Source organism: Bombina bombina, chromosome 4 (assembly GCF_027579735.1).
Source record: "Bombina bombina isolate aBomBom1 chromosome 4, aBomBom1.pri, whole genome shotgun sequence".
NCBI classification, from domain to species: domain Eukaryota; kingdom Metazoa; phylum Chordata; class Amphibia; order Anura; family Bombinatoridae; genus Bombina; species Bombina bombina.
Window position 1 is genome coordinate 725038923 of NC_069502.1, and position 144179 is coordinate 725183101.

The following is a 144179-nucleotide window of genomic DNA, read 5'->3' on the forward strand; positions in this document are numbered from 1 at the left end:
AGGGAGGAGAAAGAGCCAGAGAACGATACACTGAAGTTAAGGTTAGAAAAGTAGGAGGAGAGTCACAGTACAGCTATATCACAAATAACCATGTATTGAATGGTCTGGAGCAGCAATGGATGTTCAAAAGTGTAAAAGGCTGCAGAGAGGTCTAAAAGGATTAGCATAGAGTAGTCAGATTGCAGATTAAGAAGATGGTTAGATGAAAGTGTGATAAGCTTATATAAACAATCTGCTCAAGAAGTTTAGAGGCGAGGGGAAGAAGAGAGATTGGACAATAGTTGCATGGGAATGATAGATTTTTTTTAATAAATAGGTGTAATTAGAGCATGTTTAAGGGATGATGGAAATGTACCAGATTAAGGGAGAAATGTAATATATGTGTGAGGATGGGTGTAAGAGTAGGGGACAGGGAACGTAGCAACTGTGCAGGAATAGGATCAAGGGGACAGGTAGTAAGATGGGAAACTGAAAGGAGAACAGAAACTTCCTTCTTTTTAACTGGATTGAAAGTGCTGATTTTTGCCTAGCAGTATTAATCCCTGTATTAGCACTACAACATATAGGATGGAGTTCACTAGTCTGGATACCATTATACTTCGAAGATGGAGCCCAATCGATAGAGAAACTTTAGCATATTGTCTATACTGCCAAACGGTGTAACATCAGCCTGATTGTTCTGCTTGTCAATATTATCATTTGCAACTCAGCAGATCTGATAAATACTACAGCAATGTGCAACAGAAGTCACATGATTCAACTGTAGTTCACAGCAGCAACCGTGTTTAAAGGGACAGTATACACCATTTTTCATATCACTGCATGTAATAGACACTACTATAAAGCATAAGATGCACAGATACTGATATAAAAATCCAGTATAAAACGGTTTAAAAACTTACTTAGAAGCTCCCAGTTTAGCTCTGTTGAAAAGGTAGCTAGAACTGCCACTTAAGTGGGAAATAACAGACCCCCCCTCCCTTCCTCTGCATATTAAAAGACTCTACACAACCAGGAGCAAGCTGGAGTAAGTATACATCAGAAATCTCCTAAAACCTTTGGGCTTGCTTAGGAGTCTGAAAATCAGAGCAATGTTATTTAAAAATAAGCAAAACTATAAAATAAAAAACCAATCGTATAGGCTATATTAAAGGGACAGTATACACTCATTTTCATATAACTGCATGTAATAGACACTACTATAAAGAATAAGATGCACAAATACTGATATAAAAATCCAGTATAAAACGGTTTAAAAACTTACTTAGAAGCTCTCAGTTCAGCTCTGTTGAAAAGGTAGCTGAAAAGCCCACTGCAAGTGGGAAATAAGACACTCCCCCTCCCCCTTCTTTTGCATATGAAAAGACCCTTTACACAAACCGGAGCAAGCTGGAGAAGGTAGCTGACGGTATTCACATAAAACTTTGGGGCTTGGTTAGGAGTCTGAAAATCAGAGCAATGTTATTTAAAAATAAGCAAAACTATACATTTATTAAAAAAAAAAACTTTATGGGCTTTATAAATAGATCATCTACAAAACATTTATGCAAAGAAAAATATGAGTGTATAATGTCCCTTTAATGTATAATCTACAAAACATTTATGCAAAGAGAAATCAAGTGTATTATGTCCCTTTAACTATTTTACAAGTTTCTCTTAGTTGCAGCAATACAGGTTCTGCCAACTCCTTGTCTCTCTCAAGTCACTGAGGTTTTTCCCAGCCTTTTAAAAGAACCAAACCAGTATCATGTGAGCCTAATCCCCTTAATTACTCAGACTCAGTTTAGTGGAAAACCTGAACTGGTATCCCATAGTGTACCTATGGGATGGAGAATCAGCTTACCCTGCTCTTCCAGATGGAGAATCGTCCCACCCTGCTTTGTGTGTGTCAATGCCAATGACATTTATAAATGATATCTAATTTGATTAGAATTCATGTTCATAGCATGAAGTGCAAAATACAAGTTTCTATGAAAATACATATCTACTGTTTACTAGCAATGTTTTTTTTTCTTTTGACATTGTCTGAATTAATATAGTAGGAATGTTGAAAGTCTTCTTCCGACATATTGCCATTGGGTGTCTTAACCTATCGGCTGCGTGTCCTATGATTGCTTTATAAGCAAGAGAATACATCATGCTGAATTATTATGTGTCTCATAAATTATAGTAATTTGCATCCTGCAACAGGCATTTAAATATATACTCTGATAACATAGTCTTATAGTGACATGGGGACACCTTAGACTTGGAAGTTGCAAAACTGCCTGGGAGTTTTGAAATTCTCTGTTACCTTTTTTAGTTTAGATACTCACATATGCTCTAAAAACCTTCTACCATTGGCTTAACAGCCTAAAGACCTCAACAGATGAATATGTTATGAATCTGTGTGTCCATCGGACTGAGGGGGATATGTTCTGAGTGAATAAGAGAATATAAATTATAGTGTAAGATTTTTAGTGATGGCTAGTGTAAGGACATAGCAAGTAAAATAAGAATTTTGGAAATCAGCACTATATATAGAGAAGCAGAATGATTGGGTATGTAGACATGAGAGAAAATCTGAGATGAGATAGAAAGTGAAGACTAATGGAATTGTCAATTTAAATTGGCCGCTAAGCAGAAATGATAAATTGTTAACTCTGAAACTCTCTACATGGCCATATTGACAATACAGAAATAAAACCTGCATAACTTTGTATCTCTAAACCAAAGTTTTCTTGGTGCTACATTCCTAAAATTGTATACCTGGCTCCTGATTGCTTAGATTATATCTCCAGTGATAGGGACAATTTGACAAAGCACCTCTTTCTAGAAAGGATGGTTGATTCGTAGAATAGACTTTCAAAAGAAGAACAAAATTGAAATAAACCTGAGATAACCATAAAACTATCGTAAAAATGAATTAAGCTTTGCTTTTTAGAGAAAATATGGACATACTTTATAGGCCTTCTCGTTGTGATTGGCTGTCATGTTTTTATATATGCAAAAGGCTTCTGAGGTATTATCACTTCCTGCATGTGTAACCTATCATTTTCCTTAAAAAAACATTACGAGTTTTGCATTAGAGGCTGTGCGGTGCTAACGAGCAGTTTATGCTCACCGCTCACTTACAGACAGCTCTGGTATTACGGGTTTTTACAAACCAGACAAGAAGTGAGCGTTGAGCAAAACTTTGCTCATTACCGCACTCCAATACCAGCGCTGCTTACGTTAGCGGTGAGCTGGTGTAACATGCTCGTGCACGATTTCCCCATAGGAATCAACGGGGAGAGCCGGCTGAAAAAAAGTCTAACACCTGCAAAAAAGCAGCATAAAGCTCCCTAACGCAGCCCCATTGATTCCTATGGGGAAAAACATTTTATGTCTACACATAACACCCTAACATGAACCCTGAGTCTAAACACCCCTAATCTTACACTTATTAACCCCTAATCTGCCGCCCCCGACATCGCCGACACCTACATCATACTTGTCTTGGATGACATCATTTAAAGGAACCTTCATTCCAGAAGAGCCATCAGATGAAGAGGATGCTCCACGTCTGATGTCTTGAAGATGGACCCGCTCCGCGCCGGATGGATGAAGATAGAAGATGCCGTCTGGATGAAGACTTCTGCCCGTCTGGAGGACCACTTCGCCCGGCTTGGATTAAGACTTCTTCTGGCTTCGTTGAGGACTTCGGCCCGGTTGGATGAAGACTTCTCCCGGTAAGGTGATCTTCAAGGGGTTAGTGTTAGTTTTTTTTTAAGGGGGTATTGGGTGGGTTTTAGAGTAGGGTTGGTTGTGTGGGTGGTGGGTTTTAATGTTGGCGGGGATTTGTAATTTTTTTTACAGGTAAAAGAGCTGATTACTTTGGGGCAATGCCCCGCAAAAGGCCCTTTTAAGGGCTATTTGTAATTTAGTGTAGGGTAGGGTTTTTTTTTTATTTTGGGAGGGCTTTTTTATTTTGTTAGGGGGGTTAGATTAGGTGTAATTAGTTTAAAAAAATTATTTGTTTATTATTTTCTGTAATTTAGTGTTTTTTTATTTTTGTACTTTAGCTAATTTTATTTAATTGTATTTAATTTAGGTAAGTCATTTAATTATAGTGTAGTGTTAGGAGTTATTGTAACTTAGGTTAGGTTTTATTTTACAGGTACTTTTGTATTTATTTTAGCTAGGTAGTTATTAAATAGTTAATAACTATTTAATAACTATTCTACCTAGTTAAAATAAATATAAACTTGCCTGTAAAATAAAAATAAACCCTAAGATAGCTACAATGTAACTATTAGTTATATTGTAGCTATCTTAGGGTTTATTTTATAGGTAAGTATTTAGTTTTAAATAGGAATAATTTAGTTAATTATAGTAATTTTTATTTATTATTTAAATTATATTTAAGTTAGGGGGGGTTAGGGTTAAACTTAGATTTAGGGGTTAATAACTTTAGTATAGTGGTGGCGACGTTGGGGGGCGGCAGATTAGGGGTTAATAATATTTAACTAATGTTTGCGAGGTGGGAGTGCGGCGGTTTAGGGGTTAATATATTTATTCTAGTGGCAGCATTGTCCGTTTCGGCAGATTAGGGGTTAAAAAATGTTTGCGTTTGCGATGCGGGAGGGCCTCGGTTTAGGGGTTAATAGGTAGTTTATGGGTGTTAGTGTACTTTTTAGAACTTTAGTTAAGAGTTTTATGCTACGGCGTTGTAGTGTAAAACTCTTAACTACTGACTTTAAAATGCGGTACCAGCTTGAAAGGAGAGGGTGTACCGCTCACTTTTTGGCAGACTCGTAATACCGGCGTTATGCAAGTCCCATTGAAAAAAGAGGATGCACAATTTACGTAAGTGTATTTGTGGTATTTCCAAGTCTGGCCAAAAAAGTGAGCAGTGAGCCTGTACCTTCAAGATTCGTAAAACCAGCGGGCGTTAAAAAGCAGCATTAGGACCGGCCAACGCTGCTTCTTAAGCCTAACGCAAAACTCGTAATCTAGCCGAAAGACTTTTTAAATATGCTTTAAAATGAAACAAAACTCTTTTTTGCTAAATTCCCTTCTTGCTTCAAAGTGAATTAAGAAGTATGATCTTACTGAAGGGCGGGAAATGCTACTAAAATGTTAGTAATTATAAATGTATTCTTTATTATAGAGAAATAATGTGATGGTAGCTCTCAACATTACTCTATTTTGGGATGCCTAGTATTATTTTATTTATTAGAAAAGTCAGATGAATCTTTGCAGTATCTTTGAGTATTAAAGGGACATTTACATTACTTTGTAATATATGCATTACAAACAAATTACTGAATTGAAAAAACTCTGCATATTATATGTTTTAAAAGAATTTGAAAGTGGGAGGGACAGGGGTGTTTCCTGGGCTGAACAGGGGAGTTCCCAGGGTATGTCTGAAGTTCTCTCACAAGTCTTGAATTGTAAGCATTTTAAACAGGCCAGTTTTACTGATTTGTCTTGCCAGCTGTATGCAGGTGAAGTTTGATCGAAATTCACAATACACTTATTTAACTGACAGAAAATTAATATGTATGAAAACATTTAAGTTTAATTTATAAGATACCTTCTGCCTCCTATGTGAAATTATGTATTCCAGAGAGCTTCATTATTTTCTATTAAAGGCATCTCTCATCTCTCTGGAAGTTCCAGGTTCCGCACTTTTTCTTATAAAATTCAGTGGGGCATATGTATCAAGCTCCGTATGGAGCTTGATGCCCCGTGTTTCTGGCGTGCCTGCAGGCTCGCCAGAAACAGCAGTTATGAAGCAGCGGTCACAAAGGTGGACAGACATCGCCGCAAATCAACCTGATCTAGTACGATCGGGTTGATTGACACCCCCCTGCTGGCGGCCGATTGGCCGCGAGTCAGCAGGGGGCGGAATTGCACCAGCAGCTCTTGTGAGCTGCTGGTGCAATGCTGAACACGGTGAGCGTATTGCTCGCCTTATTCAGCAAAGTCTGGCAGACCTGATCCGCAATGTCGGATCAGGTCCGCCAGACTTTGATAACTAGAGGCCAGTGAGTTAAGCCCCTGTGAAGGTTGCACTATAATTTCTCTCCAAACTATTGAATCTTTTATCATCGAGCCCATAGTAATAAAGCTCTCTGGGAAACTGAAGTTGTCAGTTTTTCAGTTTTATTTTAAAAAGAAGAAATACAAAATGTAATGTAATTTGTAAAATATACACAACAATATACAAAGTATGAGCATACTAAATACACTGTTGTATACAAAATAAAATACAAAATAGGAAGTGCAAAGTTTAAATTCAATAAAATATGATCTGAAGTATAAAGTAACATAAAATGCAAGGCACAAAGTGTAAATGCAGCAGAACTGTCATGTCCTGTAGTGCTATATTGCACTGGGCTTGTCTCTCCTTCACACACATAAATGCATGGAATGCCCCTTAGAGAAGTTTAGCAAAATCTGTCTTTTATGAATTTCCCTAGGAATCTTACAGTACTGGAGGCTCATTTTAGATCATATTACCTGAGTGGAGTGCTTTATACAATCGGGCCCTATATGCCTTAAACCTCAAGAAATGTTCCCTCCCCCTGTATCATGTGACAGCCATCAGCCATTCACAAAATGCTTATACATATGTACTGTGCAATCTTACACATGCTCACTTCGAGCTGGTGACTCAGAAATTATGCATATAAAAAGACCAAGCACATTTTGATAATAAAGGTATATTGGAAAGCTTTTTTTTTTTTTTAAAAATGCATGCTTTATATGAATCATGAAACTTTAATTTTAAACTTTAGTGTCCTTGCAAACAGTTAATAATAAATAGTAATACTCAATAAAAGTATTATTTTCAGCAAAAATGTGTGAATATAAAATGTATAATAAAACTTAAACTAACTACCTCTCTGTGTTTAGGTACCTATAGAGTGTTCTGTTGCAACAAATTTAAATAGTCAATTCTGTATTTGGACAACAACATCTCAGAATCAGGAAAATGTGCCTCTACAGTTTTTTTTCCCTTTCCAATGCACATTTTCCTCCCCTATGTCTCATAAAACATCTCTCTTCACTGACAATTCTTTAGCCATTCTTGATTCACAATTTACAGCTGCGAGTTATAGCTCTTGCAGCCGATGCATTGAGGATGAAGTTTATAGCCCCTCCAAATGGAATCCTGGTTTAGATATTTGGTACGACTAAATTATGGATTTTATGGTTTGTTTGAAAGACAGATATTGTCTTTTGCTTGGGGATTTCTTTCTCTTTTCAAAAGAAATTAAATAATTGAAACAATTCTGAAATGACTAGGGAAAATACTTTTGCAATGAGGGCAATAGCATTTTAGAGTTGAAGATGAGGAATGAAGTTATTACATTATAAGTTGACTAATTGAAACTTACAATTTTAAACATTAGAAGTAGCTTTATCATTGTTGAATATTCCACATATTTCTAAAAAAGAAAAAGGCTAAACAGTTTCTGTACTTGATCAAATTGTTATCTGGATGACTGAAATTCCATTCTACATTCTTCTATTTGAGAGCACTTATTGCAATACTTTTATGTATTTCAAGATGGTTTTTGTTTCCCAGCTTTTTTGGCTCATACCGTTAAAAAGAACAGTCAATATTAGTAATAATGAGAACAGGAGACACGTACAGACTTGTATGACATTTATGCTTTGAGACAAATATAATTTTCATGGACTACAGAGGATTTTCTCCAAAATTTATTTCTAGGAATTCAGCTCCAGAAATATTCATTGAAGTAATCAAAATTTACTGCCACTGTATTATTTAGATGGTGCAATGTTAAAGGAACATTCCGGTCAAAATTTAAATGCACATAGATGAATTACATCTTTGAATAGAAACAAATTTGCAATATAGATGTATTGGCAAAAATTAGTCTAGTAAAAGTTATCACTGTTTTAGTGTTAACATTGTTCTCTGCATGTGCACGTGAAGTATACATAGATATTCTCACAGCACCGGCAATTTAAATACTGCAGTTGTTTAGATCATCAGTGGGGCTTGTATCATGTCAGCACTTAACAAATTGAGTCATTACCAGATGTTAAAAGCACCTTAGGCTCTCTGAGCAAGTGCTGTGTTTAAAATGCTGGTGCACGGTGCATACTTAAATACACTTTTGAAACAGCTATAGCTTTTATTAGAAGCATTTTTGCTAATGCATGTATATTACAAAAATACTTCTATTCAAAACTACAATAAATCCATGTAAAGTAAATTTTTGGCTGGAATGTCCCTTTAACTGCAAAGCCTTATTGTAGGTTTTTCTGAATAAATCATAGATACTTTGTAAAGTGAAATAACTTCACTACAAATTATAATGAAAATAATCTATGAAGTTTTCTGTGTATGTGATATGTATCATTAACATTATGGGTCACAAGTGGAGCCGAAATGTTTGCACGCGAGCAATAAGGGGTTTATCGCGGGTGTTTGCGTTCATCAGGATTACCACTGGTATTACGGGTGGAAAGTAATGGCGATTACTTGAGCACAATCGTGATTTACACTAGAATGATTACGGTGTCCTCAGAGCTCTGGTCAACTGTTTTGCAAAACAAAAAAGTGGCACAAAACAGATCAAAAGTAAATTACAAAGTATAGTTACACTCATAACACTATACACAATACTGCACACCAAAGTTATAAGAGCTCAAAGATATGAGGTCTTAGGTGTTAGAAAAATGTTAATATTAAAGGCATTAACATTGAGATATATACGTACATATACATGTGAAAAGATGAATATGTATGTATATATCTAATGTCTATATATGTATTTAACAAACGTATTTATGTATTTATATGCATATACATGTATTTACAGACATATATACACAGATAAACAAATAAATAAAAATTTGCATTCCAATGTTCTGCACATAGCAAAATATGTTCTAAGTATTTTTAAATAGATATTCCTCTCTCTCTCTCTCTCTCTCTCTCTCTCTCTCTCTCTCTCTCTCTCTCTCTCTATATATATATATATATATATATATATACATATATATCTCAATACCTATATATAGTCAAATATATATATATATATATATATATATATATAATATATAATATATATAGGTAAAAAATATATATATTTTACCAAAGAAAAAAATCATATATATATATAAAAATATTTATTTCTAAATAAATAGAACATATTCTGTTATGTGAAAAAAATTGGAATGTGAAATATTCATATTTTCATGTCGGTTAGCGCACATGAGAATATGCAAACTGTTTTGTGCGCTAGTAGGGTCTTAGGTTTTTTCCACTTTTTTTTGCTTCATCTACTTCTATAGGGGAATATGTGAATGCACACAAGATATTCTAAGTTCAGCTTTTTGTGCTTGTTGAGTAAGAGCACAAGCAAAAACAGTTTACTTTCAAGCAAGACCTGACAAGCGCAAGAAGCTTACTTCTAGAGCAGTTAACCCTCGAGTGGGAGCGTTAATTAGTGCTCCCTTTCTAATCTGGCCATATATGTATTAGTAAATAGACTGTCTGTATCTAATAAAACTACAAACATCTATCTATTATCTTTTGCTGAAAACTCTTGAAAAAATAAAACAAAATGTTTAATGGTTTCCAAAAATCTTGTAAACAGGACTCTTATGCTTGCTCTCAAAGCTGATTCAGCCCATGTATAAACATACAGACAACAATTTATGATCTACTCACAAGTGCTTTCCAGATGCTCATACACAGATGATATTCACACACAGTTATCAGCTCACTGCAACAATCCTGAAGGAAGTAGACCAGAATTTAAAGGAATACTCCATAACCATATTCTTAGTTCACTTAGAGCAAAAGTCCAAACTCCTGTTGTTTGTTGCACTTTAGAAATGTGAAAAACAGAAATGTGTCCACTCAGATTATTAAAGGATCATTATATTATATATTATAGTGTAGATATAATTTTATATATATATATATATATATATATATATATATACATTTACACACACACATATCTATCTATCTATCTATCTATCTATCTATCTATCTATCTATATATATATATATATATATATATATATATATATATACAAAGTATACATGAGCATCTAAAAATTATATGGTAAAAGCTGTTTACATAAAATGTTTTGTTCAACAGGTAATCCAGCACTCTGGATGTAATGCATGTCACCAAAAGGCCACTGACAATAGCTTCAGCAATATTAGAAATCACATATAGCAAAAATAGACAGCCGAACAGCGACATTTTACAAAAATGTTTTAAAATAATTTAAAGCTCATTTTCTTAAAATAAACATTGGGCTAGATTACGAGTGCAGGTTTTTTGCACACATCAGGTTGCGCTAGTGTTAAGTTGAAAGTAAAAAGTTTGTCCACAAGCAAAATCCCGGGGCGTACAAAATGCTTAACTTAGAATATCGCAATTGCGTTAACTTATTCGGTCATAGACTTCAATGGACTATGAAAACTTCATAAAAAACACCAATATATATGATTATATATATGATTATATATTGGTATAGATATATACAGATATACAGGCATACCTCGTTTTATTCCGCCTAACTTTGTTGCGCTTTGCAGATATTGCTCTTTTTACAAATTGAAGGTTTGTGGAACCCTGTGTCAAATAAGTCTATTGGCGCCGTTTTTCCAACATATATACGCATACAGTGTAAGTACATAAATACACATGAATAAACATTTATACACACCTATATTTACACACCACCAGCAAAAAGATTATGGGGGCAATTTATTAAAGTGTGGCGGACATGATACGCTGTAGTGTAATCATGTCTGCCAGATTTTGCTGAATGCAGACAGCATACGCTGTCCGTATTCTAGTGAACTGCTTGTGCAATACCGCCCGATAGCAGGGGGTGTCCATCATCCCGATCGTATAGGATCTGGTGGATTGCTGTACACAGCCTCAGAGGTGGCGTATGAGTTAAGGAGCAGCGGTCTATAGACCGTTGCGTCTTAACTCCTGTTTCCAGCGAGCCTAAAGGAAACAATTCGGCCAATAATAAATTGACCCCTATGACCCACTGAAGGTTTAGATGATGGTTAGCATTGTTTAACCAATAAATTATTTGTATTTATTTTAGCTAGGTAGTTAGTAAATAGTTAATAACTATTTAATAACTATTCTACCTAGTTAAAATAAATACAAACTTGCCTGTAAATAAAAATAAACCCTAAGCTAGCTACAATGTAACTATTAGTTATATTGTAGCTAGCTTAGGGTTTATTTTATAGGTAAGTATTTAGTTTTAAATAGGAATAATGATAGCAATTTTATTTAGACTTATTTAAATTATATTTAAGTTAGGGGGTGTTAGGGTTAGGGTTAGACTTATATTTAGGGGTTAATACATTTAGTATAGTGGCGGCGAAGTTGGGGGCGGCAGATTAGGGGTTAATAAATGTAGGTAGGTGGCGGCGATGTTAGGGACGGCAGATTAGGGGTTAATAATATTTAACTAATGTTTGCAAGACAGGAGTGTGGAGATTTAGGGGTTAATATGTTTATTATAGTGGCGGCGACGTTGGGGGCGGCAGATTAGGGGTTAATAAATGTAGGTAGGTGGCGGTGACATTGGGGCAGCAGATTAGGGGTTCATAAATATAATGTAGGTGGCGGCGGTGTTCGGAGCGGCAGATTAGGGGTTAAAAATTTTATTATAGTTTTTGCGATGCGGGAGGGCCTCGATTTAGGGGTTAATAGGTAGTTTATGGGTGTTAGTGTACTTTTTAGCACTTTAGTTATGAGTTTTATGTTACGGTATTGTACCATAAAACTTTTACCTATTTTTTAATGTGTTAGGACTCTTGACAGGGTAAGGTGTACCGCTCACTTTTTGGCCTCCCAGGACAGACTCATAATACCGGCGCTATGGAAGTCCCATAGAAAAAAAGACTTTTTGCAGTAAGGCCAAAGAAGTGTGCGGTGACCCTAAACCTGCAAGACTCGTAATACTAGCGGTAGTAAAAAAGCAGCGTTAGGACCTCTTGAAGCTGCTTTTTTACCCTAATGCACAACTCGTAATCTAGCCGACTGTGTGTAGTGTGCAATAATTATATGTGTGTAACCTGATTATCACTTATAAATATACATGCTAAATAACACTGTAGCAGGTACTTACTGCTAGGCCACCTTACCCTGCAGACCAATATGGGACTGCATCTGTCACAAACCTCTGCTGTAAAATTGCTGCTGAACATATTTATATATTTATTTCAGCTGACTTTAAACCTTTATCTCAGCAGCCACTGCTTGTTTTTTTCCTCAAAAAAAAGAAAACTACTAGACAGTAAAATAATTTCCATTGTGGTGTAAATAAACTTCTATGGGCCTCAGGGCAAACATTGTTATGAGATCCACCCATTGCAACAGTGCTTATTCTGGCTGTTTGAAATCAGCAAAAGCTGTGCCAGCAGCCACATAGGAACAAGAGGAGCTGTTTCTCTGTGATTGTGATTCATCCTTCCCCTTTGCTTAGTCTACACCAGATAATATGCACTTGTGCAACCCCTGTTTAAATATGGTGGCAAGTTTTTCTTTACATCAACACTGTGACAGCCATCTTAAAACTCCTGCCACCATATTGTAAATGCAAGTCCATTCACTTTCTTGAAAATGTATTTTGTATGCAAAATTGAGGACCCAGTCGATCTTGATTGAGACCACTGAGAAACCGGTGCACACCCCAAACAAAACTACCAGTTGAAGATAGGTAAGCTTAAATATCTGCATATTTATCCATGCACATACAAAGGTCTATCTAGAGGTCTATCTAAATCAAAAATCAAAATTGAGAGATATGTTTGTAAATATTTGATGAATTTGCTATTATAATAAATATATAGTAATGATTCCAAGAGTTGAAATAAGAGTGACATATGGCGTGTTTGTTTTAACCAATAAGAACTGGTGTAATGATTTTAAAAGGTGTAAGGTTGCACAGGTATATTAAGGTCTATGATTAAGGCTTACACCGAAATGTGTAAGACCGTTTCACTACCTATGTCTTTCTGAGGTGGATACAGTGTTTTTAAGATGAAGGAATAAAGATACGTTTTAAAGGTTGATTGGTGGAATCATCTTTTGTCTATAACATTATACATATATCACACACACATGTGCTCATAAATATATTTACCTAAACATAATGCAGCAAAACATTCTTAAAATGTTTTTTATTCTCTATAGCTCAAGCCCAATAAATATTTGTAACACTTGTCGTCCAATGTGGCATATGGTTGAGCTTTTAGCTTTTCAAGACAGATATCAGCAGACAAAAGAAAAGTACAGACCAATAATTTTATCATATGCTTGGCAAGATGGAGAGACAGTAATTTTTAAATATCTGCCTGGGTAAAAGATTATTTTTCTAGTAAAAGTTCATATCAAATTGAAAATGCATATGTATTCACTGTCATAAGCTTCACTATGTGACATTTCCTGTGCACTAATGAAGTAGAATTCTGTTTAAGCTGAACACCTTGAAACTTTTTCTCTTATACCTGAACTTTAAAAAATTCAGAGCTTCTCCTTCCTTCATAGCCGTGAGTGAGACACCTTTAAAGTGTTGAAAGTTCATTCTTAAACTAAGATGACTCATGTTATTCCAATAAAAAAATATAAGAAAAAGTAAAATGCATACTATTGTAGAAAAAAACATATATCTTACTGCTTTCTTTATCTATTTTATTTTTTCAACATAATCATGATATTTTCATAATATTTTATTTGACTTGTTTAATTTATGTACGCTTAAAGGACCAGTAAATATAGTAGATTTACATTATCAACAAATTTACAATAAAAAAGACAATGCAATAGCACTTAGGGGTAGATTTACTGAGGGTTGAGCAGACATGATTCGCTGTAGCGAATCATGTCTGCTCAACCTCACTAAATGCCGAAAATGCTTGTGCAAAGCCGCCCCCCCCTACTCACCGGCAGCCAATCAGCTGCTAGCAGGGGGTGTCAATCATCCCGATCGGATCGGGATTATTTCAGTCCGCCACCTAAAAGGAAGTTAAAGAGCCTGAAAAATGGTGGTAGGAAGCAGCATCCGCCGCTTAATAAATCTATCCCTTAGTCTGAACTTCAAATGATAAGTAGATTTTTTTTCTATTTCCACTCCCCCTGTATCATGTGACATCCATAAGCCAATCACAAATGCATATATGTATATTCTGTGAACTCTTGCACATACTCCGTATGAGCTGGGGCCTCAAAAATTGTAAATATAATTTTGCACATTTTGTTAATGGAAGTAAAGTGGAAAGTTGTTTAAATTCTTGGTGCATATCCATTTTAGTTTATTCTGTTTACTCATATTTTTCTCTACAATATAATATATATGCACTTTACGTTTGTTTAACAGCTGTGTAATATGATCTTTCATTTGTTAACAATATTAGTACTATTATTATTTTTATAATTAGTATTGATCATAATTAATAATACAAAACAGATAGTTTTGAACTCGACGTATAGCAACAGAAAGGCCTACCCCACTGGCTGCACTCCTCACTAAAGTGCAGCAAGGTTAGGTATACAAAGAAAACAACTATTATTTGTTCTTCCATTACCCATGCAGCAGACTGCCGTAGGTGCCACCTCCAATTGTATTTTCTTAATAATTAATAATACAACTGTTATTGCTACTAATTTTAATGCTACTAGTAAAATTATTAATACTACTTAAATGTGGATTCCATAGTGAGGAGAATCGAATACTCATTATGTAGATTGTCAGTTGCAACAGGAATAAAGCCCTTGACATGCTTTGTATGAATAATTTGACTCATTGGTCTCTGTTTCTCAATCTTTGGATGTAGCTTTGGAGCTCCTGCTCTGCATACTTGCATTAACTTTTTGTCATTCTACAAGGATATTGTTTGCAAAAAGAACACTTTCTCATTTGTTTAATGTAGTATCAAGACATATTGGCAGTTGGATGCTCCAATGGATTTATGCAAGACAGCAATATGGAAGTTATTCATCATTTACCTAAATTATTATAAACTATTGAAAGGCCCATATACAGAGATGGCCGAATCTCTTTTTATTCCAAGAAATTGTTTGTGACGAGACGTCACAATTTAAGGCTGGAGGAAAAGAGATTTAATCTCCTGAAACGGAAACGTTTTTTCACTGTAAGAGCAATACAATTGTGGAACTCATTACCAAAGGAGGTAGTAAATCTTAGAAACATTTAAAAATGGTTTGGATACATTTCTGTCTAGAAACAGAATTCAGGGATATGATTGCTTTGGTTAAATGGGTCACCTTTTGATGAGATTCATTTAAGTTCAACTAGAACTTTTTTGTAAGTATATTAGATTTGTATAGGTTGAACTTGATGGACTTCAGGTTTTTTTTAACCTCATCTACTATGTTACTATGTTATATCTAAGAGTCTGAAAACTTGAACTTTAGCAAGAAAATGTTTATTTTCTCTCAGGGTGCAAAATTAAATTTGTTTCTGCAAGTATTTTTGTATACTCCCTATATTCTTGCATTGATTAGGTAGTTTTGCTTCATTTGTGTATACTGTCGTAGGAAGGGCCAAGATAATTGGAAATTCAAGCTACATTTCTTTAAATTCCTTGACCTGGCTCCCCTATACTAATAAAATGCTCATCAGGTTCCCTCCAATGCTTCTCTACTCTTTTATTCGCAACTATTCACTAAGCATAAGGGATCTTAGAAATGTGTGTCATTCATTTTTATATGGGAATAATTTTACAGTTCTGTTCATCCACCATCAGGGTCTAAATGCTTCATATGCGATTATTATCTAGGGAGACGAGATAAGATATAAATAAACATTTTCAAAAATGTAGACTGATTTTCTCAGTGTGTTTTTATCCTACAGGTGGCCACAAAAATGCACCGTCTTCATAATCCAAATATTAGTTTTAATCTATCCTTTATAAATGCAAAACATATATTTTTAGCATGTTTATATAGTACTCTTGAAAAGGATTGTAGTAAACAAAAGTAAATGAAAAAATGGCAAAACAATATGTTGTTGTGTTGATTAACCTCTTAAAGATCAACAATGTACCCTGTATGGCACTCGTCTTTGAATGGGGATTGTGCTATTAATAGCGCGGTCTCGCCACCAGCGTCAAGACCACGCTATTTAAGGTGACAAGAAGGGAGGGTATAATAGCGCAGTATCGCTGCTTGCTTAACTTAATGAGCGGCAACGTACATGGTACGTCACGGTTGTTAAGGGGTTAAAATACTTATTTCTATTCATCTAAAGTTTTATCTATATTTGAACATATGAAAGGAGTTGTCTAATTGTGCTTTTTGACTATACAATTATTGTATGATGTACAAGAAATTAATGCATCTCTGTTTTCTTGGATTTTTGTACCTTTTATAAATTTCAATAAAGATATGATTAAAAAATGCTCATATTTATTTCTAGTGACTTTTCACTTTTTAAGTCCTTGTTATTTAAAGAATTATAACAATGATACAATAGATTGTTGGAACAATGTATTTTATCTTTCCACAGCAAAACTATTATTGCAACTAAAGAATACTCAGAGGACATGCTGTTCCTTTTTGTGTTCTTCATTTTTTTTAAACAATTCCAAGATTTTGCATTAGTTGTTACTCTTTCAATTATTTATATCTCCTTGATAAAATCCATGTATAAATATTCAAAAATTAAAAAAAATACATAAAATAAATACTATGGGGCCGAATTATCATTGTGCGAGCGGATATGATCCTATATTGTGGATCATGTCCACTGCACATCGATAAATGCCGACAGCATACGCTCTCTGCATTTATCATTACACCAGCAGTTCTTGTGAACTGCTGGTGCAATGCCGCCCCTTGCAGATTTGCGGCCAATCGGCCGCTTGCAGGGGGTGTCAATCAACCCGATCGTATTCGATCGCGTTGATTTCTGTCCGCGGCCTCAGAGCAGGCTGACAAGTTATGGAGCGAGCAGCGGAGAGCTCGCCAGAAACACGGGGTATCAAGCTCCGTATGCCCCTATATACTGTATTTATTCTACAAAACCTTGAATAAACAATGTGCTACGTATTCACAAATACAAATATACAATGCAAAAATACATGGTGACATAAAGAATAAACTGTTTAAAAATAACATTTAATGCAATAATGCTATGCTGCAAATGTTCACAAAATAGTAAGTGTGCTCTTGGGTATTATAAAATGCTTGACCATCTTAAACACAGGGGTGTTTTATTATAACTACTCCCAAAGCAGACCCTCCTCTTCTCTCATTCTTCAACATACAGAATGCTAGCACATTAATATTCTATATGTGTGTATCCAATGTAAATGATTCTTTGTCATTGTGCTTATTTAGGTTAAACTTCTTGTATACTTTTTTATTTGATGTTTTATCATCTTGACAAAAAAAACCAATGTGGTCCTTTTTTGGAAAGACATTGAGTACATAAGGAACATATTTTGGTTGCAGACTTTGTAAAAAAAACTAATAATAATTTTACTGAAATGGTGAACAGGTGCAAGCTTGCACACTTCTGGGATTTGAAATCTGAGGGCATCTACGTGCATTCTGATTACAATCCTTTCAATGATAACAGTGCACAGGTGTAAGCTTCCATACTTCTTACAGGTTATCGTTTTACATGAACGGAAGGAGAAGCAATACATACATGATTTTGCTATATCTATAAAAGTGTATGGATAGTATGCTCAGGATGTCCCACTTAAGGTCGTATAGGCAACACAATGATCCAACTATTAAAAATATAATAGACAAAGGGGCTCCACATAGTGTAATGTTGCAGGTAAATCAAGGACAAAAGTCCTACGATAAATCAACTCACACTTTGTTTTGGCACCTGTAGGGAAAGGTGCATATGTGCAGGTGGTACTCACAGTCACCATTAAACTGAAACACCCAGGACACCTCTTCCTCGGCACTGGTCCTGATCACCTCAGACTGGCAACACACCAACAGAGTAGACTTGCAGAATGTGTGCAATCACAACCGAGTGCATCAGGAGTCACTCCACATCGCCACATTCAATGAGTACACCAACTCTGGATTAAAAAAAAGTATCTATTATATTTTTTATAGTTGGATCATCGTTGCCTATACAACCTGAAGTGAAGCGGCTAAGTGGACTATCCATACACTTTTATTTCTTTTTATTGACTTGTTGTTATACCAGATACATGCCTATTACTGATATATTTCAATATCCTGATATAAATTAATAATACACAATTATTATGTTTATTATTTTTTTTCTGGCATCCCTTTCAGATATCTCTGATTTTTATTGTATTTATGTTGCGACTGATCTAGGCATAAGCAAGTCCGACTCCCTGTTATCCAGTCTATTCACTTGATAGTAACTAGCCTAGAAGTTTTATGACACCAGGCTAAGGTAAACCTACCTGTGGAGGTCTCCTTTCCTTGTAAGGCTGTGACAGGAAGTAAAGGAATAATTTGACTGTTAACCTTGGTTAACCTTGCGTGGCACACTATTGGTATTGGTCATAGTGATAGTGATTTTGGAATCAATAAAAGTGTACATTTTGGTATCTAGGGGATAGTGTGTTAGCGAGTAGTTGACCCCTTGTTACTCTTGTCCCCTAGAGTGTCACAGTCAGAGTTGGTACTGGTGTGGTGGGTGACAACCACTATCCCTGATAATAGTGTGCAAGCTAAAACACAAATTATTAGGTCACATTAGTCAATATTGCCCTTAATTAAATAATGAAAAGTGCTTTCAAAATTATTAGATGTATACCTCCTTTCTTCCCCTTATGGTTCCCAAGGTCAAGCAGTTGTGCAGAGATGTGGCCTTATGCTATAATAAAGATATAACAAAGAGGTTGGGCACAATCATGTGATTAGTAATGTCCAAAAGCATGGTATGTGTTCAAATATCAATTAGTACAATTATTTCTAGCAGATTTAAGCACATTCTCCTCACTGTAGTTTAATGAAAAAGTTGTTTCATTTTTGCCCATCACACTCTGGTTAAAAAGACATTATTATTATTTTATTATTATTATTATCCTTTCTTTATAAAGAAAATTAAAGTTAGGGGGTTGTTAGGTTTAATAATTAATATTTTTATTTATTTTTTTGTGATGTGGGGGGCTGGCGGTTTAGGGGTTAATAGGTTTATTTAGTGGCGGTGATGTGGGAGGCTAGAGGTTTAGGGGTTAATAACTTTATTTAGTGGTGACGATGTCAAGGAGCGGCGGAATAGGGTTTAATAGCTTTATTATAGTGTGGGCGATGTTGGGGTGTGGGGGAATAGAGGTTAATAACTTTATTATATCGGTGACGATGTCGGGGAGTGGCGGAATAGGAGTTAATAACTTTTATTAGTGGCAGCGATGTCGGGAGCGGCAGATCAGGGGTTAATAGGTTTAATATAGTGTTTGCGATGCGGGAGGGTGGCGGAATAGGGGTTAATAGGTACATTATGGGTGTTCGGATACTTTGTATAATTTCAGATAGCGGAACGGATCGTGTCGGTATAGGCTGGAACCCAACATTTTAACCTCACCGCACAACCTGTAATACCAGCGCTTTGGAAATCCCACGCAAAAATGTCATTCTTTTGAGTGCGGAATTGACGTTGCGTTACAGGCTAAAATGCTTGCAGTACAGCTATACCGACATGACTCGTAATGGCTGCGTTATTGTTTTTACCCTGAAATGGCCATTTTTTCAGCGTTAAAACCGTAACGCAAAACTCTTAATCTAGGTGTTAGTTTCTTAGTACTGGCAATAAGTACTGATTATTTTACCCCTTAAAATAATCAATCCATTACAACAAAATAATTAAAAAAAATGTCTATATTGTATAATTTTGTTGACTCTTAATAACATTCTCTAACTTGTTTTCATTATGAAACAAGTGACTTAATAAAATAAAAAACCTACCCTATATTGGGCTCGATTACTAGGGGGTTGCTAATTTATTGTGCATCCGCATCAGATCTCTGGTTAATTTTCTAAAAGACCCCCAATTGGCCCCGAATTTCAAAATAGTAATCTTTATTAAAAAATAAAAATGGTAACATCTGTATTTTTTAATAAAGTAACGGCAAAAAAACAGTTATAATGGGCTAAAAGTGGAAGCTGAGGGGTGTTAGAAAAAAACGTCACTGAAACGTGCCTTTACATTGCGGTCTTTAGGAACTGTGTGTTCCCTGTATATTTACTGTGTATATATATATATATATATATATATATACATACATATATAGTTATGTGTTAATATGTGTATATACACATATTAAAACATATAGTTGTGCTCAAAAGAAATCATGAAATTGTGGCATTGATTTTAAAATATGACTGATCGTGCCAAAAAACTGTCTTTTATTCAAGGATAGTGATCATATGAAGCCATTTATTATCATATAGTTTTTTGGCTCCTTTTTAAATCATAACAGTAACATAAATCACCAAAATGGCCCTGATCAAAAGTGTACATACCCTTAAATGTTTGGCCTTGTTACAGACACACAAAGTGACACACACAGGCAACATCTGTAGCTTTTTAAATTGCAATTGGTGTCTGTGTATAAATAGTCAATGAGTTTGTTGGCTCTCATGTGTAGGCACTGAGCAGGCTAGATACTGAGCCATGGGGAGTAGAAAAGAACTGTCAAAAGACCTGCGTAACAAGGTAATGGAACTTTATAAAGATGGAAAAGGATATACAAAGATATCCAAAACTTTGAAAATTTAAATTACTTATTAAGAAGTGGAACATTTGGGGATCTCTTGATACCAAGCTAAGTTCAGGTAAACCAAGAAAGATTTCAGCCACAACTGCCATAAGAATTGTTCAGAATACAAAGAAAAACCCACAGGTGACCTCAGGAGAAATACAGGCTGCTCTGGAAAAATACGGTGTGGTTGTTTCAAGGAGCACAATACGACGATACTTGAACAAAAATGAGCTGCATGGTTGAGTTGCCAGAAAGAAGCCTTTACTGCACCAATGCCACAAAAAGCCTGGTTACAATATGCCCAACAACTCCTTGACATGCCCCACAGCTTCTGGCACACTGTAATTTGGAGTGACAAGACCAAAATAGAGCCTTATGGTCACAACCATAAGCTCTATGTTTGGAGAGGGGTCAACAAGGCCTATACCGAAAAGAATATCATCCCCACTGTGAACCATGGTGATGGCTCACTGATTTTTTTTTTGGGGGGGGGGTGTGTGAACTCTAAAGGCACAGGGAATATTGTTAAAATTGATGGCAAGATGAATGCTGCATTTTATCAGAGAATATTGGCAGACAATTTGCATTCTTCTGCACTAAACTTGCGCATGGGACGATCTTGGACTTTCCAACAAAACAATGACCCTAAGCACAAGGCCAAGTTTACCCTCCAGTGGTTACAGCAGAAAAAGGTGAAGGTTCTGGAGTAGCCATCATAGTCTCCTCCTGAACTTAATATCATCTAGACACTATAGGCAGATCTTAAACGTGCAGTTCATGCACGGTGACCAAAGACATTGAGGGACCTAGAGACATTTTGCCAAGACGAATGTATGTATGTATGTATTGGGTACTTGTAAAGCGTGGCTAATCACCCGTAAGGGTCTCAAGGCGCTGCTCATTTTATCGACCTCGGAAGGATGAAAGGCTGAGTGGACCTCACCGGGGATCGAACCTGCAACCCTTGGGTTGCTATAGAGCTCTGCCACAGTCCCTTAGCATGCTGGGCAGCTAAACCACCTGCAAGAATTTGGGGATTCATATACAACTATTACAAAAGACTGCACGCTGTCATTGATGCTAAAGAGGGAAATACACAGTATTAAGAACTAAGGGTGTGCAGACCTTTGAACAGGGGTCATTTCATTTTTTTATTTGTTGCCATGTTTTGATTTATGATTGTACCATTCTGTTATGACCTATGTTTTCTTTAAAAATTATTCATATATTACCAATTCTCCAAGGGTATGCAAACTTTTGAGCACAACTGTAAATATATTTGTATATATTTATATACATATATATTTATAATTGCTGCCCATCACTGTGCGACTTACTCCCTTCGCTGCGCTAGTTCTCATGCTGTGCCTGACAGCATGAAAACGAGGCTCCCATTGGAGCTTAGGGAAGCACGCTCTCGTGAGCGCAATGCTTTCATGCAATGCGAATGCAATGTCACATTCAAATTGCACCTCACTTATAATATCCGCGCACATTTGCATGTGATAGTATTCCTCCGTGGAGCGCAAATATCGCTTTGGTACAATCAATATTTTGTGCTCAATTCATAATCTGGCCAATTATGTTTCCTTCTGTGAAAATAACGTGAATGTCTAAATAAATACAAAAGTGATATATGTTTATTACATTATAAAGTAAATATAAACATTCAAGAACAGTACTAAGAATGACTCCAAATATATACAGCTCAAGTGCTATTACAAATTCAGGCAATAGCTCTTCTAATAGTGTTAAAGAGAAGGTAAACACCTGGGGTTCCATTTATCAAGCTGCGTATGCAGCTTTAGAAGCTCTTCACATGAGTGAGCCTGCAGCTATAGTTAAAGGGACAGTATATACCGATTTTCATATAACTGCATGTAAAAGATACTACTATAAGGAATAATATCCACAGATGCTGATCTAAAAATAGAGTATAAAACATTTTAAAAACTTACTTAGAAGCTCCCAGTTTAGCACTTTTGATTAGTTTGACTGGAACACCCAGTGAAAGCAGACACTCCCCCCTTCCTCTGCATATAAAAAGACTCTTTACACAAAGAGGAGCAATCTGGAGTAGGTATATATCAGTATTCTCCTAAAACTTTGGGGCTTGGTTAGGAGCCTAAAAACCAGCACAATGTTTTTTTAAAAATAAGCAAAACTATACATTTAAAAAAAAAAAAACCCTGTATGAGCTATATAAATGGATCATCTACAAAACATTTATGCAAAGAAAAATCTGGTGAATAATGTCCCTTTAAGAATCAGTGGTCATCAGACCACTGTTTCTGAACCTGTACACAAGCTCTTAGCTGACAGATTAAAATCACCCCTGACACTTTTACCCGCGGTAAACCCTACTCATGCGCCATTGGGCTAGCGTTAGAAGGGGCGGCATTGCTAAATATGTGTACATGCTTATATATGTGTATACATGTGTATTTATGTGTAAACATGCAATATCATTTTTATAGAATTTTAATATATTTTAATGCCTTTTTAATAGAAATACATAAAATTACTATGTTCTACACTTAGAATTTTTTTTTTAAATAGATATTTTTCTCTCTCTCTCTCTCTCTCTTTCTCTTTATATATATAAACTAATTACTTGTGTGTTTTTCGTTTAAACATTAACACAAGTATTTGAGTCTACTGATATTCAGTGTTGATCACAGTTACCCTGACAACCGTCACCATGACGATTAGATCACACACACACACACACACACACATTATAAATGGGTTGCAACTACAATCTAACAGGGCATTTTAATAAAATTTGCCACACTTATTCACTATTTCCACTAGATTATCTCACTTCAAGGATGTCACACTAAGACATTTTGTTCGTTTATTAAAATTTTGTTTTTACTTGTTATCACCGAAAGCCGGAAGTGATGCATTGGAACTTCTGGTTTCGGCTATCATGGTGGAACGCATTATGCGTTCCAACCTCGCAATATTGGCACACTTTTTGGAGAGGCACTAGGTTTGTGTATTTGATTATCTTTGTACACTATAAAAGAGTTGATTTTTGTCTTTGTTGTATGCTGATGAAGGGGTTGTGAACCCCGAAAACGTTCAATTAAATTGGTTTTGAAAAAAGTCCTGAGAGTGCATCTTTTGGTTTCTATTTGAATTTGCATCCTTGCACCCAGGCAAGCTGTTGATTTGGTGGGCTGAACTGGAAATTGTTTACTGTTTATATGGTGACCAGTGGAACCCCCTCATTTTACCTCATTTACCTACATCTCCAGCGTTTCTACAATTGGGCTGCACTATTCTTTGTGCTTTCATTATTTTTGTGCTTAGAACTTGGTTGCTGTGAATTGACTTTTCAATATATTGTTCATTATTTACTACCTACAGTATGTCATTACAACCGAGAGAGGAGAACACTACTGCTACAGACCCTAACACCCAGGTGGAGGACTTGACTTGCCAGGCCGTGGCAGCACAGACAGGCACTGCGTCTTACACCTCAGATGACGCTGATCGGATCCTTTTCGCACCCATCTCCAAAACCATTGGTGAGACCCCAGTTAATTTATATTACAGTCAGCTTAAGCTAAAAAAAAGAGAGGTTGATCTGACATTACATGGAAGTTATCTGTCTGATTATTATAGAACAGGCCACATTCCCCGTGGATTTAGAGTCCACAATTTACCCACTATTGGACGTGATAATCCAGAGTTTAGAAAAAAATGGTGTTTTATATTAAATAAATGTTCTCTAGACTTAATACTATTAGTCATAGAGGAGGTCACAGTAATTCTAAGTAAAGTTAGAATTGAAATACAAACATTTGAATTGCTGCATAACATCACACTCACTAGTGACTCTCAGGAGAACTGGCTATCTAAAATTAAATCACAAATTGATAAATATCAGAGCGAATTGATCACGTTTAAAAACAAAAAATTGGAAACTGTCAATAGTGACTACACTCAGGGAAAAGTATACAAATGGCTGACATCCACACAGAATAATCAGACGAGGAGGAGACAAAGAACCAGACAGGTACACTTTGACACTTTGACACGAGTGGGTGTGATTCCACTGATACTGAAAGGAATCCCTCCAATACCTCGTTCACCCCACCTGGCTCACATAGACACCAAGATCAATTCCCTTCACATGAATCTAGACCATACTCAACTCCGAGTCATTTTTTAGGGGTCACCACATGCTCTCGGGGAGGGGGCGGCACTATAGACCCCACATCGGGCGGGCGGGGCATCAGACACAGACCCCCCAGGCGACCACAACAGAGGACATAATTATCAATTTGAGCACACATATCTTGACTGACAGTGAGCGTAAAGTCCTTAACAAGGGATTATCATTTGTGCCTAGCACCCCAGTATTTGAATTCGATTTAAAGTTGGATCTTTACAAATTAAACAGATCTCTCAAGATCAGGGAATTTTTTCAAAACAAAGAAACTCCATCATTGAAGTCCCAGGTTGAACTTAAATGTAAACTGCCTAGTTCTTTTGAACCCATCAATAGCAGTCCCAGTACAAAAACATTTTTGAGGTTGGTTACGCAAGATTTGGACACAGCGAGAACTGATACTTTGTGGAAACACAATCTCTATAGAGATGGACAAAAAGCCATCAAAACCCTCCAGGATGACTCCTCTATTGTCATTAGGCCCGCCGACAAGGGCGGGGCCATTGTCCTTTTAAATTATAATGACTATAGAGCAGACATCCTGAAACAATTGGCTGACACTCTGACTTATACACAGTTAACATCAGACCCTACTGGACCATACAAATCACAACTTGACAAACTTATCAGTTTGGGGTTTGAACAGGGTTTCCTGTCCGAACACATTCGTGATGTTTGTACAACCACATATCCTAAGATACCCATTTTGCATTCAATCGCTAAGATCCACAAGACATTGGACCATCCACCAGGCCGTCCCATTGTGTCGGCAAGGCATTCGCTAACTTAGTCCATAGCACAATTTGTGGATGTGTTATTACAACCAGTGGTGAGGGAAATACGCTCTTACATTATGGATACCAATGACTTCATTCGCAAAATACGGACTGTTGACATCCAGCACGATGATTTACTCGTCAGTCTGGATGTCAACAGTCTGTACACCATCATCCCTCATCTTGAGGGCCTCGAAGCCATACAAGAACATCTCACAGGTAACCCCCTGTATGAGGGTCCCCCAGTGGAAAACTTGATGTCCCACATTGAATACTGTCTGTTTAAAAATTACTTCTGATTTGAAAGTAAATTTTATTTACAAATAGCCGGCACAGCCATGGGTTCCTCTATGGCCCCCTTGTACGCCAACATTTACATGTCACAATTTGAAAACATGTATTTGTGGAACACGTCTAATTCATCCATCATTTGTTACTACAGATACATAGATGATATTTTCCTGGTGTGGCGAGGGGGCCTGGAGGAACTCCACAAATGGTTTGATTTGTACAACAACACAGCAAGTAATGTTAGGTTTAAGATGACAGTGGATCACCAGTCCATTCATTTCCTTGATCTAACAGTTTTAAAATTTTAAGGTCTCAGACAATCTTGGAACCACATTATACCATAAACCCACTAATCGCAATTCTATATTGAGGTCAGACAGTTGCCATCCCCCAGCCCTATTGAAAGGCATAGTGAAATCACAGTTCATAAGAACTATGCACAATAATTCTGATGCCACAACCGGGGTCTCCCAATTGGTAGGAGTGGGTGAGAGATTCAGTAATAGGGGCTATAAGACGTCAGTGATCCAAGAAACTATGGAATCCGTTTCTACATTAACACAAACTGACTTGATTATACCTAAACACAAAAGGGACACAAGTGACAAGCTTATCATGTCTACCACTTTCACTCCAGCAACCAAGAATACAGGTCAGATTCTTCGCCAACACTGGCCTATTATGTCCTCTGACACTAAGTTACCATTTACGCACAATTTACAACCTATGGTTGGCTTCAAGAGGGGTACTAATCTCAAGGATCTACTGATGAAAACGGACCCCAAGGAATGCTACATGTCTGGCGTCAAAAGAAACATCAAGGGATCTTACCGTTGCTTGGGCTGTACAACGTGTAACGGCTTAGTGGGCACCAAAATATTCCACCACCCGCATACAAATCAGACATTCTCTATTAAACACTTCATTACGTGTACCACTACTCACGTAGCATATTTATTGTTCTGTCCATGCTCATGTTTCTATGTAGGCAAAACGTCTGGCTCACTGCGTGAGTGCATGGCAAACCATCGGCACGCCATAAGGACTGCACTCAAACAATGTGATTCAGAGCAACCAGTGGCGCGACATTGCGCCAATAAGGGACATTCAGTTTCCTCTATCCGCTATATCCTAATTTACCACATACCCCCTTTGGATCGGGGAGGTGACCGGAACAAGCAACTCCTTAAGAGGCCCAATGGATGTTTAGATTGGGCACTATACAACCTGGCGGCCTGAACACCATGCCGGACTTCAAGAGTCTCCTGTGATCAGAATTAGATGTGCTACATACTTGGGGTATGCCAAGGGGGTATTGTGGCTCCATTTTTGTTTCATACTTCACCTCCCCCTTGATTTTGGGGGGGGTGGATGTGTAACTAATGGCACCATGGAGTGGTAACATCTGTTTCCATCTCCTTTGTGGAAGCCTGGCCTCCCTTGTTCTATTACTCATTTTCTATGCACTTAAATTTAATCTTCCATCATATATGATCACAATTACATCTGCTTGGAGCATTTCCAATTCCTTTGGACAGTTCACATTGCATCTGATACCTACATGTTATATGTTCTATTTTTTACACATCTCTTCATAGGTGGCAACCTGATTTTCACCTAGGGTATTGTATGCATAGTATGACATCTGGCTTTGTGTATTTTTTCAGATATCATGTATATATATATATATATATATATATATATATATATATATATATATATATATATATATACCTTTTGACCATACACAAGTCTTCTGCTATTGCATACATGCTCATTGGGTTAACTTATGTCATAACCTGTTTTTGAACACATCTATCCGCCTATGGTATTTATGTTATGGTCCATATATACACTTCACACCTAAGTCATGTTTTCCAGCATCCAACATTTCTCTTTTTAGGGATAATTAGCTGCCATTCTATGCACCAGCATATAGCCCAATTGTTGCTTTATAAATGGTCTTAATAAGCAATAACTATCGTTAATGTGCTTACCAGTATGATCATTTTATTTTAAACTAATTACTTGTGTGTTTTTCATTTAAACATTAACACAAGAATTTGAGTCTACTGATATTCAGTGTTGATCACAGTTACCCTGACAACCGTCACCATGACGATTAGATCACACACATTATAAATGGGTTGCAACCACAATCTAACAGGGCATTTTAATAAAATTTGCCACACTTATTCACTATTTCCACTAGATTATCTCACTTCAAGGATGTCACACTAAGACATTTTGTTCGTTTATTAAAATTTTGTTTTTACTTGTTATCACGGAAGTGATGTATTGGAACTTCCGGTTTCGGCTATCATGGTGAAACGCATTATGCGTTCCAACCTCGCAATATTGGCGCACTTTTTGGAGAGGCACTAGGTTTGTGTATTTGATTATATTTGTACACTATAAAAGAGTTGATTTTTGTCTTTGTTGTATGCTGATGAAGGGGTTGTGAACCCCAAAAACGTTCCATTAAATTGGTTTTGAAAAAAGTCCTGAGAGTGCATCTTTTCGTTTATATATATATATATATATATATATGTATATATATATATATATATATATATATATATATATATATATATTAGATGTGGAACAAAGCACTCACTGGTCTTGAAATATATCCAAACAATGTGGCAAACAATTTAAAGGCTTAGGCCCCTCCCACTAACAGAAAAACTGTCAAGAGGTTGCCCTGACAACACTCACCCACAATAATAAACAAAATTAAATAAAATCATGCAAAATAAATATAATCATAAGTGAATATATACACTGTGTATCCTACAAGTCTGTACATAACCCATCCTCAATGCTAAATCACAGATGATACAATCTGTCATAAACATGAATACAATTAGTAACTATGAGAACCTAAATATTTCTTATATTTCATAGTGGGCAACTGGCCCCAATAGTAGCGCTACCTGAGCCTCTATACAGTCTAATCATACATATACATACTGAGGAGTCCATCCCAAGTACAGAGAGGGTAACGAAGAGTTTGCAGTAAATTACTTAATTAACTCAAGTAATTGCGGTGTACTTAAGCTGGTAAGCACAAGAAAACCACTGGATCATTTACAGGGGCCATGTATCATGTCAGGTTAGTAGAGCGAGTATATCTGCCCCCAAAAGTGTCATCCTGATGTCACCGCCATGCCCCTAATGCGATCAACGCTAATACAGTGTAACAATGTACAATTATTGTCACAAGTGCTCTTTAACTCATAAAACTATAAAGTGGAGGTGGCAATATTATTCTTCAGGCATAAAACATAAATAAGTAGTGCGCCATGCCTATCTACGCAAAATGTCATTAAACAAGGGAAGGATCAGGGGTAGAACTGACTAGTGTTAACTACATGCACAGATAAGAGGCAGATGGTAACCTATTCACCTGATTGAGACTATCTGCTAGCGTCCCCATTAACCCGTTGTGGGGAAAGGCTATGTAGAATGCGTATAGTACTACGCTAACAAAATGTGTACAAACAAGAGGAGGGGCAGGGGTAGTACTGTACCAAATTGATACATTAACACATCGTTACGCCATCTGACAGCAAAGAGCAGTAGTTACGGACACAAAGATCCTAGAAGTAGGAACAAAATATCATGCCACATAACTCATGTCAAACCACAATACAATATTTACAAGGAACTATGTTAGAATATACAAACTACAATGTTCATAGGATACAATGCCAGTCAACTCCTGCATTCAAACCTTTAGGGTGTATCGTGTCCAATTTAAAGATCCATCGTGCTTCAATTTGCAGCAACCGTTTCTTCCTATCACCCCCTCTAGGTACTGCAGGTACATGGTCAATGACCTGAAACCGTAAGTCTTTCAAAGTGTGACCTTTTTCCAAAAAGTGCCTTGCCACCGGTTGGTCACTTTCCCGTTTCTCAATGGCCATGCGAATCGCACGAAGGTGGTTTGCCATCCTTTTCTTGATGTCATTCGAAGTTTTCCCTATAAATAATAGTCCACAAATGCAGCTTAACATGTAGATCACATATGGTGCAGTGCATGTTAGAAAATGTTTGATCTGGAATTGCTTATTGGTATGGGGATGTTTAAAGTTACTGCCCTGAATCATAGAGTGGAACATTACACAGCTCGGGCATCTATATGATCCCTTCTTAGTGGTCTGTAACCATGAGTCTTTCTTGTAGCAATGTTGGGGGTCTGTTAGTACCAGCATATCACGTAGACTCCTACACGTTTAAATGCAACTCTTGGAGGTCCATATCCTTCATATGGTAGGGATCTATAGCTATTAATTACATGCCAATGTTGTTTCAGTGCCGTCCCCATGTTTCTTAATTGTGGGCAATAAGTAGTGACAAAATTGACCCTCAATGTATCATCCTGTAGTTTCTCTGTCAGCATAAGTTCTTGTTGTGTGGTTAATTCAACCATTCTCTTTGTCGTGGTTACATCACAGTTCTTATAGCCTCTTGCTCCAAATTTCTCTTCCATTTGGTGTAGTTTAAACAGTTTCTGTGCTTCTGAGGAATTGTTCCTGGCCACCCGTAGCATCTGTGCCCTCAGTATGGTTCTTATCAGTGGTCTTGGATGACAGCTGGTGGCATGTAGGATAGAATTCCTATCAGTAGGTTTATGGAATAATGTGGTGCCCAGCCTGTCAGCCTCTTTATATATCCATAGATCTAGAAAACAATGTGGCAAACAATTTAAAGGCTTAGGCCCCTCCCACTAACAGAAAAACTGTCAAGAGGTTGCCCTGACAACACTCACCCACAATAATAAACAAAATTAAATAAAATCATGCATAATAAATATAATCATAAGTGAATATATACACTGTGTATCCTACAACTCTGTACATAACCCATCCTCAATGCTAAATCACAGATGATACAATCTGTCATAAACATGAATACAATTAGTAACTATGAGAACCTAAATATTTCTTATATTTCATATTGGGCAACTGGCCCCAATAGTAGCGCTACTTGAGCCTCTATACAGTCTAATCATACATATACATACTGAGGAGTCCATCCCAAGTACAGAGAGGGTAACGAAGAGTTTGCAGTAAATTACTTAATTAACTCAAGTAATTGCGGTGTACTTAAGCTGGTAAGCACAAGAAAACCACTGGATCATTTACAGGGGCCATGTATCATGTCAGGTTAGTAGAGCGAGTATATCTGCCCCCAAAAGTGTCATCCTGATGTCACCGCCATGCCCCTAATGCGATCAACGCTAATACAGTGTAACAATGTACAATTATTGTCACAAGTGCTCTTTAACTCATAAAACTATAAAGTGGAGGTGGCAATATTATTCTTCAGGCATGAAACATAAATAAGTAGTGCGCCATGCCTATCTATGCAAAATTTCATTAAACAAGGGAAGGATCAGGGGTAGAACTGACTAGTGTTAACTACATGCACAGATAAGAGGCAGATGGTAACCTATTCACCTGATTGAGACTATCTGCTAGCGTCCCCATTAACCCGTTGTGGGGAAAGGCTATGTAGAATGCGTATAGTACTACGCTAACAAAATGTGTACAAACAAGAGGAGGGGCAGGGGTAGTACTGTACCAAATTGATACATTAACACATCGTTACGCCATCTGACAGCAAAGAGCAGTAGTTACGGACACAAAGATCCTAGAAGTAGGAACAAAATATCATGCCACATAACTCATGTCAAACCACAATACAATATTTTCAAGGAACTATGTTAGAATATACAAACTACAATGTTCATAGGATACAATGCCAGTCAACTCCTGCATTCAAACCTTTAGGGTGTATCGTGTCCAATTTAAAGATCCATCGTGCTTCAATTTGCAGCAACCGTTTCTTCCTATCACCCCCCTCTAGGTACTGCAGGTACATGGTCAATGACCTGAAACCGTAAGTCTTTCAAAGTGTGACCTTTTTCCAAAAAGTGCCTTGCCACCGGTTGGTCACTTTCCCGTTTCTCAATGGCCATGCGAATCGCACGAAGGTGGTTTGCCATCCTTTTCTTGATGTCATTCGAAGTTTTCCCTATAAATAATAGTCCACAAATGCAGCTTAACATGTAGATCACATATGGTGCAGTGCATGTGTCACGTTTACATATTGTTTAATAACAACCTGTTACTTGTACTGAGAATATCCCTTTAATTCTCTGATCAATTTACCTGCTATGCTATTTAAGCCTCCTCCCCCCTCTCCACTTTGCTTGTTATTGTTTCCCACTAACCATAGTGTGATTCAAACTGAGCACTAATTTACCTCTTTGGATTTCATCCTAAATTATATCTTTCCGGATACACCAAACTTATCTTGCTGAAACCAGCTTACATCTCTTGTTACTGGATTGACATTTTTTCCCAAGCCGTTGCTGTCAGCTTACTCCATTCAGCCTAATCCTCCGCCCTGCATCGTGGAGCTGTGACGTCACACGCCAACATCTTCGGCATCAGCGCTGCAACCGCTTCCCCAATTCAAGCTGTGAGATTTTTCCTCAACTTTCTAAATACTTTGTTTTACCCTCCAGGTACAGTCTGTAACCTCTTACTTATTTTTCATGCTACTATCTTTTATACAATAACTGCTACGCATATTTACCCATAATTCCTGATATATTGTGGCAGAGCTTTATTTTGTCATAGTAGCTATTTTTCGTGTTAACACTGTTTCATTTTTTCTTTGGTTATAGTCATGGTTTTTCTGTTGTTCCTCCAGTATTTATTTACTCGATACAGCTATAGAAATATCCAATGCTATTTATCCATATAACAAATTGCAAAGTTTACACTCGGATTCTGACATTACTTCTTTTAGTAATCCATGTTATTATCTAGTTTAAACCTTGCTACAAATCCTATAATCTCAGCAGTTGTGATTCATTTATATTTTTTCATACTACAATATAGTATCTTTGACATTACAGAATAACAAGCCAAAAAAACATGGATCCAGCTGAGATGTCTAATCAGATACAAACTCTCTCTCAAAAAGTGGATGCATTAACTGATGGCCTCAATACCCTCAAACAAGAAAACCAGGGACTGAAAACTTATATTAAAGACTTTGTAGATAGTAGAACCCGGTTCCAGGAACCACAAGTTAGTCTCCCAGATGTATTCTCAGGGGATAGAAAACAATTTAGAGATTTTAAAAACTCTTGTCTTCTGTTGTTTGCACTAAAACCATACACATATCCCACTGACAGAGTTAAGGTGATGACTACCATTTCCTATTTAAGAGCAGAACCCAGAAGTTGGGCTAATTCCTTCCTGGAAACAAACGATGATATACTTAACTCTCTAGATTCCTTCTTTTCTACCCTTGGTCAGCTTTATGACGACCCTTACAAACAATTAACCGCTGAAACTGCAATGCGCTCTCTTAAACAGAAAAGAAGAGATGTAGAAGATTATATTGCAGATTTTAAGAGGCTAGCTACTGACACCCAATGGAATAATTTGTCTCTAAAAAAACAGTTTAGATTGGGTTTGTCAGAATCTATTAAAGACGAACTCTCTCGCATTGAAATTCCTCACACTTTGGAGGAACTAATTAATCTCAGTATCAGTATTGACAGAAGGCTTAGGGAGAGACAAAACGAGAAAGGTTATCATGAGTCAACACATAAAAAACAAAACCCTTCTTTACCTACACATTCTCATGTTAAAAACACCACTGAACCTATGGAAATTGGTTTTCTTAAAGGCCCATTAAGCAATCAAGAAAAGTTAAGAAGGCGCTCCCAGAATTTATGCATGTACTGTGCATCAGAAGAGCATACTGTCAAGGCCTGTCCCATTCTCCAGAAACAGAATAAGGGTAAGAACTCCCATCCTTTTTATTCCTTAAATGCTGTGTCACACTCTGCAAGCTACTGTAACCTATGCCTTCTCTTGCAGTGGGATCAACTTCGAGTGAATGTTTCAGGGATAATTGACTCTGGTGCTTCTGCCTCTTACATTGATGTGTCTTTTGCCACAAAAAATAAAATTCCACTTATAAAAAAAAAGGCTCCTGTACCTTTAAGGGGAATTGATGGGGAGGTTCTGTCCTCTGGACCGGTAATTTATGAAACAATACCATTGCTCCTATCCACACCAGACCACCATAGGGAGTACATTTCCTTTGATGTCATTACATCCCCCGTCTTCCCTCTCATTTTAGGCCTACAATGGTTAAAATTACATAACCCTCTGATATCATGGTCAAATCTCACTGTAAAGCTTAATTCTGATTACTGCTTATCCACTTGCTACCCTACTCTGCTTTTACAAAACACCTCAAATCTCCACTGATATAGAGATACCTGATGTTTATGCTGACTTTATTGATGTTTTCAGTAAAAAAGAATCCCAAAATCTACCGCCACATCCTATTTATAACTGCCCTATTGATTTATTACCAGGTGCAGTCATACCTTGCGGTCATGTGTTCCCATTGTCCAAACCTGAACTGGAACACTTAAAATCATATATTGAGGAAAATCTACAGAAGGGATTCATCAGACCAGCGGCCGGTATGTTTTTTGTAAAAAATAAAGATGGCAGTTTAAGACCCATAGTAGACTACCGGCAGCTGAACAAGGTTACTGTTAAAAATCGGTATCCTTTGCCCCTTATCCCAGAGCTAATTGAGCGTTTGGAAGGTGCCAAGGTCTTCACTAAACTTGACCTTCGAGGTGCATATAATCTCGTTCGTATGAGGGCTGGAGACGAATGGCTGACGGCGTTCCGTACTCGTTATGGCTTGTACGAATACACCGTCATGCCATTCGGTCTCTGCAACGCCCCGGCAACCTTCCAACACTTTATTAACGATATTTTCAAAGATATTCTTGACACCTATATTGTAATCTATCTTGATGATATTTTGATCTATTCAAAAACATTAGAAGAACACACAAAACACGTCAGACAGGTATTATCACGCTTACGCTCACATTCTTTATATGCTAAAGCCGAGAAATGTATATTTCATACAAACCAGATCACCTTTCTTGGTTATCAGATTTCGGAATTTGGCATACAGATGGACGACTCAAAAATCACCACCATAAGACAGTGGCCAGAGCCAAGTAATAAGAAACAGGTACAAAGCTTTCTTGGCTTTGCAAATTTTTACCGAAAATTTATAAATAATTTCGCAGCAATTGCTAAACCACTTACCAACCTCACAAAATCAAATACTAAGTTCATCTGGACTGCTGAATCCCAAAAGGCTTTTGATCTCCTAAAACAAAAATTTACCTCTGCACCTATATTACGTTACCCTAACAACCAACTCCAATATGTATTAGAGGTCGATGCCTCCGATTATGCTATTGGAGCTGTTCTTTCACAAAGAGAACACCTAAAGAAACCTCTACATCCCGTAGCTTTTTATTCAAGATGTTTGACGGCTCCTGAGTTGCATTACCCCGTGGGTGACAAAGAGTTACTGGCTATCAAGGTTGCTTTTGAACAGTGGCGTCATCTCCTTGAAGGTGTGACATACCCAACCATAGTGTATACTGATCATAGGAATTTACAGTACCTTAAAAGTACGAAAACCCTCACTGCACGACATGTTCGTTGGAATCTGTATTTCTCCAGATTTGATTTCCTTATCACTTACAGACCGGCAAGTAAGAACAAGAAGGCAGACGCTCTCTCACGACTTCCTACTCCCTCCGATCTCTGTCTTCCAAAAGAATCTGTAATCCCAGAGAATAAATACCTGTTGTTTCTCATTGATTCTATTCCATTCTTAAGAGAAGAACAACATAAAGATCAAACTAAGCCTCTTCAACAGTTACAAATGAAACAGGATTCCCTTTATTACTTTGATGAGAAGTTATATGTACCCCCTTCTATCAGAGATTTGATTTTACATTCAGCTCATGAATCCTTATTTGCTGGACACACCGGAATCCACAAGACACAAGAGCTTATTAAAAGGAGTTACTGGTGGCCTGATATGAATACCGACATAATGAAGTACATTAACACCTGTTCAGTTTGTGCTACCACTAAAAGATCAAAACATAGGCCCTATGGGTTACTCATGCCTTTACCTACTCCATCACGACCTTGGGCCGACATAGCCTTGGATTATGTCGTTGATCTCCCCAGATCCTCCAATAATACTACTATCCTTGTCGTGGTGGACTTATTCAGTAAGATGATACATCTTATACCGTACCACAAGCTACCTACCGCTGCCGAAACTATACATTTGCTCTTACTACACGTCTTCAGACTTCACGGTCTCCCTCGACGCATTTTAACAGACCGTGGCTCCCAGTTTACTAGTTCTCTCTGGACTGAATTTTGCAAGATTTTCAGTATTGACAAAAGACTTTCAACCTCTTATCATCCTCAGACTAATGGTCAGATTGAAAGGTCTAACCAAAGCATTGAACAATTCCTAAGGTCTTATTGTCATTTAGACCAACACTCTTGGTCTCAACATCTGCCCTATGCTGAATTTACCTTCAACAACACAGTACATTCCACAACCAACCAGACTCCATTCTTCATTAACTATGGATTCCATCCAACATTTCAACTACTACCCCAAATCAGTTCACTACCATATATCTCTGATTTAACAAATTCCATCACTTCTAATTTTGCAAAAGTCAGGACCGCTATTGAACAAGCTAAAACCAAACAGAAACTTTATTATGACTTAAGAAGGATGGCTCCACCACAGTACTCCCTTGGAGATCTAGTTTGGCTGTCAACCAAAAACTTACATCTTAATACTCCTAGCAAGAAACTTTCACCATTATTCATTGGTCCTTTTCAGATAATCAAAATCATAAATGAGAATGCAGTTCGGTTACAATTACCTAGCACTCTGAAAATACACCCTACTTTCCATGTTTCCCTACTAAAACCCTACCGTTCTGTACGAGATGCCACTTCACGCCAAAGTATACCTCCTATCTCCATTGATCCCAACATTGAATATGAGGTTAAATCCATACTTGACTCTAGAATGTATAGGGGTAACTTACAGTATCTGATAAGATGGAAAGGCTACACTTTGGAACATGACTCTTGGGAGCCAGCTGTTAATATATCTGCCCCCAGACTCATCTCGCAATTCCATCAGCAGAATCCGGATCGTCCTCATCCCTGATCCACGGAGTGGATCATTTAGGGGAGCATCCTGTCACGTTTACATATTGTTTAATAACAACCTGTTACTTGTACTGAGAATATCCCTTTAATTCTCTGATCAATTTACCTGCTATGCTATTTAAGCCTCCTCCCCCCTCTCCACTTTGCTTGTTATTGTTTCCCACTAACCATAGTGTGATTCAAACTGAGCACTAATTTACCTCTTTGGATTTCATCCTAAATTATATCTTTCCGGATACACCAAACTTATCTTGCTGAAACCAGCTTACATCTCTTGTTACTGGATTGACATTTTTTCCCAAGCCGTTGCTGTCAGCTTACTCCATTCAGCCTAATCCTCCGCCCTGCATCGTGGAGCTGTGACGTCACACGCCAACATCTTCGGCATCAGCGCTGCAACCGCTTCCCCAATTCAAGCTGTGAGATTTTTCCTCAACTTTCTAAATACTTTGTTTTACCCTCCAGGTACAGTCTGTAACCTCTTACTTATTTTTCATGCTACTATCTTTTATACAATAACTGCTACGCATATTTACCCATAATTCCTGATATATTGTGGCAGAGCTTTATTTTGTCATAGTAGCTATTTTTCGTGTTAACACTGTTTCATTTTTTCTTTGGTTATAGTCATGGTTTTTCTGTTGTTCCTCCAGTATTTATTTACTCGATACAGCTATAGAAATATCCAATGCTATTTATCCATATAACAAATTGCAAAGTTTACACTCGGATTCTGACATTACTTCTTTTAGTAATCCATGTTATTATCTAGTTTAAACCTTGCTACAAATCCTATAATCTCAGCAGTTGTGATTCATTTATATTTTTTCATACTACAATATAGTATCTTTGACATTACAGCATGTTAGAAAATGTTTCATCTGGAATTGCTTATTGGTATCGGGATGTTTAAAGTTATTGCCCTGAATCATAGAGTGGAACATTACACAGCTCGGGCATCTATATGATCCCTTCTTAGTGGTCTGTAACCATGAGTCTTTCTTGTAGCAATGTTGGGGGTCTGTTAGTACCAGCATATCACGTAGACTCCTACACGTTTATATGCAACTCTTGGAGGTCCATATCCTTCATATGGTAGGGATCTATCGCTATTAATTACATGCCAATGTTGTTTCAGTGCCGTCCCCATGTTTCTTAATTGTGGGCAATAAGTAGTGACAAAATTGACCCTCAATGTATCATCCTGTAGTTTCTCTGTCAGCATAAGTTCTTGTTGTGTGGTTAATTCAACCATTCTCTTTGTCGTGGTTACATCACAGTTCTTATAGCCTCTTGCCCCAAATTTCTCTAACATTTGGTGTAGTTTAAACAGTTTCTGCGCTTCTGAGGAATTGTTCCTGGCCACCCGTAGCATCTGTGCCCTCAGTATGGTTCTTATCAGTGGTCTTGGATGACAGCTGGTGGCATGTAGGATAGAATTCCTATCAGTAGGTTTATGGAATAATGTGGTGCCCAGCCTGTCAGCCTCTTTATATATCCATAGATCTAGAAAATCTATGGTGGTTTTGCTTGCTGTAATTTTCAACTTGATGGGGCACTTTGAGTTGTTGAGTGTTTCAATTAATTTGTGGAGAGCCTGTTCTTCATCTCTTCATATCAACAGGATATCATCGATATACCGCCAGTAGAACATCACTTTGGGATGTTGGTATATCTGTAATACCTCTTCCTGAATGTGTTCCATAAATAGGTTGGCAAATGATGGTGCCATATTGGAGCCAATGGCCATACCGGTTAGCTGGAGGTAATACTTCTTCTCAAAGTGGAAGTAGATGGATCCTTATAGGTTCCATCTGATTCATCCATCTATCAAGAGTGCGGCCTATTGCAGTGCTATTCATATTTTTTGTCTCCATCCTTTTGTTACGAGCGCACCTCCAGGGACCCCTGTGTCTCATTAAGTTCTCAAAGTGGAAGTAATTGATTTTCAAGCATAGTGAACAAAGTTGTTTGATGAAATCAGCTGGTGGGCCAACATATGGATATTTCTTTAGACAATTAAGGATCACCTCTATGCCCTCATCCTTTGGGATCAGCGTGTACAAGCTGGTGACGTCCATACTCACTAGGAGGTCTTCAGTTGTAACATCAGTGATTTGTGACAGAAAATCAATTAGTGCCCATGAATCTCTAAGATAATATTTCATATTCCTTACCATTGGTTGTAGTATATGGTCAAGGAAAATTGCCAGTGGCTGTAGTAGGGAGTCTCTTGCTGATACTATGGGCTGACCCGGTGGGGACATTAGATCCTTGTGAATTTTCGGCAAGGTGTACATTATAGGTCGTACTGGATGATCCACTGTCAGCCAGTCCTTTGTGTTGGTATCAGTCCATTAGATGTGCGATTCGTTTCGGATCGATTCGGAAATTCTGAAAATTCTGAAAATTCGGAGATTCGGATCGATTCGAATTTCCGAATTAAAATACTGCCAAATCTACCAAATAAATCCGAATCGAATCGAATACATCTGAATCGATTCGAATACATTTGAATCGATTTGGATGAATTCGGTAGATTCGGATGGCCGTGTATTACACTAGTATTGTACAGTATATTAGGTTTTATCACTCTGCTATGGGTTAAACCTAATATACAGTACATAATACTAGTGTAATACACAGCACATCCCACCTAAAACTTACCGAAATTCCGAATTTCCGAATTGATTCGAATCGAACCGAACCGAACCGAATTTTTTCCGAATCCGAATGAATCCGAAACAAATTCATTCAAATTTTTCCGAATTCGAATAGATCCGAACCGAAATTTGAATCGATCCGAATCAATCCGAACCGAAACTAATTTTTCGAAGCTGCACAAGTCTACAGTCCATCTCCTGGTATGTGCATTACCGCACACCATCACTTACAGAAATCCAGATTTGAGCGTCCAATTGTAGGAACATTTTTTATCCTTAAGCCTCTAGGGATCAAACGTTTCCTGTAGTACTCAGAGATGTGGTTGTAGGTCCATTTCTTTTTGTTTCAGTTTCAACTTTTGCAGGAAGATGGTTTGTGCTGTTTCATCAGCGGTAGTCGATAGTTCAGTTTTAAAGAGAATCCTTGCTGCATCTCCTTCTGTGAGGGTAAGTGTCCCTGCTCCCTCTATGGGATTTCTGTAAGCGATGGTGTACGGTGTTAAACAAATTCTCGCTGGACCTAATGTTATTAGTAGTTGAGGAGGTAAGGGTTTTGCTGCTCAACATACAAACTGAACTTGAACTATTTGATAATGTGAAAGAACCAATTCTACAACAAGGCGCAAGTGAAATCTGGCTTGAAAAACTTTATATACAGATGAAGGAATATAACACAGCCCTGGTGGCATTTAAGAATAAAAAACTGACATATGTGATGGATGATCATAAGGATAAGAGAGTATACAAGTGGACCCTGGGCCCAGAAGAATGCACCGGATACCCTACAAGAAGGCAAAGGAGACAGTGTGTCTATACACAACAGAGGCTCCCCACAGTGGATACAAGTGGAGACTGCAGAACCCCAAACTATACAACAAGCACAAGAATCACAGGCTTTTTAGGGGTTACCACACGGTCAGCACAAAGAAGACGGGGCACAGACCACATGCGAGGAGGGGAGACTTTTGGAGGAAGGCCCCCATTCCAACAACGGTACAGGAGGACAGAGTGGTCAAAATCAGCTCTCACACTATCACTGACCTTGAAAGAAGTGTATTAAATAAAGGACTGTCCTACGTCCCTACATCTCACATTGATGAATTTAACCTATTTATAGACAATATGAAGTTTCAACGACAACTGAAGTTTGGTGACCACTTTCAAAATACTATGAAGGAGGACAGCATCAGCCCATTTAAACCTTGCAGTACCTTTGATCCTGTGATTACCCACCCCAGCATATGTACCTTCACCAGGTTGACACAACAAGAATGGGAACAGTGCAAGAGCACACCCTTTAAAAATAACTTTACTCGAGAAGAATGGGAAGCAGTGACTCAACTGTCAAGTAACACTGGGATTGTGATACGCCCAGTCGACAAGGGTGGAGCGGTCTTATCTAAGATTACTTGATGTATAAGGACGAAGTCCTGAAACAACTCTCTGACACACAGACATACAGAATTCTTCCTGGCGATCCTACCATCAGACTGAAGCAACAGATCGACACAATAATCTGTAATGCACATACCAGGAGATGGATTGATACCAACACGAAGGACTGGCTGACAGTGGATCATCCAGTATGAACTATAGTGTACACCTTGACGAAAATTCACAAGGATCAAATGTCCCCATCGGGTCAGCCCATAGTATCAGCAAGGGACTCCCTACTACAGCCACTGGTGATTTTTAATGACCATATACTACAACCAATGGTAAGGAATATGAAATCTCATCTTAGAGATTCATGGGCACTAATTGATTTTCTGTCACAAATAACCGATGTTACAACTGAAGACCTCCTAGTGAGTATGGACATAACCAGCTTGTACACAGTGATCCCACAGGATGAGGGCATAGAGGTGATCCTTAATTGTATAAAGAAATATCCATATGTTGGCCCACCAGCTGATTTCATCAAACAACTTCTTTCACTATGCTTGAAAAGCAATTACTTCTGCTTTGAGAAGAACTATACCTCCAGCTAACCGGTACGGCCATGGGCTACAATATGGCATCATTATTTGCCAACTTATTTATGGAACACATTGAGGAAGAGGTACTACAGATATATCAACATCCCAAAGTAATGTTCTACAGGCGGTATTTCAACAATATCCTGTTAATATGGAGAGATGAAGAACAGGCTCTCCGCAAATTAATTGAAACACTCAACAACTCAAAGTGCCCCATCAAGTTGAAAATTACAGCAAGCAAAACCACCATAGATTTTCCGGATTTCCGGATATATAAAGAGTCTGACAGGCTGGGCACCACATTATTCCATAAACCTACTGATAGGAATTCTATCCTACATGCCACAAGCTGTAATCCAAGACCACTGATAAGAACCATCCTGAGGGCACAGATGCTACGGGTGGCCAGGAACAATTCCTCAGAAGCGCAGAAACTGCTACAACTACAACAAAAGGAGGAGAAATTTGGGGCAAGAGGCTATAAGAACAGTGATGTAACCACGGCAAAGAGAATGGTTGAATTAACCACACAACAAGAACTTATGCTGACAGAGAAACTACAGGATGATACATCTCAGGGTCAATTTCATCACTACTTAATGCCCACAATTAAGAAACATGGGGACGGCACTGAAACAACATTGGCATGTAATTAATAGTGATAGATCCCTACCATATGAAGGATATGGACCTCCAAGAAATGCATTTAAACGTGTAGGAGTCTACGTGATATGCTGGTACTAACAGACCCCCAACATTGCTACAAGAAAGACTCATGGTTACAGACCACTAAGAAGGGATCATATAGATGCCCGAGCTGTGTAATGTTCCACTCTATGATTCAGGGCAGTAACTTTAAACATCCCCATAACAATAAGCGATTCCGGATCAAACATTTTCTAACATGCAGTGCACCATATGTGATCTACAGGTTAAGCTGCATTTGTGGACTATTCTATATAGGGAAAACTTCAGATGACATCAAGAAAAGGATGGCGAACCACCTCGGTGCGATTCGCATGGCAATTGAGAAACAAGAAAGTGACCAACCGGTGGCAAGGCACTTTTTGGAAAATGGTCACACTGAGAAAGACTTACGGTTTCAACTCATTGACCATGTACCTGCACTACCTAGAGGGGGTGATAGGAAGAAATGGTTGCTGCAAATTGAAGCACGATAAATCTTTAAATTGGACACTAAACACCCTAAAGGTTTGAATGCAGGAGTTGGCTTGCATTGTCTCCTATAAACATTGTAGTTTGTATATTCTACCATAGTTCCTTGTAAATATTATCACGGTTTGACATGAGTTATGTGGCATGATATTTTGTTCCTACTTGCGTTACTTGTCCTGAGAATTGAATATGTTGTAGTTGTAGGTTTCATGTAGCCCTATATATGCAAGACATTATAGCAGAGTAGAACATTCCCTTCTAGGATCTTTGTGTCTGTAACTACTGTTCTATGTGGTCAGATGGCGTAACAATGTGTTTATGTATCTATTTGGTACAGTACTACCCCTGGCCCTCCTCTTGTTTGTACACATTTCGTTAGCGTAGTACTATACGCATTCTACATAGTCTTTCCCCACATCAGGTTAATGGGGACGCTAGGCAGATTGTCCCAATCAGGTGAATAGGTTGCCGTCTGCCTCTTATCTGTGCATGCAGTTAACACTGGTCAGTTCTACCCCTGACTCATCCCTTGTTTGATGACATTTTGAGTATATAGTCATGGCGCACTACTAATTTATGTTTCATGCCTGAAGAATAATATTGCCACCTCCACTTTATAGTTTCATGAGTTTAAGAGCGCTTGTGACAATTATTGTACATTGTTACACTGTATTACCGGTGATTGCATAAGGGGTGTGATGGTGACGTCAGGATGATGTTTTTGGGGGCGGATATACTCGCTCTACTAACCTGACACAATACACGGCCCCTGTAAATGATCCAGTGGTTTTTTTGTGCTTACCAGTGTAAATACACAGCAATTACTTGAGTTAATTAAGTAATTTACTGCAAACTCTTTGTTACCCTCTCTGTACTTGGAATGGACTCTGCAGTATGTATATGTATGATTAGACTGTATAGAGGCTCAGGTAGCGCTACTATTGGGGCCAGTTGCCCACTATGAAATATAAGAAATGGGGCACCACATTATTCCATAAACCTACTGATAGGAATTCTATCCTACATGCCACCAGCTGTCATCCAAGACCACTGATAAGAACCATCCTGAGGGCACAGATGCTACGGGTGGCCAGGAACAATTCCTGAGAAGCGCAGCAACTGCTACAACTACACCAAAAGGAGGAGAAATTTGGGGCAAGAGGCTATAAGAACAGTGATGTAACCACGGCAAAGAGAATGGTTGAATTAACCACACAACAAGAACTTATGCTGACAGAGAAACTACAGGATGATACATCTCAGGGTCAATTTCATCACTACTTAATGCCCACAATTAAGAAACATGGGGACGGCACTGAAACAACATTGGCATGTAATTAATAGTGATAGATCCCTACCATATGAAGGATATGGACCTCCAAGAAATGCATTTAAACGTGTAGGAGTCTACGTGATATGCTGGTACTAACAGACCCCCAACATTGCTACAAGAAAGACTCATGGTTACAGACCACTAAGAAGGGATCATATAGATGCCCGAGCTGTGTAATGTTCCACTCTATGATTCAGGGCAGTAACTTTAAACATCCCCATAACAATAAGCGATTGCAGATCAAACATTTTCTAACATGCACTGCACCATATGTGACCTACAGGTTAAGCTGCATTTGTGGACTATTCTATATAGGGAAAACTTCAGATGACATCAAGAAAAGGATGGCGAACCACCTCAGTGCGATTCACATGGCAATTGAGAAACAAGAAAGTGACCAACCGGTGGCAAGGCACTTTTTGGAAAATGGTCACACTGAGAAAGACTTATAGTTTCAACTCATTGACCATGTACCTGCACTACCTAGAGGGGGTGATAGGAAGAAACGGTTGCTGCAAATTGATGCACGATGGATCTTTAAATTGGACACTATACACCCTAAAGGTTTGAATGCAGGAGTTGACTTGCATTGTCTCCTATAAACATTGTAGTTCGTATATTCTAACATAGTTCCTTGTAAATATTATCACGGTTTGACATGAGTTATGTGGCATGATATTTTGTTCCTACTTGCGTTACTTGTCCTGAGAATTGAATACGTTGTAGTTGTAGGTTTCATGTGGCCCTATATATGCTGGACATTATAACAAAGCAGACCATTCCCTTCTAGCATCTTTGTGTCTGTAACTACTGTTCTATGAGGTCAGATGGCGTAACAATGTGTTTATGTATCTATTTGGTACAGTACTACCCCTGGCCCTCCTCTTGTTTGTACACATTTTGTTAGCGTAGTACTATACGCATTCTACATAGTCTTTCCCCACATCGGGTTAATGGGGACGCTAGGAAGATTGTCCCAATCAGGTGAATAGTTTGCCGTCTGCCTCTTATCTGTGCATGCAGTTAACACTGGTCAGTTCTACCTCTGATCCATCCCTTGTTTGATGACATTTTGCGTAGATAGTCATGGCGCACTACTAATTTATGTTTCATGCCTGAAGAATAATATTGCTTGTGACAATTATTGTACATTGTTACACTGTATTACCGGTGATTGCATAAGGGGTGTGATGGTGACGTCAGGGTGATGTTTTTGGGGGCGGATATACTCACTCTACTAACCTGACACAATACACGGCCCCTGTAAATGATCCAGTAGTTTTTTTGTGCTTACCAGTGTAAATACACAGCAATTACTTGAGTTAATTAAGTAATTTACTGCAAACTCTTTGTTACCCTCTCTGTACTTGGAATTAGACTATATAGAGGCTCAGGTAGCACTACTATTGGGGCCAGTTGCCCACTATGAAATATAAGAAATAGTTAGGTTCTCATAGTTGCAAATTGTATCCATGTTTATGACAGATTGTATCATCTGTGATTTAGCATTGAGTACGGGTTATGTACAGGCTTGTAGGATACACAGTGTATATATTCACTTATGATTATATCTATTTTGTATGATTTTATTTAATTTTGTTTATTATTGTGGTTGGGTGTTGTCAGGATAATCTCTTGGCAGTTTTCCTGTTAGTGGGAGGGGCCTAAGCCTTTAAAGTGTTTGCCACATTGTTCACTATTGTTGGTCTGATGAAGGGGTGAACACCCCGAAACGTCACTGGAAATAAACTAAAGTTTGGATATATTTCAAGACCAGTGAGTGCTTTGTTCCACATCTACTATCTACTTGCTTCTTAGCACCCTAGCATTTGAATACAGTTTGTGCGAGTGCACTTATCCTACCTCATATATATATATATATATATATATGTATATATATATATAATATATATGTATATACTGTATATCTGTATCTATATAGATATATGTATATATTTTATAAAGAAATATTCACAGTATATATATTTAAAAATAAAAATAAAATGTTTCTTCTAATGAAGAACATAGGAATTTAAAGTATTCCTAATGCATCCTTGGCTTTAGCACATTTGATCTAGCGCAGTTTTGCATTAACGCATGAGTGATAAATAGAAAATGTTTTCTTTAGTGCGCCCCATAGAAGTCAATGGGGCTGATTTATCAAAGCGTCAACTGATAATGCGCTTGAATTCCAAGTCATATTCGACATGAATTTGATCCGCCGTAGTTAACAAAGTGTCAACATCGTCAAATGGCAATGTTCGACATAATATTCGCTCCCACTTGATCAATCCGACGAAAATCGATGCTTGCATCATTCCAGATGTTTCGAATTCACATTTGACTCTATTTGACCGTCTTCCCTATTTATTAAACATTCAACAGGTACGCTTGCGTCTATTCCGTCGCAGCGTACCTATCGTTTAAACCGCCACCCTTGAGGCTGCGAATGCCATAGAAATCAATGGGAGTCTGAAAACACAGAAAGGTTATGTTCAATGCTACAAGAGAATGAAGCATATTACATAATAAAAGTATAAAAGAAGTATAAAAGATTATGTTACATCTTTGTCTCTCATTACAAAGCAAGGGGACAATATGATTGCTTCAAATTTGGTGCACTAGTAGATATAGAGATAAAAATGAAATAAATACATTACATAATATAGCTAACTTCCTTTTTTTGGATAAATCTATTTGAACTATTTTTAACGCATGTAATACAAGTCCCACTCTCCACTATGCACCAAATTTGACGCAACACTTTTCGCAACAAATTGGACGCAAGCTCATAACTAACCCACAAACTAGTGAAGTTTTCCACAACTTTTGATTAGGATATGCATAATCACATGATTTATGACATCAGTCAATCTGATTGAAATATAAATTTCATACTATCACTTGTGTCATTGATCACTCATCAGAACTTGTAAGTGCCATTTGTTACATTGTGTATTTTACTGAAAGTATGTATATGTGAAATTAGTATTAAAGTTAAACATTGATGATGACATTAGGGACACACAATGTAATATTTTAGACAATGATTTTAAAAATCGAATGATGTTTGATTCAATCTAATCTTAAACTGATAGCTCAAAGTGATAGTCTACTTAACATTAAACTGTCATGAATCTGATACAGCAGAAATTAAAATCACCTCTTTACTGTCATGCTATTTTGTTTTCTTCTTCCTTCTCTTGAATTTAATTTTCATTAAGAAATGTCATGTAATATGCCAGCCCATTTACTAACATCTGTGTAGAGGTGGTGTTTAAAACTAGGACTGCAATCAGCTGGGGTTACACAGGTGCAAAGAGAAAACTGGCCCAGCTCTTAAAATATACATGAATTGCAAATAAATACATATGATACCCTGATTACATGTTATATTCACAATTATTCTTGCTCAGAATAATAATATATTTACACTATATACATATAGTGGTATAAATAAATACAGAGATATGAAAGACAACAATGTTTAGAACAAAAATTGGAATTTAGGGACATGTAAAGATTTCTGACATAACATATACTGTATATATACAGTATATATATATATATATATATATATATATATATATATATATATATATATATATATATACATACAGTATATATATATATATATATATATATATATATATACACAAGTATGTGCAAAGATATATGTACAAATTCTAGCATTAATAATTATTTAAAAAAAACATGAGATAGGCATATCATGATTTTTAGAAATACAAATATACATTAATTTATGTGAAAATATCATATATATGTTTTTTTTTATAGCAAATACATAGAAAATAACTATTAATGAGATAGTATTGTTTGTTCCGGTATAAATCTAGCTATTTCTTGGACATTAACAGATGAAAAATAAAATATTAGCTTTAGAGAAATGTACTTGTTCATGGACAGTAATGAAATGGTATAAATAAAGTTGGAAAAAACAGAATATCCGTGACATTGATGACTCTTATTTATCAACAGTCTGATTATCATCGCTCCGTACGTGACGCGTGTGTTTTTGACAGAGTTTTTTGGGCATAAATATGGGCATCATATGTAGATTCGGAGCAGCGAATGCACAGAGATTGACGCTTTGATAAAGCGGCCCCTTTAGGTAAAAGGAGTTAGCACGGTCACGATATCCAAAGTCCTAAAGTTAACGTGCCTGAGTCTTTTACTCACACGCTAGCTTTTTACTTTCAACTTTTTATAGGCACACTAATCCGTTGCACTAATTTTCTTACTTTTAATGCAGTTAGTGTGCAAGGAAAAAATGCCACTTGTAATCTGGCCCATTGTAGTACAAAGTGAATTCTGTGTAGTTTCACTAAAATGTATTCATTGGTTAGATGTTGCAGGAACACTTTTTCAAATGGGCTGGACTTTCATTCTCTCTCTTTGCCACCTCCAATTGATGGTATCCTATTTACTGCTACCTCTTGTTTACAACCATTAGTGCAGTATTTAAATTTGTGGTGGTTTCAACTTTCAAAAGCAGCTATTTCAAATGACAAACTAAAGATAAAGTAGCTATTTGTAAACATTTTTAAACACTCCAACTGGAAAAATTGATCTGATCATTGGTAGCAAATTAACAGTACCATTTCCCATAATATATATATATATATATATATATATATATATATATACTATAATCGTGTTTGTAACGCGTCCATCATCGTAGTTTGCACACTCAGCCAAATCCCTGCAGTACGAGACAGCTTCGGGAAGTTTCAGCACTCTCAGCTGTTATGTTACACCCGAGAGCTGGAGCTCCTGAAGCTTCAGGCATCTGCCGCATATGGAGCTAGAGCACGATCGGTGCTCCGCCTCCATATGAGGGCAGGTGCCTGATCGTTACAGACGGTGACACTGTGTGTGTCACCGTCTGTAATGATCTTCTGCTAGTGCCGGCGGGAAGTGTGGGTAGGAGGCAGGTGGTGGGTGCGCGGATCAGAGAGAAGGTGAGGGAGTGGGAGGGCCCTACGCTATATAAATTAAAGGAACAGGGAGAGATGGGGCAGCTACACTATAGAAAAGGGGTTTGGGGTGCGAGAGGGGGGACTAAATGGTAATCGCAGGAGGGATAGGGACAGAGGGACAAGGACAGAGGGACAGGGACAGAGTGACAAGTACAGAGGGATAAGGGCAGAGGGATAGGGACAGAGGGATATGGGCAAGGGGATATGGACAGGGATAGAGGGATAGGAACAGGGACAGAGGGATAGGGAAAGGGACAGATGGATAGGGACAGAGGGATAGAGGAATAGGGACAGAGGGACAGGGATAGGGACAGGGACAGAGGGACAGGGACAGAGGGATAGGGACAGAGGTATAGGGACAGAGGGATAGGGACAGAGGAATAAGGACAGAAGGATAGGGAAGGGATAGGGACAGGGACAGAGGGATAGGGATAGAGGGATGGGGATAGAGGGATAGGGACAGCGGGATAGGGAGAGAGGGATAGGGACAAAGGGACAGGGATAGAGGGATAGGGACAGAGGGATAGGGACATGGATGGGGATAGGGATAGGGATAGAGGGATAGGGATAGAGGGACAGAGGTATAGAGGGATATGGAAAGAGGAATAGGGGTAGAGGGATAGGGAAGGGATAGGGGCAGAGGGATAGGGAAGGGATAGGGTCAGAGGGATAGGGAGAGAGGGATAGGGATATAGGGATGGGGATAGAGGGATAGGGAAGGGATAGGGACAGAGAGATAGGGAAGGGATAGGGACAGAGGGATAGGGATAGAGGGAAGGGGATAGAGGGATGGGGATAGAGGGATAGGGACAGCGAGATAGGGAGAGAGGGATAGGGACAGAGGGACAGGGATAGGGACAGAAGGATAGGGAAAGAGGGAGAAGGACAGAGTGATAGGGACAGAGGGATAGGGACAGAGGAATAAGGACAGAGGGATAGGGAAGGGATAGGGACAGAGGGATAGGGGCAGAGGTATAGGGATAGAGGGATGGGGATAGAGGGATAGGGACATTGAGATAGGGATAGAGGGATAGTGACAAAGGGACAGGGATAGAGGGATAGGGACAGAGGGATAGGGACAGGGATAGGGATAGAGGGATAGGGATAGAGGGATACGGAAAGAGGAATAGGGATAGAGGAATGGGGACTGAGGTATAGGAACTGAGGGATAGGGACTGAAGGATAGGGATAGAGGAATAGGGACAGAGGGATAGGGGCAGAGGGATAGGGACATAGGTACAGGGATAGAGGGATAGGGACAGAGGGATAAGGACAAGGACAGAGGGAGAGGGACAGAGGGATAGAGAGATAGGCACAGAGGAATAGGGGTAGAGGGGTAGGGACAGAGGGATAGGGATAGCGGAATAGGGATAGATGGATAGATGGATAGAGGGATAGTGACAGAGGAATCGGGACTGAGGGATAGGGATAGAGGGATAGGGATAGAGGGATAGGGACAGAGGGATAGGGACAGAGTGATAGGGATAGATGGATAGAAGGATAGTGACAGAGGAATAGGGACAAAGGGATAGGGATAGGGACAGAGGGATAGGGATAGATGGATAGAAAGATAGGTATATTTCTTTCAATAAACATTTTGGCCCGTGTACATGGGCTTTACCACTAGTATATATATAAGTTATTTTTCAAATGCATGATAGAAATGTATCAGTTCACTAATATATTAGTATATCTAATGATTCCTCATTGATGAATAATGTATATATTTTTAGATTTATGAATAGTTACAAGACCCTGGTTTCTTATACAATACTCTTTCTACTACTATATTCTTTAACCCTTTAATAACTTGAAGAGATGGAAAGCACTGTTTCTGTCAAGCGAGAGTAAGATAATGTTTTCCTTTGATCAATTACTTTATAGATTAGGTTTACAGTACTAATCTCCAAGCGTTATCTGCTGCTTGTCAGCTTATCCAAACTGGATAAGGCCCATTAGAGATTCTTCCAAAGTAGAAATTGTCTAATTCAATTAAGAACGAGTAAAGAGTTTTCATTCAATCAATAACAAGGAGATGTGCTGATAATCACAGCAAATTGTGACAACACCTGGGTTTTAGACAATAGGATTCTGTCACCTGTCACTATTGCAATGAACTTGAGGCTGCAATTGTTAGCACTTTTTACAAACATACAAGTGATTATCATTTAAAATCACTTACTCTGGTTAAAGTGATATTAAACAGTGCCCCTTTAGTAAAAACACATATGTTAAATAAAAATAAACATAAAAGGAAACATTAAAAAATCAGCAAACAACTTACTTGTTTTGTTGCAAATGAGCCTAGAAATTCTCATTGAAGACACTGCCATCAGGGAGATAAGAGAGTTGATATGTTGGCAACTTAGGTTGAATTCTGCTGCTTCTGAGTGTGGGCACATCTGACTGCTTGTTTGTCTAGTATTCACTGAATAGTAAACCAGCTCATGCTACTCTAGATGATTTATGACATCAAGCTATACATGTGACAGAAAGTTATGGACACTGCTCAAATTAAAGAGTAAAAACAAATAATACAAATTAAAGTATTTGGGGCCGATTTATCAAGCTCAGTATGGAACTTGATGCCCGTTTCCGTGCGAGCCTTCAGGCAGTAAAAGAGCTGAATGACCTTTTAAGGGCAATGCCCATACAAATGACCCTTTAGGGGCATTGGATAGTTTAGTTTTTTTAAGTGTTAGGTTTTTTTATTTTGGGGGTTTGGTGGCTTAGGGGGACTTAGCAATAGGTAAAAGAGCTGTTTAATTTAGGGCAATGCCAGACAAAAGGCCCTTTTAAGGGATATTGGAAGTTTAGATTAGATTAAGGTTTTATTTTGCAGTGTTTTTTTTTTTAAAAGGGGGTATTAGATTAGGAATAAATTATTTTTTTGATAATGTAGTTTGTTTTTTTCTGCAATCTTAGCTTTTTTTATTTTTGTAAACTTAGATTTTTTTTCTGTCATTTTAGGATTTTTTTATCTTTTGTAATTTTTGGTATTTGTTTATTTAATTTAGGTTTTTAATTATTGTAAAATTTTAATTTAATTAGGGTTAATTTATGGGGATGTTAGGTTAGGGGGGATAGTTGTTAGAAAAAATACTTTGCTTTCTGGGTGTGGGTTGGCGGTTTAGAGGTTAATTGTTTAAATTAGTTTTTTGCGTTGTGGTTTTTTTGCAGTTTATTATTTAATATGTTAGTTGATTGCGTTTTCTTTAAATGGCGGATTAGGAGTTAATCAATTTATAAATAAGATTATGATCTTTGTGTTTGGCGGTTTAGTGGTTAATAACTGTCAGCCAGATTACAAGTTTTGCGTAATGATTGAAAAAGCATTGTTATGGCCCATAACAATGCTTTTTCCCTACAGCTGCTATTACGAGTCTTGTCAGAATAGCTGTACCGCACACTTTTTTTGCCATCATGCAACGTCAGTACCACACTTTTAAAAAAAAAAATTTCAATGGGACTTCCATAGCGCCGGTATTACGAGTTTTGCGGGGAGGCCAAAAAGTGAGCGGTACAGCCTATACCGACAAGATCCGTACCGCCATCTAAAGTCAGTAGTTATGAGTGTTACATTACAAAGCTGTACCATAAAACTCAACTAAAGTTTTAAAAAGTACACTAACACCCATAAACTACCTATTAACCCCTAAACCAAAGCCCTCCCGCATCGCAAACACTAAAATAAAATTATTAACCCCTAATCTGACACTCCGGACATCGCTGCCACTTAAAAAATGTATTAACCCCTATTCTGCCGCTCACCGACATCTTTGCCACTATAATAAAATTATTAACCCCTAAACTGCCGCTCTCCCACATCAAAAACACTATTTAAATATAATTAACCCCTAATCTGTCATCTGCCCACTCCGCTTCTATAATAAACCTATTAACCCCTAAACCTAACCCTAACACCCCCTAACTTTAATATAATTAAAATAATTCTAAATAAAACTTACTATTAATAACTAAATAATTCCTATTTAAAACTAAATACCTGTAAATAAATCTAAATAAAATTACTATCATTAACTACATTATTCCTATTTAAAACTAAATAGTTACCTATAAAATAAACCCTAAGCTAGCTACGATATAACTAATAGTTACATTGTAGCTAGTTTAGGATTTATTTTTATTTCACAGGTAAGTTTGTATTTATTTTAACTAGGTAGACTAGTTAGTAAATATTTATTAACTATTTACTAGCTACCTAGTTAAAATAAATACAAATGTACCTGTAAAATAAAACCTAACCTGCCTTACACTAAAAACTAACATTACAATAACATTAAATACATTAAATTAACAAAATACATTTATCTAAATTACAAATAAAAGCTAAACACTAAATTACACAAAATAAAAAAAGAAATTATCAAAAATAAAAATGAATTACTCCTAATCTAATAGCCCTATCAAAATATAAAAGTCCCCCCCAAAATAAAAAAAAAACTAGCCTACGCTAAACTGCCAATGGCCCTTAAAAGGGCCTTTTGTGGGGCATTGCCTTTTGTGGGGCATTGCCTCTTTTACCTGTAAAAAACATACAAACACTCCCCCAACAGTAAAACCCACCACCTACACAACCAAACCCCCCAAATAAAACCCTATCTAAATAAACCTAAGCTCCCCATTGCCCTGAAAAGGGCATTTGGATGGGCATTGCCCTTAAAGGGGCATTTAGCTCTTTTACATTGCCCAAAACCCTAAGCTAAAAATAAAACCCACACAATAAACCCTTAAAAAAACCTAACACTAACCCCCGACAGTCCACTTACAGTTTTTGAAGACCGGACATCCATCTTCATCATGGCGGCAGAAGTCCTCATAGAAGCGGGCAGAAGTCTTCATCCAAGCAGGCAGAAGTCTTCATCCAGACGGCATCTTCTATCTTCATCCATCTGGCGCTGGAGCAGGTCCATCTTCAAGATATCTGGCGCGGAGCATCCTCTTCTTTCAATGGCTGCTGAAGAATAAAGTTTCCCTTTAAATAACGTCATCCAAGATTGCGTCCCTTACATTCTGATTGGCTGATAGAATCCCTTACATTCCGATTGGCTGATAGAATTCTATCAGCCAATCGGAATGTAAGGGACGCCATCTTGGATGACATCATTTAAAGGGAAACTTTATTCTTCAGCAGTCATCAGAAGAGGATGCTCCGCTCCGGATGTCTTGAAGATGGACCCGCTCCGCGCCGGATGGATGAAAATAGAAAATGCCATCTGGATAAAGACTTCTGCCCGCTTGGATGAAGACTTCTGCCGGCTTCAATGAGGACTTCTGCCGTCTGGATGAGGATGGATGTCCGGTCTTCAAAAACTGTAAGTGGATCGTCGGGGGTTAGTGTTAGGTTTTTTTAAGGGTTTATTGTGTGGGTTTTATTTTTGGCTTAGGGTTTTGGGCAATGTAAAAGAGCTAAATGCCCTTTTCAGGGCAAAGGGGAGCTTAGGTTTATTTAGATAGGGTTTTATTTGGGGGGTTTGGTTGTGTGGGTGGTGGGTTTTACTGTTGGGGGGGGTGTTTGTATTTTTTTACAGGTACAATAGCTGATTTCTTTGGGGCAATGCCCCGCAAAAGGCCATTTTAAGGGCCATTGGCAGTTAAGTGTAGGCTAGGGTTTTTTTTTTATTTTGAAGGGGGGGCTTTTTATTTTGATAGGGCTATTAGATTAGGAGTAATTCGTTTTTATTTTTGATCATTTCTTTTTTATTTTGTGTAATTTAGTGTTTTTTTTTAATTTAGATAAATGTATTTTATTAATTTTATTAATTTAATTTTATTAAGTTTTTAGTGTAAGGCAGGTTAGGTTTTATTTTACTGGTAAATTTGTATTTATTTTAACTAGGTAGCTAGTAAATAGTTAATAACTATTTACTAACTAGTCTACCTAGTTAAAATAAATACAAACTTACCTGTGAAATAAAAATAAAACCTAAGATAGCTACAATGTAACTATTAGTTATATTGTAGCTAGCTTAGGGTTTATATTACAGGTAAGTATTTAGTTTTATATAGGAATTATTTAGTTATTAATAGTAAGTCTTTTTAGAATTATATTAAAGTTAGGGGGTGTTAGGGTTACGTTAGGGTTACGTTAGGGGTTAATATATTTATTTAGTGTTAGTGATGTGGGAGGCCAGAGGTTTAGGGGGTTAATAATTTTAGTATAGTGGCAGCGGCGACATTGGGGATGACAGATTAGAGGTTAATAAATTTATGTATGTGGTGGCGACGTTGGGGGCGGCAGATTAGGGGTTAATAAGTGTAGGTAGGTGGCGGCAACATTGGGGGCGGCAGATTAGCGATTAATAAGTGTAATATATGTGTCAGCGATGTTGGGGGCGGCAGATTAGGGGTGTTTAGATTCAGGGTTTATGTTAGGGTGTTAGGTTTAAACCTACTTTTTTTTCCCCATAGACATCAATGGGGCTTCATTACGGAGCTTTACGCTCCGCGATTGCAGGTGTTAGGCTTTTTTTTAGCCGGCTCTCCCCATTGATGTCTATGGGAAAATCGTGCACGATCACGTCAAAACACCGCTTGTTTTTGGGTGAGGTATGGAGCTCAACGCAACCATATCGCCCACACAAGCTGTTTTTTTGCAAACCTGTAATAGCAGCGCTATGAAAGGTGAGCGGTGAAAATAACTTGCAAGTTATTAGCGAGCCAGCCATAATGCAAAACTTGTAATCTGGCTGTGTATTAGGTGAATTGCGATGTGGGAGTTGTCAGATTAGGGGTAATTAATGTTATTATTATTTGCGGTTTTGGGGATATGGCGGTAATATGAATGGCTTTGCGGTTTAGTGGTTAATAACTTTTTTTAGGTAGATTGCCATGTAGGGGGTTCTCGGATTAGGGGTTATGAATTGTATTATTATTTGCGGTTTTGGGGGTATTGCGGTAATATGGGCGACCTTGCGGTTTAGTGGTTAATATCTTTTTTTAGGTAGATTGCAATGTGGGGGGTTCTCGGATTAGGGGTTATTAATTTTATTATTAGTTATGAATTTTGGGGGATGGCGGAAATATTGGTTTTGAAGTGTCAGGTTTATTATTGGGAGGCAGCTCAGCCTACACATTATTTATACAGTTGCAATGCATAGTGACTGTATAAATAATGTAGACACTGACACTACAATAATAAGCAGTTGTAATATATATATACTGTATATATATATATATATAATGTTCATACTGACACTTTAAATAATTTAGCATTTAGCCTTATGTACCGAAAGGAAGTGTATGTATAATTTTACAATAAAAAATGCAGGCATACAGTGTGAGTTTGTACAAGATTTATATAACTGCTTATTATTTCAGTGTCAGTGTGTACATTATTTATACAGTAACTAGACATTGTTACTGTATAAATAATGTGTGGGCAGAGTTACGGAAATTGCCAATCGGGAATATTTAATAGAAATAGACATATACGTCAGTGTCAATCAAAGACTGCGCATTTGAGGAAAGCCACGCCTCTCGCTCACGGCAAATCACGTGTGTCGCTGGCGAGTAACCACGCCCCTTGCTTGTGCCGTTTAGTCAATTCAAATATAAAGTGTTTATGTTATCTGACGCAGTTAGGAAAAATTAGTCTGTAAACATAGTTGCTGTAGAGAGAGATCAAAGTTTTTAATAGCGGAACATCGTCTGTTGTCTACTTTTTTAGCAATATTAGCTATTTTATCCCAAAAGCTTTTTTAAAAAGCTATAGAAAAGCCTGCTGATTTTTATTTTTAAGAGTGTTTTTTAAAGCTTTAGTTGTCATTAAAAAAAAACTTTGTAAATTTCATCTCAAAAGCTTTTTTAAAAGCTACACAAAAGCAAGCTCATTAATTTTATAACACTTTTTTTAAAGCTATAGTGCATAACATTTGTCCAAATAGTGTGTTGCTACATAAGTAGCTTAGTTATATAATAGAAATATTTTTAATTTATATATCTATATATGATATACTATTTATTTATTTTTTAAATAAAAATTATATATTTAGAATATATTTAGGAAAGTAGTCTGTACCAAACGGTTGATATTTCAACTGTAGTTGAATTTATATAAGAAAGTCTTTGCAAATAGCTGTTGCTACATCTGTAGCTTATTTATATTATATATAGATTTATATAATTTAAAAAAAAAAAAATATATATATATATATATATATATATATATAATATTAAGGACAGTAGTCTGTCCAAATAGGGTCTAATATTATTACTTTAGATTACATATATATTTATTGAATATATTTAGGACATCAGTTCATCAAAATAAGGTGTTTCTACACCTGTAGCTTAATTTATATATAGATAAAAGCAGTTTTGCTAAATACAGTGTTGCTACATCTGTAGCTTTATTATATAAATAAATATTGTTGCTACACCTGTAGCTTTATTATATATAATATATTTTGGATATATTTAGGACAGCAGTCCATCCAAATAGTGTTGTCACTATACCTGTCGGTTAAATACATATATATTTAAATTGAATTTATATATAGATTAAAGCAGTTTTTCCATATACATTGCTGCTACTTCTGTAGCTTTATTATATAAATAAACATTGTTGCTACACCTGTAGCTTTATTATATATAACAAACCCTCACCTGGGGGAGGGTTATGTAGGCCTTTATAAGCCTGTTTATTTGCATTTTTTGTTTGTCAGAGGAAGGGACGTTTGAAGTCCCGAAACATCACATTAAAGTCTTTTCACGCTATATATATATATATATATATATATATATATATAATATATATATATATATATATATATATATATATATATATATTTTAAATCTATCCAAATAGGGTGTTGCTACACCTGAAGATTAATTATATATATAGGATAGGAAATCATTCAAATAGCGTGTGACTACACCTGTATCTTAATTTATTTAAATAGTGTTGCTACATATATAAATAAATATTGTTGCTACACCTGTAACTTTATTATATATAATATATTTTGGATATATTTAGGACAGCAGTCCATCTAAATAAGGTTGTCAGTATACCTGTTGGTTAAATATATACGCCTAGATTTAGAGTTTGGCGTTAGCTGTCAAAAGCAGCGTTAAGGGGTCCTAACGCTGCTTCTGGCCGTCCGCTGGTATTTAGATTCAGCCAGGTAAAGCGGTAACGCTCACTTTCAAGCTGCGACTTTTCCATACCGCAGATCCCCTTTCGCCAATTGCGTATCCTATCTTTTCAATGGGATCTTCCTAATGCCGGTATTTAGAGTCTTGGCTGAAGTGAGCGGTACACCCTCTACCGACAAGACTCCAGCCGCAGAAAAAAATCAGTAGTTAAGAGCTTTCTGGGCTAACGCCGGTTTATAAAGCTCTTAACTACTGTGCTCTAAAGTACACTAATACCCATAAACTACCTATGTACCCCTAAACCGAGGTCCCCCCACATCGCCGCCACTCTAATACATTTTTTAACCCCTAATCTGCCGACAGCACACTGCCACCACCTACATTATCCCTATGAACCTCTAATCTGCTGCCCCTAACATCGCCGACACCTATATTATATTTATTACCCCTAATCTGCCTTCCCTAATGTCGCCGCTACCTACCTACACTTATTAACCCCTAATCTGCCGACCGGACTTCGCCGCTACTCTAATAAATGTATTAACCCCTAAAGCTAAGTCTAACCCTAACCCTAACACCCCCCTAAATTAAATATAATTTTAATCTAACGAAATAAATTAACTCTAATTAACTAAAGTATTCCTATTTAAAACTAAATACTTACCTGTAAAATAAACCCTAATATAGCTACAATATAACAAATAATTATATTGTAGCTATTTTAGGATTTATATTTATTTTACAGGCAACTTTGTATTTATTTTAACTAGGTACAATAGCTATTAAATAGTTATTTACTATTTAATAGCTACCTAGTTAAAATAATTACAAAATTACCTGTAAAATAAATCCTAACCTAAGTTACAATTAAACCTAACACTACACTATCAATAAATTAATTAAATAAATTACCTACAATTACATACAATTAAATAAACTAAACTAAATTACAAAAAAAAAAACACTAAATTACAAAAAATAAAAAAAATTACAAGATTTTTAAGCTAATTACACCTACTCTAAGCCCCCTAATAAAATAACAAAGCCCCCCAAAATAAAAAAAATTCCCTACCCTAATCTAAATTACAAAAGTTAACAGCTCTATTACCTTACCAGCCCTTAAAATTGCTTTTTGCGGGGCATGCCCCAAAGTAATCAGCTCTTTTGCCTGTAAAAAAAAACACAATACCACCCCCCAACATTACCACCCACATACCCCTACTCTAACCCAAACCCCCCTTAAATAAACCTAACACTACCCCCCTGAAGATCTCCCTACCTTGAGTAGTCTTCACCCAACTGGGCACCGATGGACCAAAAGAGGACATCCATAGCGGCAGAAGTCTTCATCCTATTCGGGCAGAAGAGGACATCCGGACCGGCAGACATCTTCATCCAAGCGGCATCTTCTATCTTCATCCATCCAACGAGGAGCGGCTCCATCTTCAAGACCTCCGGCGCGGAACATCCTTCTTGACCGACGACTACCCGATGAATTAAGGTTCCTTTAAGTGATATCATCCAAGATGGCGTCCCTCGAATTCCGATTGGCTGATAGGATTCTATCAGCCAATCAGAATTAAGGTAGGGAAAATCTGATTGGCTGATTGAATCAGCCAATCAGATTCAAGTTCAATCCGATTGGCTGATCCAATCAGCCAATCAGATTGAGCTCGCATTCTATTGGCTGATCGTTAAAGGAGCTTTAGAATTAATGGACAAATTTATCACAGAACTGGATCACTTCATCCTTCCAATGAGGATAACCAAAAATTTGCACAACTATATATTCTTGATTCTGATGAGGCTGCACAAGAGCGCCTTATGATTCATGAAAATGCAAATGGCAACCCTGAACTAATGATTTAGTTGAGTTCTTTTATAGCTTTAAACAATCCTTTTGCCGAAGCATGCAGAATGTTGTATGAAGTAGAATAGGAATGCTTAAAAGATGCATCTTGAAATGGTGTTACACCTGCAACTGTGACCATAATAGTACAAGATCGTAAAAACGATTATCGTAGAAATAATGCTCCTCGGTGTAATAAGGTAGCTATTATTTTTCAAAATGCAGATGGTGAACCTCCTCTTGAGTGAGATCTTTTTATTCATTGTTGAAGTCCTAACAATGAAAACCCCCCAGAAAGGATACGTATTTTAGATCCAAATTTGGAGCCAATGTTGTATCCACTTCTTTTCCCTTTTGAGGACCAAAGTTGGTCACCTAAAATGAAACTTAATTTACAACCCTACTACTGAAACAAACATAAGAAGTCAATCTTTAGCAAATGCAATTTTATGCTTTCCATCCGACACAAGTTTAACCCATTTCTGTGTACTGGCAAATTGACCCAGCAGTACTTTGTAGATGCATACGCTAAAACAGAAGGTAATCGTTTAAACTATGTTAGACAAAATCAGTCAAAATTAAGGGTTGAAAAGTACACAGGTCTCATGGACAATTTTCAAAGTGTAGCTACAGACCAGGGCTTACTTCCAGGCAAAGCAGTTATACTTCAATCTACATTCCAAGGTAGTCCAAGAAACATGGTACAGAATTAACAAGATGCCAAATCTATTGTTAGATAATATGGGAAGCATGATTTTTTCATAACCATGACATGTAACCCAAATTTGTCTGAAATTGATGTTAATCTCAAAGAAGGTCAAGCAGTTGAATTTCGTCCTGATTTAGTGGCAAGAGTTTTCATTTAAAACTTCAAGAACTTCTTGATGATATCACAAAGAAACATGTTTTGGGTAAACCAGCTGCCAAAGTTCATGATATTGATTTTCAAAAACATGGATTACCTTATGCACATATTTTGCTTATTTTATCTGCAGAAGATAAGCCTAAAAATGCTGAAGTAATTGATAGCTTTATTTCTGAAGAAATATCTGACATTCAAGTCAATCCCCGGTTACATGCAATTGTTACCAAACACATGATACATGGGCCCTGTGGTGTTTCTATTGAAATAAATGGAAAAAAAAAATTGATAACTCTTGGGTTGTACCATACAACCTATACTTGACATTAAAATACAACTGCCATATTAACATAGAAAACTGTGCTTCCATATAAAGTGTAAAGTACAAATTCAAATATATTTATAAAGGGCATTACTGCGCTAATATTGCAATTAAAGAGCATGAAACTCTTCTTCATGATGAGATAACTTCCTTTATGGATTCTTGGCATGTCAGTGCTCCAGAAGCAGCATGGCGGCTTTTTGGTTTTCGTATGCACCATCAATTGCATACCATTGTGCGATTACAAGTTCACCTTCCTGGAGAACAGTCAGTATATTTTACTGAAGTGAAGATAATATTGAAACTGCTGTAGAAATAACACAATGAAGAGACACAACTTTGACTGCTTTGTTTAAGTTAAACCAAGAAGATTTTTCAGCTCATGCATTTCTTTACACTGATATTCCTCAGCATTTGTTTTTCATCAAAAGACAACAGAATAGAAAAAAAGAGTACAAAATCGAGCAAATAACGCTATTGGTCGCATGTAACTTCAGATGTTGAGAGATTTTGTTTACGATTACCTTTAATCCATGTTAAAGGAGCAACTTCTTTTGAAGATATATCCGAACAGTTGATGGAGTTCAATTTTACTCATTTAAAGAAGCAGCTCGAAAATGCTGTCTTTTTGAAGATGAGCAATCATGGGACATAACTCTGCATGAAGCTGCAAGTAAAATGACTGCTTAGAGAGATTTCCGGTGGGAGGGCACAGAGTGTGGATGCAAGGAAAAGAGCTCCGCTGTTACCAGCACTCAAGCTTGAACCAAACTTCAAAAGTGCCACCTGAAAAAGCCGATACCCCTTGGCAGAGGATAATACTACTGCCGGGATAATTCTCAGCAAGGAGTCAGTCATCAGACTCCCCCGCCGCAGAAGTCGTTAGACAGAAGAAATCGGAGTGAGCCGCGACCGCACCCGCTAGCCTACCCTGTCGAAATCAGCCGATGAACAACCCTCTAGCCTGAAGCGTGAGTCTAGAGTCAGACGACTACACACCCGGTAAGAGCCCTGGGCATATTATAAGGCACTGAGAGGTCTGAAGGAAAAGCCAGGCTAACGGCGGGACCGCCGCCATCTTGACACCCTGCGCCTGGCATCCAGTAATAGAGGCGCAGTAAAAGTTAGAGCCGCAACTCGCCTGAAAGCAAGGTGAAGTTTAAATAGGCAGGAATAGGCTGCGGAGGGCTGCCCGGACTCACACAAACTATAGGGCATAAAACATTGAGAGGCCTGTGGGGAAAGCCAAGCTAACGGCGGGAGAGCCACCATCTTGCCATCCTGCTGCAGGCATTTAGGATTAAAAAAAACATCTGAAGCCAAAGCCACAACTCACCCGAGGGTAAATCAAAGTCTAATTAAGCAGCGATTAACTAAGGAGAACAGCACAGACCCACACACGCCATAAGATACAAAAACAAAGGGGAACAAAGGCAGTTTCCTGGAGAAGGGAGACCATTAACAAAACTACCCGGGAGGCACCTTAATAGGGAGAATCAAGAGAGTATACCCATAATACAATAAATAGTTCAGCTTGATAGCTCAAGACCTAATAATCCCTAGAAGGACTGTATCCTCAATTATAAACAGTACACTCTAATCATGCAGGGCTAGAGAGTCAGACCCTGCTCCCCCCCAACCCACCCATCGCAAACAATCCTCTTAGATCTGATACCATTCAGTGATCTGATAGACTTTGAGCAGAAGGTGCTTATGTGTACAGTACCACATTAAGAACTTGACTTATTGAGAAACAACAGCAAACATACTTAAAGCTGCATGCAAAAATACTATAACTCCTTTAATAAGAAGACAGGAATAATGGCAGGCAGGCTTAAAAATACTGATAAGAAAAAAAATCATGTGGAAACATCACAGCCCCACGTGGACACAGAAGACACGCTGAATGCTGTCCCTGTGGACCCCCACCCAATTGTCTCCCAAATATCTGAACTCTTCTTGCCAAAAATTGAGCAATTACAAACAGGGATGGACTCATTAACAACTGAAGTTAAATCATTTAATGGAAGGCTAACGCAAGTAGAACAAAGGGTAGCGGAGGGAGAAACCCGCCATAGAGAAGCTGAGACCAATATTCAAACACTGCAGCAGCAAAATGAAAGACTGTGGGCGAAAATTGATGACCTGGAGAACAGGTCGAGAAGAAACAACCTGCGAATAGTAGGAATTCCAGAATCCCTCCCAGGGTCACAACTAATAGAATTTGCAGAAAACACACTGCCAAAGATGCTCCATATTCCTCAAGCATGCCTGCCATACACTGTAGAGAGGGCCCATAGAGTTGGCGACCAAAGAAAGACGGGCGAAAATAACCAACAATCAAGACAGATTATGGTTAAATACCTCAATTTCAAGGCAAAAGTAGCAATCCTTCAAGCATACAGAAAAGCCCCGCAGTTGGAATTCGAAGGCAGGAAAGTATACCTGTTCAAAGATTATTCTGCAGCAGTAGCAACCAAAAGGAAATAATTCACACCTTACTGTAAGCAGCTCATGGAGCAAGGAAGACCAGCAGCCCTTCTGTATCCAGCGAGACTACGCCTACATACAACCAATGGTCCCCTGTACTTCGACTCACCAAATCAACTCAAGCTCCACTTACAGAGGGAGAGCAAACAAGAACTGTCATGAGATCGTGAAAGTCGCCCTTCAAATTCAGACAGATGAAAACTGTTGCCAAGATCACAGAAGAAAAGAACATAATAATAAAGCAACTTAAAGACTAAGACAAGTGAACTTATATCCTTTACAAGTGGGGGGGGGCATTTTTTGTTTCTCTGTTTCATTGTTTAAGTGTTTCATTGCAAAGAATATTGTAGGTGTTGTTATTGTTGAGGGGAGACAAAGGAGTGAGGAATCTATTTTAGTAACGTTCAATTGTTATCTGTACACTATAACAATAGATAGAGCGAGCCAGCCTCGAGGCGCCACCCTGGGGGAAAAGAGGACAGACCTGGGAGACTGCACAAACGAGTAAGTACAACACACCTCATAACTCCCACCCAATTGTATATAGCATATTCCATCACACATTTGTGACTGAAACTGACAAGAGACCAAAGTTAGGTGATCAAAACGCCAGGATGAGGATCACCACATGGAATGTGGCAGGAATAACCTCACCTATCAAAAGAAAGACGATACTGAGACAGCTTAAGTCCAGAAAGACAGACATTGCAGTACTAGAAGAGGCTCACCTATCACAAACAGAGCAACAAAAACTTAAACAGAGTTGGGTAGGGGAGGTCCTTTACACCCCATATGAGGGGAAAAGAGCGATGGGTGTGGCAATGTTGTTTCGTAAGGGGTTACAATACACTACTTCACAAACGATGTCTGATACAGAGGGCAGATATCTGATAACTAAGGTTCAACTGGAGTCGCTCAGTGTGGTATTATGTGGGGTATATGGCCCCCAGACAAGGAAAAGGGAATTCTTTAACCACCTCCAAAGTTAGCTCATACACTTTTCAGATCTCCCCATTATAGCAGGAGGAGATTACAACATCGCTCCTTACACACCGGCGGATAGATTCCGTGATCCCAGTAGCATCACGCATCACACGCACCAAGGGAAAGAATCTAAAAGAGAAACACTAATTATTAAAAATTTCAGGAACACCCTAGCTCTGCTAGATGTATGGAGGGAAAGAAACCCAGAAGCAAGAGACTATACAAGCGCACACCCATCAAAGACTACACTGTCCCATATAGATTACTTTCTAGTGTCGAAACAGCTATGTCCTAGAATTGGAGAGGTGAGAATAGACCCCATAACTATTTCGGATCATGCCCCGGTCACACTAGAGTTACGCACAGACACACCTCACAGAAAGACATGTAGGTGGAGATTCCCCACACATCTGTACCACGATACAAACCTGAGAAGTCACCTAGTAGGGGAATGGCTGGCATATAAAGAACTTAATGCCCAACATATGAATAATATTTCACTGTTCTGGGAAGCTGCAAAAGCGGTGCTGAGGGGAGTGGTGACGGGGTATGCAATAAAACTGACTGCAACTTACAAACAAAAGGGAGAGCTGCTGCTACGCCAGCTTTTGAATGCCAGAAACCAATACCTGAGGTACCCGACAGAACAAAATAGAATAAAATACAAAGACACTAAACAACTCAGAGATACACACCTCATTCAGACATCAGTGATGGCTCAGAATCGAATGCAAGCGAAATTTTATCGTTATGGGAATCGCACAGGGAAACTATTGGCAAGAGTTACCAAGTTAGACAGAAAACCAAACTACATAACAGCTCTTAGAGACAAGGGTAGTTTATTAACGCAGGAGAAAGACATACACAAAGCATTCATAGACTACTACTCTAACCTATACAATGCCCAAGAAATACACATTGAACAGAAACAAAACTTCTGGAAGGATATAAACCTCCCGCAGGTGGCTGAAGAGCAGCTCCAAAAACTCAATGCTCCAATTAGCCCACAGGAAGTTATTAAGTCTATCGAAACATTACCCTTAGAGAAGACCCCTGGCCCTGACGGATTACCAGGGGAATTTTATAAAATGATCAAAGGGGAAACAGAGGAGACGCTCACATTGCTCTTCAATGCAATTAGGGAGGGAAGAGCTGGTCTATCTAGCAGGTTTACGGAAGCAAACGTAACAGTAATACCCAAACCAGACAGAGACCCCCTACTGACATCCTCATACCGACCAATATCCCTTCTTAACTCAGACTACAAACTGTTCACGAAAATATTGGCCAACAGACTGACAGAAATTTTACCCTCCCTGATACACGACGACCAGACGGGATTTGTGAAGGGCAGATCATCAGTGAAAAATATGAGAAAGTTGCAATCCATACTAACTTACTATTGGGGACTGGAGAAACAAGACCGAGAGAAAGAGAGAGGGGAAGGTTGCCTAATACTTGTCGATGCTGAAAAAGCATTCGACAAGATATTATGGGACCATCTATTTACCACATTGGGAAAATTTGGCATAAGGGGTGACTTTATGACAGCCATACACGCCATTTACACTGATCCTAGAGCAGCAATCCTAATTAACGGTACTCCTTCTAAGGTATTCTCCCTTAAGCGAGTCACGAGGCAGGGCTGCCCCCTGTCGCCGCTCCTCTTTGATCTTGCGTTAGAGCCATTAGCAATTAAACTTAGACGCGATATGGAGGGACTGACTATAGGCAAAGAAACAATGCATATCTCACTCTTTGCAGACAACATGATTCTATACATGAAAGAACCTAGAAATAATATCCCCAATATTATGCGCATTATCACTGAATTTGGACAAATATCGGGGTATTGTATTAATAAAGAAAAATCAGAGCTATTATGGCTACACAATAAAAACCCTTCTATTCCGCTTCAGGAAAATTTTAAAATCATTACTACTACATTTAGGTACTTGGGTATCACTTTGTCCAGAGATCCCAGACAGTGGTATGACTTGAATTTCAGGTCATTAATTAAAGGTCTAAGACGTACATTGGTGACCATTAACACTGACACTGTCGGGAAGAGTAGGATTAATTAAAATGATTCTGTTTCCCAAACTTCTCTACACTATTCAAATGCTACCAGAACTCATACACAAACAAGATCTCCTTGCACTAAATAGAGACATCCTACAATTCCTATGGAGAGGGAAAAAACACAGAATAAGTTTCACTAAGATGACCTGTACTCCAGAGATGGGAGGGTTTGGGCTCCCAAACATTGAACATTATAACTGGGCTGCCCTAGCTAAATACGCAATGGATTGGCTTTTAGACAGAAGCACCTTTACCAATCCAAAACTAGAGGGGGAACTCATCACCCCATGGTCCCTGAAAATGCTCCCACACATGACTCGTGCACAAATTGAAGGGGCAGTGGGAAATACAACCCTCTTCCTACACCCTCTGCTAGCGTGGAGGAAGATTTGCAAGGCTCTGGGAATCTCAAACAGACATACTGCGTATCTTCCACTAAGGGGTAACCCAGATTTCCAGGCGGGTTTTACCACCAAGCCTTTTAAGCAATGGGAGGAATGGGGACTACTACCATAAGACAGGTGTTATCAGCAGATCAGAGAACAGTTAGACCATTTGTAGAGATACAAACAGCCTTTAACTTACCCAACAAACATCATTTTGCTTTCTTACAGAGTAGACACTATATACAAAGTCTCTTGAGAGCGGGGGACCTGCCAGACACTAATTGTGAAATTTACAGACTGCTGACGTTGCACAGAGGGGGGATGACCTCAATCTCACACACCTACAAGGCTCTTCAAAACACACCCAACAAAACCACAAGAGATCACCTTCAAAACAAATGGGACACACTAAATGGACAACCGACCCCAGATCAAATTATTGAACAAAGTGTTATGAAAGTGAGGAAAGCCTCATTGTCTAATGAGATCAGGGAATCACACACGAAATTATTACACAATACATACATAACACCTAGACTGTTTCACAAGTGGAGTCCTGAAACCTCAGGGCTATGCCCAAAATGTTCACACCCCAACCCTAACATTACGCACATGATATGGCAGTGCCCGCGACTTAAGAAATTCTGGGGAATGACGCAGAGATGGGTGGAGAAACTTACAGGGGAAAAATTTGAATTGACAACGACCATGTTGATCCTACTGCATGCACAGTCAGATGCACAGAAGCACGTTCAATTCATCCACAATGTAATACTACTGGCTAGAAAACTTATTCTCAAACAATGGATGACACCCGATTCACCAAATCTAACACAGCTCAAAATAACTGTACAAAGACAAATGACATATGAACAGATAGACACACAAGGGGATGTAACGTTGCGGACCAAACACTTTCTAAATAAATGGGAACCCCTGATTTGCAGCTTAGACCTCCCACACCAGAGACAAATAATATACCCATTTAAAGACTCAGAGTTTGTCCTTGAAGCCCAACTTAGGGGAAGGTGGAATATCTTTAACTAACATGCCCGTATACGACAAATTGACTTAGGTAAGATGGAGAGCCCTGACCCTGGGGGGGCGCCTCGGGGAGAGTAAGAGAAGAGTAGAACTTTGGAAATGGTGGATAGTGAGGTGATGAAAATGCAAATGTTTAACTTTGATGCCAACAACATGGAACAAAGACTTACCTCTATGGCAGAGACATTGATTGACAAAGGGATAACCTATTGCCACATTACTAAGACTTTTGAGAAGCTTGTAGCAAATCGCAGTGTGGCATAGGGCCTTTTGCTCCCTAATTGATGGGTAGCGGAGGACTGAGATAATGTGACAAATAGCATGTGAGGTAAAGCGCATATAGGCTTAGAATGGTAACTAATGGTAATTGAGGGGATGGAGAAAGTGGAAGGAGGTTGGAGGAAGTAAACCATTGAAATATATAGAAAAAGCCAGGGCGGTTGTAGTGACAAATCTGTATTGAACATTGTAAGGATCTAACTCTTTAAAATGTTTGTTATTGTGACAAGTGCTGGAAATAAATAAAATATTTAAAAAAAAAAATGACTGCTTAGAAAACTTTTTACTCATATTTATGCTTTAGCATCTCCACCAAATGCTAAAGAGCTTTTTAAAAAGTACAAAGAAACACACACCAGAATTTCAAAATAGTTTAAATTATGCACTTAGAGATATTCAGGATATCTTGATTGTTAATGGCAAAATTTGTCAGGATTTTGGTTTACCAAATCCTCCAAATAATTTACCAGAAAATCCCAGAGATCTCTATAATGCTTCTTTTGAAAGTTATACTGGAGTCCAAATGAAGGCATCTTTTAATGATCTTCAAAGACAAAGTTTTAAAGAAATCATTGCTACTTCAGAAAATGACACTTTACTACAAAGGTGTTATTTCCTTTATGGTCTTAGTGGTAGTGGTAAAACCTACCTATACAAGACTTTGTTGAGGACATTTAGAGGAACAGTGAGGTAGCATTACCAGTTGCTTCAACAGGTATTGCAGCAAATTTGCTTGAAGGTGGACAAACATACCACTCCCAGTTTAAGTTGCGAGTTCCTTTGTTGGATATTTCAACCTCTTCCATGAGGCAAACCTCTAATGATGCACAAATGATCCGTACAGCAAAGATTATTATTTGTGATTAATCTACCATGTCTTCCAGTGATGCACTCAGATGCGTCAACAAACTCCTTCAAGAGTTGATGAATAATAGCAAACCTTTTGGAGGAAAAACAATTCTTCTCGGAGGTGATTTCAGACAAACTCTTCCTGTTGCTGCACATGGAAGTATATCAGCTATAGTTGAAACCAGCATAAAATTCAATCCACTCTGGCATAAGTTTAAGCTTTTGAAGTTGACAAATAATGTAAGATCTGTTGATCCTGAGTTTAGCTCTTGGCTTTTAATGCTTGGAGAGGGAAAACTCACAAACGATCATGGCTTTCATAAAGATATCTTTGAAATTCCATCTCAAATTATCTGCAAAGACTCCATTGTAAAGGAGATTTTTGGTGAACAGTTAAAAGATTCTGATGCTTTTAAGTTTGCCAAAATGGCAATTTGATGTCCAAAAAATAGTGATGTTGACAATCAATGAAGAAGTTCTTTGTTCGTTAGAAGTTGAAAACTCTACTTATTTAAGGAAGACAGGAATAAATTACCCAGTTGAGTTTTTAAATGAATTGGCTCCTTCTGGAATGCCAGTTCATAAACTTAATCTTAAAATTGGTAATATTATTATGCTTTTGCGTAACCTTAATACTATGAGAGGTCTCTGTAATGGCACCAGATTGGTTGTGAAAACTTTGCGGCAAAACTTAATCATTGCTCAAGTACTAACAGGTACCACTGAAGGACAAAATGTCTTTATTCCTAGAATAGACTTAGCCCCAAGTAATACGGAAATTCCTATATTACAAAGAAGACAATTTCCAGTTATATTGGCATTCGCTATAACTATTAACAAGTATCAAGTTCAAACTTTAGATAGAGTTGGCATCTATTTGCCTGTACCTGTTTTCAGCCATGGTCAGCTATATGTAGCTTTCTCTTGAGTAAAAAGCTCTGCTGATGAAATAGTTAAAGTCATAGATGGACAAGAACAAGGCTACTTATTAACAGGAATTGATGTCTGTTTTACAAAAAAATGAGTACAAATATACTCAAAGTAGATATAATTAGAAGAGCATCAATTTTGGATATATTTAGGATAGCAGTCCGTCCAAATAAGTTTGACCAAATAGGGTGTTGCTATACCTGTAGCTTATTATATATATATATATATATATATATATATATATATATATATATATATATATACATATATATATAAAATATTTTTGATATATTTATGACAGCAGTCCATAAAAATACGGTGTTGCTACACCTGTAGCTTAAATATTTATATAAAAGTAGACTTACCAAATAGGGTGTTGCTACATCTGTAGCTTAAAATATAAATAGACTGCCCTCTGGGCAGGTTTATCGCCTAGTATATATATAAGTATATATGTGTGTGCATATATATTAATGTATTTATGTGTTTTACTGTGCATTTAACATTCCAATATTTCTATAGATAGATAGGTATAGATATCTATTTTACATAGGAATGTAAAATATGCATAATGCACAGGTTCATGGTTTAGGTCAAATGCAGTGTCGGGTTAGTGCACATGAAGAATTGCTTACTTTATAGCACGTTACTGAAATATTAAAGGGACAGTCAACACCAGAATTTTTGTTGTTTAAAAAGATAGTTAATCCCTTTATTACCAATTCCCCAGTTTTGCATAACCAACACAGTTATAATAATACACTTTTTACCTCTGCAATTACCTTATATCTAAGCCTCTGCAAACTGCTCCCTTATTTCAGTTCTTTTGACAGATTTGCATTTTAGCCAATCAGTGCTGACTCCTAGGTAATTTCTATATAACACACAAGAAATAACACCCTCTAGTGGTGAAAAGCTGTCAAAATGCCTTCAAATAAGAGGCGGCCTCCTAGGTCCAAGAAATTAACATTATCTTTCAACTAAGAATACCAAAGATAACAAAGCAAAATTGGTGGTAAAAGTAAATTGGAAAGTTGTTTAAAATTACATGCCCTATTTGAAAGTTTATTTTGGACTTGACTGTACCTTTAAATAGAAAATATTATTAAAAATTATTAAAAATTGGGGGCGGAGCCAGCTTCTAAAGCAGCCAGACGTGTTTTCTCTTCAGCTCCAGGCTTTCAACTATAAAACAAAGCATTAAATCACATCTAAAAGCCTGAAACTACTCTATTGCTTAATGGAACACAAATGTGGACTATTCCAAGCTACTAGGAATACAGGATATACTCTGCCTGTGTCTTTTCATCATTATACTCCATTAAAATATACCGCATGGAGCTGCTATACTTCATCCACCTACAAAAACTGGTCCATCATGGAAGCACTACTAGCTTGGGAGCAGAACACTCAGCAACTTTTGGAGAGACACTTCCGAAACCTAGCTGAGGACATTCTGTCGCTACTAGACTATATGCCTGAGCCGCAAGCATTGAGGACCAGGAATGCTGACCTACCATCTAATGGCGGGAGTTTTGCTGTGGATGAGAGCCCAGTTATGGGGAGTCTGGAGGGACTTGTAACTATGCCAGGTGCCCGATATCCTATTCGGCAAGTCACTCTCATTGAAGATTGGAGATCCTCAAGTGATTCCGGTAACTCTCTGCACGAATCACTCACGTCTGCTGCAGAGTGTGCAGCAACCCCTTCTGCATGTCATTCTCAGGACCCTGCAGCTTCACTTACCTCTCTACTAACGCTAATGGAGAACTCCTCAGTGTCCACTGCGGAGGAGTGGATGCGTCCGGTGCAGCTCTCGGGAAGAGAAGTGAGTGATTCCGTTGGCGAAGATTCGGCAGTGGAGCAGCTGATTGCATCGGGCCCAGCCATTACCCCCGCAAAACTTATGCCAAACACATGGGAGGGGGTTGCGGATGAGATGCGGCTCGGTTTCAAAATGTCGAATCTCATACAGGTATCTACACACCATGCAGATTCAGCGCATCCTATCTTTACACACTGAAGTCTACTCGACACGGGGGACTCTATCAGACACATATTATGAGCACCCAACTTTCTTGGTTCCTATTTCGTACATTGCTCCAACACATTATACTATGGAAATTTGCTACCCTGCAATCCTTAGCTCCCCAAAAGACAGGGATAGGTTAACGACTTTATCATATGTTCATAGATGTACAATCTTGTGCTGGACTTATTTATCCCAGGGTTTGGTTGCTTTCTCACAGTCTTCATAACACTCTTTATATATATATTAATTTCTGTAGCTTGTAACTATAGTAGACATAGCAGCGGCTTCACCCTGCAGCTTGTATTAGGTTCACTTATCTAATATACACCCTGTAGCACCTTAATGAAAATGGAATGGTTTGATAATTGGTCCTCTCTTTTGGTGTATATCATATGCTCACAAACTGTTATTTCTATCCAAGTTTTACTTTATCTATGCCAAGTTTTTCATAAGACTAGATGTTAGTTTGCCTTTGGTCCTTTGTTTAAAATTTTAAAAACAGGTTCATGTATTCTTATAGGTCATAAGGTGCTATACAAGCAATATTTTTTCACATGTACTACCTCTACTACTTTTAACCCCATATACTCATAGTACACACATTCTCTCATCATAGGTCCTATATCTGCAACTATTTATTGGAGAGTTATTATTGGACACCCTTTGCCATAAAAACCCAGACCTTCTGTATAATATAGATGTGAGAGAAGCTTGGTCTCTTGTAAAGTTCAGATCTACTATCACATGTGATTTTCTATGTTACCTCACACTTTTTGATAAGTGTACTCCTTAGCAAACCCCTCTACTAAATTTGATTCATAACGATCTTGGTACATCCCTCCTCTGCCCACGTTTTCAATAATTTATGATAACACTATAGATCTTGCAAAAGGACTAACAGCTTTTTTATCATCGTTGTGCAATTTTGTAATTATGACCAGTACTATGTCATTCTGTTGTTTTGTTTTTGTTTGTACTAGTTGACTCTTGAAATGGGATGATATGTTACTTTTGGGTAATGTATGTCAGGTATATTTTGTATACTTCAATATTGCCTCTATAATATCTGCTCATTTCACTGCGCTCATATGGCAATATAGTAGGGTAAAGATGTTTTTATTTCATTATAAGTATAAGTAGATTTAACCCTATAGTCACTTTGGTGACCAACATTCATAAGCTCAATCTTAAGACTTCTTAAGGTCTCTTCCCTAAACACTCCCTATATTAACCACTATAAGCCTGCAGTTTCCCACAGCTACACTGATAGTTTATTAGGCCAGTTGTTATTATTTTTATTACTAAATAATATGTGGGGTTCAACCATAACTATGCATTAACAATTATATCCCTCTACCTCTATAGTCAGTTCAGCAGTTCCGTTAGTATGCAGAGGTTATTTATGTATATGCATGGCTTGGAAGATAACCGTCTACATGGCATAAACTACAGGCTAATGTCCCTCCCTCCACATAGTGCCGCTGAGAGATACACTCACCCATTTTATAGACAGCGAATTTACTGGTACTTCATTTTGGATTAAGATTCAGTTACCTCCTACTTAAATATAACTCCTCCCTATATAACAGTGCTATGCTTCCCGCAGATCCCCATCCTGTTCATTACTTTTTGTACATTAATAGCTTACATAGTCCCATAAATAACCTTATCCTGTTGCCCCGTCACAGTAGGCTCCGCCCTCCCTGCTTTTTCCTCCCCCACCCCTCTCCTTCCATAATTCGAGTGGCTCTGGCCCACTGCAACCCCTCTTCTTTCAAATTCTCTTTGACCTCCTTGTGGTCATTATCAATACTAACTCCCCACATTAAGACAGGAATTTCTACTGTACTCATCCTATAGGGGGAGAGATTAGATTCCAATCACTAAAATATAAAATGAAGTTTCATCATTGTCTGCCCAAACTTATCTTTGACACCTCTCTGGACATAGCATGGGTTCCTATTGGTTCAGGCCAACCTTTTAATATTGCTATTGTTATGCTTATTTTTGTAAACCCTAAAATTCTTGATTCAAGCCGCTGCCTGGAACAGTTGCTCCCTCACTAGCCACATGGATATCCCATATGTCATATCAATGTGTGTTTTCCTTAAATGTCAATCTAATACATGGGCAAATGTTATATGTCATATTTTGTATTTCTTTGTCTGCTGAAACTTCAATAAAAAAAATATATTAAAAAAAAAAAAAAAAAAATTATTAAAAATTATTATTGGGTTTTGTTGGACATGCAATACGCGTGCAACAAGACCCGCGCAAAAAGCTTACTTCTAGCGAAGTTTAAGCTTAAGCGAAAAAGTTAAATAGCGCACCACTTGTAATCTGGCCCTATTTGTATGAAATAGTTCCAAACACTAGCAAACACTGTCACCATATAATGCTCACATGCACACTACACAACCTACTTTAGTAGGCTGCGATGCTAATGAACTAAATTTCAACAAATTACATAAACAGAAACAGATATATTTGACAACAGAAATAAACAGACCTTTTTTAATTTAAATGCTCTATTTTCAACGTTTAATTTAATCTTCCATGTTCCTTGAACACATAAAATACTACAAAACATACATAACTCAAATTCCTATAAAAAAAAAATTCGCTAGTCACTTCCTGTCATTACTGTGATAATATAATTATTGTAGAGTAATATAGAAATACACTATAATGCAATAATGGCTATGTATTGATATTGTATCTTGTGGTAAGTAGGCATTGTATTACTCATATACAATTCTACAGTGCATAAACATGAAGATGATGACTGCATACCCTACAGCCAACAGTGTTTCTGCTAGATCCAAGATGCTATTCTTTCGTCATGTGCTAATGTATATGTATGCATCTGTTGTATGCAAACCAAGCCTGAAACTGGCAGTATTTTTCTCTTTCATCTGTACTTATGAAAGTGATTTTAGATTTACAGCGTTTCCTGAGAGCAGCATTTCTGTTCTGCACAAAATTCTTATGACAGTCACTGTTTACAGTCTTTTGTACAGGCTTACATTCACGTCTACGGAGATTTCAATGCAACACATTTGGGAGACTTGGTTATTTATTTTTTATTTTTTTTTATAAATGGAAAATGTATTTGAAAGAAAATAGTTAAGAAAAAAATAAAGACAACATAATATATAGGGAACCTACATTTTTTATAGGCTTAAAAGAAAATATCGTTTTTTTTTCTGCCACATAATGAAAATATTGTTGATCCTGGTATTCTCTGAAGCATCCTTTTGATCTTGTCTTCAGAAATAGATGATGATGTTGTTCTAGTTAAATGTTTACATAAGTTGTTGTTTCTCTATTTTGTTATAATTCCATCATGTACCAGATGTGTTTACATCTGATCTTTGTTCTGTTGCTATGTGTGTGTGTATTTTTTTTTTCAGTTCACATTATGGAATTGATTATCAGAGTTTCATGTACGTTTGTTAGACATTGTGAAGTTTGACATTATGACCCATTAAAAAAAAAATATGATTTGTTACATTTTATTTAGTTTTTGTAGGTGGCCACCTTGCAGATTTGCGGCCGCTAGCAGGGGGTGTCAATCAACCCGGTAATATTCTATCGGGTTGAATTGCGGTGATGTCTGTCTGCCTCCTCAGAGCAGGCGGACAAGTTATGGAACAGCAGTCTTTAGAGCGCTGCTTCATAACTGTTGTTTCTGGCGAGCCTGAAGGCTCGCCAGAAACACGGGGCTTCAAGCTCCAAACGGAGCTTGATAGATTTACCCCATAGGGGTAAATATATCATACCCTGGGTGGACATGATTCACTATAGCGAATCATGTCCGCCCTGCATCGCTAAATGCCGACAGCATACTCTTTCGGCATTTAGAATTGCACAAGCAGTTCTGGTAAACTGCTTGTGCAATGCCGTCCCCTGCACATTGGCGGCCAATCGGCCACTAGCAGGTGGTGTCAGTCAACCCAATTGTATGTGATTGTGTGGCTTGCTGTCCGCCACCTCAGAGATGGCGGACGAGTTAAGGAGCAGTGGTCTTAAGACCGCTGTTTCTTAACTCCTGTTTCTGGCGAGCCTGAAGGCTTGCACGGAAACAGCTGCATTAAGCTCCATACGGCACTTGATGAATCGGCCCCATAGGATACAATGGATTAGATTCCCTTTGTTTTCTTGTGCCCCAGCAAAAGAACTCGAAAACTGCAAACTTAAAAAAGAATTGTATCTGCCCCACATTAAATCCGTGATTTGTGAGTCACCAATATAATCATTGGAGCAGAATCTATATTGTATCCATTCAGCTCTCAGCCCATAAAACAAGTTGTACTGTGAAGGATATCAGTGTCAAAAGAATGCCTTCAAAACATTATAGGACAAGCAAATAATAAAAAAGAAACAAAATAAAACCCTCACTAAATAAAACCTTCGCAGTAACATATGTGCTAAAGAAAATATTAAAACAATTTAAGGACCAGTAAATACAGTATATTTGCAGCAACAAATGCATGATAAAAAGACAATACAATAGCACTGAGGGGTCAATTTAACAAGTGCCGAGTGGACATGATTCACTGTAGCGAATCATGTCTTCCTGACATCGCTAAATGCCGACAGCATACGCACATTGCATACGCACATTGCACAAGCAGTTCTAGGGAAATGTTTGTGCAATGCCGCCCCCTGCTCACCGGCGGCCAATCGGCTGCTAGCAGGGGCTGTCAATCATTCGGATTGGGATGATTTCAGTCTGCCACCTGAAAGGTGGAGAAGTTAAGGAGCAGTGGTCTTTCGACCACTGGTTCTTAACTTCCGTTTCTGGTGAGCCAGAAACAATAGGCGTAGACAGCAGCACCCGCTGCTTGTTAAATCTAAGTCTGAACTTCAAATGAGTAGTAGATTTTTTTTCCCTCTATTTACACTCTCACTGTGACAACCATCAGCCAATCACAAATGCATATAAGTATATTCTGTAAATTCTTGCACATGCTCAGTAGGAGCTGGTGACTCACAAAGTGTAAATATAAAAAGACTGTGCACATTTTGTTAATGGAAGTAAATTAGAAAGTTGTTTAAAATTGTATGCTCTATCTGAATCATAGAAGTTTAATTTTGACTTGATTGTCCCTTTAAGGAGAAAATAAAAAAAGACATCCTTTTTTTAGCTTGGAAATGAGACACGATGCAAGACACATTACAATGATAGTTGAATCCTTAAAGGGACACTGAACCCAAATTTTTTCTTTTGTAATTCAGAAAGAGCATGCAATTTTAAGCAACTTTCTAATTTATTCCTATTATCAATTTTTCTTTGTTCTCTTGCTATCATTATTTGAAAAAGAAGGCATCTAAGCTTGTTTTTATTTTCAGTACTCTGGAAAGCACTTTTTTATTGGTGGATGAATTTATCCACCAATCAGCAAGGACAACCCAGGTTGTTCACCAAAAATGGGCCGGCATCTAAACTTACATTCTTGCATTTCAAATAAAGATACCAAGAGAAAGAAGAAAATGTGATAATAGCAGTAAATTAGAAAGTTGCTTAAAATTTCATGCTCAATCTGAATCACGAAATAAATTTTTTGGGTACAGTGTCCCTTTACGAATTTTGCATGCAGGTAGGGGGAAAATCTCAACAATTCTTCTAGAACATGCTGCAATATCCACAGTTAGCCCCTCGTTCGCATCTGCGAGATAGCCATCACACATTTTGTTCTGACTAGCGAGACAACTTTACCTTAAGAAAAGAGAGAATACAAAAATATTTTACAATTACAAATATTTACATGCAAACATGTTTCCTATAGTGTCATGGTTGTAATGATTGTTTTTCCGTGTTGCTTTCATGTGTTTATCAGATATTGTGCACCTCATGCCAATATATATGTTAATGATAGAAACACTCTCTAACGAAACTGTGAAAAAGGTGAAGCGATGCTCAATACATTTTTAACATGATCTCACCTTTTTAAGGAGGAAACAGATCTAGCCCAGTATCTAAAATCATAGAAACACATTATATCTAGTCCATTATGTTACTTCATCTTTATTATGGTAAATAGCAAAAATTCCAATATAAAAGTATTAGTAGTAACAAAAATAATTTTATTATTAGCGATATTTGGAAGCTGTGCCAGCAACAGAGGGAGTCCCTATTAAGATTCAATGGCTGTTGATATGTCGTATGTACAAATCAAATATCATCTTGATTGGGAGATTGCTGACCCATCACTGTTTAGGAGCTATTGTGGTGGGCTGAGGTCATGTAGTTACTGTGGCAATGGAGGTGCCCAGCAATATAGTGAACGCCCTGTTACCTATATAGCAAATACAGTCATGGACACAAATATTGGCACCCCTGCATTTCTGTCAGATAATGCACCACTTAGACACAGAAAATTGTTGCAATTACAAATGTTTAGGCATTCTCCTGTTTATGTCTTTTGTTTGTATTAATATGACACAAAAAAGTGGAGAAAAAAAGCCAAATCTGACACATTCCACGCAAAACTCCAAAAATGGACTGGGAAAAATTATCGGCACCCTCAATTTAATATTTGGTATCACACCCCTTGGAAAAAATAACTGAAATTAATCGCTTCCTGTAACCATCAATGAGTTTCTTACACTCTCTACTGGAATTTCTCCAACTCCTCCAGGTCTCTCCGATTTGGAAGTGTTCCTTTTTCAAACTGCTGTTTTGAGATTTTTCCACAGGTGCTCTATGGGTTTGAGATCTGGACTCATTGCTGGCCAGTTCAGTACTCTCCAGTGCTTTGTCTTAAAGGCAGACAAAGGGCTTTAACATTGAGATACATACATATACATGTCTAAAGATGGATAAATATATATATATGTATATATATATATATATATATATGTCTATATATGTATTTATATGTGTATATACACTCACCAGCCACTTTATTAGGTACACCTTGTTAGTACCAGGTTGGACTCCCTTTGGCCTTTAGTACTGCTTTAATTCTTCGTTGCATAGATTCAACAAGGTGTTGGAAACATTCCTCAGACATTTTGGTCCATATTGACATGATAGCATCATGCAGTTGCTGCAGATTTTGTCAGCTGCACATCGATGATACGGATCTCCTGTTCCACCACATCCCAAAGGTGCTCTATTGGATTGAGATCTGGTGACTTTGGGGGGCATTGGAGTACAGTGAACTCATTGAGGCCTACTTATCAAGCCGTCAACTTTCTTGCATTCAACGGAACCAATACGCTCGCCTGACATCGCCTAACATCGCGGCCGTGGACCTGAATACGCTCTCCATATTTATTAAAAAAGCTGTCAAAAAGCCGCGCACCAAGTACGGCCGATGAGCAGCGGACTGTTATTAACTAACAGTCATCGATCTCGCTGCTATTTCCCAGCTTTATTTATATCCTGTCACTAAGCACCGCCACTATACTAAAATGTTTTACCCCTATCCCGCTGCTCCCAGACCCCGCTGCAACTAAATAAAGTTATTAACCCCTATCCCGCTGCTCCCGGAGACCACCTCAACTCTAATAAATTTATTAACCCCTATTCTGTCGCTCCCCGACACCACCGCAACTAAATAAATGTATTAACCCCTAAACACCTGGCCTCCCACATCACTACCACTTACTAAACCTATTAACCCCTAAACCACCAGCCCCCCAGATCGCCATAAACTAAATTAACCTATTAACCCCTAAACCTAACAACCCGCTAACTGTACATTAAAATTACATCATCCCTATCTTATAATAAATTTAAACTTACCTTTAGAATTAAATGAAACTATTTTAAACTATTAATTAACCTACCCTAACTGTTATACTAAAATGACATTAAACTACAAATTAAATTAAATTTATTATATAGTTAAAAACCTAACCCTACTCAAATAATTAAAATCTACTATTAAAAATTACAAAGTTACAAAAAACTGACAACTAAGTTACACAAAATAAAAAACACTAAGTTACAAAAACAAACAAACACTAAGTTACACAAAATAAAAAATAAATTATCAAATATTTAAACTAATTACACCTAATCTAATAGCCCTATGAAAATAAAAAAGCCCCCCAAAATAAAAAAACCCTAGTCTACAATAAACTACCAATGGCCCTTAAAAGGGCCTTTTGCAGGGCATTGCCCCAAAGAAATCAGCTCTTTTACCTGTAAAAAAAAATACAAATACCTTCCCAACAGTAAAACACACCACCCACACAACCAACCCCCCAAATAAAAACCTAATCTAAAAAACCTAAGCTCCCCATTGCCCTGAGAAGGGCATTTGGATGGGCATTGCCCTTAAAAGGGCATTTAGCTCTTTTTCAGCCCAAACCCCTAATCTAAAATTAAAACCCACCCAATAAACCCTTAAAAAAAACAAAGACTTATCAATAGGATGAAAGCTCAATCCTATTGGCTGATTGCAACAGCCAATAGGATTTTTTCAACCTTAAGTCTAATTGGCTGATAGAAATCTATCAGCCAATCTGAATCTAAGGGACGCCATCTTGGATGACGTCATTTAAAGGGAAACTTCATTCGGAAGAAGACGTTGATTGAAGAGGATGCTCCGCGACGGATGTCTTGAAGATTGAGCCGCTCCGTGCCGGATGAATGAAGATAGAAGATGCCGTCTAGATGAAGACTTCTGCCGGCTTGGATGAAGACTTCGACCTGCTTGGATGAAGACTTCTGCTGCTTTGATGAGGACTTCTGCCGCTTCGTTGAGGATGGATGTCCGGTCTTCAAAACTGTGGATCTTCAGGGGTTAGTGTTAATTTTTATTGGGTGGGTTTTAATTTTAGATTTGGGGTTTGGGCTGAAAAAGAGCTAAATGCCCTTTTAAGGGCAATGCCCATCAAAATGCCCTTTTCAGGGCAATGGGGAGCTTAGGTTTTTTTAGATTAAGTTTTTATTTGGGGTGTTGGTTGTATGGGTGGTGGTTTTTACTGTTGGGGGATATTTGTATTTTTTTTTACAGGTAAAAGAGCTGATTTCTTTGGGGAAATGCCCTGCAAAAGGCCCTTTTAAGGGCCATTGGTAGTTTATTGTAGGCTACGTTTTTTTTTTTAATTTGGGGGGGCTTTTTTATTTTCATAGGGCTCTTAGATTAGGTGTAATTAATTTAAATATTTGATCATTTATTTTTTATTTTGTGTAATTTAGTGGGGTTTTTTTTGTAACTTAGTGTTTTTTATTTTGTGTAACTTAGTTGTTAGTTTTTTGTAACTTTGTAAATTTAATTGTAGATTTAAATAACTTGAGTAGGGTTAAGTTTTTAACTATATAATATATTTTATTTAATTTGTAGTTTAATGTAATTTTAGTATAATAGTTAGGGTAGATTAATTATTAGTTTAATATAGTTTAATGTAATTTTAGTATAATAGTTAGGGTAGGTTAATTAATATGTTAGGGTGTTAGGTGTAAACGTAAATTTTATTCTCCCATAGGAATCAATGGGATATTGGGCAGCAGCGAACATAAGCCCTCCAGGGTGGCGGATTGAAAAGCAGGTACGCTGGGGCGGAATAGTGGCAAGCGTACCTGTTAGAAAGTTGATAGCTAGCAAAAGTTGTCAGATAGTGCCAAATTTGTATTCAGAACATCTGTAATGACGTAAGCATCGATCTGTGTTGTACTGAGACCGGCGGATCATATGTTACGTCACAGATTTCAACTTTTGCTTGTCTGTAGGCTTTGATAAATGAGGCGAATCAAGCTCACCACAATTATGCTGCGGAATTCCAGCGTATTTGCGGTTGATGGCTTGATAAATAGGCCTCATTGTCATGTTCAAGAAACCAGTTTGATATGATTTGAGCTTTGTGACCATGGTGCATTATCCTGCTAGAAGTAGCCATCAGAAAATGGGTACACTGTAGTCATAAAGGGATGGACATGGTCAGCAACAATACTCAGGTAGGCAGTGGAGTTTAAATGATGCTCAATTGGTACTAAGGGGCCCAAAGTGTGCAAAGAAAATATCCCCCACACTATTACACCACCACCAACCTGAACCGTTGATACAAGGCAGGATGGATCCATGCTTTCATGTTGTTTACGCCGAATTCTGACCCTACCATCTGAATGTCGCAGCTGAAATCGAGACTCATCAGACCAAGCAACGTTTTTCCAATCTTCAATTGTCCAATTTTGGTGAGCCTGTGAGAATTGTAGCCTCAGTTTCCTGTTCTTAGCTGACAGGAGTGGCACCCGGAGTGGTCTTCTGAGGCTGTAGTCCATTTGCTTCAAGGTTCGACGTGCTGTGCATTCAGAGATGGTATTCTGCATACCTTGGTTGTAAAGAGTGGTTATTTGAGTTACTGTTGCCTTTCTATCATCTCAAATCATGGCGTGCAAGTGGTTCAGGTGCTGACTGATACTTTCTGGACATATCATCTCAAATCAGTCTGCCCATTCTCCTCTGACCTCTGATATCAACAAGGCATTTTCATCCACACAACTGCCGTTCACTGGATATTTTCTCTTTTTTGAAACATTCTGTTGCTGCCATGTGATTGGCTGATTTGTATTTTATGTAACCAAGTAATTGAACAGGTGTACCTAATAAAGTGGCCATTTAGAGTATGGGGTAGATTTATCATAGTGCGAGCGGACATGATACGATGTAGCATATCATGTCCGCCGCACATCGATAAATCCCGACAGCATACGCTGTCAGCATTTATCATTGCACCAGCAGTTCTTGTGAACTGCTGGTGCAATGACTCCCTCTGCAGATTCGTGGCCAATCGGCCGCTAGCAGGGGTGTCAATCAATCCGATTGTATTTAATTGGGTTGATTTCTGTCCGCAGCCTCAGAGCAGGCAGACAAGTTATGGAGCAGCGGTCTTTAGAACGCTGCTTCATAACTACTGTTTTCGGTGAGCCTGAAGTCTCGCGTGAAAACAGGAGCTTGATAAATCGGTCCCTATGTGTTTACAGACATATATGTATATATATATATATATATATATATATATATATATATATATATATATACATATAAACACATAAATACATATGTAAACATATAGAGATATATATAGAAGTGTATTAGAGCCCTTTGCAGTTACGTACATGAAAACATGAAAAAACAGAATTATGCAATATTCATATTTATTAAAGGTTTTACCTATGTATTTACTGCAAATATTTCACACTCCAATGTTCTGCAAATAGCATTCTATGACCTAGATTTGGAGTTTGGCGTTAGCCGTGTAAACCAGCGTTAGAGGCTCCTAACGCTGGTTTTAGGCTACCGCCGGTATTTGGAGTCACTCAAAATAGGGTCTAACGCTCACTTTTCAGCCGCGACTTTTCCATACCGCAGATCCCCTTACGTCAATTGCGTATCCTATCTTTTCAATGGGATCTTTCTAACTCCGGTATTTAGAGTCGTTTCTGAAGTGAGCGTTAGACATCTAACGACAAAACTCCAGCCGCAGGAAAAAAGTCAGTAGTTAAGAGCTTTCTGGGCTAACGCCGGTTTCTAAAGCTCTTAACTACTGTACTCTAAAGTACACTAACACCCATAAACTACCTATGTACCCCTAAACCGAGGTCCCCCCACATCGCCGACACTCAAATAATTTTTTTTAACCCCTAATCTGCCGACCGCCACCTACGTTATCCTTATGTACCCCTAATCTGCTGCCCCTAACACCGCCGACCCCTATATTATATTTATTAACCCCTAATCTGCCCCCCTCAACGTCGCCTCCACCTGCCTACACTTATTAACCCCTAATCTGCCGACCGGACCTGAGCGCTACTATAATAAAGTTATTAACCCCTAATCCGCCTCACTAACCCTATAATAAATAGTATTAAACCCTAATCTGCCCTCCCTAACATCGCCGACACCTAACTTAAATTATTAACCCCTAATCTGCCGACTGGAGCTCACCGCTACTCTAATAAATGTATTAACCCCTAAAGCTAAGTCTAACACTAACACCCCCTAATTTAAATATAATTTTAATCTAATGAAATTAATTAACTCTTATTAAATAAATTATTCCTATTTAAAGATAAATACTTACCTGTAAAATAAATCCTAATATATCTACAATATAAATTATAATTATATTATAGCTATTTTAGGATTTATATTTATTTTACAGGTAACTTTGTATTTATTTTAACCAGGTACAATAGCTATTAAATAGTTAAGAACTATTTAATAGCTAAAATAGTTAAAATAATTACAATATTACCTGTAAAATAAATCCTAACCTAAGTTACAATTAAACCTAACACTACACTATCAATGAATTAATTAAATAAACTACCTATAATTACCTACAATTAACCTAACACTACACTATCAATAAATTAATTAAATACAATTCCTACAAATAAATACAATTAAATACAATAGAATGCAAGCTCAATCTGATTGGCTGATTGGATCATTCAATCGGATTGAACTTGATTCTGATTGGCTGATTCCATCAGCCAATCAGAATATTCCTACCTTAATTCCGATTGGCTGATAGAATCCTATCAGCCAATCGGAATTTGAGGGACGCCATCTTGGATGACGTCCCTTAAAGGAACCGTCATTCGGCTAGTAGGCGTCGGGAGAAGAGGATGTTCCGCGTCGGAGGTCTGCAAGATGGATCCGGAAGAAAGAAGATTGAAAATGCAGTTGATAGAAGACTTCATCCGGATCATGGACCTCTTCATCTCCCGCTTGGATGAAGACTTCATCCGGATCATGGACCTCTTCAGCTCCCGCTTGGATGAAGACTTCAGCCGGATCATGGACCTCTTCAGCCCCCCGCTTGGGCTTGGATCAGGACATTGGAGGAGTTCTTCAGGACGGATCGGTGAACCTGGCAGGGTGAAGATAAGGTAGGAAGATCTTCAGGGGCTTAGTGTTAGGTTTATTTAAGGGGGGTTTGGGTTAGATTAGGGGTATGTGGGTGGTGGGTTGTAATGTTGGGGGGGTATTGTATGTTTATTTTACAGGCAAAAGAGCTGAACTTCTTGGGGCATGCCCCGCAAAGGGCCCTGTTCAGGGCTGGTAAGGTTAAAGAGCTTTGAACTTTAGTAATTTAGAATAGGGTAGGGCATTTTTTTATTTTGGGGGGCTTTGTTATTTTATTAGGGGGCTTAGAGTAGGTGTAATTAGTTTAAAATTGTTGTAATATTTTTCTTATGTTTGTAAATAATTTTATTTTTTGTAACTTAGTTCTTTTTTATTTTTTTTACTTTAGCTAGTTTATTTAATTGTATTTATTTGTAGGAATTGTATTTAATTAATTTATTGATAGTGTAGTGTTAGGTTAATTGTAGGTAATTGTAGGTAGTTTATTTAATTAATTTATTGATAGTGTAGTGTTAGGTTTAATTGTAACTTAGGTTAGGATTTATTTTACAGGTAATTTTGTAATTATTTTAACTATTTTAGCTATTAAATAGTTCTTAACTATTTAATAGCTATTGTACCTGGTTAAAATAAATACAAAGTTACCTGTAAAATAAATATAAATCCTAAAATAGCTATAATATAATTATAATTTATATTGTAGCTATATTAGGATTTATTTTACAGGTAAGTATTTATCTTTAAATAGGAATAATTTATTTAATAAGAGTTAATTAATTTCGTTAGATGTAAATTATATTTAATTTAGGGGGGTGTTAGTGTTAGGGTTAGACTTAGCTTTAGGGGTTAATACATTTATTAGAATAGCGGTGAGCTCCAGTCAGCAGATTACGGGTTAATAATTGAAGTTAGGTGTCGGCGATGTTAGGGAGGGCAGATTAGGGGTTAATACTATTTATTATAGGGTTAGTGAGGCGGATTAGGGGTTAATAACTTTATTATAGTAGCGCTCAGGTCCGGTCGGCAGATTAGGGGTTAATAAGTGTAGGCAGGTGGAGGCGACGTTGTGGGGGGCAGATTAGGGGTTAATAAATATAATATAGGGGTCGGCGGTGTTAGGGGCAGCAGATTAGGGGTACATAGGGATAATGTAAGTAGCGGCGGTTTACGGAGCGGCAGATTAGGGGTTAATAATAATATGCAGGGGTCAGCGATAGTGGGGGCGGCAGATTAGGGGTTAATAAGTGTAAGGTTAGGGGTGTTTAGACTCGGGGTACATGTTAGAGTGTTAGGTGCAGACGTAGGAAGGGTTACCGCATAGCAAACAATGGGGCTGCGTTAGGAGCTGAACGCGGCTTTTTTGCAGGTGTTTGTTTTTTTTTCAGCTCAAACAGCTCCATTGTTTCCTATGGGGGAATCGTGCATGAGCACGTTTTTGAGGCTGGCCGCTTGCGTAAGCAACTCTGGTATCGAGAGTTGAAGCTGCGTTAAAAATGCTCTACGCTCCTTTTTTGGAGCCTAACGCAGCCATTCTGTGGATTCTCAATACCAGAGTTATTTTTATGGTGTGGCCAGAAAAAAGCCGGCGTTAGTTTTTCGGGTCGTTACCGACAAAACTCCAAATCTAGCCGTATGTATTTATAAATAGATATTTCTATATATATTTGCATATATCAATATGTATGTAGGTATAGATATATATTGTACCAAAGAAACATCAGATATGTATAGAAATATTTATTTATGAATAAATAGAACATATTCTGCAATGTGCAGAACATTGGAATGTGAAATATTCATATTTTCATGTTGGGTTAGTGAACATGAGAATATGCAATCGGGTTTGCACGAGAGTGGGGTGTTTTTACCACTTTTTTTTCTCCGTTGACTTCTATGAGGGATTAGGTGATCGCACGTGCAATATAGTAAGTTTTTTTTTTTGTGCGTTGGGTTAGCATGAGCGCAGTAACCTTTTACTTTCATCTTTTAAAACCAGCGCGACCCAACGCACGCAAAACGTTTACTTCTAACACAATTAGCTCTTTAGTGAAAGTGCTAAATGGCACCCCACTTGTAATCTAGCCCTTAATGTGCCAATGCACATAACTGGCATAGAGGATTGTATTGCATCACATTGTTTTATAATGTTTACTGTCCCTTTAAATTCAAATTATATCATCCTTCAATTGCAAAACAGAAGAATATTGGCATTTTACTTAAAGTCATAGTAAACTTGAGATTATTAGCTCAAGTCATACCATATAATTTAAAAAATTAATTAGACTTATATTCATGAAATGTTTAGTATATACTTATCTTCAGAGATATTTAACTTGTAACGCTATAAGAATAAGAGACGATCCTCCGCCCGCCATATTCAGCAATTCTCATCTGCAATCAACTAATCGTTATTTCCTCCCGGGCCGTGACGTTTGTATAAAGGGGCTGAATGCCCCAGGGGGGGAACAACGATTAGTTGATTGCAGATGAGTCATCTGTCAATCAATTGCTGAATATGGTGGGTGGGGAATTGTCTCTTATCCTTATAGCGTTACAAGTTAAATATCTCTGAAGATAAGTATATGCTAAAGATTTCATGAATGAAAGTCTCAGTCATTTTTTAACTTCTATCATATGACTAGCTAATAAGCTCAAGTTTACATTCACTTTAATAATAAGAACATTAAGAAAATAGTATGTAACTATCCTAATTTGTGTCCACAACAGAAATGTGTTGGAATTTAATGGCAGAAGACTTGTATTTTGAGGATTATACTCTGAGCCATCTTGTCTTCCCATGTATAGTACATAACAATATTTTAACAGATGGAGTTTTATGCTCAAGCACCTTTTTCCTACTGCAGTCTATCAAAATTAAATATCCAGGGAACATTCAAATTTGCTGAAATTCTGCATTTTGTACGAAGCTTTTAAAGATTTTATAACTTACCATTCAGTACTGCATTTGGTGTCTGGTCACAAGCATCTGTTTGCTTCATTGGAGGAAACAAATGTATTTTTATAGTACAGCAACAAAAATAAAAAAAAGGCTTCTTATGAAGCCACATTCTGTAAAAGTATAAAAAAAGGACATTTTACAACTGGCTAAAAGAAGATCATTCTATCCTGTTGTAAGAACTTTGTTTGCATAAATCTGGGTATCATGCCTGGTAAGATATTAAAGGGACACTCAGGTATTATTAAATTTTCATGATTCAGATACAGCATGTAATTTTAAACAACTTTCCAATTTACTTCCATTAAAAAAAAATTGCACAGTCTTTTATATTTACACTTTCTTTGAGTCACCAGCTCCTACTGAGCATGTGCAAGAACTCAGACTATACATATTTGCATTTGTGATTGGCTGATTGCTATCACATGGTACAGGGGGAGTGGAAATATACATAACTTTGAAATGTGTTAGAAAAGAATCTACTACTTATTTGAAATTCAGAGTAAATGCTATTGTATTGTCTTGTTATCTTGCATTTGTTGATTATGCAAATCTGCTGTGTTTACAGGCCCTTTAAATGAATGTTTCACTTTGGGCATTTAAAATAAATAAATAAAAAAATTAAATATTAAAATTGTCAATTATTCGTTTTAAAAATGAATAATCTGGAGTTTAGGAAATTCACATTTATCTTCCAGGGTAAAAACATAGTTTCACTTTCACTTAATTGGAATAACACATTTATTTGATCCGATATGGATAATCTGACAATTCACAGCACTGAAAGCTCATAGCAGCTGGCAAATCAATATATGGGGCATAGATCTAATTTGTAGTGTGAACTGCTACACAGGGTGGTCATTATGCTTGATCTAAGATCTAATCTGCTATAGTGAAAGTGCATGATGACTGGTAAAATAAATAAATAAGTACATACATTTTATAAGTACATAAAAAAAATTTTAAAACAGTAGAATCATTAAATTACTTAGGCATTAAAATCCATAAGGACCCAGCTGTTTGGTATAAGTTACATTTTATACCCTTTTATTAAAAATATAAAAGAGATATAGACAATTGGATGTCGCTACCCATTTCACTTTCCTCTCGGATTTCTATGGTTAAAACCATCTTTTTTCCACAATTATTATATCTATTGCAAAATCTACCCATTTTGATTAAGGCTAGAGCTATTACCCTTTTTAATGGGATAGCGGCGAGATTTATCTGGAAACAGAAACGTAGACGGATCTCCATTCATAAACTCAGTTTGCACGCTAAAGCAGGTGGGTTAGTGTTACCTAATTTTAGATATTATAACCTAGTATCGTTAAGCAAATTCATTATAGATTGGATAACAGAAAAAGAATACATAACTAATCTGCAATTGGAAACAGGGATAGTAACACCATTTTCCTTGAAGGCTCTTCTACATCTAGCTAAGATAGAAATGCCCAAACAAATAGTTAGGATGAAGATATTTTTTACATCCTATCTTGGCCTGGCAAAAACTTTTTAAAGAATTCAATATTAATTGGAAATCCTGTAAATACCTACCAATATGTGGAAATCCCAAATTCCCTGCTGGGGTATCCTCTAAAACCTTTAAATTCTGGTCCAATAAAGGCTTTCAAAATGTGGTGCAAATAAGGGAAGAGACTTTAAGTGTAGTTAAATCATTTGCAGAGCTACAAAATGAGTTTGCTTTACATAAGAATAGTTTTTTTGCCTATTTACAATTAAGAAATTATTATGGGAAACTTAGGGAGGATAATAATTCGGATTGGAAGCTAGGGGGTATTAACCCAGCTATCAATATGTATAAACAGGGTAATTATTCTATCTCCTTTATGTACAATATTTTACTTAATAGGGCTGATCAGGTTAATCTAAATGACCTATTGATAAAATGGAAAAAAGATTTTCCATCTGTTACAATTGAAGAGATTGAGGGTAGTTTTAGGCTGGTTCAAAAAGCAACTGCTTTAATTTCTTGGAGGGAATCACATCGTAACTCTTAAACAGGGTCTATACAACGCCTACACAGCTTAAAAAATGGTATGAGGAGGATACCAATGTTTGTATAAAATGTAGTAACGCCAATGCAGACTTAGTGCATTGCTTTTGGGGGTGTCCTAAAATTAAACAGTTTTGGAATAAGGTGAATTTCTGGCTATCCAAAAGTTTAGAACATGAATTTATTATAAATCCACAAGATATTTTGTTTCTGTGTAATTATAAAAGAAATAAACAATATAAGACAATTAATACAATCATTTTATGTGGATGCAATTTAATTTTGTTAAATTGGAGGGCCAGGAAAGCACCTTCCATCAAACTTTTAAAGCCATGATCGCCAATACAATTATTCTAGAACAGTATTATACTGATAATAATTCAGAGGAAAAAATGGAGACGTATATCTATAAATGGTTAGGCCCAATGAAAACTTTCCCCCTTATGATACAACAACAATTTATATCTATCTTTAAAAAAACAATTTTCTTTGATGTTTGGATACAAACAGGTAGATTACTTGCTGATTTTTGGGTAATAAATTGGCAATAAATTGGAGGAAGAGGAGGGGAGGAGGGAAAAAAAGAAAAAAAAAGAGGCAGGAGATGGTTGAGGGGGGATGAGATCATGGAAGAAGAGTGAGGGGTTTTTTTTGTTTGTTTGTTTGTATGTACTTTCACTTGTTGATTGGTTTGTTTGTCTGTTTGGAGGCGTAGGGAGTTTTAGGTAAAAGAGAGGGGAAAAAAAAATGAAACCCCAAACAGTATAAAAAATATAGGTCCAGGTTTGAAGGGGTATACCGTCTGTCATCTTTAAGTATGAGGTCTAGGCAAATGCCATGAGCTCAGATATCCTGGTTAATGATTATACTTCTTTGTTTATGGATCTGTTTATTTTTGTATGGGGTATTGTGAATAGGATTTGTGTTATACTTTTGGATTAGGTCTGGGTTAAATACTTTATGTAATAATATAAGCTGTTTGTGTTTCTACCATTATGTACCTTGTGAGATGCAACGAAAATATGAAACACAAAGTTTGAATATTTTCTTTGTATGTTTAATACACACTGTGAGGTGAGGACAGAATGAATTGCGCTAAAGGTTCTGACTCTGAGCGGGTTTATTATAACTATTATCTATATATATTTTATTTTATCTTGTTATATATAATTTGTTTTTTAATATAATGTAATTTTTTGTTTTAAAAAAAACACCGATAATATATAAACAGATGACAATGATAAAAACAACTTGTTTGTAAAAAATAAATAAATAAATAAATAAATGACAGTGGTATAAACAACTTGTTGTGGCACTTGTACAATACTGAGCTTTTTGGGGGTAATGCAGCCCCTCTAATGAATAATGGTGTTAGGTATTGACTGTTGTTTATAATACCTTTATATAGTTACTTATGTTCACAAGGGTTGTCCATTATCCCACAAATATCCAGCAAAAGATGTGTTAATGGAAGTTCCTTAAGAAACAGGAATAACTGAGTAGCTGTATCTGCGCTGCCTTTGACCAGCCAGGTGATTCGGGACCTCAGCTTGAATGCAGTGACATGAAAGGAAAAAGAAAAAAAAGGTGCACAAGGCCAAACTCAAGTGAAGGTTTTTTTTATTACAAGTTAATACACACATAAAATCAATGCACTTACAAGATTCCCAAGTGGTGAAAGCATATCAAGTTGAGCACTGTGTTCTCACAGCTGCTAAGTCTTCCACACTGGGCTTTGATGGATAACGTCAGGCGCGGTGTCCGGAACCCCTGTACTGACTGCCGTGTGAGCAGAAAGTCTGAACAGCTGATCAGTCACTGGCTCCTCCGGATAATCTGTATAGCCTAACGCGTTTCCCCTGATCTGCGGTCGAGCTTCTTCAAGAGGCGGATTAAAAGATTAATATCCTCAACATTGCACCTTTTTAATTTAAAGGAGGAATGTACAATCACCATAGAGGGGTGTGTTTGGTAGCCAATCATAATGGTAGGTGTGTCTGTTATTTCTCCGCAAGAATTATATATATAGGCTAATAATTTCTAAACTGCACAAGACAGAAACTGTGCTAAACCATTTCATGTTGGATATCAGTTTAACTGTTAAGCAATATTGATTATGAAATTAACATGCAAGTAAAAATTCTTAATTCATAAACAATTCATTATAAACTTAACAATAAGTGGTTATAGTTGAAAATTGACATGCAAATGAAAAATCCTAATACATTCAATATATTCATATTAAAACCAAATATAAAACATAGAAGCAATTAAATTGATATAAGCAATAGATGTAAAAAAACTCTAAAAACAATAACTTAATAACTTAATTATAATATGAAAATCTACTATAAAATCAATTCATAAGTATATAAAAAATTTGTTCTACAAACTAACATTGGTAGTGTGGATTCTAACTGGAATAGATGTAATTGTGTGGCGGATGATCTCATTCTCTAGCGGTTCTCTTAACTCCTATATACTTGTGAACAGCTATCCTAAAGCTACAGATATACGGCTTATGCTCAAATATTATTTCCATCTAATATTGTTTAATCTATTATAAAGTTCTTGGGCGTATAAGCGAATCTCGAAGCAATGCACAATGGGGATGCTTAGCTCTATCAACTAATACCCCTGATTTGTATAGATGGCTTTATTTGTTACTGATATATACGAAAAAGGCTGCAGGAGAGCTACCACGTCTGGAAGTTATAATTAAAATGTTATGTATTACATTTGCAACACTATGTCCACAAACTATTGCTATACAATGTGAATAGTTACAGATTCAACGTATACTGTTAACATTATACTGTTAATCATGTTGACATCCATATTAATACTGCAAACAGAGAAGGTTTTTGATGTTTATAGTGCTTATTCTCTATTCATGATGTAAATGTATAGAGAACGTAATTTTTTTATCTCTCTTCACTAAATTGTGTATACATTAAATTTGATATATATATTTTATGTATTGTATGTTGTCTTATCAAGACCTCAAATCTACATATCTGCATCTTTACCTCTAATTATGATATTTTTCTTGTAGATTTAGACTGGGTCATTTGCAGGATCATACAGTAATATTTCATTCTTAATTGTTTCTTATTTCTATTATTGATAGCTTACATCTATATTGTGTGTGGGTATTTTATACAATAAATATCCATCAGAACAGTGTTGAGATTAAATATTAGATGTTTTTAATGAGTATACTCCTCATTGGGTATTACATCATTGGAATATGTTGAGATGTATTGTGTTATGGTGTGTTCCATAAAACTAACTTCTTTACCTATCTTGGAAATGGTGACTATGTGACAAAAATTGAGTTAATTATGTGTTAGCTGACGAAAAAGAAAAAAAGAAAAAAAGGGGGGGGGGGAACAACCATGTTTAAATAATAAGTGAAATACTGATAAGGTTTATGTGCAAACACAACAAATCTGTGAAACATCTTCCCATGAATTAATAAGACGGGGTTATTAAAATAATTTAATAGTCCGATTATATGGTTTCAGACCAATGGGAGGTGAGCCCACTGGACCCTTTTAAATATTAATGTTGAGTGTGGTGACTTAATTATATTTAATAAAGTTTTCTAATAAGGTGGTGTGAGTATACAGTACTTTAAAAGTGCTTCAAATTATAAGTGTTGCAGATGCGGAAATATCCATTGTGTTGTGCAGTGCTAATGGATATTTATCGTGCTTATCAAATCAACATATTCAAATATGATTCTGAATAATCTCTATTAAAACCTTCTTCTAATTTTTAAATTATTGTAAAGCCTAAGATGTATTTTCCAGTGGATGTGCTTGATTTCATCTGTTTACCTAAAGTATTGATTCATATATTATGGTTGTATTCACCATTGTCCTGGATTTATTCTCTCCGCTTCAGTTCCTATTTAAATCTTTAACATAATGAAAGTTAATTTGGTACTTCGGCCTAGACTAATAGTTTTTATTTTTATAAAAATACATAGTAGTTGTTTTGCTCATTCAGGCCTGATGGATATATTGAATTACCTAGATATATCCATCTACTTTCTGCCCTTAATAGAGCAGTTTGCAAATCTCCTCCTCTGATTCCCATGCTAACTTTTTCTATTCCCCAACAGAGAATATCTTCTTGTTTTGAATTATGGAATTCCAGAAGATGTGCAGCTACACTAGTAATGGATTTCCCATCCAATTTGTCTTTCGCTGCATTTTTAATATTTCTTAGATGTTCCATCAGTCTAGTTCTCAGTTTTCTCGTTGTCATCCCAACGTAATGTTTATCACAAGTAAAGCGTAGTACATAGATAACACCTTCAGTTTGACAACTAATATATTGACGAATTTTGTGGATTTTGCCAAATCGATCCACTATATTCGGTGTCTTCTTGATATATTTACAGGTACTGCAATTTCCACATTTATACGACCCTGGGTTAAATGAGGTTTTTGTTTTCTTATGTTGAAAGTGACTGCTGGACAGAAGATCTTTCAGATTTTTTGTCCGTCTGTAACTTATTGCTGGTTTATCTCCCAAGCATTTCTTTAGGATGGGGTCCGTCATTAAAATTTCCCAGTGCTTAGATATTATTTGTACCCACTTCAGGGGTATGTGAGTTATAAGTGAGAATTAATCTAGGTTTATTGTCACCTGTTTTTGTCTTTTTGTACAGAAGATCTTGTCTGTTGGTTTTCTGAGCTCTAATTCTTGCTCATTTTACACTTCTTTTGCTGAAGCCTCTTTCTGTTAGACGTGAGGTTAGTTGTTTAGCTTGCTTTTGAAATGCACTCTCTTCAGAGCAGTTCCTCCGCATACGTAAAAACTCACCTGTTGGTAAACCCTGAATGGTGCCCGGTGTGTGAGCATTGGTACTGTATAAAAGGCTGCTAGTCGCCGTTTGTTTTCTGTATAAATCTGTTTGGATGTTGCCCTCAAGATCTTTCTTAATTGTTAGGTCCAGAAAATTTATGTCACTTTGGCTGGCCTTGTATGTTAACTTGATATTTAAGTTGTTTTTATTTAATATTTCCAGGAATGCAGGAGTTCTTCATATGTGCCTTCCCAGATAAAGAAGATGTCATCTATGTATCTTATCCACATAGGTATTAGGTCTGTGTATAGATTATTTGTATCAATGAAAACTTCTTCTGCCTCCCACCAGCCTAGAAATAGATTTGCATACTTAGGGGCACACGCTGTGCCCATGGCCCTGCCACGTATTTGCAAGTAGTGTTGATTTTCGAATATGAATGTATTGTTTGTTAATACAAATTCTAATAATTTAAGGATGAAATCGTCATGTGCTTTGCCCTCTTCAGATTTCTGTTCCAAGAAATAACAAACTGCATGTAACCCATCTTTATGTTGAATTGATGTATATAGTGACTCTACATCCGTCGTCACTAGCCAGCTTGATGCATTCAGACTGATGTTATTCAATCTTTGGAGTACCTGCATGGTGTCCTGTACATATGAGGGAAGCTCTGTAATGTATTCTCTTAACCGAAAGTTTATGTATTCACTGGCTTTTTCGATTAGGCATCCAGTACCCGAGACAATCGGTCTCCCTGGTGGAGTTTCTTGGTTCTTATGTATCTTAGGTATTAGATAAAATGTTGCAACTTTTGGTTTAGATACATTTAAGTATTTTTTCTCCTTTTCATTAATTATTCCCTCATATGCTGCTTCCATGGTCAACTTGTTGTATTTTTGATGAATATTAGACATGGGATTGTTAAAAATTTTAACATAGCAGTTTTTGTCTTTCAATTGTTTATATACTTCTTTTAAGTATAAAGGAAGGGGCCAAATGACTATGTTATGCCCCTTATCTGAGTTCCTAATGATCACTTCATCTCATTGTTGCATCTCTTGCAATGCTAATCTTTCTTTATAGGTCAGGTTGTAGGTTTTTGGGAGTGCATTGAGCTTGGTAATTTCATTACAAATCATTTCATTGAATATATCTAGTTGTGGAGCATTGACATTTTGTGGTACAAATGTTGATTTGTTGTGGATTTTGTTTCTCCATTTTTTGTTTTTACTGGGATCATTTTCATTGAGTAGACTTTGGAGATCTTGAATAGTCTGGATTTCTTCTGTATTCCAACCCCATTCAGGTTCTTTGTTGGTGAAAAACTTTTTTAGAAGTAATTTACGAATATACAATTGAACATCTTTGATAACTTCAAATTTATCTATAGTTTGAGATGGACAAAATGATAGACCTTTAGATAGTATTGACATGTGGCTTTCTGAAAGCTGTATGTCAGATAAATTGATTATTCTTAGTGATTCAGACGTATCTGGGAGAAGGGGCTGGGTGTCCTCTTGTGTTGATTCCCATTCCTCTGATGGTTCAATTGTTGGAATGTTCTCCCTCTGGCAGGTCTTTTGATTTTTCCTCCCCCCTCTTCTAGTTTTTCTTCTTCCCCTCCTGACTCTAAAAAATCCTTCCTCTTGTTACGGCTTGAGGATTGAGGGGCTAACGTTGTAGTTGTATTGAGGGTGGGGGCCGTACTGCTAGAGCTGCCTTCCTCTCCATCAGTGTCAGATACGTCACTTTCTACTATTGTCACTTTTGAATTTGTGTTTGGTTGTCTATAGAAAGATCTATTCCGCCATTTGTATACCCTGTTATTGGTAAAATCATTAATATCTCTATTCAGTTTTCCTTGTTTGGTGTTTTTTAGTTCTATTCATATTTATCCAATTCCTTTTGATAAGTTTTATATGATTTTTCAAAATCCGGGTTACTTTTAAACTGTGTTTCATTGTATTCTTGTATTTTAGTTTCTAGTATATAGTATTCTGACTGATCATTCTTCATTAATATTTTCATTGATTTTGTAGAGCACTCAGATAGCGCCTCTTCCCATTCTGTACTCAATTTTGGATTTTTGAACTCATATGCCGGGAATAGTTGAATTCTGAGGCCTCTAGGTATTAATTTCTTTTCGATATACTTTTTTTTTTTTTAAAATGGCGGTTCCACCACACTTTATCCTGTTTAAACATGGTCTTATGTAGCTCTCTAAGTGTTCCATCTAATGAGGTTTGAGTAATATGGGGCCTGGAAGTATTGCCTTCTTCAAAAATTTCCTCTAGATCGGCTGCTCTTTTTTGCTGTCTAGTTTGTCTGTCTTTATCCCATGGGAACTCCATGGTTAAGATAGAATTTGAAAGTCTGTGTGCTTTATTGCTCTCGAATTCTGGGAAACCCAGATGGCTAGATCAGTTTCAAATGGTTGGAGCAATGGCACTACAAGCGGACAAGCTCCCAAGTATTTACACAGTGGTAAATTACAATTTATAATAGCTTAGTGTTATGCTAATATTAGAAGGGAGGGGTGCTGCGCACAAAAAATGCATACACAACAATACGTGGAGATACAGAAGAGATTCCCACTACAGAATGCGAGATTAGCACTCACTGTCCTGACTGAAAGGCGAAATTTCAATTACCACAATTTAAACATAACTTTTAATAAGTGATTAATAAAAAGGGGGGTTACAATTAAATTAAAAACCTAGGATAGAGTAGTCACAGATAGGTTACCTTAATATAATTAATATTGCTAATAGGCCTCTGAGGTATGATGGCCAAAATAAATATTAAGGTAATATCATAAGCATATATTCATGTGATATTAAAGATAAAGTAGGTGTGTATCGGTAATGTTACACATTGGTCATAATAATCTATGGGGGTGACATAAGTAGAAACACCCCAATAGTGTAAACCATATATAGTATCTGGAGAGGAGTGAACAAAGGGTGGCTGCCTGCATCAAAGTACTACTGGTTACTGTGAGACTAGATATTAGAATAATGTGTCCAGAATTGCCAATAACCAGTTTATAAAATACATAGAGAAAGAGGATATGTAGTGCTTAAACACGTGTGTACACTCACTGATATTACATCAGCAGTAATGAATGTTCCGAATGTTCAGAATATCCACTTAACTATTGTAGACCCGTGATACCTTTATTATTAGATGATGTAACTAGTATAGGGCTTTAAGGTATTGGGGCTTTTACGGTTTCTAACACATTGTCATTCGCAATGTATTGGATAAATCTAATTTCAAAGAAGATGATGGACTGACTGTAATGAATGGGAAATATGTAGTGCTTAAATACGTATCTGTATGATTTCTGATATTCAAACAGTTACAATCGTTCCTAATATTTTCTATTAGTTTTATGATCCTAGTTAGCAGAGATCTTTAACGTAATGTAACTTGTATGGAGATTTCCAGTGCATCAGCATTAGTGATTTCTAATATATTATCACTGTCAATCTGATGGACTTACTCAGTTAGCGTGTTATAAATATATAGTAACTTTCCACAGTCTTAGATTTTCTATAATATATATATAGTAGTAATGATCATATTATATCTCAGTAGACTGGAATGTCTTTGAACAGCGTGATGACAGAGAATAGAATTGTGATAGTTCAACCGCCCGTTACGCTAATAAGAGAGTGCCATACAGATTAAATACGTATCTATATGATTGCTGATATTCAATCAGTTACAACCGTTCCTAATATTTTCTATTAGTTTTATTATCCTAGTTAGCAGAGATTTTTAACGTAATGTAGCTTGTATGGAGATTTCCACCGCATCAGCGTTAGTAATATCTAATATATTATCACTGTCAATTTGATGGAATTACTCAGTTAGCGTGTTATAAATATATATTAACTTTCTACAGTCTTAGATTTTCTATAATATATATATAGTAGTAATAATTGCATTCTATCTCAGTAGACTGGAATGTCTGTGAACAGCGTGATGACAGAGAATAGATACATAAGTTATAAGCCAAACAAGCTCGCTAGAATAACAACTCAAGCAACAGAAGTATCATAAAAGTAACAAAGTTACGTTGTGATCTATACTTTAAGAAATATTATAATATCATACTGATGTTTGCGTTATATACTTAGATTGTAATCGTATAACTATGTATCTAAAGAGTACTGCTAACGAATGGAGTCCTATTGCCTACCAGTTAATGTGTATAGTAACACAGTAAAGATCCTATATTAATTCCGGCAACCTTCCGGTTTCAACACCTCAACACCCACCTAAATATATTGGAATATAATTTTGCAAAAGCAGTAAAATACTCGTTCCTAATTTAAAAAAGAGCTCCCATAAGCTCTGTATTGAACACCTAACGCGTTTCGCCCATATAGGGCTTTTTCAAAGGCAGCAGGTCGCCCGTCTCTGGGAAATTTAAACCCGGTATAAACCAGAAGTTCCGCCTCCATGTAATTCCGATGGGACGATACACTTGTCAATCATCGCCGTTAGTTAGAGGAGGACTTCATTAAGTTATATGGTATGGTTCTTAAGGTGGATTTCTACTAATGTATAGGTTACTATACTAGTCGTTTGTTACTTTTATGATACTTTTATGATACTTCTGTTGCTTGAGTTGTTATTCTAGTGAGCTTGTTTGGCTTATAACTTATGTATCTATTCTCTGTCATCACGCTGTTCACAGACATTCCAGTCTACTGAGATAGAATGCAATTATTACTACTATATATATATTATAGAAAATCTAAGACTGTAGAAAGTTACTATATATTTATAACATGCTAACTGAGTAATTCCATCAGATTGACAGTGATAATATATTAGAAATTACTAACGCTGATGCGCTGGAAATCTCCATACAAGCTACATTACGTTAAAGATCTCTGCTAACTAGGATAACAAAACTAATAGAAAATATTAGGAATGATTTAACTGATTGAATATCAGCAATCATATAAATACGTATTTAATCTGTATTGCACTCTCTTATTAGCTTAACGGGCGAGTGAACTATCATAATTCTATTCTCTGTCATCACGCTGTTCACAGATATTCCAGTCTACTGAGATATAATATGATTATTACTACTATATATATATTATAGAAAATCTAAGACTGTAGAAAGTAACTATATATTTATAACATGCTAACTGAGTAAGTCCATCAGATTGACAGTGATAATATATTAGAAATCACTAACGCTGATGCGCTGGAAATCTCCATACAAGCTACATTATGTTAAAGATCTCTGCTAACTAGGATCATAAAACTAATAGAAAATATTAGGAACGATTGTAACTGTTTGAATATCAGAAATCATACAGATACGTATTTAAGCACTACATATTTCCCATTCATTACAGTCAGTCCATCATCTTCTTTGAAATTAGATTTATCCAATACATTGCAAATGACAATGTGTTAGAAACCGTAAAAGCCCCAATACCTTAAAGCCCTATACTAGTTACATCATCTAATAATAAAGGTATCACGGGTCTACAATAATTAAGTGGATATTCGGAACATTCGGAACATTCATTACTGCTGATGTAATATCAGCGAGTGTACACACGTGTTTAAGCACTACATATCCACTTTCTCTATGTATTTTATAAACTGGTTATTGGCAATTTTGGACACATTATTCTAATATCTAGTATCACAGTAACCAGTAGTACTTTGATACAGGCAGCCCCCCTTTGTTCACCCCTCTCCAGATACTATATATGGTTTACATTATTGCGGTGTTTCTACTTTTGTCACCCCCATAGATTATTATGACCAATGTGTAACATAACCGATACACACCTACTTTATCTTTAATATCCCATGAATATATGCTTATGATATTTCCTTAATATTTATTTTGGCTATCATACCTCAGAGGCCTATTAGCAATATTAATTATATTAAGGTAACCTATCTGTGACTACTCTATCCTAGGTTTTTATTTTAATTGTAACCCCCTTTTTTTATTAATCACTTATTAAAAGTTATGTTTTAATTGTGGTAATTGAAATTTCGCCTTTCAGTCAGGACAGTGAGTGCTAATCTCGCATTCTGTAGTGGGAATCTCTTCTGTATCTCCACATATTGTTTTGTATAGAAATTAAATTCTCCTCTTTACTGTCATGATATGTTAAGTGTATTTCTTCCTTCTCTTGAATTTCCTTTTCAGTAAGAAATGTCATCTTATATGTCAGGCCATTTTATAACACCTGTGAAGGGGTGGTTTTTAAAAATAGATTGCAATCAGGAGGGGTAAGACAGGTACAGAGAGAAACCTGGCCCAGCTCTTAAAGGGGCAGGAACCCCCAAAATATTATTTCAAGATTTGGATAGAACATACAATTTTAAACAACTTTCCAATTTACTTCTATTATCAAATTTGCTTCATTCTATTGTTATCATTTGCTGAAGGAACAGCATTGCACTACTGGCAGCTAGCTGAACACATCTATTTAGCCAATCACAACAGACAAATGTGTGCAGGCACCAATTAGCAGCTAACTCCCACTCGTGCAGCTTAAATTTTCACTTTCCTATCCCTTTAAAATAGCCATAGATTTCAAATAAGTACATATGATACTCTGATTACATGTTATATTCAAAATTGTTCCTGCTCAGAATAATAATACATTTACAATATATAGATATAGTGATATAAATAAACACAGAGATATGACAGACAACATTGTTTAGAACAAAAAAGGGAACTTCAGGACATGTAAATATGTTTGCAAAAGATTTCTGACATAACACACACACACACACACATATATATATATATATATATATATATATATATATATATATATATATATTTGTGTGTATATGCATACTAAAATATGTATGTCCAATCTTAAAAAGAATTCTAATAATTCTCTATCCACTTTGCACCAAATATGTCGCTACTTGCTATAGTGGCAATTAGTCCTGCTCAGAAAAAGAATACATTTACACTATATACAATAATGTACTAAAGAGAAATGCGCTTGTTGGTTGACAGTAATGAAATGGTATAAATAAAGTTGGGAAAAACCCGAATAGCCGCAACATCGATGACTGTTAGTTAACACCAGACCGATGCTCTTCGCATCGTACTTGACTCGCGTGTTTTTGACGGCTTTTTTGATAAATAAGGAGATCGTATTCAGATCTGCGGCCTCGATGTTTGTCGATGTTTGGCGAGCGTATTGACACCCGCGAATGCAACATAGTTGACGCTTTGATAAATAGGCCTCAAGGGGGTAATCCTTTTTGCAGCTCAGTAATTCTGTTTTTGAATTGTCTTTATTTTTGCCTGACATGTTGGTGTTACATTTTTCACTTGGATGTTATAAGTTGCACTGAGTAATTACAACTGGATAAACAAAAACTGTGTCTTTATTTCAGGCTGCAAAGCAGAAAAATGTGATTGTTTTCAAGGGGGTGACTATTTTCAATACCCACTGTATATTGCTAATAATGGGCTAGATTACAAGTGGTGTGATAAAGTTATCATAGGTCAAAAGTTATGCGCATATTACAAGTTGAAAGAAAATGCTTGCCCTCAAGCGCAAACAACATTTGCGCTCAACAGATTAGCATGCCTGTAGCATAAGGGTTAAAAAAAAGCTACATCATTCACAACATAAATCCATTCAAATTATTACACTCATATATACACTTTCTGATAAAAAATATTTAATATAAATATTAATAAAAATGTTTTATAAGGTTTAAAAGGTATATGGTATATGAGAAGGTATTTGACTGGGAAAGGCTATAATGTATATAATGAGTATATATATATATATATATATATATATATATATATATATATGTGTGTGTGTGTGTTTGTGTGTGTATGTATGTATGTATAGATCTATATACATGTGTATTTATGTATTTATAGGTGTGTATATGTATATACATACACATATAAACAACAACAACAAAAATTATTTATCGTCTTAAGAGAGATGTAGCCACTCTGCTGGGAATGTTCTATTATATATATACAGTAATTAATAAAACAAAAATCCATTCTCTGCAAAGGGCAAACAGTCTGTGATTGGGCCTTCTCAGGTTATTCCTTAATAATCTCTACCCATTTCAAGCAACATTTCTTTATATATTTATCACTATTTGTTTGTATCAAGCATTTTTCCATAAATATCTGAATTTGAATACTATTAACAAATTCACTTAGAGTAGGGCTACCATTATTTTTAAAAAAAATTTAATAGCAGGTTAAGGACAATTAAAATGGCTGTATTTATCTAACCCATATTGTGCCTTAAATTTGCTTTTTAAAAAGGAAAAAAATATATGTTTAGGTATCAGTGTTATACTGCATTCAAGGTATTTATTAAATCTATAATTAATTTTAGACAAAAAAATATTTGATTTTCAGAGAGTTCCAAAAACAATGAAAGAGATCTGCTGACTAGGTACAATCTACTTATTAATTTGAAATGGAATTCCCTCCATAAAATCGAAACCGATATATTCTGAACTACTTTATTACTTTAGTCTATTTCTTCCACTCTAAGATCTGGGAAGTATTCCTGCCATTTATATGACAAAGCAGATCTAGCAGGCCCTGACGATTAATCAACAAATTATAAATATTGGATATGGCAAAGTTACCTGCAAGATATTGTTTGCTCCTCAAGGTCCCAACAAAGCCATATCTCAGGGTTAGATCAGGAGAAAGAAGCTAAATGTGTAAATATGTGAAAAAGCTATAGTAATCTAAATTAAATTCTTATTTAAGTCTGTCAAATGTTTTAATTATATTCAAGTTCCTATAAAAAAATTTGAGCTAGAAATATAAGGCATTTATTAGCCTAATCATTAAATACACCTTTATATAACCCTGGTAGAAATTCTTTTAAGCCCATAAAAGGAAGATGTTAAGAAACCCGAAACCTTACTTTTCACTCAAGGCACAATCTTTGCCATGCTAGAATCACATTTCTATATATAAGCATGTTGGAAACTGTAACTGGAAGCCTAGAATCAGGGCAATACAAAATAGCCTGTAAAGAAAAGGCGGCAATGAGCTGGGATTCCAATGTATAAAAAGTAACATATTTCTTTTTCAGAATCTAATCAAAAGCAATCTTTAATATATGGCCATATTGTAATACTTAATCTGTGTAAATCACAGGCCACCATCATTTCAATTATTTGACATTTTACATAATGTAATTTGTGGCTTTCTCCATTGCCAAATAAACTATGAGCAGGCCCTGTTAAAACTGGAAATATCTTTTTTTATGTAGAAACAATGGTAGATTTTGCAGCAGATAGAGTATCCGAGGGAGGACTATAACTTTAACTAGCATAATCCAAGCAGACAGGGAGATTGGCAGTGAGATCCATCTTTGAAGTTTACACTGTATCTTAGAGAAATGTTTTGGGAAATTGAGCTCATACCAATGGTTAGGGTTACGTGCCAATAAAATACTGAGATATTTAATATATTGTATTGTTTTAAAGGGATGCTTTAACACAGCTTCTTTAAAATGACTTAACCATAACATTTCTGTTTTATCAGAATTAATGTTAGATCCTGAGAAAGAGACAAAACCCTTAATAATCTTTAAGAATTGAGGTATACTATATTTAGTCTTACTCAGAAAAAGCAATAGGTTATCCCCAAATATGGATAAGACAATTTTTTTATCACTTTTTTCAACACCCTGCATTTCTTGTCTCAACAGAACAGCTAAATATTAAATAAAAGAGGTGATAACAGACATCCGTGTCTGGTTCTTTTCCTTAGAATAAAACTAAGTGTTAAAACATTATTAATCAAAGTTGATGATACTGGACTTTTATATAATAGCCATATAAAATTAACAAAGGATCCTACTAGCCCAAAATTATTTAATGAAGAGAAAAGATTATTCCAAATTATGGAATTGAAGGCCTTCTCTGTCTCCAATTTAAGTATAGCAAGATCTATTTTAGATGGTACTTTCTCTTCAGTAATTTATTCCAATAAAAAAAAAAAACAGAACTTTACAAACAAAACCAAAAAACTGGATTTCTACCTGTCATAAAACCAGCTTGGTCATTATTGATCAAGTTATCAATAACTTTTTTTTAGGTATCTGCTAAGATGGACATAAGTAGTTTATAGTCAGAATTAAGTAACAAAATAGTTCTATACGAACCTAAACTTTCTTGATCTTTATTCTTTTTAAGAATAAGCTTTATTATAGAGGATGAGAAATATGGTGACCTCTTGCTATTGTTAATATAATATTAATTGAACAGTCTATTAAAGGGACATGAAACCCAACATTTCTCTTTCATGATTTAGGTAGAACATACACTTTTAAACAACTTTTTAATTTACTTCTATTATCTAATTTCCATCATTCTTTTGGTTTCATTTGTTGAAGGAGTAGCAATACTGATTTCTAACGGAACACATGGGTGAGCCAATGACAATAGGTACATATATGCAGCCACTAATCAGCAGCTAGAACCTAGGTTCTTTGCTGCTCCTGAGCTTGCCAAGATAAACCTTTCAGCAAAGGATAACAAGAGTAGGAAGCAAATTAAATAATAGAAGTCAATTGGAAAGTTATTTAAAATTGTATGCTCTGTCTAAATCATGAAAGAATTTTTTTTAGGTTTCATGTCCTTTTAATAACCGAAAGAATCTGTTCTTGTAAAATTTTAAAGAATTTAGCGGGTAATTGATCAGGACCAGGCGCTCTATTTTCTTCTACATTCTTAATTGCTGCTACAATTTCTTTACTTGTAATAGCTTGATATCAAAAAAGTTAAATCTTCCTGTGTGATATTTGGAAGTATTATTTTCTCCCAAAAGGCCTGTTTATTGATCATGTTTTTATCGCCATCTTCATAAATTTTCTGAAAATATTCTAAAAACATTTTCCTTATCTTGGCACTCAAAGTCAGCCTTCTATTCCCAAATTAAATTGCCAGTATGACATAATTTTTATCCTACCCTTCACTATCAACTAGATTACGAGTTTTCAGTGCTATAGGGAAATTAACGACCACCACAAAAGCAGCATTATTTCACCTCTCTATAGCGCTGCTATTACAGGTTTACAAAAAGCAGGCTTGTGCGGATGATATGGTGGCGTTGAACTCCATACTGCACCGAAATACAAGCGCTGTTTTGATGTGCTAGTGCATGATTTCGCCATAGACATCAATGGGAAGAGCTGGAAACAAAAAAAGCCTAACACCTGCGATCGCAGAAACAAAGCTCCGTAACACAGCCCCATTGATGTCTATGGCGAAAGAAAAAGTTATGTTTAAACCTAACACCCTAACATAAAAACCATGTTTAAACACCCCTAATCTGCTGCCCTCGACATCGCCGCAACCTACATAATGTTATTAACCCCTTATCTGCCACCACCTAAATAAAAATATTAACCCCTAATCTGCCTCCGCCACTATACTAAAGTTATTAACCCCTAAACCTCTGGCCTCCAACATCATTTAACACTAAATAAAAATATTAACCCCTAAACCTAACCCTAAGCATAACCCTAACCCTAACGCAACCCTAAGCCTAAATCTAACCCTAACCCTAACACCCCCTAATTTAAATATAATTAAAAGAAAGCTAAATAAACCTTACAATTAATACCTAAATAACTCCTATTTAAAACTAAATACATACTTTATGTAAAATAAAACCTAAGCTAGCTACAATATAACTAATAGTTATATTGTAGCTATCTTGGGTTCTATTTTTATTTCACAGCTAAGTTTGTATTTATTTTAACTAGGTAGACTAGTTAGTAAATAGTTATTAACTATTTACTAACTACCCAGTTAAAATAAATACAAAGTTACCTGTAAAATAAAACCTACCCTGCCTAACATTACTATAAAATAAAATAAATTAAATTATTAAAATACAATTTTCTAAATTACAAAATAAAAATAAACACGAAATTACAAAAAATAAAAAAACCACATTATCAAAAATAAAAATGAATTACTCCTAATCTAATAGCCCTATCAAAATAAAAAAGCCCCCCCCCTCAATAAAAAAACCCCTAGCCTACACTAAACTGCCAATGGCCCTTAAAAGGGCCTTTTGTGGGGCATTGCCCCAAAGAAATCAGCTCTTTTATCTGTAAAAAAAAAATACAAACACGCCCAACAGTAAAACCCACCACCCAACCAACCAACCCCCCTAAATAAAAAAAGATGGACCCGCTCCGCGCCGGATGGATAAAGATAGAAGATGCCATCTGCATAAGGACTTTGCCGGCTGGATGAAGATGGAAGAGGCCGCCTGGATGAAGACTTCTTGCCGCCTGGATTATGACTTCACCGGCTGGATGAGGATGGATGTCCGGACTTCGGACTTCGAAAACTGTAAGTGGATCATCGGGGGTTAGTGTTAGGTTTTTTTAAGGGTTTTTGGGTGTTTTTTTTTTTTTAGCTTAGAGTTTTGGGCAATGTAAAAGAGCTAAATGCCCTTTTAAGGGCAATGCCCATCCAAATGCCCTTTTCAGGGCAATGGTTAGCTTAGGTTTATTTAGATAGGTTTTTATTTGGGGGGGTTGGTTGGTTGGGTGGTGGGTTTTACTGTTGGGGGTGTTTGTATTTTTTTTAAAGGTAAAAAAGCTGATTTCTTTGGGGCAATGTCCCACAAAATGCCCTTTTAAGGGCCATTGGCAGTTTAGTGTAGGCTAGAGGTCTTTTTTATTTTGGGGGGATTTTTTATTTTGATAGGGTTATAAGATTAGGAGTAATTCGTTTTTATTTTTGATAATGTGATTTTTTATTTTTGGTAATTTAGTGGGGGGTTTTGTAATTTAGAAAATTGTATTTTAATAATTTAATTTATTTTATTTTATTGTAATGTTAGTTTTTAGTGTAAGGCAGGTTAGGTTTTATTTTACAGGTAACTTTATATTTATTTTAACTAGGTAGCTAGTAAATAGTTAATAACTATTTACTAACTAGTTTACCTAGTTAAAATAGATACAAACTTACCTGTGAAATAAAAAATAAAACCTAAGCTAGATACAATATAACTATTAGTAATATTGTAGCTAGCTTAGGTTTTTTTTTACAGGTAAGTATTGGCTTTTTGAGTCTTGCGTTATGAGGGGTGCAGTGCTAACTTGCACGTTATTGTCACCGCTCACTTCCCTACAGCGCTGGTATTACAGGTTTATAAAAACCCAGCGTTATCAGGCAAGAAGTGAGCATAGAGCAAAATTGAGCTCCATACCGCACTCCAATACCAGCGCTGCTGAAAGCCGTAGTGAGCTTGTTTTATGTGCTCGTGCACAATTTCCCCATAGACATCAATGGGGAGAGCCGGCTGAGAAAAAGTCTAACACCTGCAAAAAAGCAGCGTAAAGCTCCGTAACGCAGCCCCATTGATTCCTATGGGAAAACAAAATTTATGTTTACACCTAACACCCTAACATAAACCCTGAGTCTAAACACCCCTAATCTTACACTTATTAACCCCTAATCTGCTGCCTCAGACATCGCCGACACCTACATTATACTTATTAACCCCTAATCTGCCGCTCCGGATATCACCGCCACAATAATAAACATATTAACCCCTAAACCGCAGCACTCCCGCATCATAAACACTAGTTAAATATTATTAACCCCTAATCTGCCACCCTTAACATCGCCGCCACCTACCTACCTTTATTAACCCCTAATCTGCCGTCCCCAACATCGCCGCCACTATACTAAATTTATTAACCCCTAAACCTAAGTCTAACCCCAACCCTAACACCCCCTAACTTAAATATAATTAAAATAAATCTAAATAAAACTTACTATCATTACCTAAATAATTCCTATTTAAAACTAAATACTTACCTGTAAAATAAACCTTAAGCTAGCTACAATATAACTAATAGTTACTTTGTAGCTAGCTTAGTTTTTATTTTAATTTTACAGGCAAGTTTGTATTTATTTTAACTAGGTAGACTAGTTAGTAAATAGTTATTAACTATTTACTAACTACCTAGTTAAAATAAATACAAATTTACCTGTAAAATAAAACCTAACCTGAGTTACACTAACATTTAACCTTACACTACAATTAAATGAATTACATTTATTAAATACAATGACCTAAATTACAAAAAATACAAACACTAAATTACACAAAATAAAAAAAGAAATTATCAGATATTTAAACTAATTACACCTAATCTAATAGCCCTATCAAAATAAAAAAGGCAACCCAAAATAAAAAAAAACCCTAGCCTAAACTAAACTACCAATAGCACTTAAAAGGGCCTAAAGAAATCAGCTCTTTTACCTGTAAAAAAAAATACAAACAACCCCCAAGTAAAACCCACCACCCACACAACCACCCCCCAAATAAAATCCTAACTAAAAAAACCTAAGCTCCCCATTGCCCTGAAAAGGGCATTTGTATGGGCATTGCCCTTAAAAGGGCATTTACCTCTTTTTCAATTGCCCAAACCCTAATCTAAAAATAAAACCCACCCAATAAACCCTTTAAATACTACCAAATATAGCACGTTCTCTCATATCTTCCTGAGTAATTTTTTGTTTTAGAAACGTCTCTCCAGCTTACTCTTGATATAGTTATCCCAGGTATTTGAACTTTGATTTTGAATATATAGTTTAAATGTATTTCTAACCAACGGCTAGATTACGAGTTTTGCGTTATTATAACGCTGCTTTTTCACTACCCCGGCTATTATGAGTGTTGCAGGTTTAGGGGCACCGCACACTTTTTTGGCCATAACGCAAATCAACTTACGCAAATTGCGTAAAGTCTTTTTTCAATGTGATTTTCATAGTGCCGATATTACAAACTTTTCCTGGGAGGCCAAAAAGTGAGCAGTACACCCTATACCATCAAGATTCGTAACGCATTCTAAAGTCAGTAGTTATGAGTTTTACGCTACAAAGCTGTAACATAAAACTCATAACTAAAGTGCTAAAAAGTACACTAACACCCATAAACTACCTATTAACCCCTAAACCGAGGTCATCCCGCATCGCAAAACAATAAAACAAAATTATTAACCCCTAGTCTGCCGCTCCAGACATCGCCGCCACTATAATAAACATATTAACCCCTAAACCGCCTCACTCCCGCATCACAAACATTAGTTAAATATTATTAACCCCTAATCTGCCGCCCCTAACATCGCCACCACCTATCTAAATTTATTAACCCCTAATCTGCCGCCCCCAACGTCGCCGCCACTATACTAAAGTTATTAACCCCTAAACCTAAGTCTAACCTGAACCCTAACCCTAACACCCACTAACTTAAATGTAATTAAAATAAATCTAAAGAAAACCTACTATTAATAACTAAATAATTCCTATTTAAAACTAAATACTTACCTGTAAAATAAACCCGAAGCTAGCTACAATATAACTAATAGTTACAGTGTATCTAACTTAGAGTTTATTTTTATTTTACAGGCAAGTTTGTATTTATTTTAACTAGGTAGAATAGTTACTAAATAGTTATTAACTATTTACTAACTACCTAGCTAAAATATATACAAATTTACCTGTAAAATAAAACCTAACCTGTCTTATACTAACACCTAACCTTACACTACAATTAAATAAATGACCTAAATTAAATACAATTAACTAAATTAAATACAAATACCTAAATTACAACAAAAAAAACACTAAATTACACAAAATAAAAAACAAATTACAAAATATTTAAACTAATTAACCTAATCTTATAGCCCTATCAAAATAAAAAAGCCCCCCAAAAATAAAAAAAAACCCCTAGCCTAAACTAAACTACCAATAGACCTTAAAAAGGCCTTTTGCGGGGCATTGCTCCAAAGAAATCAGCTCTTTTACCTGTAAAAAATACAAACAACCCCCCAACAATAAAACCCACCACCCACACAACCAACCCCCCAAATAAAAGCCTAACTAAGGGCTCAAGAGAGAGGGGGGAGAGAGAGCTTAAACAAGAGGTGGGAGAGAGAGCGCAAAAGAGGGAGAGAGAGAGAGAGAGCACAAAAGAGAAGGGGAGAGAGCGCAAGAGAGGGGGAGAGAGCACAAGAGAGGGGGAGAGCGAGCGCACAAAAGAGAGGAGAGAGAGCTCAAAAGAGAGGGGGGAGAGAGAGCGCAAAAGAGAGGGGGGAGAGAGCACAAAAGAGAGGGGGGAGAGTTTAAAAGAGAGCGCAAAAGAGGGTGGAGAGAGCACAAAAGAGAAGGGGGAGACAGAGTGCAAAAGAGGGAGAGAGAGAGCAAAAGAGGGAGAGAGAGAGCGCAAAATAGAGGGGGAGAGAGCACAAAAGAGAGGGGGGGGGGAGCGCAAAAAAGAGGGGGAGAGAGCACAAAAAAGAGGGGGAGAGAGCACAAGGGGGAGAAAGCACAAAAGAGAGGGGGAGAGAGTGCAAAAAAGAGAGGGGGAGAGAGAGCTCAAAAGAGAGGGGGAGGAGAGAGAGTTTAAAAGAGAAGGGGAGAGAGAGTGCACAAAAGAGGGGGAGAGAGAGTGCAAAAGAGAGGGGGAGAGAGCGCAAAAGAGAAGGGGGAGAGATCTCAAAAGAGGGGAAGAGAGAGTGCAAAAGAGGGGAAGAGAGAGCAAAAGAGAGGGGGAGAGAGAGAGCAAAAGAGAGGGGAAGAGAGATCAAAAGAGAGGGGGAAGAGAAAGCAAAAGAGAGGGGGAGAGAGAGCAAAAGAGAGGGGGAGAGAGAGAGAGCGCAAAAGAGGGGGGAGAGAGAGAGCAAAAGAGGGGGGAGAGAGAGAGCAAAAGAGGGGGGAGAGAGCAAAATAGGGGAGAGAGAGAGCAAAAGAGGCAGAGAGAGAGCAAGAGGGGGGAGAGAGCAGATGAGGGGGGAAGAGAGAGAGCGAGCAAAAGAGGGGAGAGAGAGCAAAAGAGGTGGGAGAGAGAGAGCAAAAGAGGGGGGAGAGAGAGCACAAGGGGGGGAGAGAGAGCAAAAAAGGGGAGAGAGAGAGAGCAAAAGAGGGGGGAGAGAGAGAACTGAAAAGAGAGGGGGGGAGAGAGAGAGAGAGCGCAAAAGAGAGGGGGGAGAGAGAGGGAGCAAGGGTTGGAACCGCGGTACCTAAAAAATTGGCCCGTGTACACGGGCTTTAGGACTAGTTAGTTATATTGTAGCTAGCTTCTGGTTTATTTTACAGGTAAGTATTTAGTTTTAAATAGGAATTACTTAGTTATTAATAGTAGGTTTTCTTTAGATTTATTTTAATTATATTTAAGTTAGTGGGTGTTAGGGTTAGACTTAGGTTTAGGGGTTAATAATTTTAGTATAGTGGCGGCGACATTGGGGGCCGCAGATTAGGGGTTAATAAATGTAGGTAGGTGGCGGCAATGTTAGGGGTCGCAGATTAGGGGTTAATAATATTTAACTAATGTTTGTGATGCGGGAGTGCAGCGGTTTAGGGGTTAATATGTTTATTATAGTGACGGCGATGTCTGGAGCGGCAGATTAGGGGTTAATAAGTATAGTGTAGGTGTTAGCGATGTCGGGGACGACAGATTAGTGGTTAATAAGTGTAAGATTAGGAGTGTTTAGACTCTGGGTTCATGTTAGGGTGTTAGGTGTAAACATAAAATTTGTTTCCCCATAGCAATCAATGGGGCTGCGTTACTGAGCTTTACGCTGCTTTTTTGCAGGTGTTAGGCTTTTTTTCAGCAGGCTCTCCCCATTGATGTCTATGGGGAAATCGTGCACGCGCACGTTAAACCAGCTCACCTCTGACTTAAGCAGAGCTTGTATTGGAGTGCGGTATGGAGCACAAGTTTGCTCTATGCTCACTTCTTGTCTATTAACGCCGGGTTTATAAAAACCTGTAATACCAGCGCTGTAGGTAAGTGAGCGGTGACAATAACGTGCAAGTTAGCACCGCACCCCTCATAACGCAAAACTTGTAATCTAGCCGCAAGATAGATAATTGAGTTTCACATGCTTTATTTTTCTTTTTCCAAAAACAAAGGTAGGCTTTAATTTCTCCTGTTAACATTGCTTTTGCGGTTTCCTAGAAAGTTTCTATTTTATTAAAATAATTTTCATTAAATATACAATAATCCTTCCACTTTCTAGTTATACAGTTTTTACCAGATGTTTTGGGAATTTTTTTTAGTAACATTGCTGGGTGATGCTTTAAACTGCATAGCTAGAGATATGATTGCTTGTTCAGAAATAAGTATATGCTTTATATTAGACATGTGCAACACTAAAAATGTTGTTTTGTTTCTTTTCGGCAAATTAGTTTAGTTAATTAAAAAAAAAATGGAAATAAAGCTATTAACCCTTAAACCTCCGTCCCCCCACATCACCAACACTAACTAAACCTATTAAACCCTAAACCGCCATTCCCCGACATCGCCGACACTAACTAAACCTATTAACCCCTAAACCGCATTTCCCTGACATCGCTGACACTATAACTAAAACACTAAATAAACCTATTAACCCCTAAACCATCGTTCCCAAACATTGCCAACACCAACTAAACCTATTAACCCCTAAACCGCAGTTCCTCAACATCACCCACACTAACTAAACCTATTAACCCCTAAATGAGCCAATAGGAATGATAGCTGCTTAAATCCTATTGGCTGTTCAAATCAGCCAATATGATTTAAGCAGCTCTTATTGCTATTGGCTGATTTTAATTTTTCAGCCAATAGGAATGCAACAGTACCCCAGTATAGAAGGGGTACCTTGCAATCAATCTTAAGTGTGCGGCGGTCGATCGCATGAAGAGGACCTCCATGTTAGACCGATGGAACTCCGCCTGGACCTCCGCCTCTGAGCATCCACTGACCGCTCCGCCTACACAGGGATGAAGAATATAGAAGATGCCGGTCCCGCAATGGATAAAGATGGAGCTGCCTGGATGAAGATGCTTCACCGCTGGGATAAAGATCTTTCACTGGAATTCAGCAACTGTAAATACCGATTTTGGGGTTAGTGGTAGGTTTTTTTGTTTTTTTTTAGATTAGGGCTATTTTTATTTGAATGGGCCAAAAAAGAGCTGAATGACCTTTTAAGGGCAGTAAAAGAGCTGAATGCCCTTTTAAGGGCAATGCCCATACAAATGGGTAATGGGCAGATTAGGTTTTTTTTAGTTAGGTTTTTTTTTATTTTGTGTATTTTGGGTGGTGGGGGTTTGTAATGTTAGGGGGGGTTTGTTTTTATTTTTTTTGCACTGTTAACTTTAGGGAAATGCCCTACAAAAGGCCCTTTTAATGGCCCTTGGTAGTTTATTATAGATTGAGGTTTTTTTTATTTTGGGATGGGTTCTTGTTTTTTTAAAACAAAGTATTAGAATAGGAATATTTTTTATTATTTTGGATAATTTTGTAATTTGTTTTTTTTTTGTAATGGTAGTTTTTTATTTTTTGTAATTTTAGTGTTTTTATTTTTTGTAATTGTAGTTTTAATTTTTTAGTAATGTTAGTTTTTTTTATTTTTAGTAATGTTAGGTTTTTTATTTTTAGTAATGTTAGGTTTTATTAGTTTAAGATTAGGTTTTATTTTTATTTCACAGGTAAGTTTGTATTTATTTTAACTAGGTAGTTAGTAAATAGTTATGTTGTAGCTAGCTTAGGCCTAGATTTGGCGTTTGGCGTTAGCCGTGAAAACCAGCGTTAGAGGCTCCTAACGCTGGTTTTAGGCTACCGCCGGTATTTGGAGTCAGTGATTAAAGGGTCTAACGCTCACTTTTCAGCCGCGACTTTTCCATACCGCAGATCCCCTTACGTCAATTGCGTATCCTATCTTTTCAATGGGATCTTTCTAACGCTGGTATTTAGAGTCGTTTCTGAAGTGAGCGTTAGAGCTCTAACGACAAAACTCCAGCCGCAGGAAAATAGCAGGAGTTAAGAGCTTTCTGGGCTAACGCCGGTTCATAAAGCTCTTAACTACTGTACCCTAAAGTACACTAACACCCATAAACTACCTATGTACCCCTAAACCGAGGTCCCCCCACATCGCCGCCACTCGATTTAAATTTTTTAACCCCTAATCTGCCGACCGCCACCTACGTTATACTTATGTACCCCTAATCTGCTGCCCCTAACCCCGCCGACCCCTGTATTACATTTATTAACCCCTAACCTGCCCCCCACAACGTTGCCGCCAGCTACTTACAATAATTAACCCCTAATCTCCCGACCGCAAAGCGCCGCCACCTACGTTATCCTTATGTACACCTAAACTAGGTAATAGTTACCTAGTTAAAATAATAACAAATTTACCTGTAAAATAAATCCTAACCTAAGATATAATTAAACCTAACACTACCCTATCAATAAATTAATTAAATAAACTACCTACAATTACCTACAATTAACCTAACACTACACTATCAATAAATTAATTAAACACAATTCCTACAAATAAATACAATTAAATAAACTAGCTAAAGTACAAAAAATAAAAAAGAACTAAGTTACAAAAAATAAAAAAATATTTACAAACATCAGAAAATTATTACAACAATTTTAAACTAATTACACCTACTCTAAGCCCCCTAATAAAATAACAAAGACCCCCAAATTAAAAAATTCCCTACCCTATTCTAAATTAAAAAAGGTAAAAGCTCTTTTACCTTACCAGCCCTGAACAGGGCCCTTTGCGGGGCATGCCCCAAGAATTTCAGCTCTTTGCCTGTAAAAAAAACACATACAATACCCCCCCCCCAACATTACAACCCACCACCCACATACCCCTAATCTAACCCAAACCCCCCTTAAATAAACCTAACACTAAGCCCCTGAAGATCTTCCTACCTTGTCTTCACCATCCAGGTATCACCGATCCGTCCTGGCTCCAACATCTTCATCCAACCCAAGCGGGGGTTGGCGATCCATCATCCGGTGGCTGAAGAGGTCCAGAAGAGGCTCCAAAGTCTTCCTCCTATCCGGCAAGAAGAGGACATCCGGACCGGCAAACATCTTCTCCAAGCGGCATCTTCGATCTTCTTGCATCCTGTGCGGAGCGGGTCCATCTTGAAGCAGGCGACGCGGATCCATCCTCTTCTTCCGTTGTCTCCCGACGAATGACGGTTCCTTTAAGGGACGTCATCCAAGATGGCGTCCCTTGAATTCCGATTGGCTGATAGGATTCTATCAGCCAATCGGAATTAAGGTAGGAATATTCTGATTGGCTGATGGAATCAGCCAATCAGAATCAAGTTCAATCCTATTGGCTGATCCAATCAGCCAATCAGATTGAGCTCGCATTCTATTGGCTGATCGGAACAGCCAATAGAATGCGAGCTCAATCTGATTGGCTGGTTGGATCAGCCAATCGGATTGAACTTAATTCTGATTGGCTGATTCCATCAGCCAATCAGAATATTCCTACCTTAATTCCGATTGGCTGATAGAATCCTATCAGCCAATCGGAATTCAAGGGACGCCATCTTGGATGACGTCCCTTAAAGGAACCGTCATTCGTCGGGAGACAACGGAAGAAGAGGATGGATCCGCGTCGCCTGCTTCAAGATGGACCCGCTCCGCACCGGATGCAAGAAGATCGAAGATGCCGCTTGGAGAAGATGTTTGCCGGTCCGGATGTCCTCTTCTTGCCGGATAGGAGGAAGACTTTGGAGCCTCTTCTGGACCTCTTCAGCCACCGGATGAAGGATCGCCAACCCCCGCTTGGGTTGGATGAAGATGTTGGAGCCAGGACGGATCGGTGATACCTGGATGGTGAAGACAAGGTAGGAAGATCTTCAGGGGCTTAGTGTTAGGTTTATTTAAGGGGGGTTTGGGTTAGATTAGGGGTATGTGGGTGGTGGGTTGTAATGTTGGGGGGGGGGGTATTGTATGTGTTTTTTTTACAGGCAAAAGAGCTGAAATTCTTGGGGCATGCCCCGCAAAGGGCCCTGTTCAGGGCTGGTAAGGTAAAAGAGCTTTTAACTTTTTTAATTTAGAATAGGGTAGGGAATTTTTTATTTTGGGGGTCTTTGTTATTTTATTAGGGGGCTTAGAGTAGGTGTAATTAGTTTAAAATTGTTGTAATAATTTTCTGATGTTTGTAAATATTTTTTTATTTTTTGTAACTTAGTTCTTTTTTATTTTTTGTACTTTAGCTAGTTTATTTAATTGTATTTATTTGTAGGAATTGTGTTTAATTAATTTATTGATAGTGTAGTGTTAGGTTAATTGTAGGTAATTGTAGGTAGTTTATTTAATTAATTTATTGATAGGGTAGTGTTAGGTTTAATTATATCTTAGGTTAGGATTTATTTTACAGGTAAATTTGTTATTATTTTAACTAGGTAACTATTAAATAGTTCTTAACTATTTAATAGCTATTGTACCTGGTTAAAATAATTACAAAGTTGCCTGTAAAATAAATATAAATCCTAAAATAGCTACAATATAATTATAATTTATATTGTAGCTATATTAGGATTTATTTTACAGGTAAGTATTTAGCTTTAAATAGGAATAAGTTATTTAATAAGAGTTAATTAATTTCGTTAGATGTAAATTATATTTAAGTTAGGGGGGTGTTAGTGTTAGGGTTAGACTTAGCTTTAGGGGTTAATCCATTTATTATAGTAGCGATGAGCTCCGGTCGTCAGATTAGGGGTTAATAATTGAAGTTAGGTGTCGGCGATGTTAGGGAGGGCAGATTAGGGGTTAATACTATTTATGATAGGGTTAGTGAGGCGGGTTAGGGGTTAATAACTTTATTATAGTAGCGGTGCGGTCCGCTCGGCAGATTAGGGGTTAATAAGTGTAGGCAGGTGTCGGCGACGTTGTGGGGGGCAGATTAGGGGTTAATAAATATAATATAGGGGTCGGCGATGTTAGGGCAGCAGATTAGGGGTACATAGGGATAACGTAGGGCAGATTAGGGGTTAAAAAAATATGCAGGGGTCAGCGATAGCGGGAGCGGCAGATTAGGGGTTAATAAGTGTAAGGTTAGGGGTGTTTAGACTCGGGGTACATGTTAGAGTGTTAGGTGCAGACGTAGGAAGTGTTTCCCCATAGGAAACAATGGGGCTGCGTTAGGAGCTGAACGCTGCTTTTTTGCAGGCGTTAGGTTTTTTTTCAGCTCAAACAGCCCCATTGTTTCCTATGGGGATATCGTGCACGAGCACGTTTTTGAGGCTGGCCGCGTCCGTAAGCAACTCTGGTATCGAGAGTTGCATTTGCGGTAAAAATGCTCTACGCTCCTTTTTTGGAGCCTAACGCAGCATTTGTTTGAACTCTCGATACCAGAGTTAAATTTATGGTGCGGCCAGAAAAAAGCACGCGGAGCGTTAACAGCCCATCTACCGCCAAACTCCAAATCTAGGCCTCAGAATTTCTTTTTATTTCACAGGTAAGTTTGTATTTATTTTTAAATAGGTAGTTAGTTAATAATTGTAACTTTAATTTAGGTCTATTTTAATTATGTTAAAGTTAGGGGTGTTAGGTTTAGGAGTTAATATAGTTTAATTTAGGTTGTTGCGATGTGAGGGCAGGCGGTTTAGGGGTTAATAGGTTTATTTAGTGTTGGCGATGTTGGTGTACGTCGGTTTAGGGGTTAATAGGTTTATTTAGTGTTTTAGTTAGATATTAATAGGTTTAGTTAGTGTTGGCGATGTTTGGGAATGGCGATTTAGGGGTTAATAGGTTTAGTTAGTTTTGGCGATGTTTGGAAATGACGGTGTAGGGGTTAATAGGTTTATTTAGTGTTTTAGTTAGTGTCAGCGATGTTAGGGAACTGCGGTTTAGGGATTAATAGCTTTAGTTAGTGTTAGCGATGTTTGGGAACTGCGGTTTAGGGGTTAATAGGTTTAGTTAGTGTTGGCGATGTTTGGGAACGGTGGTTTAGGGGTTAAAAGGTTTAGTTAGTGTCGGCAATGTCAGGGAACTGCGGTTTAGGGGTTAGTAGGTTTAGTTAGTGTCAGCGATGTTGGGGAACTGCTGTTTAGGGGTTAATCGCTTTGTTCAGTGATTTAGTTAGTGTCGGCGATGTTGAGGAACTGCGGTTTAGATTAAAACAATGAAAAATTCTGAATATGAATAAAGAATGGATCAGAAAATTCAGAAACTGATTTATTAATTTTTAGAATTTTTCGGGATTTTAGTTATGGTGCAATTTCGGAAATTCGGATTAAAATTAGGGTTAGAATTCGGATTAAAATTCGGCCAAAATTCAGCCGAAAATTTAATTCAGCCAAAACAAATTGCACATGTCTATTTTATATCTGCCTAGATTTCCAATCCACACATACTATCTGAAATGAAAAAAATATAAATCCTTGATTTATGGGCCTTTGATTCACATGTATAGGCGCGACCGTCTGGATTCTGAATTTGCCAAATATCTATTAACCTCAGGCTTTTGCAAAAATTTAAAAATAAAAATGTACACTTTGATCTTTACAGCAACCTGTCCTAACTGCAATCTATCTAAATGTGGGTACATACCCATATTGAAGTTGCCAGCCACTATTACATTTTCCCAATATACCTTAATCACTTTTGCCTTAAACCGTCCCAGAATTTATTTTCCAATACATCTGGCCCATAAGCATTACATATCATAAATCACAAACCATACAACTCTATCTCGACAAGTAAATAGCTCTCCTCTGGGTCCAGTTCTTGTGACAGAATATTATCATTCAGATTTTTTGTGGATCAGTATTGCAACCCACCTTTTCCAATTTTTACAAGGAGTACCAATCACTTCCCCGACCAATTTACTTCTAAGTCTCAATTTCCTGTGTACTAAGATGTGTTTAATGTAAAAGGTCAATATGGGGTTTATGCAAACTTAACTGCTTCAATATAGATTTCCTCTTAATAGGGGATGGTATTCCACCCACGTTCCAGGAAAGAACATAAAAACATCTAGCATTCCGCTTAAGATCAATAGTTAATATAAAAACAGTAAAAAAAAAAAAAAGATCTAAATAGATATGTCTAAATAGATATCTTTATATATATATATATATATATATATATATATATATATATATATATGTGAAGAGAGAGGGTTGTAGATAGTTGCGCCACAATTAGAGCAATAGTAGTTATATAGTGAAAAGGTCTATGAGGATGTCCAATGCTTGCTGCTATTAGTAATGTCTCATTCCTCCTGGGTGAGACGAAAGTAGTGAGGATTGGAATCGGGTGTGTTCTGATAGCGCTTGCAGAAGATGTTCCTGTTAGATCACAGGGATCAGCGATCAGCGACGAGTAGAAATGGATGGTGTATGTTAACACTAAAGCAAGAGTAAGGGAGGCAAGGGAATAAGCCCCCAAATAAATATTTGGATGTATGAATATATGTAGTTGTATATAAACAGTTTGTATATATTCTTTATATATAATATATATAATATATATAATGTTAGTTAAGTATGCTGGATCAAAAGGCAACCACTTAGTTACTGTGGAAACGGTTGTTGTGGAAAACGGAGGCTGCTTGTGGGAACTTCCAATTCTTACCACACTGTAAATGTGGACAGAGGGTAAAATGGAAGGAAGTTCCAGTTTATTATAAGCTGATAACCTGGTTATCAGCTTATAATAAACTGGAACTTCCTTCCATTTTACCCTCTGTCCACATTTACAGTGTGGTAAGAATTGGAAGTTCCCACAAGCAGCCTCCGTTTTCCACAACAACCGTTTCCACAGTAACTAAGTGGTTGCCTTTTGATCCAGCATACTTAACTAACATTATATATATTATATATATTATATATAAAGAATATATACAAACTGTTTATATACAACTACATATATTCATACATCCAAATATTTATTTGGGGGCATATTCCCTTGCCTCCCTTACTCTTGCTTTGGTGTTAACATACACCATCCATTTCTACTCGTCGCTGATCGCTGATCCCTGTGATCTAACAGGAACATCTTCTGCAAGCGCTATCAGAACACACCCGATTCCAATCCCCATATATATATATATATATATATATATATATATATATAATTATATATATATATATAATTATATATATATATATATATATATATAGTACTCCTCAAGAAGCAGGCACTCGCTGGCGTTTCAAATGTTTTTAATACATCAAAGGGCGCCATGTACTAAGGCGTCAATTTTTTCGCACAGACCGTATCGAAATTACCCGCCGGCATTCGCACCATGCGGATGGCACTTCGTTACATGAATGTACTAAAAACCAAGCCGTAAAATTTTGCGTCTATTGTGTGTCGAAGACAATCGGATTATTGATAACTTTGAAGCTTCGTTAGGTGCGAAAGAGCAAAGTTAAGAAGCAGTCTGCGACCTGATTGGTTTAGTTCTTTACCCACGTGACGATCTAGGTGTCATAATCGCCAGACAAGCGGCAACGTCTGGCTGCTGACATGTATAAGAATGTGCATTTTCCCAGAAATCTTAGAATATTGTTTATTTACTTTTCGGTATTCACTTTGACAAGATGGCTTGCTCCGGAGATTCTGCTACTTCTAAGAAGACTCGCAACCCTAACTTCTCGCATCAACAGAATGTTGTACTTGTTGATCTAGTACTCGAATATTATGACAATAATTATGGTTGTCAAGTCAAGCAAACCCCAGGCGCTCGTAAGAAGATTATTTTGGAGAAAATTAGTGACGCAGTGAGTGCTCAAGGAATCTCTGGATAATCTCTCGATCAGAAATGCTTTCTAAACCCATACGTGGAAGGAAAACTCTAGGGACTCTAATTCTTCTACCTCTCCTTCTTTGCAAGTTGTTAAGCGGTGCCTGTATAGCCCTTCTTCCTTGTAATTGAATTAATCGGAAAAGAAACATGTGTAAAAGTGTCTCCATCTTCATTCACTGATCCAAAAACCAATAATGCTACAATAGTAGTCTAGTCCTTTCACTTAAGTACTTCTACCTGGCGTCAGGTTGATACCCCCTATAGTTTTCTATTGTATTCGCTACCTAAATGGTCGCGAAGCAAATCACGCAAAGTTACAGTGAAAGTTGGAGCGGGCGGATTAGTTGTAACATTCATAATTTCCGATTACAGCGAATTTACGTGCGATCGAACATGTAGTAAGTGGAAAAAGGCTTCGGAACGATGAGTTGAGTAAAATTACGATCGCTGATGAAAATAGTGGTTTTTCGAGCAGATCGCAGATTGATACATACGAGAAGCAGATCGTGAGCGAATTTTGACGCGGAAATACAGACGGACGGTCACTTCGAAGCTTAGTACATGGCGCCCAACTGAACGTTTTCCTCAGACATGATAATAACAGTTGTACTTTCCACCCCTATATGTGCTACCAAATAGATCCCCTGGTGAGCCGCTCTGCCGCATCCGGGTCTCTCAGAACACAGGCAACGCAACTGCGCATGCGCCAACCGTACTACGGAGTCCCCTCTGGGCCAACGGAGGCTAAACCTTTAAAAGCAAATCAGACTGCATGTTACACACACTGAACGTAATACTCCTAAGCAGCATACTGAAATAAATACAGTGGGAGTTTATGAATTATATATAAGCAGTTAATAGGGTCACTGAAAAAAACATCTTATTTTGTTGTTATTGCATCTTAGCATTAAAAGCATTTGTAGACCCTATAATCAGCATAGGTAATTGTTTGTTAGACAAAGTCAGGTAAACACATGGAACATAGCAACCATAGCCCTTAAAGCAACATAACACACAATACTAAATATCAAAAATAACAAAAATAATTTTAGATGTTGTCATCTTGCATATATAGAAGAAATGGGCATCAGGCAGATTAAGTACATAGTAGGATCGGGCACACTAACTAACCAGCAGAGTAATTAACATTACTGATGTAACCTAGTTGTAAATCCCAAATAGATGTTAAGACAATTAAGCAAAATAACTGCATACTCATCCTATCATCAGTAATACACATAACACCAACTAGCATAAACAACCCTGCATCTTAAAATTTTACAGATTATACCTGAGCACACCAACTGACCATTACTATGACTACCCCCGTAGATTATAATATATTTCAAATCACTTTACAAAAAATTATCACAAAAAACAATGCAGGTCAAGGTTAGTGTTGAGACCCTTGGGGACTAATGTTTCCAAAGTGAAAATCCATTTGGATTCCCTATGGAGGGGCATGTTAGCTCTGTTGCCACCCCGGGTGGGAGAAGGGATATGGTCAATTATAATGTATCTCAGATCTGAAACATTGTGCTTTTATTTAAGAAAGTGCATTGGTACCGGTTGGTCTGAACTGCCATCTCGTAAAGCCATACGAATGGATGACCTGTGGTTGGCCATGCGTGTTCGTAAATTATCCTGGGTCTTTCCCATGTAGAATTTCCCACATGGACAGTGTAACATGTATACCACATGTGTGGTAGCACATGTGACCCTATAGTTGATGGTATAACATTTATTCCTCAGGGGGTGAACAAAATATTTACTCTGGGATAGACCATTACATGTCACGCACCCACTGCACCTATAACAGCTTTTTCTGTCAAAGCCCAACCAAGTCCTGTTGGTATAGCTGACTCTGTTTTCAATACGGAGAAGTTGATCACGAAGAGATCTTCCTTTTCTGTAACCAACCATAGGACCATCAAAGTCATTAAACAGTAATGACCTGTCTGTCTTGATAATATCCCAGTTCTTTTTAAGAACTGGGATATTTTCAATCTTGTCAGGGGTGAACTCTGTAGAGAAAATTAATTTCTTGTTCAAAGTGTTCCTCGTTCTTTTCATCAATGCTTGTTCCTGGGTCATTGAAAGAGATTCAGCCAATGGCCCTTGCAGGATTTCAGTAGAATACCCCCTTGTTTGGAATTTCAGATACATCTCATTTAGCTGTTCTGCTTTCGTACTGGGATCACTGTTATTTCTTACTACCCATTTAAACTGTGATTTGGGCAGTGCCCCTTTGAGACTGGGGTGATGGCAACTCGTGGCATCCAACAGTGAATTGCGGTTAGTTGGTTTATTAAACAAGGTGGTAGTCAATCTGCAGTCACTCTTTATTATTCTTAGGTCCAAAAAATCAATTGTAAGCTTATCACAATTAATCTTAAATATTAGATTCGGGTTTTGTAGATTTAGTTTCAATAGCCAATCATACAAGTCTTGTTGGTAACCCCTCCATATTAGGATGAGGTTATCAATGTATCTTTTGAATGACATTTTCCTGGGATCTTTGAATGCATCTGTATCCTCCTCCTCAAAACATGCCATATACAGGGAGTGCAGAATTATTAGGCAAGTTGTATTTTTGAGGATTTATTTTATTATTGAACAACAACCATGTTCTCAATGAACCCAAAAAACTAATTAATATCAAAGCTGAATAGTTTTGGAAGTAGTTTTTAGTTTGTTTTTAGTTATAGCTATTTTAGAGGGATATCTGTGTGTGCAGGTGACTATTACTGTGCATAATTATTAGGCAACTTAACAAAAAACAAATATATACCCATTTCAATTATTTATTTTTACCAGTGAAACCAATATAACATCTCAACATTCACAAATATACATTTCTGACATTCAAAAACAAAACAAAAACAAATCAGTGACCAATATAGCCACCTTTCTTTGCAAGGACACTCAAAAGCCTGCCATCCATGGATTCTGTCAGTGTTTTGATCTGTTCACCATCAACATTGCGTGCAGCAGCAACCACTGCCTCCCAGACACTGTTCAGAGAGGTGTACTGTTTTCCCTCCTTGTAAATCTCACATTTGATGATGGACCACAGGTTCTCAATGGGGTTCAGATCAGGTGAACAAGGAGGCCATGTCATTAGATTTCCTTCTTTTATACCCTTTCTTGCCAGCCACGCTGTGGAGTACTTGGACGCATGTGATGGAGCATTGTCCTGCATGAAAATCATGTTTTTCTTGAAGGATGCAGACTTCTTCCTGTACCACTGCTTGAAGAACGTGTCTTCCAGAAACTGGCAGTAGGACTGGGAGTTGAGCTTGACTCCATCCTCAACCCGAAAAGGCCCCACAAGCTCATCTTTGATGATACCAGCCCAAACCAGTACTCCACCTCCACCTTGCTGGCGTCTGAGTCGGACTGGAGCTCTCTGCCCTTTACCAATCCAGCCACGGGCCCATCCATCTGGCCCATCAAGACTCACTCTCATTTCATCAGTCCATAAAACCTTAGAAAAATCAGTCTTGAGATATTTCTTGGCCCAGTCTTGACGTTTCAGCTTGTGTGTCTTGTTCAGTGGTGGTCGTCTTTCAGCCTTTCTTACCTTGGCCATGTCTCTGAGTATTGCACACCTTGTGCTTTTGGGCACTCCAGTGATGTTGCAGCTCTGAAATATAGCCAAACTGGTGGCAAGTGGCATCTTGGCAGCTGCACGCTTGACTTTTCTCAGTTCATGGGCAGTTATTTTGCGCCTTGGTTTTTCCACACGCTTCTTGCGACCCTGTTGACTATTTTGAATGAAACGCTTGATTGTTCGATGATCACGCTTCAGAAGCTTTTTCAATTTTAAGAGTGCTGCATCCCTCTGCAAGATATCTCACTATTTTTGACTTTTCTGAGCCTGTCAAGTCCTTCTTTTGACCCATTTTGCCAAAGGAAAGGAAGATGCCTAATAATTATGCACACCTGATATAGGGTGTTGATGTCATTAGACCACACCCCTTCTCATTACAGAGATGCACATCACCTAATATGCTTAATTGGTAGTAGGCTTTCGAGCCTATACAGCTTGGAGTAAGACAACATGCATAAAGAGGATGACGTGGTCAAAATACTCATTTGCCTAATAATTCTGCACTCCCTGTACAAATTGGCATACGATGGGGCCACATTTGACCCCATCGCAGTGCCGGCAGTTTGGAGGTAGTAGCTGTTTTCAAATTTGAAATAATTATATTTCAAACAAAATTTGGTCAGTTCCAGGATAAATTCCAAAGGTGGCCCAAGATATGGGTATTGTAACAGCTTTCTCCTAATTGCCATAAAGCCATCATTGTGTGGGATCGCTGTATATAAGCTTGTGACATCTAGAGTCACCAAGATGTCATCTTCCTCAATATCAGATAGATTTGTAATCAGCTGAACCACTTCTATAGAATCCAGAATATAGGAGGGCATGTTATGCACTTGTCGTTGGAACAATGTGTCAAAATAGATAGCAATAGGCTGTAGAATGGAGCCCCAGGTAGGCACTATCGGACGTCATGTCTTTGTGGACCTTTAGGATTGTGTAAATAACAGGAGTGATGGGAAATTCAACCATCATGAACTCACTCACGCTTTTAGATAGACAATTAGATTCCATTGCTTTTATGATATAGTTATCAATTGTACGTTTGAATTCTTTAGTAGGGTCACTCACCAGTTTGCGGTATGTCAGGGCATCAGACAATTGTGACAGGATCTCCTTTTTATAGTCAGCATAGTCCTGGAGCACCAAAGCACCCCCCTTGTCCGCATCACGGATAACCAGTTGATGATTGTCTCTCAGGCCCTTCAAAGCAATACGTTCCTCCTTGCTTAGATTATTTCTCTGGATATTCTTTTTTGAGTGTATACTGTTACTTGTTTCTTGTTCCACCAAGCGTGTATAAGTGAGTATGCTTGAATTTGTACTTTTGGGGTCAAAGTGGCTCTTCTTTCTAAATTCATCCCCCATGTTGTTATTTGCTCCAAAATGTTCTTTTAAGGCTAAATGTCTTCTAAATTTGTATAGATCCACTTGTAGTGAAAATTCATCATTCTGGTTAGTAGATATGAATTTCAAGCCTTTAGTAAGCACCCTTCTCTCGGCATCAGTGATGTCATGGTGGCTCAGGTTAATAATGATGTAATTGTTCATCGTCTCCTCCAATACCTTGGGGGTCTTTCTCTTGTACCCCTACCCCCCTTCATCTTGTGTGGGGCCTCTTCCAAGCTCATTTTTGAGCGGGTAGACATACCATATGTAGCAGTAGTACTATCAGTGCGGGGTCCTGTAGCCATTGGTTCACCTTCACTGCTGTTACCTGTGCTGTCCACTTTCTCCAGATTCTTTGGTTTATATACTCTGGTGCATCTGTGACTGTATATCTGTCTTCTCTCTTCAACACCTAATAGCCATCTGTAAACACGTTTCTCCTTGTAATCTGATATAACAGAATCCCATTTCCTCTCTTTAAAGGCAATCAGGTCTGTCTCATAATCATCCAATTCCTTTTTCATTTTGTTAAGCCAGTCATCTTGTTCCAAGGATGCCATATGTTCAGCCTCAAAGCCTTTAATGTCATCATCCAGTTGTTTCAGTATGTCACTAGCCTCATTGATCACAAGTAATGTGAGGTCAAGGGAACATTTGTTAAGTATTCCACACCATTTTGTGCAGAATACTGGATTTTTTCTCCCAATAGCGGTAACATTATTCACCCTGAACCCTTTTGGGATAAACATTTTCTGGTGGTAGGCAGACAGGTAACCCCCATGCATCTTGAAATCAATATTGCATTTTTTTCAGTTTTAACAAATTGTTATACAGTTGCTCTGGCTGTTCCCTCTTAGCCTTTATAGTAATTTCGTCAAACCCCTGGTGAGCCGCTCTGCCGCATCCAGGTCTCTCAGAACACAGGCGACACAACTGCGCATGCGCCGACCGTACTACGGAGTCCCCTCTGGGCCAACGGAGGCTAACCTTTAAAAGCAAATCAGACTGCATGTTACACACACCGAATATAACACTCCTAAGCAGCATACTGAAATAAATACAGTGGGAGTTTATGAATTATATATAAGCAGTTAATAGGGTCAAACAAGGGGTATTCTACTGAAAATCCTGCAAGGGCCATTGTCTAAATCCCTTTCAATGACCCAGGAACAAGCATTGATGAAAAAAACGAGGAACACTTTAAACAAGAAATTAATTTTCTCTACAGAGTTCACCCCTGACAAGATTGAAATTCCTAGTATTCTGAAAAAGAACTGGGATATTATCAAGACAGACGGGTTATTACCGTTTAATGACTTTGATGGTCCTATGGTTGGTTACAGAAAAGGAAGATCACTTCATGATCAACTTCTCCGTATTGACAACAGAGCCAGCTATACCAACAGGACTTGGTTGGGCTCTGACAGAAATGAGGGCTATAGGTGCAGTGGGTGCGTGACATGTAATGGTCTATCCCAGAGTAAATATTTTGTTCATCCCCTGAGGAATAAAGGTTATACCATCAACTATAGGGTCACATGTTCTACCACATATGTGGTATACATGTTACACTGTCCATGTGGGAAATTCTACATTGGAAAGACCCAGGATGATTTACGAACACGCATGGCCAACCACAGGTCATCCATACATATGGCTTTACGAGATGGCAGTTCAGACCAACCGGTACCAAGGCACTTTCTTAAATACAAGCACAATGTTTCAGATCTGAGATACATTATAATTGACCATATCCCTGCTCCCACCCGGGGTGACAACAGAGCTAACATGCTCCTCCAGAGGGAATCCAAATGGATTTTCACTTTGGAAACATTAGTCCCCAAGGGTCTCAACACTAACCTTGACCTGCATAGTTTTTTGTGTTAATTTTTTGTAAAGTGATTTGAAATATATTAAAATCTACGGGGGTAGTCATAGTAATGGTCAGTTGGTGTGCCCAGGTATAATCTGTAAAATTTTAAGATGCAGGGTTGTTTATGCTAGTTGGTGTTATGTGTATTACTGATGATAGGATGAGTATGCAGTTATTTTCCTTAATTGTCTTAACATCTATTTGGGATTTACAACTAAGTTACATCAGTAATGTTAATCACTCTGCTGGTTAGTTAGTGTGCCCGATCCTACTATGTACTTAATCTGCCTGATGCCCATTTCTTCTAAATATGCAAGATGACAACATCTAAAATTATTTTTGTTATTTTTGATATTTAGTATTGTGTGTTATGTTGCTTTAAGGGCTATGGTTGCTATGTTCCATGTGTTTGGAAAAAGAGAGAACACAGAGGCGCCAAACATGGCCTAGTATAGCCAGATACCAGATATAACAATACACAGGGTAACAATTGAATACTCACAAAAGAGATGCACCCATTGGTGCTATTGAAGCAGACTGGAACCTCTCAGTGGTCCAGCTCACTGATGTAATTCACGTGTCAGTTGTAGTCCTTGATGGTGGTGATTATCAGGTTCCTGAGTGAACACAAAAGAAGCAAACCATAGCCCAGTAATGTTTATATAAATGAGTGGTAATCTGAGCAATCCTACTTACAAGATCCAAAGCACCTGCAGGTGCATATACTGCAAACTGGAACCAAACAGTCGCCCAGTAGACTGATCCCTCCAGGTGATAGCAGAATAGCTCGCTGGTGCCACTCAAAAGTTTTAGCAGCATGCGAATAGTATATAAAAGATGTCCAAAAAGCAAGTGTATTACTGTAAAAATCTTTATTGAAATGCGACGCGTTTCTCAGCTAAAACAAGCTGTTTCATCAGGCTAAAAAATTGTAAAAACACATACAGATTACACTTGCTTTATACAAAAACACACCTACTAATTGGCCAATCAGATTGCTCTAACCTTGATAGTCATTAAGTGTTAGCACCTGTCTGCTAGAAAGTTGGTATGGCAACCAACACCCAAACACAATTTAGTGCAAAACCAAACTTCAGCAGACCATACTCATGGCAGATTAACCGTTTGTGTACAAAAAATCAGATCATCATTGTGTATTGATAATAATAGACATAAGCCTAACACTGTTATGAACAGGACCCATATTCCCTGTAAAATTATACTTCATAAAATATAAATAAGCAAACTAATACATATACTGGTATGTTTCCCATTCCTATTCAATTTACATACAACATACTCTATATATTGTCAAATATGTCTTATGATTTCGGCCTTACCTTACTCTTATAAAGTGTTAAATTAAATATGCAACTTGATACAAAGTTAATAGCAGGCAAAGCGATACTGTCGAAATTATTGTCATACTAATGTTGCAAACCTAAGTGTCCGTTGATTGGACATCTGCTTCCTGGTGTCAAATTGCACAATAGCTGAAAAAATAAATAAACATAAAGGTGGATTGTGTTTAACAAACATCTAGTTAGACCTTAATAACAGGTGTATATTTAGCAGTCCCTGGGTATAGGGCTAGCATATATGCGATCGTTGTGGGTCAGTATGTTTCCCACTGGTCCGGTTGCTTGTCGGTGTTCGACCGGGGTTATCGCTGTAGACTATACATTTGGATGTAAACTACTTGTTTAACGTAAAATCCTACACCAATGACTGCATTGGCAAGAGTAGATGGGTGTGAACTATTCCTATAGCGTATAGGCTTGTACCAAAGATTGCTTGGGCGTGTGCAGATGGGATTGGCTACCCTGACAACGTCAGCATACTGTGTGTCATGCGTACAACAAACTTGCGTATGGAAAAGTCAGCCCACGCAAACTTCGTAGATAACAATTCAAGTAACATATGCGATCCTATTTATTTGGCAGGGGATGTTAAATCCAATGTGTGTCTGGGATGTCTGCACTCGTAGACAGAGCGTTATGTCACAACTCTGTGCGCTAAAAAATAAATGAAACTGTATAAGGCATCTTGTAAGCACTCAGCTGTAATGAGTGCATATAATATTATATTATTATGTTGAATTTCTCCATACTTGATAATCTTATGTCGATAATTAAATATCATATTGTGTTTGACCATAATGCGATAATATAGTGAAATGAATGATGTGATAAAGGGTGAAGTGCAGATTGGTACTGTTATTATCTGCCATCATCAAAGTTATAAGTGACAAGTGTGTAGTGTTGATGTGTGGTTATCACGGGATGTGTTGTGTCATTCAGAGTATGTATTGATAGTGTAAATGTGTGTTCTACTAAACATGTTGTGTAGTGCATACTACGGGGGAATGTGATGTGCTGTACAGCGATGTGAGTGACGGCCCAATTGTATATATATATACAATATCATATTAGCATTAATTTAGTTATTTGTTTTTGCCTAACATTTGTCTAGCTGATAGGCTTTAAGAGGCGCCCCATAAGGGTAGTAATACACACTGGTGTGTATTACTCCCTCATTCTATGTTCCATGTGTTTACCTGACCTTGTCTAACAAACAATTACCTATGCTGATTATAGGGTCTACAAATGCCTTTAATGCTAAGATACAATAACAACAAAATAAGATGTTTTTTCAGTGACCCTATTAACTGCTTATATATAATTCATAAACTCCCACTGTATTTATTTCAGTATGCTGCTTAGGAGTATTACGTTTGGTGTGTGTGTAACATGCAGTCTGATTTGCTTTTTAAGGTTTAGCCTCCGTTGGCCCAGAGGGGACTCCGTAGTACGGTCGGCGCATGCGCAGTTGCGTCACCTGTGTTCTGAGTGACACGGATGCGGCAGAGCGGCTCACCAGCGGATCTATTTGGTAGCACATATAGAGGTGGAAAGTCCAACTGTTATTATCATGTCTGAGGATGGGCACAAGCCCGAAAACGTTCACTGTTTGACTCTTTGATGTATTAAAAATATTTGAAACGCCAGCGAGTGCCTGCTTCTTGAGGAGTACTGCATGTGGGCACCCTGGGAGCTGCAACGCCGAGTGAGTGCTGGGTTCTTGTGGAGTACTATATATATATATATATATATATATATATATATATATATATATACTGTATATACCTGTATAAATATATATATATTTAAAAATCAAAAGAACATTTTCTTTGAATTTAGTCCGGTTGGTCTAATTCGTGTAGGGTTAGCGCTTGAGCGATAAATGTTAGTAGTTTTTTTTAACAGCATGCTCCATTGCAGTTGTGATATCCGAAGTCCTAAAGTTAGTGTGCATGAGATTTCATTGGCACACTAACTTTTTACTTTCAACTTGTAATACACGTGCTAATCAACTAACGTTAAAAGTTTAGGGTGTGAGCGCAAAAAAATCTGATAGTGCACCTTTCATAATCTGGCCCAATGTAAGTAAATATAACAAATTAACCAACAAATTAGATCAGAAAAGTTACTGTAACTATTTCGTTTTTACAGATGCACAAGGTTATTGTCAGAAATAAATTATTTCAAATGTTCAACCTGTGAATTTAGAATATTTAAGCCACGCTTTTACCTCTATTTTTTTTTTCTTGATTACACTACTAAAAGGACCACTGAAGTCAAAATGAAACTTTCATGATTCAGACAGAGCACACAATTTTAAACAACTTTTCCAAATCACACCATTATCTAAATGTGCACAGACTTTTTATATTTACACTTTCTGAGGCACCAGCATGTGCAAGAATTCACAGAATATACGTACACATATGCCTTTTGTGATTGGCTAATGGCTGTCAAATGATGCAGTAGAGAAGGAAAATAAAAATGAAATTTGCCAGAAAAAAATCTACGACTCCTATGAAATTTAAACTAAGTGCTTTTGTATTGTCGTTTAACTTTGAACACCACATGTTAATGCTGTGCTTGTGATTATGGATGGGTGAATGTTTTGCAACATTCGAAAATTTAAACAAATTTTAACACATTCGTTCATTTGTTTCAAATTTTGAATGTTTGCACAACATTCTAACATTCGTTTTATGTAATAGTATTTCATATGCTTTTTTAAATGTAATATTCAATTAAAAATTCTCTATAAATTCGATTTGAATTATGCAATATTCGATTTTGAAAATTCAAATCTATATATTTGTAATAGTATTTCTAATGCTCTCTTTAAATGTAATATTTGAATTATGCAATATTTGTATTGGAAAAATGTAACCTCTTAACTACCAGCGTCGTAACCCTTAAGAACCAGCGAAGTAACCTGTACTGGGCTTCTCTCTGCACAAGTGTGCATGTGTGCACGAGCACGGTCATCAGCACTTCTGCTTAATCTGCCTGCCGAAGAAGGGAGAGGGGAGAGGGAGGGGGAATTTTTTTTTTTGAAAGGTATCCGGGAGGGGGAGGGGTTAGGGTATGAGGGGGAAGCTACACTACAGAAAATAGGTTTTTTATATTTTTTTACAAAAAAGGTGCAAATTTGTTAGTAAACTGGGTACTGGCAGACAGCTGCCAGTACCTAAGATGATGACCAATAGGTGAAGGGGGAGGCTTAGAGCAGTGATTTTCAACCTTTTTTTTGCGGTGGCACACTTTTTTACATTAAAAAATCCTGCGGCACACCACAATCCCAAAATTTTACAAAATCACCCATTGTAGCCTAATACAGCATATATATATATATATATATATATATATATATATACACGTACTGTATTGTGCTGTCATGCCATGCCTCCTACAAACTATACGTGACATATTAAAATTCATTCACAAACAATCATAATGATTGTCTGTGAATGAATGTCAATATGTCATGGCTGTAAATGATGCCTGCCTGTCGGCCTGATGAGCCTGTCACATCAAAACAAGCAAAATTTAAAAAATATGTCACAATGTTGTCAGTCTGCCGCGGCACACCTGAGGATCTCTCGCGGCACACTGGTTGAAAAACACTGGCTTAGAGAGCTGTTTGGGGGGTGGGATCAGCAAGGTTGAGGGATAATGGGGATCCTACACTTCATATAAAATATATTAAAAAAATAAATTAAAAAAATCACCTTTATGCCAGTACTTAAAGGGACATAATACTCATATGCTAAATCACTTGAAACTGATGCAGTATAACTGTAAAAAGCTGACATGAAAATATTACCTGAGCATCTCTATGTAAAAAAGGACGATATTTTACCTCACAATCTCCTCAGCTCAGCAGAGTTAGTTCTGTGTAAAAAGTTATACTTCACCTGCTCCCAGCTGCAGGTAAAAAAAAAAAAAAAAATGAAGAAGAAATGAACAGCAGCCAATTAGCATCAGCAGTGCTGAGGTCATGAACTCTTACCGTGATCTCATGAGATTTGACTTAACTCTCATGAGATTTCATAGTAAGCTTCCTTTACCTGATTGGTGAAATAATATGAGAGTTCACGAGGCTCATCCCCTAAGCTGTCCTAGGACAGACACACTAAAATGCTGCTTAGAAATCTTTTACAATGGGAGGTGGCTACTGAGGAACTTTTGAGGTAAAATATCTTTCTTTTTTACATAGAGATGTTCAGGAGATATTTTCTAGTCAACTTTTTACAGCTATGCTGCATCACTTTCAAGTGTTTAAACATTTGGATATTATGGCCCTTTAACATGGCGGTGACAATTGTTAGGAGGAGGAGGGAACAGAACTGTTTGAGAGGGGGTTAGGGAGGGATCAGGGGGTGGGATGTTGATCTCTACACTAAAGCTAAAATTAACCCTACAAGCTTCCTAATTAAACCCTTCACTGCTGGGCATAATATGTGTGGTGTGCAGCGGCAATTAGCGACCTTCTAATTACCAAAAATCAATGCCAAAGCCATATAAGTCTGCTATTTCTGAACAAAGGGGATCTCAGAGAAGCATTTACAACAATTTATGCCATAATTGCACAAGCTGTTTGTAAATAATTTCAGTGTGAAACCTAAAGTTTGTGGAAAAGTGAATATTTTTTTTTATTTTATCGCATTTGGAGGTATTATGGTGGCATGAAATATACCAAAATGGGTCTAGATCAATACTTTGGGTTTTCTGCTAAAAAAAAAAAATGTACATGTCAAGGGATATTCAGGGATTCCTGACAGATATCAAATCATATCATATTTTAGCGCCGTTTTGGCTTGCACTTGAGTGCAAACTATAACTTTCAACTTGTAATACCAGAGCAAATTAGTCCGGTAGTGGTATCTATTAAAAGTATAGGTTGCACTCAAGCAAAGTCAGGCGTGCTAACCAGAGAAGGCTTTACCATGGACTTGTAATATCAACGTTGCATGCTAATGGTAACGCGGTCAAACGATATTGCTTATCTGTCATTAACACGCCACTTGAAATCTAGCCCAAAGTGTTTTATTTTCTCAGTACAGGAACATAAGGTTTAAAAAATGTTTGTAAAACATGTAAAAAATTTCCTCTTATGATGCAACAAAGAAAGCAAATGACATATTTGTTCCTTTAAGCCCAAACTATTGGAGAACATGAATACCTAGACTATACATTCTGGTCTTGTTTTAGATGTTATAATTTAGCAATAGTAATAGTGGCCAACCTTCACTCCATTTCCCTGTGTTCTTGTATCTGCACAGTCACCTACCTGCCCTCTCAATTTTTCATTTTAACAATCATTTGCTGTTTCTAAGAATCCATGTTTCTGCCCTTTCTGGACAGATTATCTGAGGCAGTGTATAGCATTATTCAGAAGCAGAAGTCTGCAGTCAGAATTGTATATGTCATTGTTTATATAAAAAGGAGAAATTAGCCAGACTCGCCAGATACAGCAGTTATGAAGCAGCGGTCACAAAGACCGCTGCTCCATAACCCTGTCCTCCTACACTGAGCAGGCGGACAGAAATCGCAGGAATTCAACCCGATCGAGTATGATCGGGTTGATTGACACCCCCTGCTGGCAGCCCATGGCCCGCGAGTCTTCAGGGGGCGGCGTTGCACCAGCAGCTCTTGTGAGCTGCTGGTGCGATGCTGAATACGGAGAGCGTATTGCTCTCTGCATTCAGCGAGGTCTTGCAGACCTGATCCACACTGTCGGATCAGGTCCGCAAGACCTTTAGTAAATATGCCTCATATTGTCCACAGTTTCATTAGTTGATGTTCCTTCCATTAACATCTATAGATGCATGAGGTGCCCAATACATAATATTTGCACATCAAACTAGAACCGCTAGCAATATGGAACAGCTTTATGTACAGTTTATGTAAATGCTTATGACTGTAAAATATTTACATATCTTTTTTTTATGATGAAGTAATCTTTACGGACAAAATTAAAGGTGTCTAGAAGAGTGTGTCATGGGCATTCCATGGAGTTCTAGAGGCGTGGTAAAGATTTTTCATACCCACCATGAGGAATTCTTAAAAACATGTTTAAACTTTTCTTATATTTCTGTTCAACCATTTGCAAGTTCTTTGCGTATATATATTTTTTTTGTCTAATTGTTCTGTTACTGAAAATTGTTCTATTTGCTGAGACGTGAACAGTGAACAAGATAGATGTGACTCAATTGATTATATTGGAATATAATCCAGAAAGTTTTTTCTTTTACATGAGAAATGAGATGTTAGACATGTACGTCATGCTATTTGGCACTTTTAGGAGCTGGATAGAGTTGTGTATTAGTGCAACGCATTTCGATTTGCACAGTTCTTTGTGTGTTGCACTGGGAAACAAATATATCTCAGAAAAGAGCCAAATGGCATGACCCATAGCCATAGTCTGCATTTTTTAATTGAATCTAGGTCAATGAACTGCTGTATAAAATCCCTTTCTAAACAATCCTTTGCAACACGCCATTGGTCCAATTCTGCTCTGATTCTGGAAGCAGAGTGGCAATAGCAGACTTAGGCAAATTACTTTTTTTATTTGTCAAATAAAAATGCTTCTGGAATAAAATAATCAAAAGTGTAAAAGAAAGAAAAGGATATGCGCTATTAGGATGGCCAGAACTCCCTTGTCTGTTGTTATTCTTCTTATTGCAAATACACCGGATGTATAAAAGAAGAATACTATTAAAATCATGTTTTAAGCTATTTATCAAAGCTGGACCATGGTGTATTTATTTGCCAACATTGCTGTAATGGTCCCTTCACATACATAAACTTAGTTTCTATTCTTTAAAGGGTGTTTACAACCTATTTGCTCTAAAACATATAATACTAACAATATATATATTTTTCTTTTTATATACTGTATCTGTATACATAAAAAAAATATAAAGGGGTATCAATAAAGCGTTAGTTTTGAATGAGAATTTTTTTTCTTTTTCAGTAAGGATGACAATGAGAGAAAATATCTTTTAATGGAAAAAAGCAGTAAAAATCAGCAACAAAAATATTGTAATTAATTAATTATGAAAGGAATGTTACAGTAATATAGGATAGGATGTTTCAAAGATGGATTTGGTTATTTCTGTTTTGTTCAGAGAATAATTACCTAGTATTTCTAAGCAGAGATATGTTATTGGAATTTTGTTAGAACAGTAACATTAAAATCTTGGCAGTGTCAAGTAGAAACATCAGAAGAAAAAAAAATCACCATGTTTTAAATGCTTTTTTTTAACATGGAAATAACAAATATGGCCCTACACTTCTGATGCTGAACATAATAATAACACTGAAAAGTAAGGTTAGGATTAGAATTACTATTAAGATTTAATCAACAAAGGTGTAAAATTATAAATACAATATTACCAACAACATACACAGAGGGGCCGATTTATCAAGCTCAGTATGGATCTTGAAACCCCTTCAGGCTCGCCGGAATTAGAAGTTATGAAGCAGCGAACATAACTTGTCCATCTGCTCTGAGGCCGCGGACAGAAATCAACCCGATCTGGTTGACTAACACCCCCTGCTAGCCGCCGATTGTCCGTGAATCTGCAGGGGACAGCATTGCACCAGCAGTTCACAAGATCTGCTTGTGCCATGATAAATGCAGACAGCGTATGCTGTCAGCATTTATCGATGTGCAGCGGATATAATATGCTACATTGTATCATTTCTGCTTGCACAATGATAAATCTACCCCAGAGAATGGTTTCAGTTCTTCATATATCTTGTCCTCATAACAAGTAAAAAAAAATGATACAGAGCAATTCATTTACATACTTGAACGTATCTAATATGTTGCCATATGGCTACTCCCATGTGCTGGAGCTAGATATAGCTCTGGTTAAGTAGCAAACCTGATTAAGAATGTCAAGCATCAGGGAAACCCAACAGTATACTTGAACTTCAACTTACATACTTTAAAAGATTGTTTAAAAATAGAATATGTATGATAAAGTCACATGGGCTTACAATAAATTAGCCACAATTCCATATATATTTTGGGACAGATTACGAGTGGAGTGCTATTTAGCACTCCTGCTTGAGTGTTAACTGCACTAGAAGTAAGCTTTTTGAGGTTGTCAGTTATGCTCCTATTATGAGTGGAAAGTAAACTGTTATCGCTTCTAAGCCCTAGAAGGCCGCCTCTTATCACATGCTTTTTTATTTGCTTTTCAAATCAGAGGATAGCTAGTTCATGTAAACCATATAGATAACATTGTGATCACGCCCGTGAATTGTTGCAGACACTACACTAATTGACTAAAGTGAAAGTCAATAGATAATAAATAAAATGTCATGTGACCAGGGGGCTGTCAGAATATGCTTAGATACAAGTTCACAGAGGTAAAAAGTGTATTAATATAACAGTGTTGGTTATGTAAAACTGGGGAATGGGTAATAAAGGGATTATCTATTTTATAAAAAACAAAAATTCTGGTGTTGACTGTCCCTTTAAATATAGGTGTAGATATATACAGTTATATATAGGAATATCTATTTATAAATACATAGAACATATTCTGCTATGTGCAGAACATTGTAATGTGAAATATTTACAGTAAATACACAGTATAACTCTTATCAAATATGAATATTGCATAATTATGCTTTTACATGTTTTCATCTACTTAAAGAGGCATAATACTTATATTGTAAATAATTTAAATGTGATAAAGCATAACTGTAAAAAGCTGACTAGAAAATATCAACTGAACATTTCTATGTAAAAAAGGAAGATATTGTACCTAACAATTTCCTCAGCTCACCAGAGTAAGTGCTATGTAAACAGTTATAGATGTCCAGCTGAGGTCATGAACTGTGATGTCATGAGATTTCATAGTAAACTTCCTTAAACTGAATAGAGAAATATCATAACTGTGCATGAGGCACGCTCCCTTGCAGGTCCCGGGACAGGCATACTGATTTGCTGCTTAAAGTCCTTTACAATGAGGTATGAATACTTTGGACATTTATCTTATTTACATAGAGATGGTAAGGTGATATTTTGCTTTCTACAGCTATGCTGCATCATTTTCAAGTGTTTTAACATTTGGGTATCATGTCCCTTTAACTGCAAAAGGCTCCAATGCCCTTGTACATGTCTGTAAATACATATATACACATATAAATACATCAATACATATGTACACAGACCAACAAGGGTTGGTCCGATGAAGGGGTTAACACCCCGAAACGTCACTTGTTTATATGAAATAAAACAATTTTTATTTCACCTGTATCAAGTCCAGTGAGTGCTTGTGTTATAACTTGGATGTCTGAACTTTCTATAGCACCCTGGCAAAATTGAAATTTACTGTTCGTGGGAGTGCACTTATTTTAGTGGATTATATATATAGTTCATGTACAAAAGTTCATGGGAGAACCCTGTATTATAGGGAAAGGTACATGTAATTTTCTCGGTTTGTATACACACGGAATCCAAAAATCCAAAGGACAGGCTATAATGCTTATTCACCAGACCCTACCTCAATCCTATGAGGTAAGGGTATGGTTCTGTCTAGGAGAGGGATCGGAGTAGAACCCACTGATGTCCTGTGGTTTCAGTGTCTCCTTGAGATGGTAGTGGTGCTCTTTAAGTGATAGAAATCCCAAAGTGTAAAATTGTTTAATGATTATACATTAAATAAACTAATCTTAAGCGCTTACAGAATGTAACCTAATCTGTATGATGTAACATGATTAAACATGAGTGGTACAGATGATAATAGCAAGATGATACACATGGTAAAATGAATACCCCTGATCTTCTGCATGTGCCAAAAATATTGACAACAGATGAACTACAATGGTGCAGCATTATTTTGCCAGCATTTCAATAATAAATCCAGGAATGAACTGTCCAATTAAGGGATAAAATCAAATAGAAACACGGGGCGGAGCCAGCAGCATAACTAGCAAGACGTGTAGTGACTGAGCTCTCCTTGCAAAAGCGGTATTTTAGCCTTTTTTAGCTAGATACACCTAGCGAATTTGCTCACAAACCACCTGGGGCAACTAGTGACACTACCCGGAGCAGATCCCTGTCCGATTTTTCAGTCAATTTTGACCGCAAAATTAGACTGCCCAGGAGAACCGGACCGCTTCCCAGGAAAGACCGCGGCTGCGGCCTACACCGGCACTCGACACCAGGCCTGAAGAAATAAAAGTGTACCTGGTGGCAACAATACACCTTGTAGACTTACCGGACCTACAATAACCCTAGGAGAGAGGGGAAGCACCGACTGGATTCTGTTTTTTTCCACTTTGGCAGATGTGGTGACCCCCGCAGCATCCCACGTGGCGGCCTGTAAGTAGTGAGTTCCTTGTGGCTCCTATAAGAGACACATAGACTGTGACTATTGTATCCAAATCGCTATGTATATTACCCCCCTCTAAGATACAGTCCACAGGCAATTGCTCACACAGACTTTTTCACAGCGGCCTTTTAACACTGTCACGGCCCTATATACCCTGGACACCTCTGAAGTTCGCTGCAGCTCACTTCTCCCTCATGCTTACTTGCAGCCCCTCAGAAGCCCACACTAACAGAATTCTCAGTACCTACTGACCACAATAAGGGCCCGGCACTACACACTATCCTTATTATAACTGCTCTTCACTAGTCCCCCCCCCCACCCTTTCCTGCAGGAGCGGGGTACCTGTGGGTCATACCCCCCAACCTTTTACCGACTTCGCTGATTGGAGGCATATCCCCGGGGGGGAGACAGTGCTTGCAGAAGGCTTAACTCTGTTAATTGCTTTTTCCTCATCCTGAAACTGCTTGAAACAAAGGAGGCTCTCACTATAAGCCGCCACTGGGCGAAGTACAACCATATGCCGGTTCTAATCTTAAACTAGTCGATCCACATGGCTCACAACATGCACTAGGAGACAGGGGTCCTTAGGGCCGAGGCATAAAATGGAACATAAAGGAATATGATCTAAGAAACTAAGAGATCTCTACCCAATCATATCATTTCATATTGGAGTACTTCTACTGAACCCCCACTTCCTTTATCATGCCACAAGGGTCTAGAAGAAAAAACGCTAATCCCTCAGAGTATAGGAAATCGGTGGTAGACCACTTTAAAGTCAAACCTACTCTGGGAAAGCCTGCAACCGATCCTGACACTCCACAGCAATTACTAGGAAACGGCTGTGATATGGCCGAAGCTGCTAACATTGAGAGCAGTATCCCTGACTCTGTAGCCTCAGATATTGTCACTACCCTTACTCAGAGGATGAATTCTCTCCAAGATTCCCTTACAAAAGCTATTAAGAGCTCCACGGCAGACCTCAGGCGAGATATTGGCGTTATTAGTGAACGCATTGATGTCCTGGAAAAAAAACAAGAGGACTTAACAGTTGAACAGGGAAACTTGGCTAACCACTCTCAAGTTCTAGTGGACATGCTAGACACAGTTGAAGCTAAGATGGCGGATATGGAAGACCGCTCCCGCAGAAACAACTTAAGATTTAGAGGTGTACCTGAAGAGATTACCCCAACTGATCTTAGCAAATACCTTCTTGAACTGTGTGAAATACTCCACCCTCCAGGTTTCCCCAACGAGACCCTGATAGACAGAGCGCACAGACTCCCCAGGGGGAGGAATGTCTCAGCAGAGAAACCAAGGGATGTGATAGCCAGATTCCACTACTTCACATACAAAGAACAAATTCTTAGAGCCATGTTTCTTCGCCCCACTCTACCAGCCAAATTTGCCTCTATACAAATATTTCCAGATCTGTCTCAATTTACGATGCAAAAGAGAGGCACATTCCGTGAAGTGACAAAGACATTGAGACAGATGGGAATTAAATATAGGTGGGGATACCCTACTAAACTTCTGATTCAAAAAGATGGAAGATTCTACACAGCGGATACCCCAGACAAAGGCCTCTTCCTTCTCAAGGGATGGACCAAGTTCCCCAACCAATTTGGAGAAAATAGCTCCCTTATCCCTCAGGATATGGAACTCAACACTACCCCCTCCTCTATCCTAAGACCATCTGCATTTGAATGGAGGCCCCTTGCTCAGAGAAGTACCCCTTCTAAAAGACAGAACTTAGCACCTCAGCAACTATCATCAGATAGGGTAGAAGAATCCTCAGGAGATGAAGACTGATAAGTATATCCTTTGCTACTAAATGTTTTTTGTTATATTGTTTTGCAGGGGGGATGTTTTATTTGCTCCCTAGTTATGCAACTGTTATGAAAGGGGGAATGTTAAACTACAGGACTAGAGACATTGGATCCTGATTGAAGATAAGTTTCATGGGCACATACATATTATAAGAGACTTCCTACCTTAGGAACCGTGCTCCTGACTCAGCTTTAACTGTGAAAATATCTGAGTACTACATACCTTTCTTGCAATGCTTAGATTTCCTATTGCTGATAATGTAAATGCTAGAATTCTTTTCATTGTTTGCAGTGTCTACAGTCCTTATGTGTTACTCTTGATATTGATTGCATGTACTGTCATAAGAGACTTTCTGCCTCAGGACTCATCCTCCTGCTTTGGCATTGACTGTGAAAATGTCAGAGTAATACATACCTTTCTTGCAATGCTCAGGTTTATTCTTCATCTGAGTTTACAGTTTTCATGTGTTACTCTTGATATTGATTACATGTACTGTCATAAGAGACCTTCTGCCTCAGGATTCATCCTCCTGGTCTGGCTTCGACTGTGAAAATGTCAGAGTAATACATACCTTTCTAGCAATGCTTAGGTTTATTTCTTATCATCTCTGTTACTTGTTGCAAATTTCAATGAATCCTATATGGAAGGTATATATGGGGATACGCTGCAAAGATATGGACACGCAATAAGAGACTATCCCATTTTGCCCTATTGCTGATAACGAAAATGCTTGAATTTTTTCTTTCTCTTACAATGTTTACAGTTATTCTGTGCTACTCTTGACACTGATTATATGCACTGTTTATCATAACTCACAAGCCCTATGTTTATTATATGTTACATTTGTCTAGAGATTTGAGACAGGTAATTCCTAACCAACCTAACAGCCTCTACAAGAGATAAAATATTACTATCTCTGTTCCAAAGTACGTATCATTTCCCAGGACCTTAACTCCCGCACCCTATTCCCTAGACACCCATACTTGCTTTAATAGCTCTCAGCCCATAGTACCCTACAATTATATTCAAACCTAGCATACACCCACTAGGTACTAATAGAGACACATAAGCCGTTGAATATGCGAATGGGTATGTTAAGATGGATGTGATAGGAAGGATATGTTTCATCACATGACTAGAGCCTGTTAGCCTCAATCGGAGAGTCTCGCTTGATAAGGCATAACTTATTGAGTCCTAAAGTAAATGCTATAAGACAAGTCCTAAGCATATCTGACAAAAAGGCTTTACTAGATCCCCTCTAGTTCTCTATTGCCTATATGAGTTAATTATTAATTAAGATATATTAGTTTTGCACCTGTGAGTATAGATTAGCCTAAATATCAATAGATAAGCCACATAAGAGATGCGAGATCAGAACTGAAACACCTGACCTTGGCAATTAAGATGCCATTATGCACTTAAATGTAGTTTCGCAGGTTTTGGTTATACAGAGTGAAGCTACTATGACCCATACCAGATGTTAGATCAGAACAGAAACACCTAACCTAGGCAACAAAGATACCATTATGTGCTAAAATATAGTTGGTAGGTTCTAATTACACAGACTGAAGCTATTATGATTACTGTGATCCTTCACCATTTTCTCTCGCATTTATGATTGAAAGATATTGTTTTGATCAGATAAAGCTTTTACATGACCTTCAGGACAGCACACTGAACCATTAATATCTCATTTTTCTCTCCTTGACATCTGCACTTTTAATCATTTACGGTTAAACCCTATACAGGAACACCTTTTTTCTTCTTTCCTTATGACCTATAGAATGATACTAATTTATACAGTTACACCTCAATAAATATACATAGAATTGACCCTGCTTATCAGGGAAGTGAGGCACATTACTGTTTCTCTTTCCCCCTCCCCCCCCCCCTGCTTACAGACTTTGCCTCGGCCCGAACCCCATCTCCTCTCTCCTCTCTCCGATTTTCAGTTTTTCTTTCTCTTATTTCTTACTCTTTTGGACATTGGTTAATGCAGTCGTAGGACTG